A 144,179-nucleotide genomic window follows, 5' to 3' on the forward strand; every position below is an offset into this window, starting at 1 on the left:
GAACCAGATGGCGCTATGGTTGGCCCGCTAGATGGCGCTGCCATAGGTCAAACGGATATCAACTGCGTTTTTTTTTTTTTATATGAACCCCCATTTTTATTACATATTCGTGTAGTACGTAAAGGAATATGGATGTTTTAGTTGGACCACATTTTTCGCTTTGTGATAGATGGCGCTGTAATAGTCACGAACATATGTCTCACAATTTTAGACGAACAGTTGGTCACAGGCAGGTTTTTTAAATTAAAATACAGAACGTAGGTACGTCTGAACATTTTATTTCGGTTGTTCCAATGTGATAAATGTACTTTTGCGAACTTATCATTTCTGAGAACGCATGCTGTTACAGCGTGATTACCTGAAAATACCACATTAATGCAATAAACGCTCAAAATGATGTCCGTCAACCTCAATGCATTTGGCAATACGTATAACGACATTCCTCTCAACAGTGAGTAGTTCGCCTTCCGTAATGTTCGCACATGCATTGACAATGCGCTGACGCATGTTGTCAGGCGTTGTCGGTGGATCACTATAGCAAATATCCTTCAACTTTCTCCACAGAAAGAAATCCGGGGACGTCAGATACGGTGAACTTGCGGGCCATGATATGGTTCTTCGACGACCAATCCACCTATCATGAAATATGCTATTCAATACAGCTTCAACCGCACGCGAGCTATGTGCCGGACATCCATTATGTTGGAAGTACATCGCCATTCTGTCATGCAGTGAAACATCTTGTAGTAACACCGGTAGAACATTACGTAGGAAATTAGCATACATTGCACCATTTAGATTGCCATCGATAAAATGGGGGTCAATTATCCTTCCTCCCATAATGCCGCACCATCCATTAACCCGCCGAGGTCGCTGATGTTCCACTTGCCGCAGCCATCGTGGATTTTCCGTTGCCCAATAGTGCATAATATGCCAGTTTACGTTACCGCTGTTGGTGAATGACGCTTCGTCGCTAAATAGAACGCCTGCAAAAGATATGTCATCATCCCGTAATTTATATTGTGCCCAGTGGCAGAACTGTACACGACGTTCAAAGTCGTCCCCATGCATTTCCTGGTGCATATAAATATGGTACGACTGCAATCGATGTTGATATAGCATTCTCAACACCGACGTTTTTGAGATTCCCGATTCTTGCGCAATTTGTTTGCTACTGATGTGCGGATTAGCCGCGACAGCAGCTAAAACACCTACTTCCTGTTTCCTTAAATAACGTAATTATCCGGCGAACGGTCCGGACACTTGGATGATGTCGTCCAGGATACCGAGCAGCAATCATAGCACACGCCCGTTGGGCATTTTGATCACAATAGCCATACATCAACACGGTATAGACCTTTTCCGCAAATGGTAAACGGTCCATTTTAACACGGGTAATTTATCACGAAGCAAATACCGTCCGCACTGGCGGTATGTTAAGTGATACCACGTACTTATACGTTTGTGGCTATTACAGCGCCATCTATCTCAAAGCGATATTTCGTGAGATATTTGGCCCGGTCACGATCAATGGACCACCCTGTATAAGTACCTGTGGACATACTTCCGTCAGAACTGGCACTTTATAACGCACAGTGAGGAAGTTGGAGGTAAGACTTGTTACTCTTGGGTAGTGGAGATTATATGTCATGCTAATTTATTTGTGTCAATGGTCGGATACAGTTCCTGTTTATGAACCCACAGGCTGTGTTTTGTGAAACTTGCTACGGCTGTAAGAAGAGTACAGTGTATTACAGTCTACCGGTGCTTCTGGAACCTGCCTCTTGTTACAGACGAGCCATACTCTGTGTATCTACACAGAAAAGGGAAACAGGATTCTGAACGATGCGACTGTAGTGTTCATCTGGGTTCCCCAGTGCACATCAACTTCCAGTGTCTCACTTTTAAAGATATTGCACAAATACACTGACGGAAAAAAGTCCCAACACCAAGAAGGAATTGTGCGAGATGAACGAAAGCTGGTAGACGCGTTTCTACATCTGAAAGCTGACGCCTATTCAGATTTCGCTTCAGTAGCACAGGAATGGCGCAAGCAGCGTCAGGTTTACTTTAAACACGCGCTGTAACTGTCGTGGGCGTTAGCTACTTTTGAGATTGCATGCAGTGAGTTGATGTTAGTCAAGAATGTATATTTAAAACGTCGAAGATGCCATTATCAGCAGCTCGCTGAGTCTGATCTAGGTCGTGTAATAGGGCTACGAGAAGCTGGGTGCTCCTTCCGCTGTATTGAAAGGGGGCTTGGCAGGAACGTAGCCAACGTAGACCTTTGCTGGCAGCAGTAATCACAGAAAGTTACGGTCAGAAAAAGACCGGACTCCAGTCCGGCTTATGGCTGTGGTGCATTGCACTGCGTCTGCAACAGCAGTTCGAGCAGCAGTTGGCACCACAGGGACACAATGAACTGTTACAAATCGGTTATTTCAAGGACAAATCAGAGTCAGACCCCCTGTAGCGTACATTCCACTGTCCCGAAACCGCAACCGTCCGCAACTTCAGAGGACAGAGAGGGGGTCTTTTGTGTTTCCTGGTGAAAGCTGGATCTGCCTCGGCGCCAGTGATGGCCATGAATTGGTTAGGAGGCCAGTCGCGCGCCTGTAACAAACCTGTCTGCGGCCTACACGCACTGGAGCTACGGTCTGGGGCGCGATGTAGTATGACAGCAGGAGCACTCCCGTGGCTGTCCCAAACATCCTAACGGCAAATTTGTACGTCAGACTGTGCTGCCATTTATAACATTCTATGCGCCATTTTACTCATCAGATCTGGCAATCTGTCGCAGAAGAACTCCTGGATATCAGCCACTGAAAAAAAAAAAAACTATAAAATTATTTTTTAAATAATTAATCCCGTATATTGTTTCCACTGAACATTTATTACAATTTCAAAGTAATTGTAATTAAAAGCATCTTGACAAAATCTGAAATAAGTTGTAACATACTTACAATATTGAAATAAATCTTACTCAACAAGCAACATGCTTTCTGTCCAACATCACACAAAGTACTGATTCCCTTTGCCAACATGGCTATAACTATTTATACTTTTTTAACAATCCCGAACAATCCTCGGCATTGTTTAGAATCTTTTTTTGATTAATTAACAATTAAAATTGACATAAAAATTGAAAATACATATACAACTGTATGTTTATTTCACAACAGCTAGTACACTCCGATTTTAGTACCGGTACATGTCTGTTATTTTATTCGAGAATAACTTCTCGAATAAGAAATTACAATAATACATTTACATTTTTTATTAATTACTAGAGGTTCCCTTTATGGAAAATGTTCCCTTCATTTACAGAGCTTCTACACATTAGTGTAATTAAGATTCCATAATTATTTTCTTCGTAGCTTTTCCTCAAGTACATATTTCCATACACGTCTGTCAGAAATTACTGTTTATGGTTAAAATTTACGTGTTTAAATGGGTTTCACATTCATGAACAGCATTCCATGTGGTTTTTTCCAACAGGATAACGCTCGCCCCATACTGCTTCTGTAACCCACCATGCTCTACAGAGTGTCGACGTGTTACATTAACCTCCTCAGTTACCAGATCTCTCTGCGCCCGAGCGCATATGCGACATCATGGAATGACAACTCCAGCGTCATCAGTGATTCGCATTAACCGATCCCTTATTGACCGACTAAGTGCAACAGGCATGAACTCCCCCACATGCTTGTATTCAACATTCTGGCGCTTCACCGGATATTAATGTATCAGCATTTCACAAATGGCTCTGAACACTATGGGACTTAACTGCTGTTGTCATCAGTCCCCTAGAACTTAGAACTACTTAACCCTAACTAACCTAAGAACATCACACATATCCATGCCCGAGGCAGGATTCGAACCTGCGACCGTAGCAGTCGCGCGGTTCCAGACTGTAGCGCCTAGAACCGGTCGACCACTCCGGCCGGCAGCAGAATTTCACATTTGCAACGGCTTTTCTCGTGCTTACATTAACCTGTGATTCTACAACGTTAATCACATAAATTTGTTGCCTAGACAAACATATGCCCGAAATTTCATTACTCTACGTTAATTATTTCTTGGTGTTGCGATTTTTCTCCGTCAGTGTATGTAGAAGACGACTTGGCATGCAGGACGTAATGCAGTTTCTTAACGATGCTGATACCTTGCAAACTAACTGATCCAATTTCTAATACGGCAATGAAACAGTATTTGGGATTATGATTGTTGGAAACGAACAAGACATAACCAGTAGGAGGTCTGTGGTTTGGCCACCTGCTGGCCGTAATGAATAGGACGCAAGATGGAGTAGGAGGAATGTTTGAGAGCTGGAGACTCCATACCGTGTTGAATAACAAGGTCTTGCAGTCTATGTATGTTATTCGGCAGGGTTTACCGTCGGATTCAGACTAGCCTACTTTTGGTATGGCCATCGCCTACGATCTGAATGCCCCGTTTAGCACGACGGTCTTCTCTCCTCCCTCTAAAACACTCTAAGATGATGTAGAATTAAGACAACGTTCTTAATACTGATGTAGTACTAGCGGTAGTTAGAATGCTAGTATTATCAAACAGCTGGCGTTTTTTGAGGTAGTAAATACGTTTTCAGAATACAAGGCATGGTAGTAGTTGGCCCACTTTACCCCGGTTGGGACGGGAACGCCCTGGAAGCGGCTAGTCGACCTCCGTAGAATGCATAACTACAAGAAAAAAAAATTGCAGGAAGAACTTTATAGACAACTATTTTTGTTGTAAATGAAGTAGAATTGTGTATTAGCAGTATTACTGTACATTACTGTAACCATTAGGTAAGCAATGGACCTTTTGTAATATTAAATGTAATAATAATATCGAAGTATGGAGTACACCCCATGTGAATTTGCCATTTATTGCGGGCCGCTTTGACGATGTTACAATTTGAGTGTCCGGCAGTGTATAGCGAACCGACAGCGTATAACGAATTGATTAGAAGTATTGAGAGTGCGGTGAAACTAACCGTGGCATTCAAAGGCCAATTTATTAATTAAACTGTAGTGTGTAGCTTTCAAGTAGTCATTACCAGTGTATAGGAAGCACGCGACAAGGACAGAATAAAATGCTGAGACGTTTAATTTACTTCAGTGACTGACTAGCTAGCTGCTCCGTGTGCCGCCGTCCCACGCTCTTTGTGATGTATTTACTCGTGGCTTTCGCGCAGCTGTACTGCGCACGCGCAGGGCTGCCGCGCAGTCAGCATACAGAAGCTCGCAAGACTTCTACAGCGCAGGCGGGCGCAGGCCAAAGCACGCCACGTCGTCTTTCTCACGTTGTTTTTCTCCACGCACACAAGTAAGTTTCCAAATGGATTTACCAGCACTAATTGGACAGTACTTTCAAGCAGTCACTGTAAACCTTTCTGCATACACGACGGTTGCTTTACTTAAAACTCTTAATATAATGTACAATACACGATCTGTCTGTTATTATGTTAAGGAATTTCCAGGGATGATGGAGAAGGGTAAATGTATCGATTTGAGGTAAGGGATCCTTTCCTGGTCCGGTAACGACCGAGGCAATAGTTATAAGCGAAAATCTTCTGATACCTTTGACAGTGGGACACATGAGGTGACACTGATCAGGAAAAAAACTGTCAACAAACACAGGCTCTAAAGTGCATACGTTAAGAGCTGTGAGAATTTATTCATCTTCGATTCTGCGAAACACTTCTCTTCTACTGAGAAAGTGTCCATAGTTCTTAAGGGGAGGTTTACTATCTTTTGGTTCAAAAAATCGATTTTTTTAAGTAGCTTTTTTGGATCCATAAAAGTGTTTAGAATCCATCCCTAAAACGATTTTTCCGAATACGGAACGGAAATGTGTGTTATTCGCGGTTGAACAAAAAAATGCACCTGCCTCAAATCGGCCTTTTTCACGCACCAGTTTTTTTCGGGAATTTTGACTTTGCAGCCGCGAAAAATTATTCTATGTGCTTGGCCATGACTAAAACTGATAAAATGATCAAGAAGCTTACGACGTACTAAGGCTTGGCAATCCGACGGCATTCCAATTCGGTGGAACAGATGAAGATGGCGATTTGGGCAACGTATTTCCACAAGTGTTCGATGGATGACCACCCACAACACCAAAATTGTCCGGCTGGGGAAACTAGTTGGTGCAAGTGGCGCATTGCAGAGGCTACCGGATATCTGGACGAATATCAACACGACCAGCTGCTCTCTAAAGAAGTTCAAAAAGTGGTTCATCCCATCTACGAGGCCCTTTCAGAGGACGAGTTATTGCACCGGTGCTTGGTAGGAAACACACAAAATTCAAATGAAAGTTTGAACGCGTGTGTTTGGAAGTTAGCCCACAAGCATTTGCATTCTGGTGGGAAGACTGTTGAGATTGCGACGTTCCTGGCAGTGAGCAGTTTCAACGAAGGGTATTCAGCAATTTTGAAGACCATGACAATGATGGACGTCACCCTGGGACTCTATTCGACGCAGTTCTCCAAGCATTCGGACAACCACGGGATTCAAGCGGCCGAAAATCGCTTGTCACCGGCCGTACCAGCACTCTGGAGCAGCGCAGGATGGCCCAGGTCGAGCAGAACGCCCTGTACGAGGAAGAGGAAGGACTAATTTATGGACCCGGAATAGCAGATTGAACGTAAGTTGCATAATATTGCATTTATATGTAGTCAAAACTTCAAACGCATTTTTCTCGAAATGACTTTTTCTAACGCGCGATATGGCAACTTCAAATCTACTGAACCGATTGTCGTGATTCTTTGTTTCCGTCGAAGCTAACTAAATTGTCTAGGTGTTGTACCACTTTTATTCCGATCCATCAACTATAAATATTTTAACTTGGCCGCCCTATTTTTTTCAAACGGCCGCCATTTTGTTTCCTATGGTCCAAATAACTTAAGCGAGGTACAACTCCTAAAGAATCTTACATACTTCTCTAACGTCAACTCAGTTTTGATTTCAGAAGAGCCAGCTGACCTGTGACATACCGCGATTGGAGGTTTACATAGAATTTTTTTTTCATTCCGATTGCACTTCCGCGTTTGCTCTTCGACATTTCCGGTCGAAAAAATTTCAGTTTGTAGAGTAAATGTCAATAAACATTTTGATTAAATTTGAAATTGATATATATAGCACATCCAGAGAAAATATTCTCGAAGAACATGCTTTTTTCGGGCCTAAGATAGTAAACCTCCCCTTAAGGTACAGATTTTAGAGCCCATATTTACCGGACTCTTTCTCTTGATTCTAAGTACCTCCTCCAAAAATATAGAAACCAAAGAGCTTTCAGTACAAGAGAACTATTTCATAGTACCGAAGATGAACTAATGCCTATAGACCTTAAAGGGGCCCTCAGCCGTTCAATATTCAACATGTCGAACCAGGAGAAAGCGTATGCCATAATTATGGCTGAAAAAAACGAAAACAATGAAATAGACGAAATTGCTTCATGAGTTCTTAAAGAAAAGGAGTGGCTTTTCACATGGGAATCTGTTGACGGAAATTCGAACCACTGATCCGGAAGATTTCTTAAACTATACGACAAATTACTTGCGATGATGTGGGAAAAAGTCGAAAACAAAGCTCGCTGACTGTCCAGCAGTAGATTCGAACGCATTTGAACATGGACGTAGTGCAAAGGACAAACATATAAACGCAAAGATCTAAAGGTGACATTCACACTCGAATGTGTTACTCGTGTTGTCCACATGACGAGGTAATTTCAACCGGAAGACTCTTTATCTCCTGTACAAGAGAAATTTTCCACAAGGTGATAAAGTAATAAGTATTATCATCATCAACATCTTGGATTAGACCCGCTGGCCTCTTCAGATGCAGAACTGGTCACGCCATCGTTTAAAAGGATGGCCAATATTTAATTTTTCTCTGAGATTTTGGTGTACGGTATTTTTAGACACACCACGGCCTTCGACAAGTTGAACATGATTCTTCCACTTTATTCTGCATTTCTTTGTAAGATCTACAAATGACTACAAATTTAATTCGTGTAATATCAAATCTCATTTCAGGCGATTCCGTTTGTCTTATTAGGTCAGAAGTTACAGTCTAGCTTTAGCACTTAGACATCAGTTATCGAAGGGCTATAACACTGTGTACTCTGAATGAAGTTTGCTGCCGAACAGTACGTTTTAATGCCCGTAGCGTTGCTCCGTCGAAACGCTTAAATCTTAGAAACTTCATTACAACTTAGTCCGATTTCCTATAGGTATGTGAGCTGTGCTTCTTCTTCTTCCTCTTCTTTTACTTACAAGGAGACTGCACGGTAATCGGATTTTTGTAATTTTTTTTATATGCATGGTACGTGAAATTTAGAACTCAAACATCAGTATCCCAAAGCAGTTGCAACTCTAAAAGATTCTTGAGGAAACAGACTTCGAAAATTCTCGGTATTCTTTACTATCTTAAAATAAGGACGCACTCAAACTGGGGAACAATCAAGAATGGGGTGCCGCAAGGTTCGGTCTTGGGTCCTCTGCTGTTCTTAATATATATTAATGACTTGCCATTCTATATTCACGAAGATGCAAAGCTGTCAATTGTCACCAACTTCTTCTCATTTAATATTTCGCAAAAGTCAATTCTTAAGATGGGAAAGAAATATTTAGATACAGATACCGGAGACTGAACTGGACCAAGTGAACTAACGGAACAGTTTCAGTCTTCCGATCCGATGCAGTTCGCAAAGTTCGCTGTCAGGGGATCAGAGTTACAGATCAGGTCATGGGAGTGGAGTTTACTCAGTATCAAACAAGGGGAAATTCGTTCATGCACGTTCCTACCTCCAATAGGTAGGGGAAGTGAAGAATAAAATAACTAGAGTTATATAAAAGAAAGGCCGCTCCGAAAGGTTCCTTTCCCAGAAGAGTTCATTTGAACTAGTTCGTCCATGAAGTACATGTCCCTAATTGACTGCACTCTGTGGTGGTGGTGGTTGTTGGGATGTTTAAGGGGGACTAAACAGCTAAGGTCATCAGTCCCACTGCACTCTGTCCTCGCCTGTCGTCAGTGTTATTGCCATTCCGATATTTGCTTTTTATTGTGTGCCAGAAAGTAGCTATTAATTCCGTTTTTCGTCCATATTTCTGAATAGGCTTTTCGTTAGTAGTGGACTTTGTGCCAAGATCAGAATCCCGAAAAGCTCAGTGCATAGGAATGGAAGAAACCATTTGATATAAACTGGTCCTCAAGATAAACTCAGTGCGATATTCAACGTCTGAAAGGATGATTCATATTATGAAACTAGTCAATTAAAAAAATTCAAAGAAATTTAACGAACAGTGACAGATATTTTTCACAAAAAAAGAAAAAAGGAAAAAAAATCTTCCGACTATACTCCGTTTATCACAAGAATAAACCTGATGCAAACAAACACAAACGCGATGATTGGCCAGTTCTCGTACACTGGTGTTGTTCCACCCTTGGAAGTAGATCCAACCTATGTATTAGAAATCTTATTACTTTGTCACTGTGTATGAAACTTTAATGCATTCTGTTGTATTAACAGCCATCAACGTTTTTCTTAATCGTACTTTAGCTACGTAATTTTTATTTAAAGAATCGTGTACAGTCAGTCTCCGTAAACGTTCCTGTGCTCTGTCTCGCTCTTCATACTTACCGTGAAAATGGATGGACACTGCTTCCTGCTTCGTAGTGAAACACGCGCGCGGAACATCATTAATGACTAGAAACAAGTTGTTCTTAATGTTTTCACAAGATTACAGAGAAAAAACAGCTTTGACATTTTTTGAGAAACAGATTCGATTATGCGTGGCGCAATCAGTAGTGTCATAGTTTATAAACGGCAGTGGTGGGAGGCGGCTGTTCGGAACTCGTACGAAAATTTAATTTTTTTTTTGTTCGGTTTGAATACGTAAATCATTCAAATATGAAATTCATCAAATATATGGTAATTAACCCATACTTAACCATCGTTTTTCAAGAAAAATGCACATCTTCTAGTTTCTAATAGCATATCGCACGCAACATTCTGGTTTTCATTAAAAGTACATATTCTTCATAATCGATCTTTTATAAAAGACTGTTAAAGTTAAAAAATCATCACACAACTAAATTGTTTAGAGAAAAAAGAAAAATTTAATACTCTTTGTTTGAATATGCCCATTGTTTTGTAGGCCAGATGTGATCTCATACGAGCCATAGAGATAAGCATCGTAGAAACATGGAAAGCAATAATTTTCACGGCTCCGAGCACACTGTACACATGCTATATTTTTATGGTTGTCACCTTAACACTGCAGTCTGAACCAAACAGAATTGATCTGGAGCCATGTTAAGGAATCTGTCGCGAGGAATAACAAGACATTTAAGTTGCCAAACGTACTGGAACTAATGCACGAGGCTTTGTGACGCGTCACTGCCGAACGATGGTGAAATGCAAAAGAGCCCGTCATAAAAAAAGGAGGAGGAAATGTGGACTTTTGGTGGCTTGCGGATCTGTTGCTGATCGCCTCTTTATCACGTAGCAGTACTGATACATATTCCTCTGAGTCCGATATGGAAGGAGTTCAGATTACCAGACGACTGACTGTAATACCTTTAGTGGCTTCAATATTTAACAATGCGGTAAAATCCAGTCAGTGCGCTTTTGAGCCGCACATAGCTCATGCAGAAAAATTACCAGTGTTAAAGTCGGGAATTCTTATCACTCTTGCTTTTAATTGCAATACTATGTTATCTAAGATCGAGAGCGTTTTGTTTTCTGTCCGATCATAGAAGAAGCGTATCGCCTGAGTTTTACCATATGTTACTTCCTTCTGTTTCAAAATTAAATGACATTAAAAGCTACATTGTTCTCGTCTCTTTTTACGTCTTTAGTGCAACTGTTCACATGACTGCAGGTTAGCTGGATAACTTACCCGGCCAGTGCTTTGCAAGTTAAATGCGCCGGTAAACCTGTTGCCCCGTATTATCGCTGTGTCGTAACCCACAGCATAAAACGTATCATTATCGTACTTGACTGTACTCGAGACAGCTTGCCTTCTGCTCCACATAAAACAAAATCCTATGAGGTTCCAGCAAAAGCGGAAGAGTACATAGTGTAAAGTTTACATACATTAGGTTTATTCTTATGATGAATTGAGTATATTGACCGTTATGTTCAAACAGCAAGTGATACGCAACTACACATTGGATGCGCTGCGCCATGCCGCACACAAACGCACGGCGCAGAGCAGCGCAGAACAACACAGAATGGAGCACAGTTGAACAAACAGTTCGTTTTGCCTTCCATACGAGCAGCACCCCCCCCCCCCCCCCCCCCCAATCATGAACCATGAACCTTGCCGTTGGTGAGGAGGCTTGCGTGTCTCAACGATCGATACAGATAGCCGTACCGTAGGGGTATCTATTGAGAGGCCAGACAAACGGGTGGTTCCTGAAGAAGGGCAGCAGCCTTTTCAGTAGCTGCAGGAGCAACAGTCTGGACGATTGACTGATCTGGCCTCGTAACACTAACCAAAACGGCCTTGCTGTGCTGGTACTGCGAACGGCTGAAAGCAAGGGGAAACTACAGCCATAATTTTTTCCGAGCGCATACAGCTTTACTGTATGATTAAATGATGGCGTCCTCTTGAGTAAAATATTCCGGAGGTAAAATAGTCCCCCATTCGGATCTACAGGCGGGAACTACTCAGGAGGACGTCTTATCAAGAGAAAGAAAACTGGCGTTCTACAGATCGGAGCGTGGAATGTCAGATCCCTTAATCGGGCAGGTAGGTTAGAAAATTTAAAAAGGGAAATCGATAGGTTAAAGTTAGATATAGTGGGAATTAATGAAGTTCGGTGGCAGTAGGAACAAGACTTTTGGTCAGGTGAATACAGGGTTATAAATACAAAATCAAATAGGGACAATGCAGGAGTAGGTTTAATAATGAATAAAAAATAGGAGTACGGTTAAGCTACTACAAACAGCATAGTGAACACATTATTGTGGCCAAGATAGACACGAAGCCCACGCCTACTACAGTAGTACAAGTTTATATGCCAACTAGCTCTGCAGATGATGAAGAAATTGATGAAATGTATGATGAGATAAAAGAAATTAATCAGGCAGTGAAGGGAGACGAAAATTTAATAGTCATGGGTGACTGGAATTCGACAGTAGGAAAAGGAAGAGAAAGAAACGTAGTAGGAGCATATGGATTGGGGCTAAGAAATGAAAGAGGAAGCCGTCTGGTAGAATTTTGCACAGAGCATAAATTAATCATAGCTCACACTTGGTTCAAGAATCATGAAAGAAGGTTGTATACATGGAAGAACCCTGGAGATACTAAAATGTATCAGATAGATTATATAATGGTAAGACAGAGATTTAGGAACCAGATTTTAAATTGTAAGACATTTCCAGGGGCAGATATGGACTCTGACCACAATCTATTGATTATGAACTGTAGATTAAAACTGAAGAAACTGCAAAAAGGTGGGAATTTAAGGAGATGGCACCTGGATAAACTGAAAGAACCAGAGGTTGTACAGAGTTTCAGGGAGAGCATAAGGGAACAATTGACAGGAATGGGGGAAAGGAATACAGTAGAAGAAGAATGGGTAGCTTTGAGGAATGAAATAGTGAAGGCAGCAGAGGATCAAGTAGGTAAAAATACGAGAGCTGGTAGTATTCCTTGAGATTCTGAATTAAATCGATGAAAGGAGAAAATACAAAAATGCAGTAAGTGAAGCAGGCAAAAAGGAATACAAACGTCTCAAAAATGAGATCGACAGGAAGTGCAAAATGGCTAAGCAGGGATGGCTAGAGGACAAATGTAAGGATGTAGAGGCTTATCTCACTAGGGGTAAGATAGATACTGCCTACAGGAAAATTAAAGAGACCTTTGGAGAAAAGAGAACCACTTGCATGAATATCAAGAACTCAGATGGAAACCCAGTTCTAAGCAGAGAAGGGAAAGCAGAAAGGTGGAAGGAGTATATAGAGGGTGTATACAGGAACGATGTTCTTGAGTACAATATTACGGAAATGGAAGAGGAGGTAGATCAAGATGAAATGGGAGATATGATACTGCGTGAAGAGTTTGACAGAGCACTGAAAGAACTGAGTCGAAATAAGGCCCCAGGAGTAGACAACATTCCATTAGAACTGCTGACGGTCTTGGGAGAGCCAGTCATGACAAAACTCTACCATCTTGTGAGCAAGATGTATGAGACAGGCGAAATACCCTCAGACTTCAAGAAGAATATAATAATTCCAATCCCAAAGAAAGCAGGTGTTGGCAGATGTGAAAAAACCGAACTATCAGTTTAATAAGCCACAGCTGCAAAATACTAACGCGAATTCTTTACAGACGAATGGAAAAACTGGTAGAAGCTGACCTCGGGGAAGATCAATTTGGATTCCGTAGAAATGTTGGAACACGTGAGGCAATACTGACCCTACGACTTATCTTAGAAGAAAGATTAAGAAAAGGCAAACCTACGTTTCTAGCATTTGTAGACTTAGAGAAAGCTTTTGACAATGTTGACTGGAATACTCTCTTCAAAATTATGAAGGTGGCAGGGGTAAAATACAGGGAGCAAAAGGCTATTTACAATTTGTACAGAAAGCAGATGGCAGTTATAAGAGTCGAGGGACATGAAAGGGGAGCAGTGGTTGGGAAGGGAGTGACACGGGGTTGTAGCCTCTCCCCGATCTTATTCAATCTGTATATTGAGCAAGCAGTAAAGGAAACAAAAGAAAAGTTCGGAGTAGGTATTAAAATCCATGGAGAAAAAATAAAAACTTTGAGGTTCGCCGATGACGTTGTAATTCTGTCAGAGACAGCAAAGTATTTGGAAGAGCAGTTGAACGGAATGGACAGTGTTTTGAAAGGAGGATGCAAGATGAAAATCAACAGAAGCAAAACGAGGATAATGGAAGGTAGTAGAATTAACTCGGGTGATGCTGAGGGAATTAGATTACGAAATGAGACACTTAAAGTAGTAAAGGAGTTTTGCTATTTGGGGAGCGAAATAACTGATGATGGTCGAAGTAGAGAGGATATAAAATGTAGACTGGCAATGGCAAGGAAAGCGTTTCTGAAGAAGATAAATTTGTTAACATCGAGTATTGATTTAAGTGTCAGGAAGTCGTTTCTGAAAGTATTTGTATGGAGTGCAGCCATGTATGGAAGTGAAACATGGACGATAAATAGTTTAGACAAGAAGAGAATAGAAGCTTTCGAAATGTGGTGCTACAGAAGAATGCTGAAGATTAGATGGGAGATCACATAACTAATGAGGAGGTATTGAATAGAATTGGGGAGAAGAGGAGTTTGTGGCACAACTTGACTAGAAGAAGGGAGCGGTTGGTAGGACATGTTCTGAGGCATCAAGGGATCACCAATTTCGCATCAAGGAATCACCAATTTCGTACTGGAAGGCAGCGTGGAGGGTAAAAATCGTAGAGGGAGACCAAGAGATGAATACACTAAGCTGATTCAGAATGATGTAGGCTGCAGTAGGTACTGGGAGATGAAGAAGCTAGCACAGGATAGAGTAGCATGGAGAGCTGCATCAAACCAGTCTCAGGACTGACGACCACAACAACAACAACACCAGCAGCACGACGCCGAACTTACACTGAAGCGTCAGAGGAACTGCGTGTTTAAATACAGAGATGTATAAACAGGCAGAACACGGCGCTGCGGTCGGCAACGCCTATGTAAGACAACAAGTGCCTGGCGCAGTTGTTAGATCGGTTACTGCTGCAACAATGGCAGGTTATTAACAATTAAGTGAGTTTGAACGTGGTGTTGTAGTCGGCGCACGAGCAATGAGGCACAGCATCTCCGAGGTAGCGGTGAAGTGGGGATTTTCCTGTACGACCATTTCATGAGTGTACCGTGAATATCAGGTAAATGATCCTGCCAGAACGGGACCAAAGAGGACTGAAGAGAATCGATCAGCGTGACAGAAGTGCAACCCTTCCGCAAATTGTTGCCATTTTCAATGCTGGGCCATCAACAAGTGTTACGTGCGAACCATTCAACGAAACATCATCGATATGGCCCACTCGTATACCCTTGATGACTGCATGACACAAAGCTTTACGCCTCACCTGGACCCGTCAGCACCGACACTAGACCGTTGATGACTGGAAGGATGATGCCTGGTCGGATGAGTCTCGTTTCAAATTGTATCGAGTGGATGGACGTGTGCGGGTATGGACACAACCTCATCAATCCATCGACGCTGTATGTCAGCGGGAGAGTGTTCAAGCTGGTGGAGGCTCTGTAATGGCGTGGGGCGTGTGCAGTTGGAGTGATATAGGACCCCTGATAGCTCTAGATACGACTCTGACAGGGGACATGTACGTAAGCATCCTGTCTGATCATCTGCATCCATTTACGTTCATTGTGCATGCCAACGGACTCGGGCAATTCCAGCAGGACAATGCGACACGCAACACGTCCAGAATTGCTGCAGAGGAACGCGCTTCTGAATTCAAACACTTCCGCTGGCCACCAAACTCCCCAGACACGAACATTATTGAGCATGTCTGGGAAGCCTTGCAACGTGCTGTTCAGAAGAGATCTTCGCCCCCTCGTACTCTTACGGATTCAGGGACACTCCTGCAGGATTCGAGATGTGAGTTCCCTCCATCACTACTTCAGACTTTAATCGAGTCCATGCCACGTCATGTTGTGGGACTCCTGCCTGCTCGCGGGTGCCCTGCGTGATATCAGGCAGGTGTACCAGTTTCTTTGGCTCTACAGAGTATTTTGTAGCTTTTAGGCTGCGTTCACCGACAACAGGCAGCAGAGTCCGTCGCCAGAGGTCGCCCGTTAACATCGGCCGACATTTTGGTCGCGTTGCCTCCGATCTCCTTCGTCAGTTTGCATCTGGCTCAAGTAGGTTAGGTCGCTATGTATGAAGTAGGTTAAATTTTAACCTGCATGTGTAGGATGGATGCCACAACAGCTTTGCGCTTAGAGATGAGTGCTGCAGTTCTATAAAAAAGACGCCGAATGTAAGTAAATAAGCTGTATCTGTCTCGAAAAGAACGTGGCGAGTACTGTACACTCTGTTTCCAACTACGGGAATTACCAGACAGGTTTTACGAATATATGAGATGAAGGGAAAAAGCGCCATGCAAAAATGTTAGAAACGGTTTGGGACACCACTTTCCTTCTCTCACCAACGATTAGCGTCAGAAGGTGACACTACTTTCGAATTTAAAATCCCGTTCTTGATGTTCTTCATCTTTATACGTGTATATTATGAAAATATATAGTTTCGTTGATAAGCCGCAGACAGCCGCGGTGGCCCAGCGGTTCTAGGCGCTTCAGTCCGGAACCGCGCGACTGCTACGGTCGCAAGTTCAAATCCTGCCTCGGGCACGGATGTGTGTGATGTCCTTAGGTTGGTTAGGTTTAAGTAGTTCTAAGTTCTAGGGGAGTGATGACCTCAGATGTTAAGTCCCTTAGTGCTCACAGCCATTTGAACCATTTGATAAGCCGTATTAAGGATCTCTCCAAAACACTTTGTTCCAAGTATGGTTTATTTTGCTACAGTGGTGGGATGTGAACTTCGGTATTTTGACAATGAGGTTATGAGCACGTAATGGTTAACTTACGTAGTAATGCAGATACTGTTTTTGTTATATGATGCAAGGATATAATTTATCTGTGAGTAAGCGACTATTATTTAATTAATGAAAGGCGGATTTATGGTTTCACAGCAGCTTAATTTATTAAAAAAATGGTGAAAATTATTGCAGTACTGGCAGAATATTCAGATAATCAGAGTCTAGTACTGGAAATTTTAATGCTCTTTAAACAATTACTAGTGGCAGTATTATTTCAGAGTAAGTGTAAATTTTCATAAATGAAATCATGTATACCACAGTGCCTTTTCAGTGCACTTGCGCAAAGCGTAGCGTCAAATTCATTAGAGAATAGATTTAACAATTCGTAGTATTTGTGGTGCAGGTGTGAAGATATCAAAAACTTTGAAACTGTCCATTTCAGAACGTGGTGTAGCAAGGTATAGGTTTGAATACTGACGTGTCGCCTCTACTTGAGCCAGAAGTGCATCTTTAATGTCAGTATTGGATTTTTTAACTGAGCTCGAATCACACCTCTACAAGTACTCGAAATTAGCTTTCGTTATTCGAAAGTGATTCACATATGAGTCTTCGGCTTTACACGCTCAAGATAATTGGCGGTGACCCTGAAAAGCAAGAATACAAACACTAAGTTTTACTGAATTTATTTGAAGTTGTGCCTACCACGTTAATTAACCTTCAGTGGCTGTCATTTAGCATACGTGTGAAAGTTAAACAAAGTTTAGAATAAGATTATATGGACACGTAAAGCACTGGAAAGTGGACACACACACAACACCCCATTGGCAAATCACTACATATAACAGAATCACCACCCTACTGGCATACAAACGGCAGCAAGCACTAATAATGATTTGTAGACAGCTATGTCCACCTATCACAACACAAAAAAGACCCACTACAGTAACTTCAGGCATAAGATACGTCATCTTTCTCACTCGAATGCATTGATTTCTTGAGGTTGTAATTTACATCTAAAATATTCGACAAAAATTTTACCTGGCTATTGTTTCCAACAAACGTGCGATTTCAGTCCACATTTCCGAACTACATCCCGAGTACCGTAATATGTTTTTATCCTCAGGATGCCACAAATTCACTCACTCTTGGATTAAACTAACCAGTTTTTCATAGCTCATGTGTGAGAAGGACGGTCGATTTGATCGGAGAAAACAAACTGATCTGAACTTCACCGATTGTCGTCCGAAGCCTACACGTTCGGCTGATGAGATCGGCTACAGTGTGACCGCACTCATACTGGCGTACTGACTGGAAATATCGGCCGTCTTCGGCCAATGTCGGTCGTCGGCTGAATCCTCCCGTGGTGCTGCCGGTGTGGACGCGGCTTTATATGCATTCTTTTCACTTGACCCGAACATTAATCGAAATAGAATTATCGGTGACGGGTGCAGAGACAGAGTTTCAATGAATTTAATTTATTTAAATATCAGTTTAATATGTAGCAGCGGTTATTAATATCTTAAATCCATCGAAAAATCCATATTAAATGACAGAAGGACGAAGAATTCATAGTGATATAAATACGAAAATTTTGATTGTAATTAATTTTTAGCAAAAGTCTGTAATTTTCATTCATCTCTGATTGAACAAAACACGTTATTTGCCTAAGAAAAAGTTGACAACTCTAGTTATGGTTCATGTACAACCGAAAAGGCGAAAAAGTATGTAAGTGATATCTCTCAAACCCATGAACAGTGTGGAGACCCTCATGTATACAGCTGAAGTGGCCACAGAGACTAGCTTCATTCAACTGTTTCACTCTGCTGAAAAAAAAAAAAAAAAAAAAAAACCAACTGAACGAATAACATCAACTGGTCAGTCGGTTTTAAAACTAGTTGGTTGTCCCGTCATAATGTTCGCTGTTCTGTCCAAACACCTCAGTTGGCCGTCATTTGCCTAGCGCTTTTAACTTCCACATCTGTTTATGAACTTTAATGAGTGTTTATTTTATATGGAATAAGTCCTGTTACTACCTCTAAGTATTGACTTAAAATCTGGAACAGTTATTATTAAATGTGTGACGTTACAGAAGGCAGAGCGCAATGAACGATTGATTTAGTTGAAATGAAATGTGCGTGTGGCTAGGATTGCACGTCGGATAAAGCTGTCGCCTGGTGCAGTTCTTTTGAGTAGACGTCAGTTCGGCGACTTGTGTGTCGATGAGGATGAAGTGATGATGAACAAATACACAGCCAGTCCCCGACCCGAGGAAAGTCTCCGCCCCGGCCGGGAATAGGCCCGCGCCTCTCGCATGGCATTCTCCTGCAGTGACAGCTCATCTATTAGTTTATCAACAGCCGTTTGTCGTACGAGAGACGATGCATGTCTGTCGCATCAATATAAAACTACCCTACAACGATTCATTGTAGCCTGTGACTTCGTTGCGTGAGTAAACATCAGCTGTGTCGAAAGTTAGAGGGAAAAATTGCGTATCCGACATTCATATCAAATCAGACTCTTTTAGGGACTCGCGGGGGCGTCACTCTTTTATTTATATCACATCTAACCAGAATAATTACTGCTTTTGATTTTGGGTGGGTGACGAGATTTAATCCTCAGCTGAGAACGTTCCCACAGTATCAAAAACAACTCTTATGGTAGCCAAAAAGTGGAGAACTTCCAAGTCTCTGCGTGAAAATGAGCAGGTCTTAGCCTCCAGAAACGATGCGTCCAAACTCGCTTGCATTATTTCGAACCGACAAAAGAGAGTAAGCAAACACCGCGTACCTATTGTCTTTCGTGTGCTATTTTGGAGAACAATGACGGGCGTCAGTAGTAGTTGTGTCTGCTCTCGCTGATAACGTCCCGTGACTTCGCTGCCGGGAGCTCACAAACAGTGGCCTTGATGTAAGCTCAGAGAAGTCGGTGCTTGGTAGAGAGACACGTGGTTGAACAGCAGGGAGAGCGGAACAACAGGTTTCAAGCTCAAGCGTAATAGGGGAATGTCCCCCTCCCCTTCGCCCCCTCCCCGCGCGTTCATGATTTGCGACGGTGGAACGTGAACGTATCTGTTTAGCCTCGACTTCCGTTAACTAGTTCCTCGAAGAGCACTGTCGCCACGGCTGAACGTTGACGCTTCGACCGGTCTCACAAAAAGTATTACGTTCGCTTTAGAAGTAAGTACGCACCGTCAGAAGACGCAGTTTTGCTTCGTGTTACTCGCGGCATATGCATAACCTCACATGGGAGTCACTACATCGGGCAGTTTCAAAGTGCAATTGTTAATTTGCATCATTTTACGTTTAATATCCGGAGTTGATTAACGTGTCGTTCGTGCTTCACAGCTTCGGTTGTTCTGCCTTCTCCTGCGTTATCTCGGAAACCAATCTATGAATAAATCGTAACTTTATCGTGTGACTTATTTTGGAAACCATGCAGGTGCAGAGGTCTGCTGTCTGTCATCTGTACACATTGTTGCCAGGTTCGATTTTTTTTTATGGAGCTTAGAAATTTCGGAAGATATAGGAAAAATTTCTGAAGTCTTTATATCTCTACCTGTCACTAGAGGAACGAAAATAAAACAATCTCTTCGAATCAATTTAATCTTAATACTTAATATTTTATGGTGAACATACCTACAATTAGCTGCAAGCACTTTCTTCTTAAATAAATACTCTAAAGTAACAAAAATCCCGTGTACAAAGAAATGCTAAGTTTTTTACTATCACAAAGTTATGTCAGAAATTATTAATGGATTACAATAGGATCCTTCGCAAAGAAATTGTAAACTTCTTAAAATAGAAAATTTAAAAAAATAGAGTTATACACGCAGTTCCTATAAACTTTTTTTTTTCAACAATCGCTGCATATTTGTGTGCTACAATTAAAAGAGTAAACTTTTGTTTCCCTGTCTTTTGACCCAGTTGCTTCTAACACCTTTTTATTTCCCATCTCATTTTCGTTTCCGTCTTTCTCATCTAACTCTGAATCACTGTCATATTTGCTTATATAATTTTAGTAAGATCTGAGGAGTCGTTGAAGCTGAAATCACTCTCTACTTCGTTTAGTATTGACTGCACATTCATCGAGTTTAGTCATTACAAGATGGTAACCCCATTCGTTGTAGGAAAGAGGAAAATACTTCGTTGGAAAAATCTCGTACTCGGTATGGTAGTGTCAGTCTGGTCCCAACTAAAAGAAAAGTTCGTGTGCTGTCACAAAGTAAACAAGAATAAGGATAATAAATTTGCTACAGGAATTGTTATAAAATCTAGTATATGTAAAATTTTCTTGGGGTGATGGTGTCCTATAACCGGAACAAGATGAGAGACAACGTCTTGCAGAGGTTCGCAGAAGAGCTTCTGTGAAGTTTGGAAGGTAGGAGACGAGGTACTGGCAGAATTGAGGCTCTGAGGATTGGTCGTGAGTCGTGCTCGGGTAGCTCAGCGGTGCCGGCACGGTAGCTCAGCGTGTAAAGGAGTAGAGAAATCAACGATCAACTTGAGCGGATGTGTTGTGACGTTCGCCCAGACCAAACGCAACGAACTATATCAAAAAATTGTCGGTAGAGCACTTGCAAAGGTCCCGAGTTCGAGTCTCGATCCGGCACACAGTTTTAATCTGCCAGGAAGTTTGATATCAATGCACACTCCGCTGCAGAGTGAAAACCTAATTCTGGAAACTTTCTTTATTTTTATCACACCTTTGTAAGAATTACATCTGCAACAGTTTAGTTGCACAACTAAGTGTATGTTACTCTAAACTTCGATGATACGTGCCATTTTGTGTGGTTTACGTGCTAAAAATTTGGATATGTCATCCTGGACATATGCGCTACAAGGTGTAACGCTCTCTTGTCACGGCCGCTCCGCGAAACGCTGTTCCTCATGAGGCAAAAACGAGTATATTAAAAGGTACCTGTAAGTGCATCTTAGCTGCTAAAATTTTCACAGTTCATTTCTTTCGTTATATTCTTCCCGTACAAAAAAAATCCAGGATGGGTTTCGACATGTCGCATTGGACCACTCTCCTGTGAGCCCTACAGTCAGTGTTGTTGTTGTTGTGGTCTTCAGTCCTGAGACTGGTTTGATGCAGCTCTCCATGCTACTCTATCCTGTGCAAGCTTTTTCATCTCCCAGTACCTACTGCAACCTACATCCTTCTGAATCTGCTTAGTGTATTCATCTCTTGGTCTCCCTCTACGATTTTTACCCTCCACGCTGCCCTCCAATACTAAATTGGTGATCCCTTGATGCCTCAGAACATGTCCTACCAACCGATCCCTTCTTCTGGTCAAGTTGTGCCACAAACTTCTCTTCTCCCCAATCCTATTCAATACTTCCTCATTAGTTATGTGATCTACCCATCTAATCTTCACCATTCTTCTGTAGCACCACATTTTGAAAGCTTCTATTCTCTTCTTGTCCAAACTAGTTATCGTCCATGTTTCACTTCCATACATGGCTACACTCCATACGAATACTTTCAGAAATGACTTCCTGACACTTAAATCAATACTGGATGTTAACAAATTTCTCTTCTTCAGAAATGCTTTCCTTGCCATTGCCAGCCTACATTTTATATCCTCTCTACTTCGACCATCATCAGTTATTTTGCTCCCCAAATAGCAAAACTCCTTTACTACTTTAAGTGCCTCATTTCCTAATCTAATTCCCTCAGCATCACCCGACTTAATTAGACTACATTCCATTATCCTTGTTTTGCTTTTGTTGATGTTCATCTTATATCCTCCTTTCAAGACACTGTCCATTCCATTCAACTGCTCTTCCAAGTCCTTTGCTGTCTCTGACAGAATTACAATGTCATCTGCGAACCTCAAAGTTTTTATTTCTTCTCCATGAATTTTAATACCTACTCCGAATTTTTCTTTTGTTTCCTTTACTGCTTGCTCAATATACAGATTGAACAACATCGGGGAGAGGCTACAACCCTGTCTTACTCCCTTCCCAACCACTGCTTCCCTTTCATGTCCCTCGACTCTTATAACCGCTATCTGGTTTCTGTACAAATTGTAAATAGTCTTTCGCTCCCTGTATTTTACCCCTGCCACCTTTAGAATTTGAAAGAGAGTATTCCAGTCAACATTGTCAAAAGCTTTCTCTAAGTCTACAAATGCTAGAAACGTAGGTTTGCTTTTCCTTAATCTTTCTTCTATAATAAGTCGTAAGGTCAGTATTGCCTCACGTGTTCCAGTGTTTCTACGGAATCCAAACTGATCTTCCCCGAGGTTGGCTTCTACTAGTTTTTCCATTCGTCTGTAAAGAATTCGTGTTAGTATTTTGCAGCTGTGACTTATTAAGCTGATAGTTCGGTAATTTTCACATCTGTCAACACCTGCTTTCTTTGGGATTGGAATTATTATATTCTTCTTGAAGTCTGAGGGTATTTCGCCTGTTTCATACATCTTGCTCACCAGATGGTAGAGTTTTGTCAGGACTGGCTCTCCCACTGCCGTCAGTAGTTCCAATGGAATATTGTCTACTCCGGGGGCCTTGTTTCGACTCAGGTCTTTCAGTGCTCTGTCAAACTCTTCACGCAGTATCATATCTCCCATTTCATCTTCATCTACATCCTCTTCCATTTCCATAATATTGTCCTCAAGTACATCGCCCTTGTATAGACCCTCTATATACTCCTTCCACCTTTCTGCCTTCCCTTCTTTGCTTAGAACTGGGTTTCCATCTGAGCTCTTGATATTCATACAAGTCGTTCTCTTATCTCCAAAGGTCTCTTTAATTTTCCTGTAGGCGGTATCTATCTTACCCCTAGTGAGATAGGCCTCTACATCCTTACATTTGTCCTCTAGCCATCCCTGCTTAGCCATTTTGCACTTCCTGTCGATCTCATTTTTGAGACGTTTGTATTCGTTTTTGCCTGTTTCACTTACTGCATTTTTATATTTTCTCCTTTCATCAATTAAATTCAATATTTCTTCTGTTACCCAAGGATTTCTACTAGCCCTCGTCTTTTTACCTACTTGATCCTCTGCTGCCTTCACTACTTCATCCCTCAATGCTACCCATTCTTCTTCTACTATATTTATTTCCCCCATTCCTGTCAATTGCTCCCTTATGCTCTCCCTGAATCTCTGTACAACCTCTGGTTCTTTTAGTTTATCCAGGTCCCATCTCCTTAAATTCCCACCTTTTTGCAGTTTCTTCAGTTTTAATCTACAGGTCATAACCAATAGATTGTGGTCAGAGTCCACATCTGCCCCTGGAAATGTCTTACAATTTAAAACCTGGTTCCTAAATCTCTGTCTTACCATTATATAATCTATCTGATACCTTTTAGTATCTCCAGGGTTCTTCCATGTATATAACCTTCTTTCATGATTCTTAAACCAAGTGTTAGTTATGATTATGTTGTGCTCTGTGCAAAATTCTACCAGGCGGCTTCCTCTTTCATTTCTGTCCCCCAATCCATATTCACCTACTATGTTTCCTTCTCTCCCTTTTCCTCCACTAGAATTCCAGTCACCCATGACTATTAAATTTTCGTCTCCCTTCACAATCTGAATAATTTCTTTTATTTCATCATACATTTCTTCAATTTCTTGAAGAAATTGAAGAAATTGAACAGTCAGTGTTACGAACATTAAAACCAAACAAGACAAAATTCCAGTCCACATGACCTCACTATACCAGAAGATATATTATTTTCACTCACCGATCTAGGTTTCTATTTCTCCCTCTCTACCATTCTTTTAAATGTCATTAGTGATCAGACGTAGAAATTCCATGCCAATAGGAAAGTGGAAACAGGGCACAAATCTCGTATTCTTTTGGAATGGAAAAGTCCTGTTATCGTTCTAGTGCTCAGTCTATTTCTTACATCTGCATCTACATCCATACTCCGCAAGCCACCTGACGGTGTGTGGCGGAGGGTACCCTGAGTACCTCTATCGGTTCTCCCTTCTATTCCAGTCTCGTATTGTTCGCGGAAAGAAGGATTGTCGGTATGCTTCTGTGTGGGCTCTAATCTCTCTGATTTTATCCTCATGGTCTCTTCGCGAGATATACGTAGGAGGGAGCAATATACTGCTTGACTTCTCAGTGAAGGTATGTTCTCGAAACTTCAACAAAAGCCCGTACCGAGCGACTGAGCGTCTCTCCTGCAGAGTCTTCCACTGGAGTTTATTTATCATCTCCGTAATGCTTTCGCGATTACTAAATGATCCTGTAACGAAGCGCGCTGCTCTCCGTTGGATCTTCTCTATCTCTTCTATCAACCCTATCTGGTACGGATCCCACACTGTTGAGCAGTATTCAAGCAGTGGGCGAACAAGCGTACTGTAACCTACTTCCTTTGTTTTCGGATTGCATTTCCTTAGGATTCTTCCAATGAATCTGAGTCTGGCATCTGCTTTACCGACGATCAACTTTATATGATCATTCCATTTTAAATCACTCCTAATGCGTACTCCCAGATAATTTATGGAATTAACTGCTTCCATTTGCTGACCTGCTATTTTGTAGCTAAATGATAAGGGATCTATCTTTCTATGTATTCGCAGCACATTACACTTGTCTACATTGAGATTCAATTGCCATTCCCTGCACCATGCGTCAATTCGCTGCAGATCCTCCTGCATTTCAGTACAATTTTCCATTGTTACAACCTCTCGATACACCACAGCATCATCTGCAAAAAGCCTCAGTGAACTTCCGATGTCATCCACCAGGTCATTTATGTATATTGTGAATAGCAACGGTCCTATGACACTCCCCTGCGGCACACCTGAAATCACTCTTTTTTCGGAAGACTTCTCTCCATTGAGAATGACATGCTGCGTTCTGTTATCTAGGAACTCCTCAATCCAATTACACAATTGGTCTGGTATTCCATATGCTCTTACTTTGTCCATTAAACGACTGTGGGGAACTGTATCGAACGCCTTGCGAAAGTCAAGAAACACGGCATCTACCTGTGAACCCGTGTCTATGGCCCTCTGAGTCTCGTGGACGAAATGCGCGAGCTGGGTTTCACACGACCGTATTTCTCGAAACCCATGCTGATTCCTACAGAGTAGATTTCTAGTCTCCAGAAAAGTCATTATACTCTAACATAATACGTGTTCCAAAATTCTACAACTGATCGACGTTAGAGATATAGGCCTATAGTTCTGCACATCTTTTCGACGTCCCTTCTTGAAAACGGGGATGACCTGTGCTCTTTTCCATTCCTTTGGAACGCTACGCTCTTCTAGAGACGTACGGTACACCGCTGCAAGAAGGGGGGCAAGTTCCTTCGCGTACTCTGTGTAAAATCGAACTGGTATCCCATCAGGTCCAGCGGCCTTTCCTCTTTTGAGCGATTTTAATTGTTTCTCTATCCCTCTGTCGTCTATTTCGATATCTACCATTTTGTCATCTGTGCGACAATCTAGAGAAGGAACTACAGTGCAGTCTTCCTCTGTGAAACAGCTTTGGAAAAAGACATTTAGTATTTCGGCCTTTAGTCTGTCATCCTCTGTTTCAGTACCATTTTGGTCACCGAGTGTCTGGACATTTTGTTTTGATCCACCTACCGCTTTGACATAAGACCAAAATTTCTTAGGATTTTCTGCCAAGTCAGTACATAGAACTTTACTTTCGAATTCATTGAACGCCTCTCGCATAGCCCTCCTCACACTACATTTCGCTTCGCGTAATTTTTGTTTGATTGCAAGGCTTTGGCTATGTTTATGTTTGCTGTGAAGTTCCCTTTGCTTCCGCAGCAGCTTTCTAACTCGGTTGTTGTACCACGGTGGCTCTTTTCCATCTCTTACGATCTTGCTTGGCACATACTCATCTAACGCATATTGTACGATGGTTTTGAACTTTGTCCACTGATCCTCAACACTATCTGTACTTGAGACAAAACTTTTGTGTTGAGCCGTCAGGTACTCTGTAATATGCTTTTTGTCACTTTTGCTAACAGAAAAATCTCCCTACCTTTTTCAATATTTCTATTTACTGCTGAAATCATCGATGCCGTAACCGATTTATGTCCGCTGATTCCCTGTTCTGCGTTAACTGTTTCAAATAGTTCGGGTCTGCTTGTCACCAGAAAGTCTAATATGTTATCGCCACGAGTCGGTTCTCTGTTTAACTGCTCAAGGTAGTTTTCAGATAAACCACTTAAAAAAATTTCACTGGATTCTTTGTCCCTGCCACCCGTTATGAACGTTTGAGTCTCCCAGTCTATATCCGGCAAATTAAAATCTCCTCCCAGAACTATAACTTATCTTGGTCTTCATTCTGTTTATTGTCGAAAATGTTCTTTCCACACCAGCCGACGAATGGGAACAGCGACATCATCGTGGCTGATAACTTGGAGAAAATAGGTGTCCCATCTCCCCGTTTCAGCTTACGAACAGCATTCCAGAATTCGGCTGGTTCTGCACTCTTCGATCTTGCCTCTTTATTTCTCAATAGCCTCCATTTTGTGTCAATTTATTGAATGTCATTTTTAAGTAAACTTGGAAACTTTGATGCAAGACAGGCAACAGTCGGAATTCTCTCGTCTCTAACGCAAATTGGGTCAAGTACCATAAAATCTTTTAGAACGTTATCACTGAAAGGAAACCGTTTGAATATCTGCTGAGCACTCACAATCAAAAAGTCTGAGCACTGAAGTTTAAAGTTCTTCAATTGGTCACAAGTCAGATGTGTATTTTTATCAATGTTCGACGAAACATTTGTTCCTAAATACAGTTCATCATGAGGTGAATGAGTGGGATGTCGCTACTGTACTTCTTTCAAGGGTGCTGATTTTATATAACTTTCTTTCATGTAACATTCTAACATCATTTTCAATGCTGCCTCAACCTCACGACAACATGGCGTGGATTTGGGGAGACTATGACTACACCTTAAGATTAAATGTGTTGAAGAAAGGTAACACAGAACCCAAAAAATTAAGAAAGGATGTATAGTATTATCATTTAATTTCTACAGAATTGCGTCACTTGCCAGGAGATTGTGGTTAGCAATAGCATCGATAAAAAGCGGTTTCAGAGAATGATAACTGCTCAAGAAGCCTGGATAGAACAGTGCTTAAAGAGAGCCAGCGTGTCCGCCTGGGATGAAGTAATTTCTGTGGCTTCACTTTTACAAATTTCTGAAACTCTTTTTAATTTATCTATACGTTTAGGGCTACACTGGAAATGATTATACACGTCCATCGCTAGGTCTTCTATGCCTCTAGGAACGGTTAAACACGTGTAGGAAGGGCATAGTGAATGCATTTAATCATGAGCAGCTCTGGAATATCTTGCTTAAACAAATTGCATAAGGAATTATGGGCCCCTAACATAGCATTCGCTCCATCCGCAGTGAAACGAATCATATTCCCTTTGCAAGGAATATTACTGTCGCAGAAGAACTAGACAGTCTTCTGGTATAATGTGTCACTAGTAGCATAAGCAAGTGGAAAGCCAAGTTATTTCGTTTCCATCACCCAGAACACGTACTGGCAATCACAAATGCTTTACGCACTCCTTATCACTTGATTCATCAACTAAATTTATTTCTCTTAAGCGTGTCAATTAGTTTCACGAAACTTGCCTGTAGCATTATTTATGATTCCAGCTACTTTTGTTCTGCCACAATGAATTTGTTTTGCAACCCGTAAATCAGGATACACTACCTGGATGAGTTTAGGTGATGCTCAATAACCCGAAGTGGTAAATTATGCTCTGCAGCAAAAGTAGCAGGGCTAATCTCACAGGGGAGAACTGTGTCATGTAGTGTTGAGTTGCCACTAACTGATGCATTTACTGGGCGTCACAATTAATGACATGCTTCTTAACCTTTCGCGTGCTTTCCTGTATCATTTTTCCAAGGCGTAATTTTTAGATCAAAATCACATAAACAGTAGCAGGCATTATAAGGACCTTTTTGCTGCTTCTGAGCCAACCACTAAACGTTGTTTCTTTTTCCATTGGGGATTATGTTTCGTAGCATTTTTTGCCTTTTTGGACGCTGTCACCACACATTCAGAATTCGACTTCGAACCTATATCTAAACAAGTACAGTTCTCCACGTCTTTGCAGAAGCTTATGGTGTCACCTGGAAACAGTTACGAACTGCCCAGCCCCTTGCACGCGATTTGTTGATCTTACGCTCCTTTGTTGAACCGGCGAAACTTCGAATACATCAGCTGGGCAGCGCTTGTTTTTCATGGCTTTGCCGGCCCTTGCGTCCAAACAACACTGTAGTAGTAAAGTGGTAGTAATTGTTAACGGAATGTTTCGTTATGATCGAATTGATAGGTATGTGTTATGTAGCGGCATGTATTGTCGATGAAGAAAGATTGGAAAATATCGGAAGTTTTACACAAAACCTCGCGTTTTCTGGAACAATTAAAAAAATCGGAACATCTTTCAAAAATTCGAAGGACCTGGCAACATTGGCGGTACACTTGCGGTTGGTTCAAATGGCTCTGAGCACTATGGGACTTAACTTCTGAGGTCATCAGTCCCCTAGAACTTAGAACTACTTAAACCTAACTAACCTAAAGACATCACACACATCCATGCCCGAGGCAGGATTCGAACCTGCGACCGTAGCGGTCGCGCGGTTCCAGACTGTAGCGCCTAGAACCGCTCGGCCACCCCGGCCGGCTTGCGCTTGGTAGTGAACTGCACAGGATACTAAAAAAATGCGGTTATAGGAGCAAATGAATTATGATGCTTCGTTATAGGATACAAAAGTACGTGTGTTAGATCGAAGATGGTGGGGTGAAAAATACACAGAGCTTCTCAATGAGAATGTGAGCTCTCAAATGCGTTAACCGTGTGCGGAAATTGACTTAAATGTATTTATTTTCACCACTTTAACAATTCAACAAGAGATATTGTCGTCAATGGAAAGTTATTTGACAATGAAAACCAAGTCAGTGTAAATCATTCAATTGTTTTCTTGAGGTTTCATTCACAATGGCAGTGCATATTTTCGTTTGCTTTGTAGTAGGAGAAGCCGGGCTAAAATGACATACCATTTTGTTTTTAGGTCGTTGTTGCTTAATAAACCATGATATTCAATTATTTTTGTATCAGGTCTTTGCCTCATTCGGTAGTAGGGTATGCTACCCTGGTGGCACGTTTTGAGTTAATATAAGGTATAAAAATTGACAGTCTTGTAAAACGTGCATAGTATGTTATTTTAAGCATATGTGAGGGTAAGATGACGCAGTAGTAAGAAAAGATAAGAAATTCAGATAAAAGTTAGAGATTTTATATATTTAATAGATTTGTGGTTAAGAACAAGTAAAAAATTACAGAATTCTTTAAACAATTCTTCGACAATATCAATTAAAGTTCACCAATTCGTAGTTAAAAACGTTAAAATTTAAAATAGAATTAAAAATGTAAAAGAAAAATTCTAAGTTGAATTTTTGAAAACATAATTCTCAGCAATCTACAGACATCACAGAGTCTTTTGTTCTGCAGCTTACTCAAGCACATTCATTGTGTGTCCACCAAGTACAGTGCTGACACCTTAACCGGTGTTCCAGTTTTTGTTGTTGAGTATAATTCAGTGCAGTTCAAGCAATGACAATCTTCGGAAGCATCACTGTTGTTGTTGAAAAGGTTTTTTTTGAAGAACGTTTGTTTTCTAAAACTGTGATTCTTGTTTGCTTTTTTCTTATCAGCGCATATTTCTTTCTCGTGTTTCTCTTCAACTTTCTGCTGAAGTTGTTTTACGCAGGGCGTGCTGGTCAGTACAGTGGGTGTCTTGTTTTTTTTTGTGTGTGTTCTTTGGATAAGATGGAAGGAATGGAACTGATGTTTGTCATTGCCACTTGCATGGGAGTCACATTCACTTCCACAGCTTCAGTGTTTTCATTTGGTTCCTTGTCTTGGATTTCACAAAGAGATGTGGTCGACTTATTACACACTTCATACCGGCATGTCTTTCGAGACTCACAGTCTGGAATGTCTGTAGTTGCTGCCGGAGCAGTGATGTGTTCTGGAAATGAGCCACGGTTAGAGTCCAGCGTCTAGAGTGTTGTAAACCATTAGCAGGGGTAGCTGCTTTGCAATAGGCTTTAGTAAACAGAGGACGTATTTGATACTGGGAAGCTGTTCTTCCTGGATTACGCTTAAGCCACTTCGTTACCTCTTGATCAAGAAAAGTTTTTAGTGGACTAAAGAAAGAGACATCTTGTGGCTGGAGCCTCTGGGTGCAGTGTGCAGGAAAACAGAGCATAGTGATAACACACTGCTTCGCAAAATTAGCGGCCTCAACATTCATGTGATTTTGTGTCTGTCAGTCTGGCTACTTTTCCGCCATCCTGTCTTTAACTTCACCCTGTCGATCTGTAGCATGAATGTCATACGAATATAAACTCTTGAACAAGGAACGAACAAAACGTTATTACATTGGACAGAAATGGGAATTATTAAGATGTAGCAACTCAGAGAAGTTTTAGAGTATGTAGAATATTCCCTGACATATAAGAATGAATCTCATCGCCATCATCTTTGGCGCAACAGCCCTCTGCGAGTCATGGTCTTCTGTAGAAGATTACTCCATTCTTCTCTGTTTAGCACTGATCTCCTCCAATTTTGAATTCCAATATTCCTTACGTCCTCTCTGACATCTCACTCCCATCTTAGCTTTGGTCTTCCTATTCTTCTGGTTCCTCTAGGCACAGCGCTGAATATCTTCCTAATCATTCTGTCTTTTGCTGTCACTACATGCCCTGCCCAGTCCAGCCTTTTAATGTAACTGACGATGTCTGATTATATAATTCACAGCTAAATCTCCTCCTCTAGACACCATTTGCTTCCACTGGCCCAAGAATTCGTCTCAAGATCTTTCTCACAGATATGCCCAGTTACGTTTCATCAAATTGTTGGTCTCCATGTTCAGCACCATATGTTAGCAGCAGCCTTACTAAAACTTCGTACATCCTAACTTCAGCGTTCCTCGGCAGTAGCTTGGATTTCAAATATTTTCTGAGGCCATGGCAGCACTTGTTGTTTTTGGATTTCAGAGCTGACATTGTTCTTACAGTTAATTCTGATTCGAGGTAAGTGAAACTATGCATGACATCAAACCTATGTGAAATATATGTTTATGGTGTCTGTTCTGTAGAACATGTCTGAAATAACAGACACCATGGTGGATCATGATAGGCGCGAACAATGAAATTTCAATGAATTACTAACGTCAGCTGTGTATGGGACGTTGATAGAAATCAACGGGGAGAGTTGAAAATGTGTGCCCGATCAGTATTCGAACCCGGGATCTCCTGCTTACTACTATATAGGCAGACTTGAAAGTGTTTCTTGGACCAAGTAAAATCATTGGTACAGTTGTTGTCCAATTTGTTTCGTGAGACACTAGTGCTGCCTGTACATCTACATCTACATTTATAATCCGCAAGCCACCCAACGGTGTGTGGCGGAGGGCACTTTACGTGCCACGGTCATTACCTCCCTTTTCTGTTCCAGTCGCGTATGGTTCGCGGGAAGAACGACTGTCTGAAAGCCTCCGAACGCGCTAGAATCTCTCTAATTTTACATTCGTGATCTCCTCGGTAGGTATAAGTAGGGGGAAGCAATATATTCGATACCTCATCCAGAAACGCACCCTCTCGAAATCTGGCGAGCAAGCTACACCGCGATGCAGAGCGCCTCTCTTGCAGAGTCTGCCATTTGAGTTTGCTAAACATCTCCGTAACGCTATCACGGTTACCATATAACCCTGTGACGAAATGCGCCGCTCTTCTTTGGATCTTCTCTATCTCCTCCGTCAATCCGATCTGGTACGGATCCCACACTGATGAGCAATATTCAAGTATAGGTCGAACGAGTGTTTTGTAAGCCACCTCCTTTGTTGATGGACTACATTTTCTAAGGACTCTCCCAGTGACTCTCAACCTGGCACCCGCCTTACCAACAATTAATTTTATATGATCATTCCACTTCAAATCGTTCTGTACGCATACTCCCAGATATTTTACAGAAGTAACTGCTACCAGTGTTTGTTCCGCTATCATATAATCATACAATAAAGGATTCTTCTTTCTATGTATTCGCAATACATTACATTTGTCTATGTTAAGGGTCAGTTGCCACTCCCTGCACCAAGTGCCTATCCGCTGCAGATCTTCCTGCATTTCGCTACAATTTTCTAATGCTGCAACTTCTCTGTATACTACAGCATCATCTGCGAAAAGCCGAATGGAACTTCCGACACTATCTACTAGGTCATTTATATATATTGTGAAAAGCAATGGTCCCATAACACTCCCCTGTGGCACGCCAGAGGTTACTTTAACGTCTGTAGACGTCTCTCCATTGATAACAACGTGCTGTGTTCTGTTTTCTAAAAACTCTTCAATCCAGCCACACAGCTGGTCTGATATTCCGTAAGCTCTTACTTTGTTTATCAGGCGACAGTGCGGAACTGTATCGAACGCCTTCCGGAAGTCAAGGAAAATAGCATCTACCTGGGAGCCTGTATCTAATATTTTCTGGGTCTCCTGAACAAATAAAGCGAGTTGGGTCTCACACGACCGCTGTTTCCGGAATCCATGTTGATTCCTACAGAGTAGATTCTGGGTTTCCAAAAACGACATGATACTCGAGCAAATAACATGTTCTAAAATTCTACAACAGATCGACGTCAGAGATATAGGTCTATGGTCTTGCGCATCTGCTCGACGACCCTTCTTGAAGACTGGGACTACCTGTGCTCTTTTCCAATCATTTGGAACCTTCCGTTCCTCTAGAGACTTGCCGTACACGGCGGTTAGAGGGGGGGCAAGTTCTTTCGCGTACTCTGTGTAGAATCGAATTGGTATCCCGTCAGGTCCAGTGGACTTTCCTCTGTTGAGTGATTCCAGTTGCTTTTCTATTCCTTGGACACTTATTTCGATGTCAGCCATTTTTTCGTTTGTGCGAGGATTTAGAGAAGGAACTGCAGTGCGGTCTTCCTCTGTGAAACAGCTTTGGAAAAAGGTGTATAGTATTTCAGCTTTATGCGTGTCATCCTCTGTTTCAATGCCATCATCATCCCGCAGTGTCTGGATATGCTGTTTCTAGCCACTTACTGATTTAACATAAGACCAGAACTTCCTAGGATTTTCTATCAAGTCGGTACATAGAATTTTACTTTCGAATTCACTGAACGCTTCACGCATAGCCCTCCTTACGCTAACTTTGACATGGTTTAGCTTCTGTTTGTCTCAGAGGTTTTGGCTGCGTTTACACTTGGAGTGAAGCTCTCTTTGCTTTCGCAGTAGTTTCCTGCCTTTGTTGTTGAACCACGGTGGGTTTTTCCCGTCCCTCACAGTTTTACTCAGCACATACCTGTCTAAAACGCATTTTACGATTGCCTTGAACTTTTTCCATAAACACTCAACATTGTCAGTGTCGGAACAGAAATTTTCGTTTTGATCTGTTAGGTAGTCTGAAATCTGCCTTCTATTACTCTTGCTTAACAGATAAACCTTTCTACCTTTTTTTATATTCCTATTAACTTGCGTATTCAGGGATGCTGCAACGGCCTTGTGATCACTGATTCCCTGTTATGCACTTACAGAGTCGAAAAGTTCGAGTCTGTTTGTTATCAGTAGGTCCAAGATGTTATCTCCACGAGTCGGTTCTCTGTTTAATTGCTCAAGGTAATTTTCGGATAGTGCACTCAGTACAATGTCACTCGATGCTCTGTCCCTACCACCCGTCCTAAAATTTGAGTGTCCCAGTCTATATCTGGTAAATTGAAATCTCCACTTAGGACTATAACATGCTGAGAAAATTTATGTGAAATGTATTCCAAATTTTCTCTCAGTTGTTCTGCCACTAATGCTGCTGAGTCGGGAGGTCGGTAAAAGGAGCCAACTATTAACCTAGCTCGGTTGCTGAGTGTAACCTCCACCCATAATAATTCACAGGAACTATCTACTTCTGCTTCACTACAGGATAAACTACTACTAACAGCGACAAACACGCCACCACCAGTTGCATGCAAACTATCCTTTCTAAACACCGTCTGTGCCTTTGTAAAAATTTCGGCAGAATTTATCTCTGGCTTCAGCCAGCTTTCTGTACCGATAACGATTTCAGCTTCGGTGCTTTCTATCAGCGCTTGAAGTTCCGGTACTTTACCAATGCAGCTTCGACAGTTTACAATTACAATACCGATTGCTGCTTGGCCCCCGCATGTCCTGACTTTGCCCCGCACCCTTTGAGGCTGCTGCCCTTTCTGTACTTGCCCGAGGCCATCTCACCTAAAAAACCGTCCAGTCCACGCCACACAACCCCTGCTACCCGTATAGCCGCTTGCTGCGTGTAGTGGACTCCTGACCTATCCAGCGGAACCCGAAACCCCACCACCCTATGGCACAAGTCGAGGAATCTGCAGCCCACACGGTCGCAGAACCGTCTCAGCCTCTGATTCAGACCCTCCACTCAGCTCTGTACCAAAGGTACGCAGTCAGTCCTGTCGACTGGCAGTCTTCACCAAATCTGATAGCCGCCGGAAGCCAGAGAGGATTTCCTCCGATCCATAGCGACACACATCATTGGTGCCGACATGAGCGACCATCTGCAGATCGGTGCACCCTGTACCCTTCATGGCATCCGGAAGGACCCTTTCCACATCTGGAATGACTCCCCCCGGTATGCACACGGAGTGCACATTGGTTTTCTTCCCCTCTCTTGCTGCCATATCCCTAAGGGGCCCCATTACGCTCCTGACATTGGAGCTCCCAACTACCAGTAAGCCCACCCTCTGCGACTGCCCGGATCTTGCAGACTGAGGGGCAACCTCTGGAACAGGACAAGCAGCCATGTCCATCTGAAGATCAGTATCAGCCTGAGACAGAGCCTGAAACCGGTTCATCAGACAAACTGGAGAGGCCTTCCGTTCAGCCCTTCGGAATGTCTTTCGCCCTCTGCCACACCTCGAGACGACCTCCCACGCTACCACAAGTGAGAGATCAGCCTCAATGTGGCCAGTATCCCGGGCAGCTACAGTCGTAGTCCGATCGGGGGATGCGTGGGACGAGCTGGCCGTCCCCGACAAACCCCCATCTGGACCCCCACAGTGATGCCCATTGGCAACAGCCTCAAGCTGTGTGACCGAAGCCAACACTGCCTGAAGCTGGGAGCGAAGGGATGCCAACTCAGCCTGCATCCGAACACAGCAGTTGTAGTCCCTACCCATGCCAAAAACTGTTGTGCAAAGAACGTCTGAACTAATCTACAGAGAGCACAAACAATTCGACACAAAATTTAAACGGTTATTAAAATACAAGATTGCCTAGTAAATGCAGTAATGCTGCTACTTACGCACTGCTGACACACTGCTCGGCGGCGGAAGGAGACTACGCGATTTTACGCTATTCAGGTACTAAAACGCGATGCTACAACTCTCAAATACTACAATACGCCCGAAATTTATGAATTAAACAACACAAATACCAAAAACACGCAAAGAAATTAAGAATTAAACTACGTAACAAATAAGTAAGCTAAGAGTATACGACTTGCTGCTGTAGCTGTTTATCCAACGGCGGCAGGGAGAACAGTGCCAGCGTTTTTTTCTTAGCCGCCTTTTTTCAAAATATTTTATTAGAGGGAGGAACAGGACTTAGCCGGCCGCGGTGACCGAGCGGTTATAGGCGCTTCAGTCCGGAACCGCGCGATTGCTACGGTCGCAGGTTCGAATCCTGACTCGGGCATGGATGTGTGTGATGTCCTTAGGTTAGTTAGGTTTGAATAGTTCTAAGTTCTAAGGGACTGATGACCGCAGATGTCCCATAGTGCTCAGAGCCATTTGAACCATCTAAAAAGGACTTCCTTTTTTTTTTTTTTTTTTTTTTTTTTCAGGCAAGTGCTCTACACGAACTAGAGAAAAGAACTACCATTCTGTTGGTATTGCAAAATGATATTAACAATTTCATATATAGAAGCTGAAAGGATAACTAGAAACCAGACTGATGTAAAATTAACATTGCAATACGTAGTAAGCTTTGGAAAGGTAATCATACATCAGAAATGAAAAACACAATCAAATTACGTTAAAAAGAAATACTTTTCTAACCATGAATCAAATTTCAATAAGTATCTTTCACAAATTAAAGCAAATCCTGGTTCACATATTTAAGTGAACTTAAATGACGGCAACAATCATTGCGTTTTCATACCACAAATAATATTTCTGTATTGCTTGAAAGCTAGTAAACTACTATTCTCGCATTACATAAAGAAAGCAACACACATCACAACAATGGCGAATCGTATTTCCACCAATCCCCCTCTCCCCCCTCGTCCTCCCCCTCCCGCCGCTGTTCTGTCATCCGGGTTTGTCTTCTCGTAAGTATAATGTATCCACGGATTCTTATCTTCCGTTCATTCTTTCTTCTCTTCAATAATTTAACTTCTCCTACCCTGGACGTTCCAGCTATGCGGGGGCTCTTGAAACGCACTCCATAGAAAGTCAGAGAAATACTGTCGGTATTTCGGATTGTTCATGCTCTTGAGATGTCTTCCTGTAAAAAGGTGCAAAAGTCCATTACATTCTTTGGGCCATCTCTGAACAAATAGAGCACCTTCTGGTCTCGAAGCCACGTTACGGCATTCGTTTTGGTACGTGGGTAGTACGTCCCGTTCGGGGAGAATGTAATACCTGGTTCAATGTTGTGTTGTCCCATTCGAAGAGAGAAAGCGATCATTTGTGTCGCCAAACGCCACACTACTGCCGAGGCGCTGCATATGAGGCGGTGTTCATTGCTGTCCAGCATTTGGCCCTGAGGGCACAATGGTTAATCTGTCATGTGAATCGCATGGTGTCTGGACCGGATGACATTTTTACCATTAACTGTTAGGTACCACGTTGCACGTGTCTCTGTGTCTAAGGAAACATGGTGAATCGATCGCCATACTACTTGCCAATTGATATGTGGATGCTTCCTCTCAATAGGATTGCTGTGTCTTCTGGTCATTAGTATCCGATATATGTGACGCGCCGTTGCAGGTCTGGTTTCTAGCAGAGCCGTCTGAACGTAGCTGTACTTTAGTGCGTATATGTTGGAGTGACTGGGAAATGTGCTGGACCGCCACTGCCGCCATTCGAGAAACTGGTGCTAGGTCTTCTATTAAGATTCATGTCAGACAGGTCTAATGTCGCCTCACAGTTTTAACATTGTGCTGATATATAGTGCCACCGCTCGAACACGAACGTGCGCTGGACCATTTCCACCCCTACTAAGAGGGAGGGTAAGGGCGCCGTATCTTACTTTAAACAGTAGAACTGCACTCACAAAGGAACCGAACGCCGCCAGTATTCGTCGTGCTATCGTCGCCGGCATTGGGAGTACTTGAGAAAAATGCAGAATTCGTGACGCCAGGTAGGTGTTACCACACGTGACTCGCTGGATCATGTCTAATGCCCGTGTGATGTTCCCTCTAACGCCCGTCTGGACTGACTGTAGTAGTGTCTTATAGTTGTACGCTGCTGTGCGACATATCTCGCTGGTAAAAACAATACCTATTTCAAGGTATCCATGAGCCATAAGGGTGTTGCACATTCTTCCGTTAGTCCAACACCAATATTCATCGCTACAGACTGGTCCATATTTATACAGCTGCCAGTGGCTGTTCCATATTTGCGTATCCAATCTAAAGCAACACTCATATCGTTTTCATTCTGTACTATCAGCACCAGGTCATTCACATATGACTTGCACGTAAATGTGTATCCTTACAAAGTCAGTCTTGTCAGTCGGTGTCGTATGCCACAGAGTAACGGGTCGAGAGCCGGTGCATACAATGTCGTTGGTAAGGGACAGCCTTGTCTGACCGATCTCGCTACGACTAGAGATTTTTTCGTGCGTCCATTGACGATCACTTTCGAGGACGCATTGCTGAGAAGCCACATTACGACAGTGATAAATGGTCGTGGAAATCGCATGTGTGTAAGGACTTCTGCAAGATAGTTGTGGGTAACTCTATCAAAGGCTTGATCAAAATCTGTTGACGCTAGTGCCGGCGGCACGTCTTTGCTAGGGCGATCGAATCGCAATATTCAACAAGCGCCGTCTGGATGTTGTTATCTATTCCGAGGGAAGTTTGATCTAGTGTGATTACTTGGCGCAATACTCTTCGGACGCGTGCTGCTAATAATTTGGTGAATATTTTAAAGTCGCAGTTAAGAAGAAGCGTCAGTGGTCGGTAGTCCCTTTTCCGTGTACCACCCGAGGGTTTGCGTATCGGGACAATCAGCCGCTCCACAAAAGGGCACGTCAGGAGACATTAATTCGCGGCAGATAGTAGTCCATCGTGGTGCAATCACATAGCTTAAGGTCCTGTGGAATTCCAGAGGGAAGCCATCTGGTGCCGGCGATTTGTTCACCGCTCCCCTACCAATGGCTTCCATCACTTCCTCCTCTGTAATCTCCTTCACCAGATGTGTTTCCGCTTTTGGATCAACGGTGCCGAAAATCATATGCGTAACTTCGTTGACGGCCGCCATATCGGTATCTACTGCGGTGTAAAGTTGAGTGTAATATTCTACAAAGGTATTGCCTATTTGTTGTTGCGATGTTAGGTGTCTGCCATCATCCATTTTCGTTGATGATGTGATACATCGATGGGCGTTCTCCTGCAACCCGATCTAGTGTCTGCGCCTGACGACCGTGCCTTCGAGGTGGCGTCGCATGATGGGTATAATTTTGGCCTTTGCTCGTTCTACCGCCTATTGCCGCTCCGGAGAAGGCATTTGTTCGGGCATTCCCGTAGCACCGTCAAATGGAAGTCCATCATCTGACGTCACTACACTGCCTTCCCTCGACCATGTCTTCATTGCACGGCGCAGCGCCGGTTTGGCGCAATCCATCCACCAGCTTAGGGGTTGGGATACGACCGAAGGCGTCGTTTGCAAGATCTCCAAACATCTTCAGTGACGTCTCGACAAGCTGGGTCACACAAGTGGGCGACGTTCATTGACCAAGGACCGCGGCCACGCCACACTTGCTGCAGCCGGAGGGAGATTGTACATACTAATGCTGTATTGTCAGTATAGGCTGTAGGCCACAGCTTTGCTTCCAGGACGTCAGCGTTAAGATTGCGTGTGACATATATTCGGTAGAGACGGGTAGCGGAATGAGTCGTTGTATGGGTGTATCCAGGGCGGAGGCCATGGAGATACTCCCAGATGTCAACCAGAGGCATACTCTGCACCAACATTCGTGATTCTGGGCACGGGGTGTATCGAGGAAATTGGTCTTTTGGTGTAAGTACACAATTAAAATCGCCTCCTAGGATTAATCAGTCGTGTCGACCTTGGGAGAGCGGGGAAATTTCATCCGTGAAGAAGCTGTAATGTCGTCAGTCATTCGACAACACCGCCGCCTGAGAGACCGATCCGCCGGATGCGATTCTCTCGATAAACGAAACAGAGGAACGGCTGTGTTAGCCAGAGAGTACACAGCCAGCCGCAGTACTTATGCTCGCCGCGAGGCGCCGCTGGGCCACTTCATGTGCAGCAGGAGAGTTGTTGTTGTTTTTTGGGGGAAGAGACCAAACAGCGAGGTCATCGGTCTCATCGGCTGAGGGAAGAATGGGGAAGGAAGTCGGCCGTGCCCTTGCAAAGGAACCATCCCCACATTTGCCTGGAGTGATTTAGGGAAATCACGGAAAACCTGAATCAGGATGGCCGGACGCGGGATTGAACCGTCGTCCTCCCGTATGCGGGTCCAGTGTGCTAACCACTGCGCCACCTCGCTCGGTAGCAGGAGAGTAGTGCAGTTGTGCCAGTGCACACAGTTCGTAGCCGCGCTCAGCGGTCAGCCAGCGCCGATGTTAGTAGGTCATCGTCTGCAGCTCAGTCATTGCTGCCATCAAGTCTTTGTAGCTCCGTTCCAAGTTAGTCTTCAAATTCACCGGATTCGACATTCAAGATTACGAGAGATTAATTCGTCACTGCAAGATTTGTGATTTGTAAATTATGTCATTCTACAGACGCTTAGTCTAGTCGCGTCTTCTATAATTGTCGACCAACTGATAATGGACTACAGCAAAGTTAAATAATAAATACTTTCTTATTTTGAACTCCTGCTAATTAATTGTGTTTTCCTGTTGTAGCTACCAAGCAGTCTTGGCATAGTAGAACCCACGTTTTCACCTCCATGGCTACCTCATATTTGCCACCTCATTATGGTGGAAGATCGAGAGCCATCAGAAGCAGGAACGGTCTCGCCTCAATACCTGTACCGGACGGTGCATAGATGTTGATGAGTCATACATCAAGTGCTGTCATCGCTAATCCCGGTAGCTACAGTACAACCTCTGCCGTGATGCTTCTTTAAGAAGTATTGCTATGCCGCTGACAGTTTCGAAGACCGTTGCTTACGTGTTTGCGTTTCTGTATCCGAATGTGGGCGAACGTCTCTGTCACCACTGCAGTCGGACACGAAGGCAGCCATTGGCGCCATTCGACCCGTCCATGACCATTTGCTCCTCTGATCTCTGTACAGGTGGTTTCAGTCAGTGCTCCTCGGCGGGGGCCGTCACCATGCTCGTGTCGTCGTCCGCTGCCGTCAGCGTTTCGACTGGCCTGTCCAGCTGTTGGGTGCTGTCACTGTTGGGTGGGGAGTCCTTCCGGAACACATTTGCGTATGTGAGAGGGAGAGACGTCGCCACAGGTGTTGCTACAGGTTCACCTGTCGGTATTTGTGCAATTCTTCGTTATAGACACGCTGAGCGAACGTGGCCTTCCTGAACACAACCTGAGCAAGTTTCGGCTGACCGACGTAAATGACTATCGCTCTGGAGCCTCCAGTCGTGAGATAAGACGCCACATGTTTTCACAGCTCAATCTGTACTTGTCGCACACCATTAAGTACCAGGTACGTGGTAAAGGTTCTCCATTTTTCTGCTATGTGAATAAGTACCAGACCGTAGGGTCGTAGCGCGTTAACCACAATCTGAGCTGGAACCTCAAATCGTAGCTGAAATACTCTTACAGTTCTCAATCCCGCATTATCGATAGCTACCGTTCTGACATGGCCATCTGAATGGTTAAATTTAAATCAGTCTTTATGGTCACGTACGATCTTGGCACACTGTGTCGTTGATCAGTTTGGCGTAGACCACCCGGGTTCCCGGGTTTGATTCCCGGCGGGGTCAGGGATTTTCTCTGCCTCGTGATGGCTGGGTGTTGTGTAATGCCCTTAGGTTAGTTAGGTTTAAGTAGTTCTGAGTTCTAGGGGACTGATGACCATAGATGTTAAGTCCCATAGTGCTCAGAGCCATTTGGCGTAGACCACACTGCTTGTGATAGAGAAGTGGATGCCAATCATATCGTGTGATACAATTTTAATTTCTTCACGTATAAATCGTTCTACTTCAAATGCGTTCGGTCGTTCAAATTCGTTATTAAAGCTGATCTTGACAGTAGTGTCGGTACGAATGGGCCATCCTAGTTCGAAGTTGCATGCACTAGCGACGGTTAACACGAAGTAAACAACCACATACGCGCGAAGCTCCGCGGCACGGATGTAAACAGCCGTCCGAGCCGCACGATTGCGGAAAGCAGACTATCCCTAAGTCACTGAGGACACAGGGATTAGCGCGGCTGCGTGGACTTATCTCAAGCTCGCTCCCTTGCAGACACACATTCTCAATTTACTCCACACACTATGAAAGTAGTGCTCCCTGCCCATTAATCTCAATGCTCATGGCAAGGCCTATTCCCGCATGAGTTCGAGCGTATGTGTGAATCTGCACAGAAATTATCCTTGGTCTGTGATCACTGTAATTATATGTGTATGATGTCTATTCTTTCAGACATGTCCGAAAGAACAGACCCATGGTGGATCACGACAGCTGTTAAGAATGAAATTTTAGTGAATTATAAATATCAGTTGTGTGTGGGACATTGATAGAAATCAACCTGGAGAGTTGAAAATGTGTATCTGACCGGGATTCAAACCCGGGATCTCCTGCTTACTACGCAGACTTGAAAGCGTCCCTTGGACCAAGTAAAACCATTGGTGCAGTTGTTGTCCAATACGTTTCGTGACACACGAGTGCTGCCTGTAGAGAACAGTGCCAGCGTTCTATCTTACCGTTATGCACCAAATGGTAGCTTGTGGTTTTGTGGTGAACAGTGTTGCAGAGATTGCTAAACTGGACAAACAGGTCTGATTCAAATTAGCAGCCGCAGTCCATTGTGACGTGTAGTAGGCAACCAAATCGAGAAATCCAGCTTGAAACGATAGCAGATGATAAGGTTTCTGCAGAGATGATATCAACATTCACTGCTTCCAGCCAGCGAGTAAAACGATCTATCCTAGCTACAATATAGCACTGTCCATTTTACGGGGTTAACAGACCTACTGTGTCGGCTTGTACACGAGCAAATCACGTAGTCGTGTTAGGAAAGTGCACGTAGCAGGAGACTTTGGTTTGTTGACACTTGACACACTTATATTCTTGGCAATCGTTTTGAAATCTAGGCCAGACAAATTGCTGCGGGTGTATGTGGAATGTTGGGCTGATGCTAGGATGACACAAGTTATGCTGACTGTCAAAGACGCATTTTCGGAATGTAGTCGGCAAGAATGGACGAGGTTTTCTGGTTGAGAGCTCACAATACAGTTTGACATCTGCACCGGAAACGTCGACTAATCGAAATTTCAAATTCGATGAAATATCCTTGAGGAGGTTCTGGCGTCCTTCGTCAGGCGCTTGTGCCTTAGCAAGTTGAGCGAAATCGATGGCGCTTGAGATGCTGTTGACCACATTGGCCAAACTATGTTTCACGTCCATGCTGAACTGAGCAATAAATACCAGCTGGTTATGTTGGCGAGAAGAGCAATTGTTATTGTTTTGCAGGAATGCGTAAGTTTGTGGTCTGTAAAATTAGTAAACTCTATGGCTTTCTATTGCGGGTGAAAGTACTTTATAGTGTAACAGATAGGAAGAAGTTGTCTGCCAAACACGCTCCTCTTTTCCTGCGAAGAGAGACAGCTTGTGAAAGTAAAAACTTAGTGGCTGCTAAGTGGCATCATGGAACTGTTGTAACACCACACCGATAGCTATTTAGCTTATGTCATTAGTGTGAGAGAGGGACCCAGTTCAGGGTAAGTGAGAAGTGCTCCATCCGTTACGCTTTCTTTTTACTGCTTTGAAGGCAGAGATCATTGCGTCTGTCCACTGAATCGGTGAGTTACCCTCGATTTCGGACCAGCAAATGCTGTGGTCAGTGGTATTTGCAGCTCAACCGAGAATGGCAGATGTCGACGATAGAAACTGAACATGCCAAGGAAGCAGCGCAATTCTCTAGCAGTATTTGGTCAAGGAATTTGTAAAATGGCTTCCACTCTTTCAAATGATAGTAGCAAGCCCTTAGATGAAATATGTTGCCCTAGGAAGATGACTTGTGACTGACCAAATACGTACATAGTAGTGTTCAGCACTACACCGTATTGTTCTAAGGGCCTAAAAACTTCGATTAAATGGTGTTTGTGCTGCTCTACTGGGGACAAAAAGACAAGACTGTCATCTAAGTATGTGAAACAGAAAGGAAGACCTTACAGTACCGAATCGATAAATCACTGTCATGATTGTGCAGCATTCCATAAGCCAAATGTAATGAAAAAATTTGTCAAATAACCCAAAGGAGGCGACCATGGCTGTCTTTGGTGTATCACTGTCGACCGCTTGGATCTGAGTAAATGCTTTAGCACAACCCAGACACCGAACAGTATGGTTGTACCACCATGTTAATCACAGTGAAGAGCGAAAGAAACTGGTACACCTGCCTAATATCATTAGGGCCCTGGCGAGCATACAGAAGTGCCACAATGCGTCGTGGCATGGACTCGACTAATGTCTGAAGTAATGCTGGAGGGAACTGACATCATGAATTCTTCAGAGCTGTCCATAAATCCGTAAGAGTATAAGGGAATGGAGATCTCTTATGAACAGCACGTTGCAAGGCATATGCTCAATAATGTTCATGTCTGGGGAGTCTGGTAGCCGGCGGAAGTGTTTAGACTCAGAAGGTGTTACTGGAGCCACTCTGTAGCAATTCTGGATACGTCGTGTTGTTCTGGAATTGAATTGCCCAAGTCCATCAGAATATACAATGGACACGAGTGGATGCAGGCGATCAGACAGGATGTTTACGTATCTGTCACCTATCAGAGTCGTATCTAGACATATCAGGGATCCCACATCACTCCAATTGCACACGCCCCACACCATTACAGAGCTTCCACCAGCTTGAACAGTCCCCATCCATACATGCTCATCCGTTTGATACAGTTTGAAATGAGACTCGTCCGACCAGGCAACATGTTTCCAGTCATTAGGAGTCCAATGTCGGTGTTGACGGGCCGACGCAAGGCGTAAAGCTTTTTGTTGTGGAGTCATCAAGGGCACATGAGTGGGCCTCTGGCTTCGAAAGCCCATATCGATGATGTTTCGCTGAATGGTTCACATGCTGACACTTGTTGATGGCCCAGCATTGAAATCCGCAGAAATTTGCAGAAGGGCTGCACTTCTGTCACGTTGAACGATTCTCTTCAGTCGTCGTTGGTCCCGTTCTTGCAGGATCTTCTTTCAGCCACAGCGATGTCGGAGATTTGATGTTTTACCAGATACCTGACATTCAGGGTACACTCATGGAAAGGTCATACAGGAAAATTCCTATTTCATTGCTACATCGGAGGTGTTGTGTGCCATCGCTCGTACGCTGACTATGACACCACGTTCAAACTAACTTAAATCTTGATAACCTGGCATCGTAGCAGCAGTAACTGATCTAACAACTGTTCCAGATACTAGTTGTCTTATATAGGCGTTGCCAACCAAAGTGCCGTATTCTGACTGTCTACATATCTCTGTATTTGAATACGCTTGCCTATACCAGTTTCTTTTGCGCTCCAGTGTATAATCCTGTAATATAGGTTCTGGGTAAAGCTCTGCTACTGTTTGAGCATTGAATGCATGGTAGACTCCACATAGACGCCAAATGCAATACTTCTGTGGCACATAGTGAGAGGGAGACGACCATGGGCTACTGGGTGGGTGAACAATTCCTTTCTTAAGCATGGCATTAAATTCTGCCTTCATAATAGCTAAGCGGTTGGGAGCTAGACATCTAAGTCTAAGTGAGGCAGGCAGTTCATCAGTGGTTTTAATGTGGTGTACTGGGTTGTGACATACCTATTTCTGTGAGCATACTGTGCTACATTGCAATGCTGAAGCTGTCAGACTTGTGATGGTATTTATGATGCATGTGTTCGCCATGTCAAGCAGTAGGTGATAATACACTAAGAAATCGGCTACAGTGATGGGGTGAGTCACATCCACAATAGTGAAATGCCATGCAGAGGCATGACCCAGTCCCAGATCTAATTCCATTTTCTGAGTTTTGTATGTTTGTACATGAGAGTTGTATGCTGCAGTAAGGCATCTGCTGGCTGCTGTGTAATAGTGTTCAAGGAAATGTACATAAGTCTGATCCAGTATCCACTAAATATTTCCGGCCTGAGTTCCTTTCACTTCTAAACAGGTGCTGCAATTGTGCTCAGTTATCAGATGATACACTTATGTCCAACTGAAACATTTGCCTGTCTTGGGAGGAGGATTTTTATAGTCTATGCATGTTAACATCATTGCTGATATGCTGGTACATGATGCTGTCAGTGCACTTCTTCAACCAGGCATCATCGCATCAGTTATCCTGTCAGCTAAGTAGGACACTGTATCTGAGGACATCTCAGATCATGATACTATAATCACCTTTACTTGTGATGATAGGCAACTATGCCAGAATGCATGTAGCAAGTTCTCAGGTATAGTGCTGGTGTCACTCTTGCTCCTCAAGTACCTTAGATATTGTGATGGCTTTCAGTCACCCATGTGATCCTGAGTTAAAACCTGCCTAATACACTCTTCTTCAGAGGTAGAGACTCCATGAATTAATTCCTTCTTCAGCTTTTCATAGGAGTTTGTTGTAGGTGGCACAGCTGTCACAGCTTCAATCTCTGTGGCATACTGATGATCTAGGTGACTCAGCACTACCACAGATTCATTGAATCTGTTGTGATTTTGGCGTGAAGAAAACTGGCCTCCACTTGTACAAACTACAATGTGGGGTTATTTGACCAGAAGGGTGGTCTATACATGGTAAGCCTGGACAATGGCTGTTCTGTCAACTCTGGTGTACCAGTCATAGTAGGAAGCTTAGTTAGTTAGTAGCTTGAGTTCTTCCTGTACTGTAGTGGAGGCTAGATCATGTCAGGGTCGCCAGTTTGTCAAGCTGTCTGCTTTTATGTGAGCTCTAGCCTGACTGTCATATAAGCATAAACTCTTGAACAAGGAACAAACAGAAGTTTATGGTACTGCACGGAAACAGGAACTGTTAGCCAAGTAACATGGTAGGAGTATATATCAGAAAGCAATGTATCACAAGACTAAGAATATGCATTTTATGAAGGAAAAAAAAGTGTTTGATGGCTGTGATGTAAATAATCACATCTGAGGATACAAATTGCTACAGGTCCATCTAGCAGTTGATTTGATTTGATTGGCCGTATCATTAAGAGAGGGCTTCACAAAATAAGAAAAATGCTTGAGCTACTGCAAAAAAATGTCATTTGTCATCCAGCTTATTTCCTGGGCACTCCAGCAGTTCTAAAAGGAGCCCTGTCTGTTTCTTCTTTTTTCCCCTTTTTTCTTGTGTAAATCAGCATTGATGGGACAAAGCCAGAGGGACTCATGCAGCACACTAAAGTGACATGACCACCTCTTTCTGTGCTGGTTAATGCACCTGCCTGCTTTCTTCCTGTCTGTGCAAACACTTTCAAAGTTTTCTTGATGCTACTCAAACCAGATTCATCAATACTATGAATGTTACCTGGTGAAATACTTTTACTGTCCATTACTTCTACAAAATTCGAAAATAATTTTTGCACAACAGGTTGTTAAAACATGTTGCCTTAGCAATAGATGTTGCCTCAAGTTTATGTAGTTAATGTCTAGCTTTTGCTTTAAAACACCGGCAATCTTGTTCCACCTAGCCATCTTCTTTTCTTTATTGAATCTGTACTCAATAGATTTTTTCTCAGCTGTGTGAAATGCAAGTTGCCTAACCTCATTCATAGTCATACCAAACATGCATGACTCCTACAGTTTCAGGTGTTATATCAATTCATGTTCCAATGTGGTGTTGAGAGATAACTGGAATCTATCCAATCCTTTTTGAACACTGTTGAAGATTTTGTTCATATTCCTAGCTTGTTTTCTAAGTGTAGCCTGAGTCTGCAAATGTCGTCAATGCCCATAACCATCCCCTCTTACCTCAGGTTACAGCATCTACAGTCTGCTGCATCTGCACTGCATTCCAAGTCTGTCTTGGTGATTTCTGTCCTTTATTGCCTACCATGGGAGAGGGACTTTAAATACATATATTAGTCCTATATAAATCCATTGCGGTTTTTAACACATTTATCAATTCATTTTTAATGTCTGTTAATTTATTTTATTATAGAGGCATTTCCTGCTATTGTTATAAAATTTAAGAAATACATTAAATAAATATCCTAATTTATATCAAATATTACACAAAATCTGGAATCCACATCAGGGTAAAATGACATACTGAGACATGGTATGTAATTTTAGCCTCAAACACTATCTGTGATTCACTCAAAAAACTTTCCACTACTGCATGCTCTACTTGAATCTCCCACCTCTTAAAATATAGTTAAAAGTGCACTTTACAAGATAAATTTCCTCAGGCATGTAATTACCTACAATGATACTGAATGAATGGTGTTCTAATCAAGTAGTGGTGCTTAAAACATGACTTTAGGAAAGATAAAGTCAAATAGTCTCTTCTAGTCAATTGCATATCTCACCTCCAAGTTGGAGAACCACAGGAACCTGAGTACTTTGTGGAAGAATGAATACCCAACTGTGGTGGGTGACAGGGTCAGGTCAGACAAGAGCGGGAGAAATGATTCTTCAGAATAGGGGGTTAAGCACAGGACCAATTGCAATAAAAAATTATTGTTGCAAGTAATTTAACACAGAAAGCCAGACTGCCCTTATGAAGACAAAATAAGGTAAGGAACAAGGGTAGAATTGGACTTCTAAATTTGGAACATGGAACATACATACCCTGCTGCAACCAGGAGCAATGAAAAGGGTAGCTGAAGAAGTGTTAAATTAGTTGCCCTCTAAGAAATCAGATGGAAGGGAAAGGAGAGATTTGGAAGCAAAATTTTACATTATCCTACTCTGAGAGGGATGATAAACATGGGATCATGGTGTTGGCTTCATTGTAGCACAAAATATGTGCAAATCTACCCTTTCCTTTACACTATTTAATGACAGAATATACACCTTCACAAGGGAAACTCCTCTTCACACCCCCTTCAGATCTAGTGATAAGAAAGTCCAGTGGACAGCCTGTCAAAAACTAAACACAGATCAAGTGTGAAAACACAAAGAAGGTGTACTGAACTGTGGAAAAAATGCAAAATAGAAGCAGTGAACAGTGCAACCACAAGAAGTGCAACATTAAGCATCAACAAACAACTACAGCAGCATGGTTAAGAGGTCATGGTGTTGGGCTGTAAAGCGGGCAAGTCATGTTTGAAGGTCCCTTATACCTCTGTATTCAAATTTTGTGTCATGGTGTAAGGTCTGTCTGCAGCAGCAAAATGTAAGGAAGGGATATAATGAAAATTGATTCTGCACAACTACCCTGTTAACAGCCAAAGGAAGTGGCTTTTGAATGGAAATTGCAAACGTTTGATGACAAGGCAACAAGTCAAGTAGATCTCCACTGGACAACCTGTCTGGTGTGTCATACATGGCATTAGGTACAGTACATGCATCATATGACAGGAATCTCTCATCGACACACCTAATTTGTATGCCTGGTGAGTGAGTGAGATATTCTTCATTGCCCGATTTAGGAATTCATATGAATGTGAAGGTGATCACTTCCAAGAAAATGATGAAAACATAATAGTCTGTCACATTAGCTGCAACAAATGATTTCAACAGTTTCGTAATAACAGTTTGCATTTTTATGTTTCAGAAGTTGTGTTCTGTTTTGGAAGTTTTGATTCTTGACTTTGTTGTAATATAGTTTACCCATTTATTTGTTGTTTTCATTTCTGTGAGACTTCTGTGTGGTATTCCACCTGCTCTCACTATTCATCATATTTTCTTGCAACAGTAATGTATTCTTACCACATGAGACATTTTCTATAACCAGTGTATACTGTAACAACTGCCAAGACTACAGAAACAAAACAAAACATTTCAGTAACTGGATGGACAGTTCATAATGTTATGAAAAAAAGTAAATGGAAAAGGTTTTTTTGAACATTGCTCGCCTGCTTTGTACGTAACACTGTAACCACTCAACCACAACACAATAACTCTTCAGCTTTGCTCAATGTTGTACTTGTTAAGCTTGGACCGTTCACTGTTTCTATTTTGCTTTTTTTTGTACTACATTTCACCTTCTTTCGATTTTCATGCTTGATCTGTGTTCAGTTTTTGACAGGCTGTCCACTGGGCCATCTTACCACTAAATCCAAGGGGCATGTGATGGGGAGTTTTCTTTGCCAGAATAAAAGGAAGATTCCATAATATGACTTTTGAAAATGTATACATTTCAATAGAAGGATCGATGAGGATCTGATGCATACCTTTTACAATAACTGCATGAAGTCCATGAAAGGATACCTGTACATGATGAAAGAATAGTCCTGGGAGATTATAGTGCAAAGCTTGGGAAAGAAGAATCTTACCACGCCATTTGTAAGGAAAGCTTGCATGAGAAAACAGGAAGTAAACACATATAACCCCCCCCCCCTCACTGCCCCCCCTTCACAAAAGAAGTTATTCGCAGATGGAACTGGAAAATTCCATGAACAAATGATACAAATCTAATTGACCATATATTGGTATCCAAAAATGGGCATGTGACATTGAAAATATATGCTAATTTCAGGAAGTAATCTCAAATTTGGACCACTACCTTGTAACTGCAAAAATGAGGAAAAGGATTGCTATGGAATATGAAGGGAAAGCTAGGGGAATCCTGAAATGAAATGTAGACAAACTGGAAGATAGAGATAGAGCTTTTGAATATCAGAATAAATTGAAACAAAAACTCAGTGGAGTACAGTGATGAGATAGATAGGGAATGGTAATGTATTAAGAATACTATCATAAATATGGCAAAGGATGTAACAGGAGAATCCAGAAGATCTAGAAATGTGGAGTGGTATGATGATGAATATAGACAGGTGGTGTAGCAGAAGAAAAAAGCAAGACTAAAATGTCTCCAACAAAATACAGGAATTAACCAAGTCAGGACCTAAAAAGAAAGACAGAAGACCTGAAAGAGCATTGTTATGGAAGTGAGAGTAGGATATTTTATAAGTAGCTAAAAGAAGGAACACAATGGTATAGGCCTAAAATAATGGACTTCAAGGATAAAGATGGCAAACTGCTGAGAGAAAAGGGGAAAGTGATCAATAGATGCAAAGAATATTTTAAAGAAATCTTGGAGGGTGCTCACACCAATAGGGAGCGATGGATATACCATTCAGTAGAGCCAGAAATGAAAGAGCATACTCATGCAGAAGTACAGAAGGTGGTGAATTGTCAAAAAAAAAAAAAAAAAAAAAAAATCACAGCTCCAGGAAATAAGGGAATAATTGCCAAGCTGTTAAAGAGAGGAGGCATTACTTTACACAAACAGATCTATTTAGTCTGGGGTCAAGCGAGAATTCCATAAGATTGGACTGTAAGTGTACTCCAGCCCATACATATGAAAGGTGACAAGGCATGGTGCTCTAATTACAGAAGGATCACTCTGTTGAATGTGGCATATCCAGAATCTTATACAACAGATTGGTACCATATGTGGAAGATATATGTTGCTTTAGGCCTAATAGATCGTCTCTGTACCAAATATTTGTACTGACACAACTACAGGAAAAAGCATATGAAAATAATACAGAACTTGGGAGTATCTACCTGGACTTCAATCAGGCTTTTGATATCTAGATAGGGAAGAGATATTAGAAGATATAAAACTGCTTGGCATGTCATCCAAATATACAGGGTGAGTCAGGCGAAAAGGTACATGCTTTGAGGCATGATGGCGTTAATGATTCTGAACAAAAAAAGTCATGCAGATGTATGCCCTATTCCGAATGGTTTCCTGGATAGAACTCATTTAATATCACTATTGTATGTTTTTCTTGAATAACTCGATAACCGCACTCTCCAGTGAAAACATGTCTCAGTATAAAATTAAACTACAGTAAATTTCCTACAAAAAAGATCTTATTCATTTGTTTTTATAGAACTAATGGTTTGTGTGAAGACAGCATGAGAATGTTGAAAAACTTGCTCGACGTGCTGTAACTTACGTAGTTTTTGTAGACTTGATAGATGACAAGTGTCCCATATCAAACTGTTTATCTCAGCTTGCTCTACACTACTGTGGTACACTGTAAACAGTGACAATGTTTGATAGTACAGGAAATAAATAACAATATTAAATGTGTTCTATCTTGGGAACCATTCAGAGTAGGGCATAAGTCCATACGAAGGTTTTTATTCAGTATCACTAGTACTATCACCCTCAAAACATGTACCTTTCCTCCTGACTCATCCTGTATTTTGGTTTTTAAGGCAACCTTGGCAGGCTAAAAGGAAATGGTGAGAGTGAGACATGTCTGCTTGTGTCTGTGTGGATGGATATGTGTGTGTGTGTGAGTGTATACCTGTCCTTTTTTCCCCCTAAGGTAAGTCTTTCCACTCCCGGGATTGGAATGACTCCTTACCCTCTCCCTTAAAACCAACATCCTTTCGTCTTTCCCTCTCCTTCCCTCTTTCCTGACAAAGCAACAGTTTGTTGCGAAACCTTGAATTTCTTGTGTATGTTTGCGTTTGTTTGTGTGTCTATCGACCTGCCAGCACTTTCGTTTGGTAATTCACATCGTCTTTGTTTTTAGATATATTTTTCCCACGTGGAATGTTTCCCTCTATTATATTCGTGACCTTAGAAACAGTTATACAAAAACTGCAAATATCTGGACACATAGATATCAGAACCATACAGTTGGCTGCATATGCTGATTGTGTTACAATTATTATTAGATGCAGGATGTCATTGGAGAGATTAGTGGTGGAACTGAAAGAAGCCACACAGCATAGGGGAACAGAAATTAACAAATTTAAAACTAAATATATGGAATTCCATAAAACAGGGGACAATAACCTGGATAACTTGCCAGCAGGAGGTTTTAATTTTACAAAGAAGGTCTCCTAGTGGAAACTGACAGGAAGGAGATTAAAAGGAAGACCACTTAAATGATGGCTGGATGATTTGGAAGAAAACATCAGAGCACTAGGAATCAGAGGATGGCAAAGGAAAGCAAACAAAAGGGTTGAATGGAAGGAAACTGTAAAGAAGGCAAAGATCCACGCAGGTACAAGGTGCCACAAGAAGAAGACTACTGAATGAATATGTTTTCATTCACAACAAAAAGACAGAAGCCAGTAGTTTGTTGCCATGTATGTAGGAAAAGGATTGCCAGTCTATGTTTCTAAACAGTATGGTGTAAGTGGTACCACTAATTTAGTTTAGTCCAAAATCTTACTATGTCATTTTACCCAAGTATGTCATTATAACCTTACTTCCGCTAGTACTGGCACTAGGAGGATTGTTTCAACATGTATGACAACTGTTATTTGTTTTCATCAATTGACTGTTCTGTTGGTTCTTGGTAGAATATTTTATACATTATGAATTTAAGAATACATGGCACTGGTGTAATATTCTAAAATTATGGAGTATTACACCAGTGTTGTGTGTTTTTGATTCATGATATATTTGTCCACCATAATAACGGTACATTGTTTCTGTTGTAGTTTATGCAGATTAATGCAGCTAAATGACAGGTAACAACTACTTAAGGGAAGAAATAAACTTATGCTTTATTTGCACAACACATATTAATACATTTGGCTACCAAATTATATTACATTGCCTCATCAACAAACACTGAAAATGTAGAGTCTAATGCACTCTGCACATCATATCCTGTGCGCCACTATTCACTCTGGAAAATGTTTGTTCACATATCCGCAACACTCCCCCTTGAACAAATATTTTTCAGATACTCAACGCTATACATCCCAGGTTAAACCATAATGTTTCACCAGCTTCTGAAATTTGTCCTTACTGAGAGGCTTGGTTAGGAGATCAGATAACATTTCTTCCATGCATAGATAACTGAGGATTATATTCCCCTGTTCCACACGATGTCTTATAAAGTGATACCTTATGTCAATATGTTTGGATCTTACACTGGTGACATTATTTTTTGCAAGTTTAATAGCTCCCATGTTGTCACAAAATACCACAGTTGGCTTTAATGTTGGAGTAGATTCCTTTCATCAGTGTACGGATCCAAAGACCTTCTTGGATACTGGAGACGAGGCCATATATTCAGTTTCTACAGTACTCAAAGCAACAGTTCTTTGTCTCTTACAAGACCATGTTATCAATCCTCCCATTAGTCTAAAACAACTTCCAGTGATTGAATGTCTGCTTTCCAACTCATTTCCCCAGTCTGCATCACTGTATCCTTCCAAATTTACATTTCCAGTTTTAGAATATTTTAATTTATAACCAGCAGTTCCATTTAAATATCTGAATATTCTCTTGACTGCCATCCAGTACTTTTCTCTCGGATCACTGCAAAACTTGCCTACTGCATTTGTGGCAAATGCAATGTCTGATCTGGAAGTCTGTGCTAAGTACAGTAGACTTTGTACAGCTTCCAAATAGGGTACACTTTCCTTACATTTCCTGTCATCATCAGTTATTGTCAGTTTTGCGTTGCTTTCCATAGGAATAGAAACAGGTTTACAATTTTCCATATTGAACTTCTCTAAGATCTTCCTTGTGTACAGAGATTGATCAATCCATAATTCTTCTCTGTTGGCACTTCTTAGAATCTTCATGCCTAAATAGTGATTAATTTCCCCTAAATCATGCATGTTAAATTCTGACCATAACTGTTCTTTAAAAAAGTCCATCTGGCTTTCACTATTGGTTAAATATGGCCATGATTGCAATTTCTTCATTGCTCCTTTTATGATATATACTGGGAGCTGTCTTTGACTGTAAGTAACATGCCTAGTTTTATCAAACTTTTATGCAAACATTTATTCCAGTAATGCCACTTTGCTTTAATCCATGTATGCCTTTCTTCAAACGCCAAATCCTCTTTTCCCTTGATAAGGTCGCTTAACTTCATCAGGTGGAATCACGTATATTTCCTCTTCCAGTCTTCCATTCAGGTAGGCTGTTTTCACATGCATTTGATGAAATAATAAGTCTTCATTTACTGCCAGAGCTAAAAGCTATCTTAATGATGAATGCTTCACCACTGGTGAGAAAGTTTCATTGTAATCTATTCCTTCTTTCGAGGAATATCCTTTAACTACCAATCTGGCTTTGAATTTTGGTACTGCACACTCAGGATTTTTAATACTAAACACCCATCTTGTTCTTAGTGGCTTTTTATTTTCAGGCATGTCAACCCATTCATATGTATTATTATCCACAAAAGACTGCAGCTCCTTTTCAATAGCCTTTTTCCAATCTTGAGCATTTGAACTTGCTAAAGCTTCATCAACTGTGATTGGCTCATTGTTGATTGTTTGGGCAGCATACATTTCATAATCTGGATATTCTTTTGGTTTTGCTATATGTGAAGACAACCTTAAACTGACTTCCTCTGTTGAATCTTCTTCCTCAATTTGATTCTCGGGTAGCACATCAGCTTCCACTTTATTCTCGTCTTCTTCAATTTCAGTTTCCATCTCTGTTTCAGTACTATCACACATTGTGCTTGGTTGCATTACTGTATCATTTCGACTACTTCTCTTTATTTTAGGTATATAATCCTCCAAAAATACTACATCTCTACTACTTATTCACAGGATTATAAAATTTGAAGCCTTTTGAATCCTCACAGTAGCCAACAAAAATATATTTTTGAGATTTTGCATCCCACTTTCCTCTTAATGTTTTTGGAATCTGAACCATGGCTTCACATCCAAAGACTTTTAAGTGCTTTAGATCTGGTTTCTTCCCAGTCCATACTTCATAAGGTGTCTTGTGTCTCACAGCTTTGGTGGGTGATCTGCTAATTAAATACACTGCTGTTGACACAGCCTCTGCCCAAAAACACTTAGGTAGCTCAGCATCGGTTAACATACTTCTTGCCTTTTCTACAATGGTTCTGTTGGCTCGTTCTGCAATTCCATTCTGAGAAGGACTGTAGCGAATGGTAATCTGATGCCTAATACCCATTTAATTCAACTCTTCCTCAAACAGTCTCTTTACATATTCAGATCCATTGTCTGATCTAATAATTTTAATTTTCTTCCCAGTCTGTCTTTCGACCATTTTGCAATAAACATTCACTTGAACCTTGCTGTTTATAAAATAAACGTGCATGTATCTACAAAAATCATCTATGAATGTCAGGAAATAGAAGCTACCTCCTAAGGATTCATTCTCCATAGGTCCACAGGGATCTGAATGTATGAGCTGCAAGACTTTGGTAGATCTGTCATGACTCAATTTAAATGGCAATCTATCCTGCTTCCTTGCAAACACACCTCACATTGAACATTATTCATTCTATAATTTTCCATCCCAGTTGCCATATTCTTCAGTAAAGTCATACTTTTCCTATTCAAATGTCCAAGTCTCCTATACCGCAAGACATATTTTGCAGCATAAACAGAGTGATTTCCTGTTTTGGCAGTATTTGGAACTGTATTCACTTTGTAAACACCTCTTATATTACTTGCAGTAGGTACAATATCACAAGAGTAGTTCACACCTTAACTTAGATCCGTCAGCTGTAGAAATTCCAATATCAGTCCTTGACTGAACATCATACAAACCTGACAGAGCTTTGGTAATGTGCACAAATGTTCCTGAATCTAGGAACCATTCTGCATGATCGTCACTCGCTTCATTAAAAGAGTAAAAAACAGAAAATGCCTTACCTTTATCGGTAGCCTTTCTCTCAGGACCACTAGAATTAACATGCTTCTTTTCTTTTATACTTAACTTTTCGTTACACTTTGAAGCAATACCATAACTTGGGGTGAATTGGTACAGAAAGTGAAATTTTTACTGAAAATTAATATCAAAATATTGTACTATAATTTTGAAATTTCGAATACAGCATCTTTAGTCCTTCCTACAGCAATGTGTTACATGAATGAAAATGCTGTACCATAGCCCTGCTTCAAATTTTGATCTGAATTGTGTTCCAAATCACCCCAAGCATTTCACTAAGAAAAATGCATTTATACTACCTCAACTTTGTATTAATTATCCCCAATTAATATTTTTTATATTAACCATTAAATCTCTGAGCTTACAAATACTTTCCTAAGACAATGATGTTACAAAAAACAAACCATATCATTCATTACTTAATACCACACTTTACATTACGTGATGTCATTGCCTTCAAGAGTTTTAAATATCATTCTACCTCGTCGGAAATCAGTTCCTTGCACCTTCATCACAACTTGTGCTTTTGACACCACACACATGTCTACAACATCAGGAAAAAAAAGTATTCTTGTTTCTCACTAATTTTATTCCTCATGAAATTAACTTGAATGTCGTCTTGCAGCTGCAAAGCCTCAATCCTTCCTACATATAATTTTGAATGGTTAGCCTCTGTAACAGGAAACTTAACCAAGACAAAATCGTTTTTGGCCAGTGTCATTGGAGGTGCCTCAGAAGGTCCAGGTCCATGTTCCTCTTCAGTTGTTGTCTCAGATATTATAGTTTCTTGCTCCAAAACTATGGGATCATCAGCTTCCTTCTCCTTGCTGTCCTCTCCAATATCGTCTGAAATTTCTGTCTGTGACATGACACTTTTCGCAGGGAGAACTTCCAGTTTTCTACCATGAGCTTTTTTGGGTTGGGAATTAACAGATCCATAACGAACATCTTTCAAGTGTTCCACAAAGGCTTCAGACCATACCTGCATTGGGCCACCTGTTTCATTTTCCAAACTACTAACAGGTAAGAGAGAGAGAACTTTTCCTGGATTGAAAAGGTATGATACCAGAAGCACGAAATGTTGCAATAATATTCTCTCGAATTTTCTCACCCATGTAGTGAAATGTCGCCTTCAAAGTCTTAGGTAAGTCGCTTTTGGGAAGAACACCCCTGTTTCCTTTCTTCCACTCAGTCAAAGCTTTTCGGCAAGATATCTTTATTGGGCGAAAGAATGCCGCATCTAGAGGCTGGCAGATGTGTGTTGCATTTGGCGGGAGCAACACTAACTTAATATTCTCCTTCTCACATTGGGAGACTACAAACAAGGAAATGTGGCTTGAGAGATTTTCTCCTATCAGAACTTTGACCCCCTCAAGCCTTCTAAGTTACAGCAAAGCTATTGTCTGGAACCAATCTTCAAATATCCTGAGGTCAAACCATCCACTTTGGTTTCTTTTGCAGGCTGTACCATTCACTCCACCTTCAGTCCAGGTTGGATACAGATGAGTGGCCTTGTGAACTACATAAGGTGGCAGAAAATGTCCATCTCCTGCATCAGTTATCGTTACAGATGTGCTTATTTTGGATGAGTCTATGATTCTATGAGGATGTTTACATCCACTCTTGACCAACACTCTAATAGCACCAGGATCATCGGAGAAATTGGTCTCATCGTAGTTGAGTATGTGGCTAGGTGGAACACCTCTCACAGTCTCCTCCAAATTTTGAAAATAGCTTGCTATGACATCTCTGTTTACTTGAGATCTAGCTCTCTTTACATTTTCACTCAAACGGACAGTAAGATTGTGGTGACATGAAAGCAGATTTTTCACCCACTCATATCCAGGCCTGTTGTCTTCAAACTTCTTTTCCACTCTTCCCCTTCAGTTCAAGTAGCTCTTTACAATACCGTATCCCTTATCTCACTTGTCGTTAATGGCTGACCCATTCTCCACATTTAAATAATCCATTGACTAATGTCTTCTGTTCTTCTAAACTCAAAACTATTTGTCCACCTATTTTCAAAGGATTTTTGTTATTTAATTTCCTTGAAAGTGTACTAGGTGGTATACCATATTTTTTGGATGCAGTCCTGAGTGATAATTTACATGCCTTGACATCACTGACAGCTTTCTGCAGGCTTTTCTCGCTGTATTTTTGATAGCCAGCTGGCCCAATCTTCCTTTTTTTATACCTGTGGCATGTTCCAATTCACCCTGAAAAAATATGATTTTCTACATTTATGCCTGCAGCTCATGAATAACATAACCAAACCTAGCCTAACTTTTTAAACATCATCACTGATAGTTGTCCTCCACATTCCAGTCTCAGAGAACTGTAATACTATCACCAGAGTAGCTGTGCAACAGTTTGTTTCCAGAGTTTTAGAAAAAAGGTAAAGTTTACACTTAAATACATTATTTTTTTAAAAATCACATACCTCTTTGACACATACAATTTTTATATCACTGGAATAACTAATATCTGTGGTGACTCTAGAGCAGGGGTCTCCAAACTACGGCCCGCATTAGCTGGCCGGACATCCCCGGTATTCGGCCCTCCAAATATTTGAATTTCGAGGCCTATCGCGATCAATGCATGGTGACATTGCCGGAGCTCTATCTTTACAAAGCAGAAGGTCATGGTTAAACTTGTGGCTATTCACAATAAACAGACAGACCATTCTCCGTGCGATAGCGGAAAAAAAAAGGAACGGTTAGCAGACTAGTTTGGTGAAAACATTTTAAGTAAAAAAATTCTTTGCATTTTATTCCACTCACGAGTCTGGTGCAAGTCTTTCAAATGGACGCCACTTCAGCGACTAGCCTTAGAAATCAATCATTATGAAAGATGCTTCTTAAGCAAGGTTTCACTTTCTTTTGATTACGTTGTAAAATACACACAGCAAGTAAATCATATAAGATATTTTTATTTAAAGGCAATTTAAAGAAAATACAATATCTGTTGTACGTAATGATATTGAATATTTTAGTTGTAACTGATGTATAAAAATAACTGTAATTAATTTATATCTTTAAAACTCACAGTGTTAGAGTATTCACGTAAAGAAATTTAACATCTTAGTGATAATTAATGACTTTTATGTAGCTGTAACTTTCCTCTCATAATTACCTCCAGTTGTGGATCAAATTTACTGGTAGAGATAATTATCAGCGACTTCAAATGCTCATCATTTAATTTTGATCTGTAAATACTTTTTGTATGTTTCATTTTGGAGAAAGTTTTTTCACACAAATAAGTAGTGCCAAAAGCGGAAAAAATGCCATGGGCAAATTTATGTAAATTTGGAAACTGTATGGATGGAAGACACTTATAAAATTCCAGTAATGTTGACTTCGAATGTTTTTCTTTAAAAAAGTCGTTACATTGCAAATCAATAATTTCAAACTGAAGTTCTGCGGGTAACACTTCTATATCGATGTCAAAGGGATTTTGAAATATCTTGAAATTGTTTGAATTTGCATCTGTATCTGAAAAATGTAATTCAAAATTAATTTTTAAAGCGCCCAAAGTTACAGGAAACGGAATCCCAGTTTGCTGACTGAATGTTTGGTACGTATTAAAATGCATGAAGCATACTTTGTTCAACTGAGATTGAAACAAAGCAATCTTTTGTCGGAAGGACTTAGCATGCGTGTATAAATCAAGCAGAAGCTGGTTTTCACCTTGCAGTTTTAAATTAAGGCCGTTCATATGTTTAGTTAAGTCTGTATAAAATGCTAGCTTCCACAACCACTCACCGTTCCGTAACTCAGCCAGAGGGCGATTCCTTTCGTTCAAAAAAATTTCAATTACTGTTCGGAATTTAAAAAAAACGGATCAGAACTTAACCGCAGCTAAGCCAGCGCACTGCAGTATAATATGGCAAGTCACCTTTCCTCAATATCTTCAAGAAACTCGCGGAATTGGAGATGACTAAGTGCATGAGATCTGATACAATTAACAACTGAAATAACTGGCTTTAAAACTTCTGACATATCTAAATGTTTTCCACACAAAGACTGTTGGTGAATAATACAATCCCCTACTAACAGTTTTGAGCCACTGTCATTTTCTACGGCCTTAGAAAGGAGAGAAACAACACCTTTATTTTTCCCACACGTTTTTGCCACCATCAGTTGTAATACATTTTAATTTCTTCCACTGAAGATTATTTTTCTGAACTGCCCTTTCAACTCCTTTTAATAATATCTTCGCCAGTGGTCGTCCCGAGAATACTGTGAACATAAAGGAGCTCTTCATACACTTCATAATTTATGTCAATCCCTCGAATAAAAAGTAGTACTTGAGCAGTATCTGATACATCTGTTGACTCATCCACGGCCAAAGAGAACCAGTCTAAGTATTGATTTTTGTCACGCAGCTTTGCTGATATATTTTGTGCAAAGTCATCTATTCTTCGAGCCACAGTGTTTGCCGACAAACATACGTTTTTAAATAAATTAACTTTTTCTGGACACATTTCTTCTGCTGTTGCAGTAATGCAGTTCTTAATTAATTCACCGTCGGTAAATGGCTTACGCTGTTTCGCTACTAAATGAGCCACACGAAAGCTAGCACGAGTTGCTGCATGTTGTTCAGTAACAGCGACTGCTGAGTTTTTAGCTGGCGTTTCAGAGACTCATACATTTCTAATCGTCCGCTTCCTGTAAACTTGGAGTAATTCTGAGAGGCTTAGTCTCATTATGACGTTTTATATTGTATTCTTTGAAGACTGATATTGCTTCATTGCAAATAATACACATTGGTTTGTTGCTTGACTCCACCACGAAATATTGACATCCCCACTGCTCTTTAAACATTCTACATTCACTGTCAACCTTTCGTTTCTTTTCCATATTTGTACAGAACTTCACAGAAGATTGTAACATGAAAATAAAATTGTGCTATTTAATACTAATAAAACTAGGGAGTAGTCTGCCGAAACAAAATGTAATGAATTTATTTTTAAGGTACCTTAATTACTAAATTAAATACTCACAATTACACTGTAATTCCACTAAAAACTACTGTGATAAAATACTCAAGTCGTGCTATACGTATTTCGATTTTCAGATTTTCCTTGTCTCTTCGAATTCAAACTTTGAATTGTCCCACACTTCGTCGTCTCACCTACTAGTACAGCGCATAAAACACTAAAAAACTCGTGAGACACTCGCAACATAGACACAATCACGCAACAGAACTATCACATATATGCTCTGGCTCTGCTACTAGCTACAAGACTACATAGCTAAACTTATTGTTGCGCCGCTTGAAATAACAATGCGTTGACATACTCTACCACTGTTACGTCTTTCAGCAATAGTGATTTTGAGATTTCGTTAACTTGGCAGGACGCTTTCGTGAAGAATGTGCTACTTTTTTGTCGGTGAAATTCGCCAGGATAAAATAAGCCAGAATTTCGGTCAGGTACGTCCACCAATCAAAATTATGTAATTAAATAAAAATCGTAGTTAGTTTCAGTAGTAGTAGTAGTAGTAGAGGGGTTTTTTGGCGCACGACAGCAAGGTCTTCACCGCCCGTTCAGTAACATAGGGAGACGGGTGTCAAGAAAAATCTCAGAACAGGAATATAAAACGGAACATAAAACACGGGTAACAATCGTTGAAAAATATGTGCTCATCCACACCGAAGCGTGGGATGAAGCAGGGTGTCAACAGTAAAACATGGACAACACAGGAAGAAAATGATAGAGGGAGCTAAAACAATGTAGCAGATGGAAGTGGCTGGCTGACCACAAGGAAAAAAGGGGAGGAGTCAGCCACTCTGCAATACACTAAATCCTCCAGCCTAAAAGTTTAGGCCAGAGTCCAGACACGTCACAAAACTTAAAAAGCCTAGACACACGCGTCTCATCATTAGCTAAAACAGAAGGCAGATCCCCATCAACTTGTGCTTCTGCCCGTGCATCACGGTATAAAATGCAGTCTTTTAAAATGTGCCGGGCAGAGATGTGCACACCACAAGCATCACAAAACGGAGGATCCTCCCGCCGTAACAAAAAGCTATGTGTGAGAGGGCAGTGCCCGATCCGAAGAGGTGTGAGGGCCACTTCTTCCCGCCTGAGCAACCGGCAGGAGGAACACCACGGCCGAGTGGTTGACTTTACCAACCGCAGTTTATTGGCCGTCACCGCCAGCCATTCGTCCTCCCACAACTCCATGCACTTCCTGTGGAGTGCAGCAATGACCGACTGCAAGGGGATAGGACACTGGACCACATCCTGCTCTCTGCAGGCCTCCTTGGCAGCCCGATCGGCCTGTTCATTGCCCCATATGCCGACATGACCAGGCACCCAGCAGAAGGATACCTCTTTACCCCGCCGTTGGAGCAAGTACAGTTGATCATGTATCAGCTGGACCATCTCCTCAGTTGGGTATAGGTTCTGCAGTGATTGTAAGGCACTAAGAGAATCGGAGCAGAGAAGAAATCGATCGCCCCGAACACGGTGCATCAGCTCCAGTGCCTTCAGGATCGCGTGGAGCTCCGCTGCGAAAACGGTATATTCAACAGGGAGGCGAATCCAGGTAACATGATCGGGGAACACCACAGAACAGCCAAGGAAATTCTCCTGTTTGGAGCCATCAGTGTAAACGACAGTGAAACCGTGATGCACATCTAAAATGTTAAAAAACAGTGACTGGAATGTAACATCTGGCGTGGAGTTAGTTTCAGTGCTAGCTAGTCCCACAACCTTAGATTTTTGCGATTTCATCTTTCCTTTAGCCATACATTATGGTGATCGTGGAGTGCTAGGGTGCTTTAATCCCACTAGGTAGATCTTGGCCCTCATGACTTCGTGGAGGAGTCAATGTGGCCCACGAACTAAAAAGTTTGGAGACCCCTGCTCTAGAGGGTGGTTTCCATTAGTTACACCAAAGTATCGCTCCACCACAAAGATGATTTGTTGAAATGGATACCATGTTCCATTTCACGCCAGTAGTTCCAAATCACCTCAAGTGACAGTATGTCCAATTTTCTGGCATCTAAAACATCTTATTGGCTTCTTCTTCTTGTACTTAAGCGTATAAAGCCGAACCTGTTTCTTTTTCTGAAGCATTAGAATCTGGTTCATTTTTCACGTCCTGTAGAATCTTTACTTTAACACTATCCGCTGTAATGGATATTCCCGAACTTTTCAAACCCATAATCATTGGCGAATATTTCTCTGGCAGTCCAGCTAACAATAAAGTTCCAATCCATTCATCCGCAATTTCAAAACCAATATTACTCAGACGATTGGAGATTGAAATTATTTTATTCACATATTCATCCACGCTTTTACACTTATTCAATCTTGTGGTTATCAGCTCACGAAGTAATCCTACTTTTCTGGTTAAACCACCATCTTCAAATGCGTTTTTCAGTTTGTCCCATACCTCCTTTGCTGATTTAGTCTTTTCTATGTGAACATAATTCGCTGGATCAATCAAAAGGATTAGTTTTGATTTCGCCTTCCAATTCTTAGTAGCAAAACTTGATTCTGTAGGTGCCAATTTACCGTTTACGACGTCCCATAAGTCATCCAAGTGCAAATACGCTCAACGGCAAATTTCCAGGTCGCGTAATTTTCGCGCCCTACAAGCCGCTCTGTTTGCGGTATCCCCCTGTGTTGTACTCATTTTACAATTTTCTTCTTCCTATAGCGTACACAATCCAAGTTTGTACGAACTTCCACGCACCTTTTGCGCAAATACACGTCACCTTAAAGCTTATCATGTCGCTCTAATCCAGTACCTGGGCCCATGACCTGTTGTAGTTTATGCAGATTAACGCAGCTAAATGACAGGTAACAACTATTTACGGGACAAAATAAACTTATGCTTTATTCGCACAACACATATTAATACATTTGACTACCAAATTATATTACGTTGCCCCATCAACAAACACGGAACATGTATATTCCATAGAGTCTAATGCACTGTGCACATCATATCTTGTGCGCCACCATGCACGCTGGAAAATGTTTGTGCACATATCCCCAACAGTTTCCATCACTACAGGTAATTACTGTGTGCACTTTTATGTCTTTGTAATTCAGCAGTATGCTGAAGCAAGTTGGTTTTCAAGTCAAGCTCATGAACTGTTGTATGAATTGCTGAGTACTGTGAACAGTCTTTTTATAGTCAAACAAGATTTAATTCATATTTTCTTCTTTATTGTCGAAGCAATGTTGCATATCTGTCACATCTCAGTGGGACAAATGTTTCTAACGTTAATATTTCAGACTCAAAATATTTGTAAAAAAAATTAATTATCATGTCTGCTATTGTTATTTTAGCAGGGTTTATATCAATAATGCTGTCATTTATCTGTATATTATTTTGCAACCCTTCTTTTGTTTTTCCTGTAAAGGTCTTTCTTAAGCATAACAAAACTCCTCACAAATCTCAGTACTTCATAGGCAAATGCTGTGATAATTCTTCTTTAGTGAGAATTCGACAGATCGAGAATCCGACATCACAAAATTACCTACTCAAGATTGCCGCCGAGTGAGATCACAGGCATTTTCTTCGTTCGCTGAAAGAACTTATTTGAGAGGAAATAGTGTCAAATTTAAAGTTTCTTTGTTTCGTATATTTGCTATAGTGTCCGTTCTTGTCATACAACTGAATATTAGCGTCTCAGCAGAGCTTGTTCTTGAAACTACTTCGTGTTATCTAAAGTCTCGACGATAGCGACAGAACCCGAAATTTTGCGTGGCATAAACACAAAAAATTCTATTCAAGAATTCTTCGTAGCCCAGAATTCGTTAAAAAAAAAAGACAGCTACTAGTTTCATCAGTGTCTACTGTCGCAATAAAAGTGTAATTAAGCGTTTCTAAATCGTATTTAACTAACACATTTCGTACTGATTACTAGTTAGATAGACGCGATTTAGGCCTAAATTTTCCGATGTATAAACGTTTAAAAACTTGACCATACACGCTTGATATCGTAAATTGTCTAGAAGCAAAGTAATTACTGATCCATTCTTCTGTCATTGTATCCCTAATCTATACAAAAACAACAACAACCGCACATAAGACTCCTGTGTCGTTTTTTGTTTAGGTCTACATATAGCCAATCTCGCGCCATCGGCAAATTAAAAACATTCTTCAAACTTAATTATTCTTTAGAAACTGACCATGAGTGAGAAATGTAGGAGGTGTTATAGGGTAGTGAGTAGAGGGATTTGTTGCCAATCTTATATGAAATATTTTCACTGGGGGGGATGCAGCAGGGAGAATGTTGGCAGAACAGAAGAGGCTCTCTCCTGGAACTGCAGAATATCCAGTAGGAAGATTTTGATTGGGGAACAGGAACAGAAAATCTTTGCTCTTCAGGCACAGTCCGAGGAAGCAAGGAAGGAACTGAGAAGCATCAAGGGAGACAGGGGGAGGACGGTGGCTGGGAAATGGCAGCTGGTAGGAGGATAGGAAGAATGTTTTATCATCAACACCAAAAACAGGTATCTGTGGGTGTCCACAGCCTCCAAACGCTTAATAAATGTGAACATGATCCATAGTAGGTAGTAATGGCACGTTTATTTTATCGTGCAATTAGCTAATTTTGACTAAGCACCATTGTCAACTACATTTGAAAATACAGATGTTACAAATGTGCTGGACAATGATGCTTAGGCGAAATTAGCCAATCAGTCAATAAAATAAACATTGCATAACAGGCTACTGTGGACCTTGTTTACATTTATTAAACAAAATTATCTGCTGATGCATGTTTGTCCGTTTGAGTACCTCCGATATCATTATCTCTGTTGCTATTATTCTAGCAACCAAAGGAAATTTCGGAAATCAAAATCATATGTTTGGTAGCATACATATGTGAGTAAGCACTTCCAGTGGCATGATGAAATTTTAAACTGGCAGTATATGGTTGAATATGCAAGATATAAAATACACTCAGACTAATATCTTTGCTGTCAAACAAACTGGAAACTATACCAGTATATATACACTAGTAATAATTTGTTGTTAGCATATGTACAGAAGCAGCCTGAAGTGACTGCTTCTACTTATTAACATATAACAGTTATACTATAACTAAACTTGTTCCACATCCCCAAAGGTCCTCCTTCGTGATGGAGTTTATGAAACAAGTGCATGTATGGTTAAATTTCTAGTCTGCAGTGATTTATACCCTGACAGGAAACTCCCTGACATATTTAAACTATCTCTTGCAGCAGGACTCATAGGGCCTGACCTTCACCTTTATTAGGAAAATTTCTATCCACAGTGCTATTCGAGCACCTACCCAACTTGACTCAAAGCTACAATCCATCCATTCTAACTACTGTTCCATTACATTATAGTTTCTGACTTAATTTATTGGAAAAAGCACCTACACTATGTGCTTAAAACTGACTGCTTCATGAAGAATATAAAAGAGCCAATAACATGAATCAATACTAAACTGGATTGATAAGCTGGGTAAATTTCTACATAACAGCATAACTTTTTAGTTAGCAAATGGCTTGGTAAGAATACTTCTTGCAACAGTTTTGTTAAAACTCTTAAGCTATATGAAACATGCAGTTTTCTGGTCATTATCATAAAATATTGTTGAAAAACTGAATATATCGTGGAATGAAAAAAACATATTTTTACTGTAAGCTGTGAGTTATGGCTGAGATGCAAACACTTGACAGACACTCAGGATTCTATAGAAGCACTTGATCATTTGTTACTGGTTGAATGTATTTTACCTGGTGTTCCTCATTTCTTCAGTTCATTTCTTGAATGGACTATAGTCATAGACACATTGCTGCACCCTTCTTTGTATGAGGGGCATTCAATATGTAATGAAACATATTTTTTATTCTGAAAGCAGGTTGGTTTTATTCATGATTTCAATACACCATATTATTCCTCACTCTTCTGGCTACAAAAACATATTTTTAAACATAATCTCCATTTAGTGCAAAGACCTTATACCATCTTACTGGAAGTGCCTGTGTGACCGCGTGGTACCATACTACAGGTCAATTTCAGAGCCAGTGTCTTGCTGCTTCAATAACCCTCCATTATTCATGTATTGCTTCCCATGGAGTGCATCCTTCATTGGGCCACACAAATGGAAGTTGGAAGGTGCAAAATCTGGGCTGTAGGGTGGATGAGAACAGCAGCATAATGAAATTTTGTGAGCTCCTCTCAAGTGTGCAGACTTGCACGGGGTGCGAAGACTTGTCTGAGGCCTTGCATTGTCATAGAGAAAGAGAAGTTTGTTTGCATTTTTGTAGTGATGAACATGCTGAAGTTATTTCTTCAGCTTCCTGAAGGTAGCACGATACACTTCAGAGTTTATGGTTGCATCAAGAGTGAGGACATCGAACAGAATAACCCGTTCAGAGTACCAGGAGATGGTTGCCGTGACTGTATCGGCTGGAGGTGTGGCTTTGAACTTTTTCTTCAGAGGAGAAGTAATGTGGTGCCACACCATGGATTGTTGTTTTCTTTCTGATTTGAAGTGATGAACTCATGTTTTATCACCTTTGAGAATGTTTGACAAAACTTGTCACGGTCAGCCTCATAATGCACAAGCAATTCTGCACAGATGGTCCTTTGTTGCTCTTCCTGCCCTTCTTTTAGGCAGTGAGGAACCCAGCAGGTGTGCACCTTTGGGTACCACAGCTGATGCGAGAGTCGGCCCTACCAACACAGACATCAAGTTGGCCAGTAAGGTGTCTGATTGTGGTCCATCAGTTGCCTTGAATGAGAGTGTCTGCACTTTCCAACATGCAGGAGTCACAGCTGTATGTGGGAGACTGGGAAGCACCTCCGTTACAGATGCCATTTTGAAGGCTAAGTATAGTGCCACGACCAACCAGAACTTTGTAAAACTATAGGGGCTGAAGCGATAATATTCCACTGTCCCCCACAACAAATTCTGCATTTTTCAACCAAAACTGACTGGGAAAAACAATGTGTTGCATTACTTAGTGAACACTCTTTGCACATAGACTTGTACAAGAACTTTAAGGGGATCATTAGAATTCTCTTATTTTCCAAGAAAACTGTGCACTAAATTGGATGCAACATGTTTCTATACTGGTTGCCTATGTGATTTTATAAAAAACTGCATTGAACAATAGCAATCCATACAGTTCCTTGTGGAGTGGAAAGTTGTAACGTAATTAAAAAAAAAAAAAGAAAAATGTTGACTCAGTGCAGTAGAAATGAGGTTTTTGCACTTGACTTTAGGATGGACAAGATGTGATTGCATCTGAAATGAAGAAATAAAACTTAGAACAGATACTGAGTGTACTGAAATAAAATGAAGTATATCATATGAAATGGTTAAATTATGTTGAGCCAATAATAAGTACAAAAAATATATATATATAATTATAAAGCCATTGGGAAACAACGGAGGAAAACTTCAGAAAAGATTGAAAGACCAATTTGCAGATCTTAGAAGACTGAACAGTCATGACAACACTAATCCTTGAAGTTGGTGGATGATCATGACAATTTCTGCATAGTTGTCATTGAAATGAAAAACAACAAGGAGCAGATCAAAATCTCACTCTTAAAAATGAATTTGATGCTCTAAAACAACTTATCATTGCTTGACTGTTCAGCTGCATTATTGACTATTGTGCATAACTACTGTATTACATAGAGTCATAAATTCAAGCTCATGCTATTTATCTTCCAGAGTAAGTAGTATGTGAAAACCATTGCTTATGAAATCATCAGAAATTTGACTGTAAGGAAAGATTCACTTTGGTTACTGATTAATATCTACAGTGCACTTAGTGTAAAGATAGCATGATATAAGAGAAACAAACAATAATTTAATAAATGCCTTTTATCAGTTATTAAATGTGTAGAAACTTTTGCATCAAAGATATGAGGGTAGTTGTACATGAACACACGTGTCTCTGACAGGACGCGTAGTATGGAAACCACTGAGATCTTTGTCAAGCATATAACTCTCAAAAACTTACTAGAGATGTACTTCTGTTCATCATTTTTACTAGTAATTTATTCCATAACAAATATTAGGTTTTCTCTGCAATTATCTGAGCTTAATCTGCTATCTACAAATAGGTCAAAAAATTACTGAAGTTGTTAAATTCATGTGTTATCAGGTCACGTTCATATAGTTCTTCTGCAATGTTATATCATTGTTTTAAACAGTAAAATCTAACATCAATAAAATGAGTAGAATGTACAAATGAGAAAAAATGGTTTTTATATAACTGAGTTTGTGCTAGTTTCACAGTTATCAATAAAAGTTTTGTTTGACAAGATTGTTGGCATTGACTGGGTTTTGTTTAAAATCAGCCCTCACTATTTTGACCTTAATATAATTTGCAGATGATCTGGAGCAGAGCATCAGCATTTATGAACCCAACTAAAAACATTAAAGAAGTGTTGACATAACAACACAGTCACAGCAACATATTTAGTGTATACTAAATTCATAGTGACTAGAAATTTCTGTGACACATGAAAGACTCATCAAGGAGATAAAACATTTTAGCTTATTTATATGTAAGCACTTTTTGGTAATTATTGATGATACCAATGAAAACACGTGCAAGCATGCACACGCAGCCACACGTGTGTGTATGCACTCGCGCGCGCATGCCCACACACACACACACACACACACACACACACACACACACACACACACACACACACACACACATTCACATATACATACTCACCATCTGCAACATCATCGACAGGACTGACTGCGGTCCTTTGGTACAGAGCCGATGGAGGGTCTGAATCAGAGGCTGAGATGGTTCTGCGTTCCTCAACTTACACCATAGGGTGGTGGGGTTTCAGGTTCTGCTGGATAGGTCAGGAGTCCACTACATACAGCAGGTGGCTACACGGGTAGCAGGGGTTGTGTGGTGTGGACTGGGCGGTTTTTTAGGTTAGATGGCCTCAGGAAAGTACAGAAAGGGCAACAGCCTCAAAGCGTGCAGGGCAAGGTCAGAACATGCAGGGACCAAGCAACAATCGGTATTGTAATTGTAAACTGTCGAAGCTGCGTTGGTAAAGTACCGGAACTTCAGGCACTGATAGAAAGCACTGAAGCTGAAATTGTTATAGGTACGGAAAGCTGTCTGATGCCAGAGATAAATTCTGCCGAAATTTTTACAAAGGCACAGACGGTGTTTGTAAAGGATAGACTGCATGCAACTGGTGGTGGCGTGTTTGTCGCTGTTAGTAGTAGTTTATCCTGTAGTGAAATAGTAGTGGATAGTTCCTGTGAATCATTATGGGTGGAGGTTATGCTCAGCAACCGAGCTAGGTTAATAATTGGTTCCTTTTACCGACCTCTGACTAAGCGGCATTAGTGGCAGAACAACTGAGAGAAAATCTGGAATACATTTCATATAAATTTCCTCAGCATGTTATAGTCTTAGGTGGAGATTTCAATTTACCAGATATAGACTGGGAAACTCAGATGTTTAGGATGGGTGGTAGAGACAGAGCATCGAGTGACATTATACTGAGTGGACTATGCGAAAATTACCTTGGGCAATTAAACAGAGAACCGACTCGTGGAGATAACATCTTGGACCTACTGATAACAAACAGACCCGAACTTTTCGACTCTATAAGCGCAGAACAGGGAATCAGTGATCATAAGACCATTGCAGCATCACTGAATATGGAAGTAAATATTAATATAAGAAAAGGGAGGAAGGTTTATCTGTTTAGCAAGAGTAATAGGAGGCAGATTTCAGACTACCTAACAGATCAAAACGAAAATTTCTGTTCTGACACTGACAATTTTGAGTGTTTATGGAAAAAGTTCAAGACAATTGTAAAATGCGTTTTAGACAGGTATGTGCCGAGTAAAACTGTGAGGGATGGGAAAAACCCACCGTGGTTCAACAACAAATTAGGGAACTACTACGAAAGCAAAGAGAGCTTCACTGCAAATTTAAATGCAGCCAAAACCTCTCAGACAAACAGAAGCTAAATGATGTCAAAGTAGCGTAAGGAGGGCTTTGCGTGAAGCGTTCAGTGAATTCGAAAGTAAAATTCTATGTACTGACTTGACAGAAAATCCTAGGAATTTCTGGTCTTACGTTAAATCAGTAAGTGGATCGAAACAACATATCCAGACACTCTGGGATGATAATGGCATTGAAACAGAGGATGACATGCGTAAAGCCGAAATACTAAACACCTTTTTCCAAAGCTGTTTCACAGAGGAAGACCGCACTGCAGTTCCTTCTCTAAATCCTCGCACAAACGAAAAAATGGCTGACATCGAAATAAGTGTTCAAAGAATAGAAAAGCAACTGAAATCACTCAACAGAGGAAAGTGCACTGGGCCTGATGGGATACCAATTTGATTCTACACAGAGTACGTGAAAGAACTTGCCCTCCTTCTAACAGCTGTTTACTGTAAGTCTCTAGTGGAACAGAAGGTTCCAATTGACTGGAAAAGAGCACAGGTAGTTCCAGTTTTCAAGAAGGGTCGTCAAGCAGATGCACAAAACTATAGGCCTGTATCTCTGACATTATTCTTGTTGTAACTGCGACCAGGACAGTCGTGGGGTAGCAATGACAGAAGACGCAGAAGGACCCGCAGAGAGGCCTGCGAACAACAACAAAACGTAAGAGGATGGACACGATCAACATAGGATGGAACAAATACAACAAGACTGAACAACAGAGTCACAAGGAAACAAACTAGTACACAAACCAGGAAGTAAGCAGTCTAGTGCAAAGCAAGGTGTAAACCGAAGTAAGCGAGATTAGACTGACTGGCTGAGCGAGTGGCCGGTGTTTAAGTATGCTATCGTGGGCGCCGCTATTGGCCGCTGGGACCACATGTTCCACTGTGGCGCCCCCACACTAAAAGCGGGCCAGGAGGCGCACGCTGCCACAGCTTAAGGCCCAATGGTGCAGAGACCTCTACGGGTCTTCGACGTCCATGACGTTTGGTGCGGATTCAAATTCCCCGGCGCACGGTACCAGAGATCTGTTGTAGAATTTTAGAACATGTTTTTTGCTTGCGTATCATGTCATTTCTGGAAATCCAGAATCTACTCTGTAGGAATCAACAGGGATTCTGGAAACAGCAATTGCGTGAAACCCAACTCACTTTATTTGTTCATGAGACCCAGAAACTATTAGATACAGGCTCCCAGGTAGATGCCATTTTCCTTGGCTTCCGGAAGGTGTTCAATACAGTTCTGCACTGTCGCCTGATAAAGTAAGAGCCTACAGAATATCAGACCAGCTGTGTGGCTGGATTGAAGAATTTTTAGCAAACAGAACACAGCATGTTGTTCTCAATGGAGAGACTTCTACAGACGTTAAAATAACCTCTGGCGTGCCACAGAGTAGTGTTATGGGACCATTGCTTTTCACAATATATATATAAATGACCTAGTAGATAGTGTCGGAAGTTCCATGCGGCTTTTTGTGGATGATGCTGTAGTATACAGAGAAGTTGCAGCAGTAGAAAATTGCAGCAAAATGCAGGAAGATCTGCAGTGGATAGGCACTTGGTGCAGGGAGTGGCAACTGACCCATAACATAGACAAATGTAATGTATTGCGAATACATAGAAAGAAGGATCCTTTATTGTATGATTATATGATGGCAGAACAAGCACTGGTAGCAGTTACTACTGTAAAATATATGGGAGTATGCATACAGAACGATTTGAAGTAGAATGATCATATAAAATTAATTGTTGGTAAGGCGGGTGCCAGGTTGAGATTCATTGGGAGAGTCCTTAGAAAATGTAGTCCATCAACAAAGGAGGTGGCTTACAAAACACTTGTTCGACCTATACTTGAGTATTGCTCATCAGTGTGGGATCTTTACCAGGTCGGGTTGACAGAGGAGATAGAGAAGATCCAAAGAAGAGCGGCGCATTTCATCGCAGGGTTATTTGGTAAGTGTGATAGTGTTACGGAGATGTTTAGCAAACTCAAGTGGCAAACTTTGCAAGAGAGGTACTCTGCAGTGCGGTGTAGCTTACTGTCCAGGTTTCGAGAGGGTGCGTTTCAGGATGAGGTATCAAATATATTGCTTCCCCCTACTTATACCTCCTGAGGACATCACGAATGTGAGATTCGAGTGCGCATGGAGGCTTTCCGGCAGTCATTCTTCCTGCGAACCATATGCAACTGGAACAGGAAAGGGAGGTAATGACAGTGGCATGTAAAGTGTCCTCCGCCACACACCGTTGGGTGGCTTGCAGAGTATAAATGTAGATGTAGATGTAGATGCCTGCAGCCATTACATACATTATGTCCTGAACTTCTTTAATGGCACCCAACTCATAAAATCTCATAGCTATTGAGCACATTTTACAAGTAAAATCTAATGGCTGTATCCATATCGTTACTGAAAATGGATTGAAAACAGAGTGGAATGAGATGTTTTTCAGTTACTGCTGACTTATCACTAAAGAAATATCCTGTTATGTTGCTTCCTTCTGTATGAAGGATGAAAGTTGGATGCATCATAAAATCACAAACTTCATTTCTGTTTTGGTTGGTTATGTACCTCTTAATAAACAATTGCTGTGTGGCAGACTTTAATGTGAAAATATTTTACGGGGTGCACTCCACAGCTTGATACAAAACATTTTTATGTACACCATGAGCTGCATTTAAAAGTATTTAGTTGTCTGACTGGTATTTGGGCAATAGCCCACCATCAGTGGTATCAGGTACTGAGGACAAAGAAATAAATGTATACATATTAATGACTCTACATCTACATACATACTCCACAAGGCACCATTTGTTTCTTGTTGGAGGGTTCTTGTTCCAGTCACAAATAGAGCACAGGAGAAAATGACTGGAAGCCTCCACATGAACTCTGATTTCTTTCATCTTATTTTCATGGTCCTTATGCAAAATGTACATAAGACTGCAGTTGAATAATTGTGCAGTTAGTCTCAAAGACTGGTTCTCCAAATTTCCTCAATAGTGCCTCACAAAAAGAATGATAAGCTACAAAGTGCTCTGTAAAACTGAATTGAAATTCGATTGAGACCTGGCGACTTACTTGTTTTTGACTCTTTCAGTTGCTTCTCTTGGCTAGGGATTCCTATTTGTTTGTCCCCGTGTGGTAGTCTGTGTGACAGTCATGTGAAATTATGTTTGTACAGTCTGACGGTTTGAATAATTTCTTAAGCATTAAAGTTAAAACTTCAGCTTTGTTTTTGCTATCTTCTATTGCCACCCCCAGTCTGGTTGATGTGTGACTGGGTAGTAGTCTTTGACCACATAATATAACATTTTTTTATAAATTACAGTGAGAATACAAGTTTACTTATGTATTATCTACCTCTACATTAAAGGATGTGTGTGTCAAGTATGAAATCTTTAAGATGGTTTAATTGATATGGATATCAAAAAATGGAGAGCCCTGTGGATATTTAAAAGCTACTTATAATCATGTCTATGTGATCATGATAGCATTTATTATCTGTCTTATGTCTGTGGTACACAGGTTGTCATGTGTACATCTTATTGTTATAAATCAGTAAACAGCCATATTTATTGGCTGTGCTGGAGACTACTGTTGTGGGATAAAAACATGGAATTGTTAGCACCCCTTGTTTCACATGATTTCTTGCCTGGATGGGTGCCGGAGTTCAGCAACCCATTTTTGAATGTTTTCTCCATCTATTAATTGTAGCTGGTGTTTTCCTGACTTGTTTTGCATCCTGTGGTTTGGGTAATTATGTTATTCAAAGTTCCTTTGCAGTTATTCTCTGTGAAGTTGGTGTGACCATCTGGTCATGGGATTGCAGTGGATTTTTCCACACAGTACCCTGATTGGACAATTCTTTGACCACCTCACTTTTCCATAGAATTTGGATGTGGTCTGGTGATACCTCTGGCGAAGTGATGGGACTCGAGCAACATCTCCTACCTCTCTTGACAGGAAGTCCTGGGGGAGATGGAAAGTGAGTGTCAGGGCCTGGTTTCAGACTCATTGCAGCTTCTTGATGTGGATGTCAGCTGTGTTTTTTTTAACATACTGAAGCATATTCAAGTAGTGGTTCAACTAGTGTAAGATGCAATCTATTTGGGATGGCAGTGTGGGGCCTGGATGCAACAGTGGGGACAAAGTGCACAGTTGACCAATGGCTTTCCCACAGATGTTCTTAATGTTCTGATGCCGCGTTAGCCTTCTGTACATTGTGAGGCTGAGATATTTTGTTGTTACTGATCATATCATATCTAGACTATTGATTCTTAGCTGCGCCATGTTGGCTGGAAATATTTTTCTGGCAAAAACTGTGGCTTGACTCTTGGCAACACTGAACTGAAGACTCCACTTCATTACCAAGTATACAAGATAATCAAGAGTAGCTATAAGTAGACACTGAGCAGCACACCATTGATTCGTCTTGTGAATAGGACCATGTCATCAGCATGGGGTGCTAGATGAACCCATTCACGCACTGGAGCATCAGCTGTATAGAGCAGTAGCCCATGAACAGATCCTTGGGGTACTCCTGTGAGGATGTGTCTTCTAGTAGAGACACTTTTGTGGGTCCTCTTGTGAAAGATCCTGCCAGCCAGATATAATCTGAGGAGTGATATATGAGATACTGGGATGTCATGATCAAGTATCTTAAACAGGATCCTGTTGTACCACATCAAGGAACACTGTGTCCAAGTATTCGTGACGTTCCAAGCTATCCATGAATCCCAGCAGTTGTTGAGCTGTAGCAGGGCCTCATCAAAATCCAGATTTGGCGTCTGATAGATGATGTTCTTCCTGGATCTGTTGCAATAGCCACACGCAGCATAACTGCTCAAAAGTATTTGAAGGTGTTGGCAGAGGACTGAGGGTCTGCAGCTGGATTCTTCCATTCCTTCAGGATAGATTCTGCCTCTGCATGTTTCCATGCTGTAGGATAGTGGACACTGATGAAGAACCATTTGCAGATGTCAGCAATCACTTGTCTGCTTCTGGCAGCAGCTGCTTCTCCATGTGTTCCATCACATGATCCACTCCACTAGCTGCCTCAGTGAATTGTTGTGGTTGGATGATTGTGGCCTGTTTGGGTTGACATCCAGTAAGTGCTGCATCATAGCTCACACCCTTCTGTAGTGTAGTGTGAATGATTTGGTCTGGATCTGTTATCCTTTCTGCTTGGGGACAACTCTCTTGAAGACTAAACATCCACATTAGCCGGCAACATACTTTTTGCCACAGCTGTGACAAGGACAGCTGAGTCTTTCTTCCATTATGGACCCACTTGGCACATTTTATGTCCATGCTGCAGTACTTGTCATTATGATAAAAGCCCTGACATTCAAAGCATTGTGGAGGGCCTCTTTTTGCTCTGGCTTCTTCCACAGTGATCTTGACATTGCCAGCATATTGAAGCAGATACATATCCCTATTGAGTACATTATCTGTAAGAATTACATTCAACAAGTAGGGTCCTTCAGCACATCTTTGGTGACATCAACCTCTCCATGATTCTCATGCCAATACTTTCTGATTTCAAGTATTCTTGTCTTCAGTGAGTTCAAGTAGCTCCTCTAGCATGATGTTATGTGAATACAAGGGATATCTCTTGCTATCCACACATTTCTTCATAGCAATGTTGCTGGGAACGTTTCAAGCACATAATGAGGAAACACCTTCTTCATCTAATCATATGAATACTTGATAACAATCATCGGCATTTGCAGCTCATTGGAAGTTGGTGTCAGTTTTTGTGGCATCATTTCCTTGTTGTCTTTATTTGATGTGATAGCAGCTTTGCTATTACAAGTGCTGACAGATGGTTCACACCCGTCAGCTGTGCTCTTGCACCATGCTGACAAGAAGGTTGTAGAAATCTATCTTCAGTGGTAGTCATGCTTTGCCCTCCAGGTACAACCATTCTGATGACTATCATCCTCAGTGTCTTCCATGTCTTTGGTGCTGCTACTATTGCAGGAGTAGCTGACTCTTCATTGAAGCTTTCATCAGCACATTTAAGGCTAATAGCATCAATTTCCATACTGCTGCTGATAGCACAGGGCTCAGTTTACTTCCGTAAGCGGTGTGAGGCCACTATTGCTACCATTGGTGCCCTCCTATGCCCTGTTTGGTTCTGTAAGCCATGCTGACCACTTTCTGGTGTGAAGTGTATTGTCACAACTGAGGCCAATGAGGCCACCGGTAGTGCAATCCCCACCAACTGGTGAGTGATTGACTCCAAAGTTGCTGTGCCTGTTGCCTCAGCCGTGAGCACTAACATATCCACATGCCAAGATGTTGCTAACTTCAATGATTCATAATGGAACTGTTTGTCAGGAAAAAGAACCTTATACTACAGGCCTCTTGTTATCTCTAAGATCATATCTACATATACTTGTTGCATGCATCAACTATGTATATTGAATACTGCATTTGGACAAATAATGAATAGGGGTAGAATACATAAAGAGATAAAACTGATGTTAATTGTTGTAATAAAATCTGGGTCTACAATATAACGATGTTGGCATTCAGACCTGCATCTAAGCATAAACTAACATATTTTGTCAAATGGAAAAAAATTCTGATCTGAACTTATTTGGTTAAATCATTTTTAAAGTTCTGTATACATCTCATTGTTCATTAAGAGCATTGTCTAGGTATTTTGTCATGTGAGTGTATACTGCAATTTCTTCCAGTTTATTGAATAATCCAACTTTTCTTGCCTTGTGGAGAATGGCATTGTTCTTAGTGAATTCATTAAGAGAATACTTGCCCTCTATTAAATGAGCTCTAAAAGCTGATTGGCTAAAGTAACCTCATTTTGAAGTTTTCCTGGTTTGAACAACATAAAACTTATTATAGTCACTACCTCATACAGTGTTCTCTGTAGTGAAGCTAATTTGCAGCCTAGTTTTCCCAAGAAAATGATGTATTTTATTGGAAATGTGACCCTAGTGTGATAAAACTATACATCTATCTTTTCCTTTTGTTCACTTTTTCTAATATGACTTGATCTTTATTCCTAGTGTCTTCCTTCTGTTTCTTGGTATAAAACCACATGACTAATTTTAGGCCAAAGCCATTGTTAGATGCTACATTTTTCAGTGCATGTAATTCAGTATTTAATTTTCATCTTAGTTGAAGGATATTTGATTATTTTATCTATTGCTCAGTGGAAACATATTTTTTTATGGGATCAGCGATGGCAAGGTTTCATACTTGACACACACATTTTTTGATTCAGATATACACAATACCTAAGTAACATAATATTTGTACTGTAATGTGTGGTAACCTATACATTACTGCATCTTAGCAGCTGCTACCATTGTGTGCAGCATGCAGTTCAAGTACCATGCTGTTTGGCTGCATGCTGTTTGGCTGCTCCAGGCCTCCACCAGTGGTTACTAATTGTGGTGGCAACTCAGTCACTTGCAACTGAGAACCAATGGCTCATGGTGGGTGAAATGTGCTTTATATGTGCATGCACTGCCTCTGGCTGGCAGTCTGTACCTTTCGGTCTATACTTGTCACTGACTGTATGCATCAACATCTTTGTACTAGTCGTCTGCCTGCAGACATCTGTAGTCTGTACCTGTTCTGTATGGTGTCACTCCATGACCTATAACTGTTATACTGTCACCTTGTGACCTAATAAACTGTGGTTTTCTTATAATCATATTTCTCATTGTGAACCAACACAACTTAATTTGTCACTGAAACTGTTTCTTGTGCATGCTCCTTCCTGTGGTTGTTTTCATTGCCTTGTCCACTGCACAACATACTGTGGTGACAAGCCTGTTTTGTACTCTCTTTGGACAATTCATGTACTCCTACAGCATTTGATACTTCATCCAGCAGCCATCACCAACTTTGTGAATACATTGACAGTACAGGCTACACCGTTGTTTGCTACATCATTGCAGTGTTCCACCATCCAGCGATTTTTCTGCAGATTTGCAAGCCTCTAACACACTGCTGCAGTTCCATTTTGTTGTATTTCGACACTGGAAAGGCACTGACCTATGGCTGCACCCTGAGGTTGTCACCTTGCAAGAAACACTGTCATGTTTTTGTCATGCCCTCCTTTTGAGGAACAGCCTCCCTGTTTCTGTTGTCCTGTTAGTTTGGCCTTCTTTTCAGGCCCTGCTCCACTCTTTTTTGTTGTCATGTTTTCTTCTCATCCTATGCCAGCTCCAAGTGTAGGGATGCAATTCTCCACTTACTAAGTTGACCATCTGTGAACGCTTCACTGTTAGGGTCTATCCTTGCATGCTATTTTCACACCATTCTATCAAAGTGGGGGGGGGGGGGGGGAGGGGGGCAGAGGGGGACAGCACTTTTGCTGTTCATGGAACAAAGCAACAAACCTGCTGGGCAAAGAGAAAGCGGATAACTCCATTGACAACCACAATGCGGGCACCATGCAGCACTTCTGCCTTGCCTCTCTTGCTTCCTGTAAAGTGAGAGAGCTGCATATGGACAATGGAGCAGCTGATTTTGCTCCTCACTTCACAACTGTATGCGTAACTGGGCTAACCGTATGTGTAAATGGGCTCCCCAGTGTTAGCTCCCATCAAACATCATCTGGTCAGCAACAAAGCACTTTCATGATATGTCGGGTCTCCAGCTGGAATATATTGTCATCTGGACACAATATTTTGGTAGTTCACCTGGTTGCCATCATGAGGTGAGAAAACCATTGCCCTAACTTGCTGGAACTTAAATCAAACACGCTGAAGCGGCTCCTTTGTACACTGATCGCAGGTCCACCACACGTGTGTGAACAAAACTGCCCTCTAGCACAAGGCACAACAGCACACTGGTGGAAAAGCTCTCAGAAATGATAAATCAATATCAGACACTGTTGATAGCTTCGTGTCTCAGTGGCATGGATATGCTCATTAGTTCTGATGTTGTGTCTCTGTTTACCAGAGTTCCCCTTGAAGATTCTTTTCAGTTAATTGGTGAAAAATTGATTGAAGAAACAACTAAACTTTGTCACCATGTGTTGACATCAACATATTTTTTATTTAATGACAGATACTTTGAACAAACTGATGAAGTAGCTATGGTGAGTCCATTATCCTCCATGGTTGCCAATTTGTTTATGGAAGATTTTGAAGACATGTCACTAAAGAAGGCATTCTTAAAAGACAACTGGTTTCTGGAGATATATTGGTGATACATGTATGGCATCGACACATGGGTTGGATGCTCTGGATCGTTTCCTAGATCATTTTAACTGTCTGCATCCCAGTATTAACTTCATGATGGAAGTTGAAAAGGATGGAAAACTTCCATTTTTAGTTATCTTGGTCTACGGGAGGGATAATGGGACATTAGGACACAGTGTTTATCGTAAGCCCATGCATATGGACCAATCTCTTCATGTGACAAGTTGTCATCCCATCTCTGATTCAGATAGTTCGACACATGAACTGGATCATCTAAGAGCTGTGTTTAAGCAGAATAGTTGTACTGACTGTCAGATCCATTGTGCTCTACAGATTGGACCTCTGCAGGAACCAGCAGAAGATACAAGCAAATTAGTGGCATTCCTACCTTTTGCAGGAAGCATATCTACAGAAATAGGAAGAATTTTGAAGAAATTTGATATTAAAAGTGCATTTCATCCACCAATTAAGACCAGAGACCTGCAGGGCTCAGTGAAGGATTATTTGAGTTTGAGAGAGTCTGGGGTCTACAAGTTTCCCTACCATTGTGGGAAAGCCTGTATTGGACAAATGATTCATATGGTCCAGTATCCACACATGTAGCTTCATTGCAACACGCTTTTCCTTCAGCCAGAAAAGTCTGCATTGGTGGAACATTGTCTTACTGAAGGAAATAATATAATATGATGAGACACAAGTGGTTGCCCCTGTGTCGCGGTATTGGGACTGTGTAGTGAAAGAAGGTATTGAAATATGGCTATATGACAATATTATAAACAGAGATAAGGGGTGTACTTTAAGTAAGAGTTTCAACCATGTTTTGTTAGACATCAATGTCTACATCTACATCTACATGGTTACTCTGCATTTCACACTTAAGTACCTGGCAGAGGGTTCATCAAACCATTTTCGTACTACTTCTCTACCATTCCACTCTCGAATGGCACATGGGAAAAAGGAACACCTAAATCTTTCTGTTCAAGCTCTCATTTCTCTTATTTTATTATGATGATCATCTCTCCCTACATAGGTGGGTGTCAACAAAATATTTTCGCATTTGGAAGAGAAAGTTGGTGATTGAAATTTCATAAATAGATCTTGCCGCAAAGAAAACCGCCTTTGTTTCAGTGATTGCCACCCCAACTTGCATATCATATCAGTGACACTCTCTCCCCTATTATGCAATAACACAAAACAAGCTGCCCTCCTCTGCACTTTTTCGATGTCCTCCATCAATCCTACCTGTAAGGATCCCACACCACGCAGCAATATTCCAGCAGAAGATGGACAAGTGTAATGTATGCTGTCTCTTTAGTGGGTTTGTTGCATCTTCTAAGTATTCTGCCAACAAAGCACAGTCTTTGTTTTGCCTTCCCCACAATGTAATCTATGTGGTCTTTCCAATTTACATTGCCCGTAATTGTAATTCCTAGGTATTTAGTTGAATTGACAGCTCTTAGATTTGTATGATTTATCGTATATCCAAAATTTATCAGATTTCTTTCAGTACCTACGTGGATGACCTCACACTTTTCTTTGTTTAGTGCCAATTGCCACTTTTCGCACTATACAGAAATACTCTCTAAATCATTTTGTAATTGGAACTGATCGTCTGATGATTTTACTAGATGGTAAATTACAGTGTCATCTGCAAACAGTCTAAGGGGGCTGCTCAGATTATCACCTAGATCATTTATTTAAATCAGGAACAGCAGAGGGCCTATGACACAAAATGGAACAATGGTCTTTGTTTTGGTCATCAAAGCTGTCAGTAGTGTTTGATATTGATATTTATTGTTTCTGTGAGCTTTCCCCACCAGTGCACTGTTGTGCCTTGTGTTAGAGGGTAGTTATATTCGCACATGCATGGTAGACCTATGGTCGATGTATAAAGAAGCTGCCACGGCATGTTTGATTTCAGTTCCAGCAAGTTAGTGTGATGGCTTTCTCACCTGAAGATGGTGACCTTGTGGACCGCTGAAATATTATGACCTGATGTTGATACATTCCTGCTGGAGACCCAACATGAATATCACAAATTAGTACTGTGGGAAAGTTTAGAGAGCAATGGTCTTTGTTTTGGTCATTAAAGCTGTCAGAGGTGTTGGCTATTGATTTATTGTTTCTGTGAGCTTTCCCCACCTGCAATGTTGTGCCTTGTGCTAGAGGGCAGTTATATTCGTGCATGCACAGTGGACCTATAGTCGGTGTATACAGAAGCTGCCATGGCGTGTTTGATTTCAGTTCCAGCGAGTTAGTGTGATGGCTCTCTAAACTGAAGATGGTGACCATGTGGACCGCTGAAATATTGTGACCTGATGATGATATGTTCCTGCTGGAGACCCAACATGAATATCACAAATTAATACACTGGGAAAGTTTACAGGGCCTCAAAGCATTTTCATGTTCTCCGTTGCAGCAACCACAATACTTTGTCAGCACCACACACTGTTTTTTCTTCCTTAGCTGCACCTGTGCTTGGGACAGGCCCTCCATGTGTCCTTATGTTGTCCATCAGCTGCTCTCGACGTGACCCTAATTGAACTGTAGTACATTATTTCTATCAGAGGCTTTTCTTGCACTGCATTTGTTTGGCTCATTTCTTTTTATGAATCTTGCTTTCCACTGGCATTCACCGGTATCACAGTTCACTGTGGCAGCACTCCATCCCAGGCTGTGCTAGTGCATCTTTCCTGCCAGTGGACCACCCCCACACATGACCTGGTTCAGCCTCTCAACATGTTTAGTACTGTTGTGAGTGCGTTCATGCACCTCCTGCACCTATGCGAGCCCCTCTAGGCATCTCCTGCATCTACACAGGCTCCTTCAGGGATCTCCATCACCAATACAGGCGCCACCTACCTTGCTCCATGTTCCTCCAGCACCTTTGCAGCTCCCTCCAGACATCTCCAGCACCAACACAGGTGCCTCTCAACCTGATGTACATGCTTCTTATGCCTCCTCCACCGACATGGGCGTCTACTTGATGTGCCTCCAATACTGATGTGGACATCTTCTACCAGACATAGGCACCTCCTGCATGTATGTGGGCACTGACATAAGGTGACTCCAGCACATACGTAGACACCTTCTACAAGGCACAGGTGCCTCCTGCACCTACATGGTCCCTTCTCCTCCTGATGCAGGTGCCTCCTGCAACTATGTGAGCACATCCAGCACCAATTTGGGTGTCTCCTTATCTGTCATAGATGCCTCCAGGTCCTATGTGGTTACCTTCCAAACACTGATGTGAGTGCCTCCTGCACCGATGTGAATGCCTGCCACCTCTAGCTGGTGCTGTCTACTTTCCCACTGGACATCACAGATTCCCAGTCATGGAACTGAGTGATGAATCCAATGTTGCACAGGTCTAGAGGTCTAGCCTCTGGGATACATTCCTTCCCCTTTCCAGAAAGGAAGAAAGACATGGGACCACCCTCCTTCCACTGCCAACCCCTTCATAGGCTTGTGCAGACCCGGAACTGTGCACACCCTGGGAAACTGCTTCCAACACTATGGGTGAGTCCCCTGTCAGCATGTCATGGGGGTATGGGCATCTAGTCACCCTTCTCCACCCACCACCTCCCAAGGAGGGAGGAGTGTAGTTACCCATTATTTACTATGCCTTTGCTGCTGCTACCGTGGCATGCATAATGCAGTTTGAGTAGGGCACCATTCAACTCTTCCAGGCCCCCACCAGAGGTTGTTGCTCATGGTCTGGCATATCAATCGCCTACAGCCAAGAACCAGTGACCCCTTGTGGGTGTAATGTGCTTTTTATGTCCATGCAGCTGCTTCAGCCAGTAGTCGGTGTCTGTACTAGCCATCTCATTGCATGCATATCTGATTACATGCATCTTTAGCCTGTACCTCCCCTGTATGATGTCACTTTGTAACCTATAACTATGCTGTCACTCAGTGGCCTAACAAACTGTAGATTTCTTGTAACTGCATTTCTCATTGTGAATCCACACCACAACACAATGTATAAAAATGTTCATATGCTGTTTAATCAAACAATTGAAAATCCAGAATGGAACAATGACAATATTATGAATGGAGCAGATTGCTACACACCATATAGCAGAGATGTTGAGTTGCAGTCAGGCACAGTGAAAAGACTGCTAAACAGCTAAGCTTTTGGCCAGGAAATGTTCTTTTGAAATACACAACTTGCACACAAACATTCATGCAAATGCAGCTCATGCACAAAGGGCTACTGTTTCTGGCTGCTGAGGCTAGACTGTGAGCAACTGCACATGATGGGAGAAGCAATTTGGGTGGGGGGGTTAAGCAGGATGGGACGGGGTAGGAAGTGGGTAGAGAGCAGTTTATGGGAGCAGACAGGGATGAGTTGGACAGAGGGCAGAGGGTGGGTAATACAAGGCTGTGTAGTGCTGGACAGGGAACAGGGAAGGAGAGAGGTGCATAAAGGACAGTCACTAACAAAGGTTGACGCCAGGAGGGTTACAGAAATGAAGTGAGAGTTCCCACCTGTGCAGTTCAGAAAAGTTGGTTTTGGTAGGAAGGATCTAGATGGCACATGCTGTGAAGCAGTCAATTAAGAGAAGAGTGTTTTGTCAGGCAATGTGCTCAGCAACTGGGTGATCCAGCTGTTTCTTGGCCACAGTTTGTCAGTGCGCATTCATGCAAACAGACAGCTTGTTGGTTGTCACGCCCTTGTAGAATAAAGCACAGTGATTGTAGCTTAGTTTGTAGATGACATGACTTGTTTCACAGGTAGTCATGCATTTCAGGGGATAGGTAATGCTTGTAACCAGGTTGGAGTAGCTGGTGGTGGGATGTTTTGCATCTAGATCTATGATGAGTATATGAGCCATGGTTCAAGGAGTTGGGAGCAGGTGTTGTGTAGTGATGGATAAGGATATAGTGTAGGTTTGGTTTGCAGTGGAATACACTGTGGGAGGGGTGGGGAGGATAGTGGGTAGGACATTCCTCATTTCAGGGAACAATGAGAGGTAATTGAAACCCTGGTAGAGACTGTGATTCAGTTGCTCCAGTCCTGGGTTGTACTAGGTCATAGGGGGAATGCTCCTCTGTGGTCAGATGGAGGGAATTTGGGAGGTAGTTTGCGATGGAAGAGATTACGCAAGGGAGATCTGCTTCTGTACAAAGTTGGGAGGGTAATTACGGTCTGTGAAGGTGTCAGTGAGACCCTCGGTATATTTTGAGAAGAACTGCTCATCACTACAGATGTGGCAATGTTGCATACACTGGTAGTACAGATATATTTGTTTGTCCTCATTTGTCCTCTGTATCTGATGCCACTGATGATGGGCTATATGCCCAAATATCAATCTGGTAATTAAATACTTTCAAATGCAGCTTATGGTGTTCAGCCACATATCCTTTATCAAAGGTACTTATGCCTTATCACTGTATGAGACATCGGCTGTATTATGTATAGATCTACTACACAACAGTGACATGTAAAAATTTGTGTTGGAATGGGACTTTAACCTGGATTTCCTGCTTACTGTGAGTGGTTGCTGTAAGCACACTGGCTATCTGTGCACATTGCCTGGACCTACCCAAACTTCTATATATAACACTATCTACATGTTTATAATGTAGTCCTCCAAAATATAATGTTGTGAGAAGTAGATGATAAATTTAGTGGACTATGATATAAGGATGTAGACAGTGTGACATATGTGAGTTTGGGTCAGTCTGTGGAATGTGGAAGGAAAGACAAAGTGGTTAAGGTGACCACTCATGATAAGCAGGATATCTAGGTTCAAGTTCCAGTCTGGCACAAATTTTCATATGTCACTATTATGTAGTAGCTCTAGACCTAATTCAGCCGATGTCAAGAAATTCTTGGTTGGGAAATTAGCTTCAAATCACATCTGCTATAGCCCAGACTTTGATGTCTCATTTGCCTTATGTTGGCACAATGTTTGTGATGAGAAACAAATCAACAGATTAATGTGCCTAGATTGTCTCAAAACTTTTTATGCCCATAGCTACACAATGAACACTCTAATACATCCAACAAGATGCCTATACACATGCTGTGCCTCAACAAAACCTGGGATTTTCTCAGCTACTGATTTTGTGGTTCATGAATGGGTAATAATTTGTACATTGGAATGCCAGCTCTTTAAGCAAACATATCACTATTAATAAAATCTTCTTAGGTTTGCAGCAACATTATGTAGTTGAATTCCTACAAGCATTGTGGTTGACTATAGTCAAGTGGTAATTGACTGCTTTGTCACTGATAGCTTTCTCCTTATATAGCAATGCTGTTGTCTGTAGTATCTCTAGTGCTCATTCATTGCTGAATAAACCAGTATTTATATCTTGCATCCACTGTGTGTTCTTAAATTTTATGACGTCCTAATCCCATGCTATACTGAGTTGTCATCTGCCATCTTTATAGAATGTATGTTGTGAGGTTTTTAATTGTAATCAAAACATTCAGCCTCAAAATGACAGAGATGGTGTCAAATGCAATATGAAAAAAACCCAACAATTCATGATGTTTCATAGTGTAATTTGCAAAAACAGCACAGCCACAGCCAGCCAAAGTTTATTCTTCTTCCACATACAAGTGAACAACATTTGAAAACATAGATACAAATATAAAAACAACCCAGGTACTGGTACAAGCAGTTGCTGACACTAAGTATGAATACAATATGAGAGCAAGTGGCTGCTGCACTGCACTTAGGAAGAGGAGGGCTCTAGTATACAGTGGGGCAGATGCTGTGCTGGGTGCAGAAGTCATGTGACCCACTGCAGGTGACCTCTGGCAGCTGGCCCATTCAGATGCTATTGGCAGAATATTCACAGTGTTACATACCTGCAAATTAACTGTTGCTGTGGTGCTTATTGTTGTACTACTTACAGGGTTACAGTGCCTCTCCGTTGCTTTGGGGAAAGGGTACTCTGCTGATGTGGGCACTAGGACAACTGTTGAAATGTCCATTGTCTCTGAGGCAGATGCCACAGGCAATGACAGCAGCAACAGGAGGAGATTCTGGGCCAGAACTGCTGAGTAGGAGTAGAAGTGGTGCAGCTGTGGAGACGTGTGGCAGCAGCTCCCCCAAGGAGTACCATAAGAAAGGATTGGGAACGAGGGTGTTGATCACATCTCGCCATCTGGTCTCTTGACTTGGTGGATCTATACCAAAAGTGAAGGTGTCAGCTGCTCAGTTGTGGCATTGGGGGTGCCAGGGATGCTGGTATTGCAGGACTCAAAGGTTCCATCCCAGCCAGCAGTAGAATTGCCATTGACATTGGAGCACTGTAGGAAGGTCTGACAGCTGGTGCTGGGGGATTGGACTCTGGAGGAGAGGCAGGAAGTTGTGACATCTGCAAGAAGGACAGATCCACATGCACAGCAGGGATGCCTTGTGAGGCCTGAACAGGTTCTGAGGGAGGAGGTAGAAGCGGCAGAACTGGTGTACGTCACGGAGAGGTGGTGTCCCTCAGCATCTGTGGACCATACCCAGAATCCACTTTTGGTCAGTGGCCAAACTCCAAGATGCAGACTGCAGAGCCAAAAGTGAACCACAATGAGGTCTGCACTGACAGGCATTGCTGGGGGAGCACAACCAGATGAAACAGGGTGCGTGGCTAACAGCCATGGAGAGTCTTGTTCAGGCTCCAGTCCCCTACCAGCATAAACCTATAGGAACTCAAGAAGCATGTTAGGGAATTGTCAATGACAAGTCCACTTACAGCTATAGAGCACCTTGGTTGGACCCTCATCCCCCACCAGCATAAACCTGTAGGAACTCAAGAAGCATGCCAAAACATTGTTTGCGGAGAAGGCCACGATATATTTCTTCACTTGAACCTTGAATGTGTGGATGAGATGTCCCTCATCAGTGTTAGATTTGGGATGAAAAGGAGCAGCAGTAATGTGACTAATACCTTTATGGGTCCAGAAATCATGGACTGTCTCAGACAGATACTGTGGACCATTATCTGTCACAAGCATATAAGGTAATCCTTCAATAGGAAAAGTTCTGGAAAGGGCATGACTCATAGCTACAGCTGATGTCAAAGGACAGCTGATGACATATGGAAATTAAGAGAAAGCATTGATGACTGACAACCAGGAAGAATTTAGGAAAGGTCCTGTGAAATCAATGTGAATATGTTCCCATGGACACTGTGGGGTGGGCCACAGGGAGACTGTTATCTGTGGCACTGCCTGTTTAGTAGCACATTGACAGCAGGCTGCAACAATATGTACACTGTCACCATTGATGCCAGGCCAAAACATGTGCTGACAGACCAATAACTTGGTACATGAGAAACTCCCCCACCCAAGTGTCTTTTGTGTAGGAGCTGAAGTACACCTCACCAGAGGTTGGCTGGGATCCTAATAGGTGACAACACACACACACACACACACAACTAAGAGAACAGCATTACCAAATCAGAACTGGATTGTCAGTGATAAGTGCTGTGATCCAGGAGCCTGTAACGGAAACCGTTCCTCTGTACATTGTGCCTCAACATCTAATTAAAAACAAAAGATTTTATCTGGATCAGAAGCAGGATCTGACCATATCAGTAGCCAGGACAGTGCATCAACTTTGGCATGCTGCACGGTAGGCCAAAAATGTATTTCATAGTTGCAGCGAGACAGAAACCATGCCCAGTGCTGGAGGTGATGTGTTACTTTGTCAGGCAAAACAACAGAAGAAGTAAACAATGAAACCAAGGGCTTGTGGTCAGTAAAGAGGGGGGACTTGTGCAAGAACACATGAAACTTTTTGAGAGCTTAGTTGATAGCAATCAATTCCTTTTCAACTTGGTAATAGTGCTGCTGAGTGGAGTTGAGCATTTTTGATGCATAAGCTATCAGATATTGAGAACCATCCTCATACAAATGTCCATACTGAGAGACATCTGTAGCCAAAACCAGATGGTGGCCAAGACGGAAAGGAGCAAACCCAGGAGTTAAATGTAATTTAGATTTCAAAAGCATGTGAACACACCGTTGCAGGCCATTGTCACTGAAAAACAATGTTCTTGCAGAACAATTTGTGGAGGGAATGGGTCAACATTGCTGCACCTGGAATGAATTTGTGTTAGTAAGCAATTTTACCTAAATATGCTTAGAATTCTTTGACATTTGTAGGATGAGGCAGAGCCATGACTATGATGACATGATGATTTACAAGCTTAACATCATCCTGAGGAACTTCAAACCACAAATACGAAATGGATGACTGAAAAAAGTGTTACTTGTTCACGGTCTTACATACTGCAGAGTTAAAATTCAACCTGACCAAGGTGCATAAATTAAGTGAATGTTCTTCTGCAGATGCACCTGTCACAATGATTTCATCAATGTAGTTACACGGACATCATCAGTTGTTCCAAAAATGCTGAAAAATTGCTGGGGTGCTAGCCACACCAAATGGGAAGCACCAATATTGATGCAAACTGAAGGGCATATTAATTACAAGGAGCCATTTAAAATCCTCACCCAATGCAACTTGTAAATGGGCTTCAGATAAATCAGTTTAGGAGAAAAACTGGCTCCCTGCAAGATTAGCCAATAACTGTTCTGGGCAGGGCAAAGGATAGGTATCAGTGGTAGATTGAGAGTTAACTGAAACTTGCTGAAAGTTGCTGCAGAGGTGAAGCTGACCAGTTGGTTTTTTAACAATCATGAGGGAGGTAGACCACTCACTCAATGTAATACACTATATGACCCCCAATGATGTTAACATGTCCAATTGGAATTTCACTTGATCACACAAAACTCACGGAGTAGGGTGTACATGGAAAAAGCACAGCTGGTGACATAGGTTTCAGGGTGATGTAGGTCACAAAATTAGTGGCACAATCCAACCTATCTGAGAAAAGAGACAGGAACATAGGAAATAGAGAATCTAATGGCTGGTAAGGCATCTGGTCTGAAACAAGGTGCACATATTTAAAACGGAAAAATATAAGGCATTGAAAGCATCCAGAGTGAGACAATTTGCAATGACAGCATCATCCGCTACCAAAAAATCAAGGAATGAACCACAAATTTACACACAGTGGAAGCTGTAGATTGGTCCAAAATTGGAATATCCTGTTGTTGTAATGCTCCAAATGTTGTGTAACCAGAGACAACACTGGAGATCACAAATCCACATAAGTTTGTGGGTTCAGTAAAGTCACAACTGTACCTGTGTCTATTCGTTGTCTTACGGCATTGTCCATCACTCCCACTTTGATAAGCAGTTTGTTATGATTTGTAAACACTGGAGACATACAATTAACATCCACGTCCATGTCTGAAGGGGTGAGCTGGGAGTGACACAAAGCCACTGTATCTCCTGTTTTCATACAGTTGTTGCAAGTCACCCACTACTTAGCACACACGGCCCTGTCATGTCGCATGAAACAAGATAGAAGTGCAGGGCACTGACATTGCTGTGGAGGTTGTGGTTGTTGCTGTTATTTGGCACATTGCTGTCCAGTGTGACACAAATGCTGCATTTGTATGGCTACTTCATCCTCTCTCTGAGAACTGCCTGATGCCTGGTAACCAGGAATGGCAGTCACCACAGCTACATCACACCAAGCCTCAATCTGATCATCAGCACATGAGATACCTCAAAAGATGGATCAATATTTAACACTTTAGCTGAAGATGGATTCTCATACTTTAGTGTGCATTGATGCACCTCTTTGTTAGTAGTCAAACAAATGATGGTGTCATGGCTCATAGAACCAGCATAGAAATCATGATAAGCATCATTAATGAACTGACATTTGTCACTGAGGCCATTGAGCTTAACCACCCAAGCCTGGTTGGACTGGAGAGGCTGTTCATGACAGTGATAGAACTCTACAAGTGCTGTGATGAAATGCACACATTTATAGTGATAATTTGACAACTTACACATTTTGTAACTGAAGAAACAACCAGACAGACTGCATACACAGAAGTGAAAACCACACTCAACACAAATTGTTTTGTAGTGTAAGACACAAACAACAGCACAGCCAAAATGAAAAAAAAAAATCTATTCTTCTTCCACGTACAAGTGAACAATAGTTGAGAAAATAGAAACAATCCAGGTACTGATACAAGCAGTTGCTAACAGTAATTATGAATACAATATGAGAAATCTTGTAAAACATTCTCATGAAAGATTATGACATTTTGGTGAGAACAGGGTGGGAACCAGTCACTGCAAAGATGAAGGTGGCATGGTGGATGTGGTACATAAATATTGCTTTATTTTGCATTGGATTGAGCAACACTCACATCACAGCTGCATAAGTGTGAATCCATTGACAGTATACCCGTCAGCAGGATTTGTCATTCGAGGAGGCATACACAACTAAAAGCTTGTGAGAATTTAACATTGTCATACAGTTTGAAGCTTGAGAAGAGTTTAGTAACCTATTAGTAGTTCCTAGATTTCTGCATGCTTGAAAAGAAATTAAATCTATGTTGGATGTTTTTCAAATTACGAATAAATAACACACTCGACCATGAAAAAGTGAAAGGTTAAATCTTAATGTTTTATTCTTAAGAGCTAGATTGGTATTTTCTCAATAAATTCATGTACAATTGCAAAATTTTAAAATCCGTACCAAAATAATTAGTGTCCCCATAGCACTTGAACAGTAGTACCACCTCTGTAATTTTAAAGAAAGTTGGTAACAAGAGGCATAGAGTGAAAGTTTCTAATGCTCTGTAGTAGTATTTGGGAAGAAAGCATTAAAATTCCTGTGATTCTAATCTGAAACACAAATTTCTTATTTTTCCTTACATAAATGTAAGTGAATGTTGGAAGGGCTCATTCAGGAAGGACATGGGTAGTTACTTTGACCCCCTTTTCAGCTAGGCTAATGCTTAATTTCCAAGGACTTCTGTGGTGGCAGAGCATTAAGCACTAGTAGACATGGGAAGGGAAGAGAGAAAAAAAGAGCTGATCTGGTTCAAGAATGTGTGTGAGTTAGAAGAAACAGTGTAAACATCAGAAAGGTTATTGATCATAATTTTGCTGCTTCTTTATGTGAAAATGCTACAGTTTGTGGGTTGTGAATGGAAAACAATTTTGGAGGCGTACTCAATGTTATGTTTTCTTCATTTCAACACAGGTGGACAGTATAAATTTGAACTAGTAGCGACCACCACTGCCTTTATCCAGATCCATTGCCTCAGGTTCCTCCTTAAATGAAAAGTGACTGAGGGCATAGTTCTTCCAACACTTTGGTAAGATTCCAGAAGAAGGCATAGCAAATGAACCTTCTACCATGGTTGCTGCTCTATGCTAAACCTAAGGCAGCCATCAAAATCTATAAAGTTTATGTCATATGTCTGGCGTTATACAGATAACTAATTTTCCAGAAATGAGACTCATTTGATTTCATTATTCCAGTGTGCTTGCTGTCATTGTTTCATTTTAACCTCATAAGAGGACAAAGATATTCAATGTATCAAACAACTATTAAATTTGTCCTGCTCTTCCAATTTTCTACTAACTGTGTTGGTAAGGAGTAAATTGTATGTTCCTCTGTTTTGCTGTAATGTAATATGCAAATTTTAAAGTTATCCAACTTTGTAGCTCCTTACCCTTCTTAATGGAAAATAAAGGGTGGACTGTAACAGTATTATGAAAAGGATAGTTGCTACTCACCATAAAGTGGGGATGCTGAGTCCCAGATAGGCACAATACAAAGAGACTGTCAGACATGAGCTTTCGGTCAACAAGGTCTTTGTAGGAGGTAGATGACCGACATACACACACAAACTCACGAAAACACAACTCACACACACACATGACTGCAGTCTCTGGCTGCAGAGGCCACACAGACACACAATGTATATATATATATATATGTATATGTGTGTGTGTGTGTGTGTGTGTGTGTGTGTGTGTGTGTGTGTGTGTGTGTGTGTGTGTGTGTTTCTTGTCTATCTCCAACAAAGGCATTGTTGACCAAGAGCTTATGTCTGACAGTCTTTTTGTTGTGCCTATCTCCAACTCAGCATCTCCACTTTATGGTGAGTAGCAACTATCCCTTACATTTGTTAACATATTTTCATACACTTATTGTAATTTATGATTGTTGTACTTACTGATGGAATCATTTCTCTAGGTAATTAACTTACTGTGAACTTTCAAACATTAGACTGTGGTTCCAGTACCATGTTCTGATCCACCTTCACCCAAAAAAAACACACAAAAATCTGTTTTCACATGAGGTGGTTATCAAAGTACTGATAGCTTCAAATAAAGGTGCTGAAGTTCACATCATCATTCATAATTTCAAATGTAATTATTCAGCTCTGTGAATTTGGGCAGAGTCATGTTGGATGAAGGCCTACTTGTTAGGAGCATCAACTGTACCGTAGGATGCAATAAAGCAACTAAAGTCTTCCTGGGGAGCAATACTTGGACAAAGGCTACTGAAGCATCATTCTCTTCTGTGGGTTGCAGGGGTTACGACCTCTGGGGAGGTGGGTGGGTTTTATTTCATGGCTGTGTGACTTAGCAATATTCTGCTCTGTAAGTCACGTGACCGCCAGGCGCGTGACCTTGGGTGTGCGAGTGAGAGCGCTGTGGAGTGTGTGAGAGAGAGCGCAACTTCCTTGTGCTGCAGTATGACCATTTACAGTATGTATGAAAGTGTGATTTTTTTGGAGATTTTGCATCAGTCTCCATCAACACTTATGTAACTTGCACATATGTGAAGTTGAACAGTCAGCTGCTGACTTATCCTAAATGTTGCTCTGGTGCTTCTATTAAGAGAGTGAAGAATGATGATTGTGGGAAGCGCTTGAATAAAATTAAGATGTTCTTTCCATCTGGATTGTAAAATAGAGTTGTTACTGTTCATTATTTGTTTGGGGTTGTGCCATCTTCTGATGACTGAATTTAAAACGTGGGTAGGAAATTCTGAGAGATGTTACAACTATAGTAATGTAAGAACACACTGAAAAGTAAAATTGGTGTATTTGGTTGGAATCTTGAAGGACTGAGAAATAATCAGGAAAAATTCTTATTTGCTTGTAAGAGTTGCAGATGTTTCAAGAGAGTGACATTATTGATTGCCTCCAGATTACACAACTACATAGACAGATTGATTTAATATAGTCATATATACACTGATATATTGTTGATGCTTATCAACTGCTACTGAAATATGTTATACTTATAGTTGTAATGATATGCAGATCTTCACTGGCAAACTTCTAATACGTTTGTTAGACATTTTGGTTTTTGCTATCTTATACCAAGTAGCTTTTAAAAATATGAACAGGTGGTCGTGTTTTCATTGCACATGTGCTCAAATATTTTGACTGGAGTGATGGTCCATGAACCATGGACCTTGCCGTTGGTGGGGAGGCTTACGTGCCTCAGCGATACAGATGGCCATACTGTAGGTGCAACCACAACGGAGGGGTATCTGTTGAGAAGCCAGACAAACGTGTGGTTCCTGAAGAGGGGCAGCAGCCTTTTCAGTAGTTGCAGCGGCAACAGTCTGGATGACTGACTGACCTGGCCTTGCAACATTAACCAAAACGGCCTTGCTGTGCTGGTACTGCGAACGGCTGCAAGCAAGGGGAAACTATGGCCGTAATTTTTCCCGAGGGCATGCATCTTTACTGTATGGATAAATGATGATGGCGTCCTCTTGGGTAAAATATTCAGATCTCTGGGTGAGGACTACTCAAGAGGACGTTGTTATCAGGAAAAAGAAAACTGGTGTTCTACGGATCGGAGCATGGAATGTCAGATCCCTTAAACGGGCAGGTAGCTTAGAAAATTTAAAAAGGGAAATGGATAGGTTAAAGTTAGATATAGTGGGAATTAGCAAAGTTTGGTGGCAGGAGGAACAAGACTTTTGGTCAGGTGAATACAGGGTTATAAACACAAAATAAAATAGGGGTAATGCAGGAGTAGGTTTAATAATGAATAAAAATTAGGAGTGCGGGTAAGCTACTACAAACAGCCTAGTGAACACATTATTGTGGCCAAGATAGACACGAAGCCCATGCCTACTACAGTAGTACAAGTTTATACGCCAACTAGCTCTGCAGATGATGAAGAAATTGAAGAAATGTATGATGAGATAAAATAAATTATTCAGGTAGTGAAGGGAGACAAAAATTTAATAGTCATGGGTGACTGGAATTCGGGAGTAGGAAAAGGGAGAGAAGAAAACGTAGTAAGTGAATATGGATTGGGGCTAAGAAATGAAAGAGGAAGTCGCCTGGTAGAGTTTTGCACAGAGCACAACTTAATCATAGCTAACACTTGGTTCAAGAATCATGAAAGAAGGTTGTATACATGGAAGAATCCTGGAGATACTAGAAGGTATCAGATAGATTATATAATGGTAACACAGAGATTTAGGAACCAGGTTTTAAATTGTAAGACATTTCCAGGGGCAGATGTGGACTCTGACCACAATCTATTGGTTATGAACTGTAGATTAAAACTGAAGAAACTGCAAAAAGGTGGGAATTTAAGGAGATGAGACCTGGATAAACTGAAAGAACCAGAGGTTGTACAGAGTTTCAGGGAGAGCATAAGGGAACAATTGACAGGAATGGGGGAAAGAAGTACAGTAGAAGAAGAATGGGTAGCTCTGAGGGATGAAGTAGTGAAGGCAGCAGACGATCAAGTAGGTAAAAAGATTAGGGTTAGTAGAACTCCTTGGGTAACAGGAGAAATATTGAACTTAATTGACGAAAGGAGAAAATATAAAAATGCGGTAAATGAAGCAGGCAAAAAGGAATACAAACGTCTCAAAAATGAGATCGACAGGAAGTGCAAAATGGCTAAGCAGGGATGGCTAGAGGACAAATGTAAGGATGTAGAGGCTTATCTCACTAGGGGTAAGAGAGATACTGCCTACAGGAAAATTAAAGAGACCTTTGGAGAAAAGAGAACCACTTGTATGAATATCAAGAGCTAAGATGGAAACCCAGTTCTAAGCAAAGAAGGGAAAGCAGAAAGGTGGAAGGAGTATCTTGAGGGTCTGTACAAGGGCGATGTACTTGAGGACAATATTATGGAATTGGAAGAGGATGTAGATGAGGATGAAATGGGAGATACGATACTGCGTGAAGAGTTTGACAGAGCACTGAAAGACCTGAGTCGAAACAAGGCCCCAAGAGTAGACAACATTCCATTAGAACTACTGATGGCCTTGGGAGAGCCAGTCCTGACAAAACTCTACCATCTGGTGAGCAAGATGTATGAGACAGGCGAAATACCCTCAGACTTCAAGAAGAATATAATAATTCCAATCCCAAAGAAAGCAGGTGTTGACAGATGTGAAAATTACCGAACTATCAGTTTAATAAGTCACAGCTGCAAAATAATAATGCGAATTCTTTACAGACGAATGGAAAAACTGGTAGAAGCTGACCTCGGGGAAGATCAGTTTGGATTACGTAGAAATATTGGAACACTTGAGGCAATACTGACCTTACGACTTATCTTAGAAGAAAGATTAAAGAAAGGCAAACCTATGTTTCTAGCATTTGTAGACTTAGAGAAAGCTTTTGATAATGTTGACTGGAATACTCTCTTTCAAATTCTGAAGGTGGCAGGGATAAAATACAGGGAGCGAAAGGCTATTTACAATTTGTACAGAAACCTGATGGCAGTTATGAGTCGAGGGGCATGAAAGGGAAGCAGTGGTTGGGAAGGGAGTAAGATAGGGTTGTAGCCTCTCCCTGATGTTATTCAATCGGTATATTGAGCAAGCAGTAAAGGAAACAAAAGAAAAATTCTGAGTAGGTATTAAAATCCATGGAGAAGAAATAAAAACTTTGAGGTTCGCCGATGACATTTTAATTCTATCAGAGACAGCAAAAGACTTGGAAGAGCAGTTGAACAGAATGGACAGTGTATTGAAAGAATGATATAAGATGAACATCAACAAAAGCAAAATGAGGATAATGGAATGTAGTCTAATTAAGTCGGGCAATGCTGAGGGAATTAGATTAGGAAATAAAACACTTAAAGTAGTAAAGGAGTTTTGCTATTTGGGGAGCAAAATAACTGATGATGGTTGAAGTACAGAAGATATAAAATGGCAATGGCAAGGAAAGCGTTTCTGAAGAAGAGAAATTTGTTAACATCGAGTATAGATTTAAGTGTCAGGAAGTTGTTTCTGAAAGTATTTTTATGGAGTGTAGCCATGTATGGAAGTGAAACATGGACGATAAATAGTTTGTACAAGAAGAGAATAGAAGCTTTCGAAATGTGGTGCTACAGAAGAATGCTGAAGATTAGATGGGTAGATCACATAACTAATGATGAAGTGTTGAATAGAATTGGTGAGAAGAGGAGTATGTGGCACAACTTGACAAAAAGAAGGGACCAGTTAGTAGGACATGTTCTGAGGCATCAAGGGATCACAAACTTAGCATTGGAGGGCAGTGTGGAGGGTAAAATTGTAGAGGGAGACGAAGAGATGAATACACTAAGCAGATTCAGAAGGATGTGGGTTGCAGTAAGTACTGGGAGATGAAGAAGCTTGCACAGGATAGGGTAGCATGGAGAGCTGCATCAAACTAGTCTCAAGACTGAAGACCACAACAACAACAACAACGATGGTCCAAGATATTATTTTATTTCTACTATTTTATTTTAACAGCAAATCCTTCAGTACACAAGGATCATGATATGTCCTTGTTAATTAATGACCCCAGAACAAATCTATCATAAATAATATGCCGTGACTTGTTCCAGATCCCTGAAGGATCTGTTATTGGTGGAATCTACAGAACATGTTCAATGAATGAGTGAATGAATATGTCTTCTAAATTTTTCACCATATATTCAGAGGAAAATACAAATCATAAAAATCATGTTCTATGGATGATAAAACATTAATTCAAAAATGTCCTAGATTTATGGCATGGGATGTTTCAAATTCAGGCATATCAATAAAATGTAAATCTGATCTTTCAAAATGATGCTGTCCAACAGAACCGTATTCTGAGACAACCATTTTTGTGAAAGGAGGAATAACTCCACAAATTAATGTGTGGTGATCAACAATAATCATCTTATAGATGCAATATTTGTTGTAAATATACTGTTTATTCAAGCAAACAATAAAAATATGAGATAAAAAGTTACCCATCAGGTTATTCAGTAAAGGTGGCATGAGCAACAAATGTGTGATGAACTGCACTGTGCCAACATTCTTTGACAGTTTACCATACATTGATGTAAAATGACAGACACTAACTGGCAGTCATCTTTTCTTGCTGCTTCTTCCACATTATAGACAAAAGTACATTTGAAACTCATAGTATAACTTTGTTTGAAAATTCATTGTATAATAAATAATGACGCATAAAACACATATTGCTATTATTGAACGAATGTTCTTCAGTCTTTTAATACTTACCTATAAACAGGTAGCAAGTGTTTATGTATAAGAACGAACTAGTGTTATGTAACTAAACCAATGAGAAATTCCTTATGTTTTGTCATTAATATTACATGTGGAATGTGTAGTTATTTAATATGCCAAACCATTTGCTGGATAAAAAATGATGGATGCCTAATTACTCTTCTATGTACATCATTGGTTCATTTTGAATGTTCTTGTTATCACTAGCTCAGTGCTAATGAATTCTTTCTTGGTAATTATGAATGAAGAAATTTCCACCAACTGTCTAAAATGTTAATTTAGTTGTGTTACTACACAAGATGCAATAAGCATTTGTTTCGTGGTGATGTATTTATTCTGGGAGCTAAGTCCCTGGACACAATTTTTCTGCTACTTGATGTATTAGCTTCAGGTTGTGTACATGATCATCAGGTTGCATAATGTTTCACCTTGACACACCTTTCATGTTTTACTATTGATTCCATCATGCTTTGTAAGAATCTTCCAAAGTGCTATATACAATTACTGATCAATGTGATCTCTCAGGTATCTCCTAGGTGTGACTGGTTAATTATGTGCTTTTGGGTGTATGGCCAAGTTATTTATTCCATTTTTGTGCATGATATATCAGCGACTGACCAAGTCATCAACTTCAGGTGCTGAAAGCTGTGTTGTTATATGTTGTACCTGCCTAGATTCCAGATAGAATTTGTTGGTCAGCAAAATAATATGCATAAACTGAATCAACAAGTTGGCTGAACACCTGAGAGCACACTGTTAACTTATTAATGATTTTACCATATGAGAAGCACAAACTGTTTTGTGATAGGCCTACATGATAGAAGCCTCAAAACAAATTTTAAATGGATTTTTCCTTTGTAATTTCTTGTCATGCCTCCAAAATAGTCATTACTGAATTTTTCATACTGAGAAATAACGTTTGGTAAGCATTAGCCATTTTATGCTGAGATCTCCACAGTTAATACAATTATAAAACCACATTCTTTTTGTGTTGTTAACTCATTGTGATTATTTGTGTAGGTAAATTTAGAGTATCAATATTTGTAATGTATCAAAACATCAAAATTTCTGGTGCCTCTCCATGTATATAACTTTGAGAGCAATCCACTATCAACTAATTCACAACAGTTCAGCTTCTACTGCAGTATTAAAATGCACTTTGCTTCTTCTGTCATAGGTGATGACTACTAACACCTCGGATTGTCTGCCCTCATGGCTGGACAATGGTTTTGCTGAAAAATCTCTTAAGGATTCCAACAATTATCAAGACTTCAGGGTCCTCTCCGTAGATGTACAACGAGCATCAGCTCTAGGAGAAAACTTCATGAGTGAAATCTATCGTATGACTGTGGAACTAGAGCATAAAGTCAAGCGGCATAAGGACACTGTGTCATTAATAGTAAAATTATTTCCAGGTGGAGAAGTTATGCAGAAAATAGCACAGGACATGCAAGCCTTTGAGAGAGAGATTCTCATGTTCAGTGAGACCATTCCTGCAATGACACAGATATTGCAGAAAGCAGCCCCTGGTAAATACACACAGTTATCTGCAATGTGTTTCACCTCTGGGACTCAGCCAGTTATCTATGTAGTCCTCGAGGACTTGAAGGCAAGAGGCTTTGCAATGGCAGAGAGGTGCAAGGGACTGGACTTGGCTCATGCAAAACTTGTTGTCAGGAAACTGGCTGAGTTCCATGCATCTTCCATTGCACTGTATGCACAGAACCCTGCATCAATGGACAAATATAAGAGTTTTCAATTGTTTGAAGGAGAAACAGGTAAACACACAGAGTCCTTTTTGAAACTAGGCTGCAAAGGTCTTGCAGATCAGCTGGAGACATTAGAGAAATCATACTCACAGTATGCACCAAGAGTCCGAGCTCTCTCAGAAAACCTATACCCACGTCTAGCAGAGATGGCAAAACAGAAGGGAAAGTTTTGTGCCTTAGCTCATGCGGATACCTGGACCAACAACATTATGTTCAAATACTCTGGTAGTGCCGTCCAAGATGTGGTTCTACTCGACTTCCAGGTTTCTTGCTACTATTCACCTTCAATTGACTTACATCATTTTATACACACTAGTATTACAGAACAAGTGTATGCTGATCACTTAACAGACCTTTTGAAAGAGTACTATTATCATTTAATGGAAGTGATGGAAGATATTGGTATCATCAGAGACAAACAAATATCCTTTGAGGATGTGCTTGAAGACTTTGAGGCCCACATGCTGTATGGCTTGTACATAGCAATAACAGAGCTTCCAGTTGTACGCAGTGAAGGGGAATCTGGTTTTGATGTAGAGGCATCTATGAAAGGAACATACACTGATGATAATAGAAGTGCTTTTACAGGTGCTGCATATATGCAAGCTATAAAACGTATGCTGCCAGAATTTGAAAAGAGAGGTTTATTGTGAAGTTTTCAGTAGTTTATGTTCCTTCCACATTATAAATTAAAGTGAGGCAGACTGACTGAATTTTTTCCACATATCATGACTGCAATTAGCTACTCACCTTAAGTGAAATTTGTGTATTTATAGTAACCCAGCTTTAATAGCATATCGAGTTCTGCTTTGAACCTGCAGTAACAACATTTGGTACAGAAATTTCATCAGTACATAATGATAAAGTTTTGTTTTGTACTAGCATTGCCAGAATGCATGTAAGATTTTGCACCCTTGTTAATAAACTACTATATATACATGACCTGTAGTATTAGACTTTACATAAAGTTAGTTCCTCCGATGCTAAGTAGCATACTGGGAAACAAGTTTCTGACAGTGAACTTGATCAGCTGCAGTTTTCAGCTTCATCTCAGTTCATGTACACACATTGAACATCCTCTGAAAAAGTTCATTTCCAAGTGTTATGAGGTCTCCTCTACTTCTATTTCCATCTGTTGGTTTCCATAACAGTGCCAATATGAGGATTCTTCCCTCTTTCTATTTTTTTTTTTTTTATGTGTAGAACATATTTTGCATGTTTCTGTCTTCTTTCAGCGATGATTTTGTGTAGACCACTTCTCAGAATTTCATAATTTGAAACATAGTCACAATAGGTGATCTTCAAAATTCATCTCAAGCATCACTGATGAAAAACATTGAGCTTGTATGCTGATTCTGCTGACATTTTCCAGGTCTCTCACATGTACATGGCCATTGGTAGCATGGTACAGGAGGACAGCTAAAGCTTTGTGAACATATTTATGAAGTCTAATTGCCATATGCATCACATCTTATAGTACCTTCTGTTGCACTACAATTTGGGTAGATACATTTCCACTTCTTATGGACATTATTTTTGTTGCATCACTATTTACTTTTACTCCTACAGAAGTGGGCATTTGATCCAGCTTGGTAGACATTAGTTGTAAACTCTGTGGTGTTTCTGTCACATTAGAGCCTACATAATAATTATTTTTGATGAAAAACGCTTCTGAGACTGTGGAAAAAACACCCACTATGCTTCGTTATCAGTGTCAAAGGTACCAGTTTTACACAGACTAAATTATATATGTTTTTTATATTGATCAGTTCGTGAAAGAAAGTCACAAAACTGGAAGTGCTGCCAGCCTCTTTGGACACTGTACAGTCAGCCTTGTTTGATTATTATGACAGCAACCAGGAATCATTGACTCACATCAGGGACAGTATCAACCACATCATTAATGCATTCATCCAAAATTTTAAGGCCACCTATGGAGACCGACTACCCCCTTGCAGATTTCAGTGGGTCACTCTACAATTGGTCAGGATACAGTTCTGAAACGATTCAAAATGTCAATCAACTGCAAGGGCCTCACCACTTTTCATGTAGGTAAGGCAGAACGTTGGCAAAATGTTAAGGAAAGAAGATGAGATAGTGGCCAGAATTCCTGAATAAAATCATTTGCACAACAGAAGGCCAGACTCGTATAGAAGAGTATCAAGAGGGGTTCCAACTGTATGAGGAAGTGCCATGTTATAGGAAAAGTTGTTTGCAGATCAGACCAGGAGATGCGCAAATAATGGCAAAACATTTCATAGAAGTGCCCACTACTGCCATCCAAGAGCCAATGTTCTTCCATCACTGAAAAACTGTGCAGTGAATAATTCAGGTCTTTTAACTGCTCCTTCTCCATGTGTGAGGTTGAATAATTATTGTCACATGGCACCTGTTTGTGATGAAAAGCTGCAGAAAAACAGTTCCCATTGCCGAGTTCACTTGCATTGTGGAGGCAGGACAACTCAGAAGGATTCCCGTAACTCATATTCATATGTTTGTTGTATGGTTCTATTTTTTAATTGCATGAACCTGGGAGAGGATAGTAAAACTCCAACTTGTCTGGATTGCCCTCTAATCTCTTCCAGTATGAGTTCAAGAGATGTTGATCTATTACTGATAACACACCACTGCTGGAAGCACCTGTGTAAATAATTTTCCTACACATGTAAAACCTAGTGGGTGTTTTTTCCAGCGTTGAGAAAGGTCCACATGCCACTTGAAGATGTAATTTTCTATGAAAGTTCCACTTATGGGGTTCCTGTGATTATGTTCCCATCTTATAGTGGTTCATCCTTTTGTGTGCAATTTATGGTACCAATTCGGGACAGTTCTGTGACTCCAGCTTGATCAGGAGAACAGTGTCTCTTAAGAAAGCTTGATGAGTGTTTCTGTCTTTTACTATTACCATCAGTAGCATAATGCTCATAATAATGAAACATATCCTGTGCTTTTTATTTGGGAGTTTCTGCTGTCTTTTGCTGGCCCTCAAACCCTCCAACAACAATGTCCATATGTCGTTTGCAACTGCCATTGAGGTTGAAGGGGTAGATTGCAAAGAAGACCTTCAAGTTCTCAGAATATAAGGCAGTATGCATAAATTTACAGCAATCTCAACACATGTTCAACTAACAGTAGCTGACATGGATTCATATAACAAAATTATTCAACTTCTCAGGTGCTCCAGATGCACTACCGTGCATAGCATTCTTACTAGTTGATACAGGATACTCTGCTTCATCTACAATGTCAAGGGAAGGAGTTGATATTTTGTTGACTATGGATACAGCAAGCAGGTGGACACAGTAATCATGAAGTTTTCCCTTTTGTAGCTCTAATTTATGTGCTTTATCTTTTTCAGATAGTTTTATCATTTTATTACAATGATTTTTACTTACTTCTTTTAGTATATGATTTGTTTACTATTAAACTTTAGATATTACTCAGTAATCATTAATGGGTGCACTGTAAACTTGCTGTTGAGAAGTAGGATCATCTGTGGCTGGCAAAGCCAACTATGTGGACAAATATCAGTACATCCAAACATTGAAGACTGCAACCAATTTGCAACAACAGCAGCAAAAGCAGTAACAAAATTTTAGTACAACATTACACGATTCAGCAGTTATCATTTGGCAGTTGGCAGCTGGATAACTCAGTTTGAGCCTAGAACGTCTGAAAATAAAATTATATCTAAAAACAAAGATGATGTGACTTACCAAATGAAAGTGCTGGCAGGTCGACAGACACACAAACAAACACAAACATACATACAAAATTCAAGCTTTCGCAACAAACTGTTGCCTCATCAGGAAAGAGGGAAGGAGAGGGAAAGACGAAAGGATGTGGGTTTTAAGGGAGAGGGTAAGGAGTCATTCCAATCCCGGGAGCGGAAAGACTTACCTTAGGGGGAAAAAAGGACGGGTATACACTCGCACACACACACATATCCATCCACACATATACAGACACAAGCAGACATCGCTTGTGTCTGTATAAGTGTGGATGGATATGTGTGTGTGTGTGTGTGTGTGCGAGTGTATACCCGTCCTTTTTTCCCCCTAAGGTAAGTCTTTCCACTCCCGGGATTGGAATGACTCCTTACCCTCTCCCTTAAAACCCACATCCTTTCGTCTTTCCCTCTCCTTCCCTCTTTCCTGATGAGGCAGCAGTTTGTTGCGAAAGCTTGAATTTTGTATGTATGTTTGTGTTTGTTTGTGTGTCTGTCGACCTGCCAGCACTTTCATTTGGTAAGTCACATCATCTTTGTTTTTAGATATATTTTTCCTACGTGGAATGTTTCCCTCTATTATAACCATATCATTAATTTGAAAATAAAATTATACATTCAGTTCATTATTTCTCTTGTGTCAAACAATGGTAAATCCAGGATGGAACATAACAATATTATGAAAAAACAAAAAGACTGTCACAAATAAAGCTTTCACCAGTAAGGCCTTTGTCAAAGATGACACACACACACACACACACACACACACACACACACGCAAATACAACTCACCCTCACATGACTGCAGTCTCAGGCAACTGAGGCCACAATGCAAGCAGTAGCACCAATGCATGATGGGAGTGGTGAATGGGTTGGGGTAAGAAGGAGGCTGAGGCAAGGAGAGAGATGGGGGACCATGAAGTGCTGCTGGGGAGCTTACAAGGATGAGGTGAAGAGAGGGTAGGGCAACTACCGGTAGGTGCAGTCAAGAGGCTAGACGCTGGGTGGGGGAGAGGTGCGGAGGGGGCGGTAGTGAAAAAGGAGAGAAGTAAAAAGAATGGGTGCAATGATAAAATGAGGGCTGTGTAGTACTGGAATGGAAATAGGGAAGTGGCTGGATGGGTGAGGACAATGACTAACGAAGGTTGATGCCAGGAGGGTTACAGGAACGAAGGATGTATTGCAGGGAAAGTGCCCACCTATGCAGTTCAGAAAAGCTGATGCTGGTGGGAAGAATCCATATGGGACAGGCTGTGAAACAGTCACTGAAATGAAGGATGTCATGTTTGGCAGTGTGCTTAGCAACAGGGTGGTCCACTTGTTACTGGTCACAGTTTGTCAGTGGCCATTCATGAGGACAGACAGCTTGTTGCTTATCATGCCCACATAGAATGCAGCACAGTGGTTGCAGCTTAGTTTGTAGATTATGTGACTGGTTTGTAGACCTGTCTTTGATGGGATAGATGATGTTTGTGACTGGAGTATGTGATGGTGGAAGGATGTATGGGATAGGTGTTGCATGTAGATCTATTACAGGGATATGAGCCATGAGATAAGGGATAGGGACCTGGGATTGTGTAGGAATGGACAAGTATACTGTGTAGGTTTGGTTGGGTGGTACTGAGTTATGAGGGGAATGCTCCTCTGTGGCTGGACAGTGAGACTTTGGGAGGTTGTGGGAGATGGGAAAGATTAGGCACAGGAGATTTGTTTTTGTACAAGGTTGGGAGGATAATACAATTCTGGGTACACAATAATACAATTTTTATATATATACATACAATAAAATCTAACATATAATTACCTCTTGCTCAAATTATCATTACCCCCTCCATGAATTCTTCTTTTGAATAGTAGCATTTCTCCCACAGAATCTGCTGTAGCCTTATTTTTAAAATTTTTAACTTCATATTAAATATGTTTTTGCCCATTAACTTGTTATATATTGTCATCCCCATATACTGTGGAGTCTGTGCATATAATATCAACTGGTGTGTGGGTAGCATAAAATTAATTTTATTTCTTGTATGATATGTGTGGTTAAAATGATTCTCTTCAAATAAATTTTGTCTGCTATGTAGGAAGATTATAATTTCATAAATGTATGTGGAGGGAACAGTTACAATTTGTAGTTTCTGAAATAATGTGTCATAAGACTCTGGCTGTGAAGTACACATGTATCTAACAGTTTTCTTTTGCAGTTTTAGTAATTGATATACATTACTTGAACTTCCACAGAAATTTTTACTGTATCTGATAACTATGATAAGCAATTTTTTGTGTAAACTATGTTAAGTACTCATATCAGTGGAATTTGCTATTCTATTATTTGCATTGCAAATGCTAAACTGCATAGTGTATTTGATAGAAAGTCAATATGTGTATGCCAGCTTAAGTTCTTGTCCACATGTAGTTCCAGGAATTTGACCATTCCAACTTCTTTCATAGGTCGATTTTTATTTTTGTTTTAAGTTTCACACATTTTGAATGTTTGGTTTTAAAATATACCTTATGGGTTTTTGCAATGTTCAGTTTCAACCCATTTAACTGGAACCAGGTTTCTAAGGTATACAATGTGCTTATGACAATGGAGCTCAGAATTTTTTCTGCATCATCATCTTCAATTAAACCAGAAGTATTGTCTGCAAACAGATATGATGGGGAATATTTATGAGAAATCATTGACAACCTTCATATTCATGTACAAAAAGCTCGTCTTAGACCAACTGAGAAGGCAGTAGTGGCAAGGAGACATAATGTAGTCTGAGGTACTGATGACAGATAATTTGTTTGCTATGGGTGTCGTGAGAAAAAGTGCATAACTTGTGGTCCTTCTCTATGATTGGCTGCAACATTCAGAAGTTGTGCACCAAAATGTTGTTAATATTAGAAAAACTAAACAGCATATTCACTAGTATTTCATATTAAAGCATCTCTCAATAGCATGTTATCATTGTTATTTGAACATTTAGTTGATAATAATTATGGAAATGTGCAGTTCATTATTTTGTTGAAGAGTGGAAATTATTTGTGACTATGGAGTGGAGTGTAATTGTGCAGTTTCTCATATTCTGTTAATAAAAAGCAAGTGGCATCCCGTTTAAACAAACTAATTGGAAATTTAATTATTTCTAAAATATTTGTTCCTCACTAAGAGTTTATTACAGCCCCAAGATAATGTATTCATGACCTACATGCTGTTCTCTGTGAAGGGTACAACTACTACAGAAGACTGCGGGTTGGTGAACGGTTATTAGAACTTATGCATTCCAGTTAGGGTAGTGGAAGCAAATAGGCACCTGTGTGTACTGCAATCTGAGTACAAATGAGATCAGTGACGCGTCATTAGTGGTAACACAGAGGAGGTATGAAGGAGAGAAGTTTTTGAGGGAAAGAGTTTATCATGGGCACGGATATATATATATATATATATATATATATATATATATATATATATATATATATATATATATAAAAAAAAACAAAGATGAGGTGACTTACCGAACAAAAGCGCTGGCAGGTCGATAGACACACAAACAAACACAAACATACACACAAAATTCAAGCTTTCGCAACAAACTGTTGCCTCATCAGGAAAGAGGGAAGGAGAGGGGAAGACGAAAGGAAGTGGGTTTTAAGGGAGAGGGTAAGGAGTCATTCCAATCCCGGGAGCGGAAAGACTTACCTTAGGGGGAAAAAAGGACAGGTATACACTCGCACACACGCACATATCCATCCACACATACAGACACAAGCAGACATATTCAAATATGTCTGCTTGTGTCTGTATGTGTGGATGGATATGTGCGTGTGTGCGAGTGTATACCTGTCCTTTTTTCCCCCTAAGGTAAGTCTTTCCGCTCCCGGGATTGGAATGACTCCTTACCCTCTCCCTTAAAACCCACTTCCTTTCGTCTTCCCCTCTCCTTCCCTCTTTCCTGATGAGGCAACAGTTTGTTGCGAAAGCTTGAATTTTGTGTGTATGTTTGTGTTTGTTTGTGTGTCTATCGACCTGCCAGCGCTTTTGTTCGGTAAGTCACCTCATCTTTGTTTTTATATATAATTTTTCCCACGTGGAATGTTTCCTTCCATTTTATATATATATATATATATATATATATGAATATAATAGAGGGAAACATTCCACGTGGGAAAAATATATCTAAAAAGAAAGATGATGAAACTTACCAAACAAAAGCGCTGGCAGGTCGATAGACACACAAGCAAACACAAACATACACACAAAATTCTAGCTTTCGCAACCAATGGTTGCCTCGTCAGGAAAGAGGGAAGGAGAAGGAAAGACAAAAGGATATGGGTTTTAAGGGAGAGGGTAAGGAGTCATTCCAATCCCGGGAGTGGAAAGACTTACCTTAGGGGGAAAAAAGGACAGGTATACACTCGCACACACACACATATCCATCCACACATGTGTGGATGGATATGTGTGTGTGTGCGAGTGTATACCTGTCCTTTTTTCCCCCTAAGGTAAGTCTTTCCGCTCCCGGGATTGGAATGACTCCTTACCCTCTCCCTTAAAACCCATATCCTTTTGTCTTTCCTTCTCCTTCCCTCTTTCCTGACGAGGCAACCATTGGTTGCGAAAGCTAGAATTTTGTGTGTATGTTTGTGTTTGCTTGTGTGTCTATCGACCTGCCAGCGCTTTTCTTTGGTAAGTTTCATCATCTTTCTTTTTATATATATATATATATATATATATATATATATATATATATATATATATATATATATATCTCTTTCTCCTTTTAAACTTGCTGTACATGGCATCCCTGGTGGGAGTTATCATTGAAGTTTAAATGCTTTGGAATTTTGAGGCTAGATTTTTATTCCTGAGGACTGTGAACTGTAACTGATCACCGAACTGTGTAAAGACTGTGATTTGTGTGAACTGTGAATGACCAGAGAACTGCATGAGAACTGTGATAAGTAGGATTTGAACTGCGTTTGAACTGTTTTTGAACTTTAGTTGAACTATAATAATTGATGCCGCAAAATGTTACCATGAAAAGAGTATTGGTATAAAGCAGGACTGGGAAGTACGGAAGTGCAATGAGAATAAAAATTAACATTGTGTGTGCAGTCCATGGGTTTACCTTATTATTCATCACTTCAAGAATCTTCATGCTATGGGATGGCACATGTACAAAGCAGTGTGAGGCAGCCATAAGACAACAGGTGTGGTGGTGGCTAGCAGCAGCTGGCACAGTTAACACTAAATGGCATGTTTGAAGTTCAGCTTCATCACACGGTGTGGCTGACAGCTATGAGAATCAGTGCAGTACATCGAGGTTGAAAAATAAAGTAAGTGTTGTGCTTACATATACAGTAGTCTAACATTTGTAACTGGAACATTAGCATTTGTATAATGTCTGGGGAAAAGGATGTAAGTCATGGTACAGCATCATCTGACACTTTGCCAATTCATGATGGGGATCAGGATCTAAGGTCCATACTAAAATTAATTTTGCAAAAACAAAAAGTAGCACAAAAAGAAAATAAGGAGGCACAACAAGAGTATATGGAGGAATTAAGAAAAGTACAAAAAGAAAATAAGGAGGAATTAATTAAAACTAAAAATAAAATAGAGAAAATTGATGAGGACTTAAAAGAAGTCGATGTATGAATAGCTCAGGTTAATGCTAAGTTTGATGCTTTGGAATGAAGTGTTACAAATGTTGAAGCTAAAGCTGAGGGATTGCAAGGAAGTGGATTATGAAACACAAGAATGGGTAGAAAATTAGAAGTTTGTGAGACAGAAATGAATAAAAAGATTGACCATGAAACCAAAAAGTTACGTAAGAATTTACAGGATCAAAATGGGTTAATACTAACAACAATTAATGACTTTAGTAATGTAAGACAAGAGCAGAGCAAAGTTATCATGAATAATGTACAAATTATCAAAAACAACTATGAAATACTTAATTGTAATACAGTACTTCACATGTAGAATCCCCTTATAAAGGCAACCAAGTGCAATTCAGGAAAAATTGAGAGAAATAGAACAAAAAGTTCTTCCTGAGATGCAAGACAAAATTGAAAATGAAGTTAAACAAAAGGTAGAAATATGGAGTGAAAATGAAAAAAAGAAAGGCATGATTTTGATGCAGATCATGCTAATGCATATAAATTCCATCATTTCTCCAGTAAGGCAACTATACACCCAGTAGCCTTCATTAGAGTCTGAAGGCATCATTCCTGGAAACATGAATGAACAACAAAAAAACTGAATTTGTGGCCAGTATTAGGAAGAGGAGCAAAATAATGGGAAACAGGGGTCAGTAACACATGTAAAACAGTAAAGAGTTTGTTCAAACAGTATTGAATCAAGACTGGTTTCGAAGCACACAAAACAGAGGGAGTGGTGGAGTATTTGTCAAAAAAAGGAATGATGGTGAAAATGTTATTATACCACAAATGATAGGAGTAAGGTACTACAAAGTTCCACAGTGATGCTTGGTGGTGTCAGGATATCTACAAACACAGACTTGACAGCCGGCTTCTGTCAGAGGCCACTAGTAAGAAAAGGTCAAATGTATACTGCATTCATCTGTGGAAGACAAAGTTATAAGTTCCATTCTAAGATGCATCATATAGGGGTAGGTTACATGGACGAATTTGAGAAAGTTTTGAATGAAGTGCCTCATTCGACCATGAAAATGAAACCAAAAAAATTATTAAATGAAATGTCAATGAGTGACATGAAAAAATATTGTGAATATTAACCTCAATAGGCAATAACAGTCTTTGTATTGCTAGGCAATTGATGATTACCAGGTGCCTGAGATAACCAACAGTGTTCTTCACTTTCTTTTCCTGCATTTAGTTCTTCCCCTTTTTTCATTGAGACCTATATCTGTCTTCTTTAACATTCTTCACTATCAAAGTTAAGATGAGAAAATTTCCTTACAGTGAATGCAACAACAAAGATACAAGCACTCACAAAAGCAAAGTAACTCAGCAGTATTACTCAGTAGTAAATTGTAGGGATGGCAATGCACTGATAGCTATGGTATAGCAATTTAACTACTTACGAAGAAATACTTTGTTGAAATTAATGGATGGTGATGTGCTAATAGTAGTTTAAAATCAGAATAAAATTTTGTGATTGAAATTGGTTAGGAGATAGCTGACTGCTCTAGAGTATTCTAGCAGAAATGGTAGACTGTAAATTGAAAAAAGACTACCAACAGCATAAAGGTGCAGAATAATACTACTTTGAAAATCTTTACTATCAAAACAATAATGTAGTTACTATAGAAAGTGTTACAAAAGATTGATGGTTTTGGGATGTAAGGTTATACATGAATTAACTGAGGATAACACCCAGTTTTTTCTAATATCAAAATAATATAAGTCTATGAGTATAAAATTACTTTATAATGTGAGAATGAAAAAATGTAAAGTAGATTCAATATTTGAAAAAAGATAACAGATTACAAGTATTGTGGAATGGTATGGCTCTTGAGAGATGATAATCAAAAAAATTATAAAATTTTTTTCTAATTTCCAATGTTGATTGTTGTCTGCAAGAACCTCCCAATTTTTGGAAATCTCAGAAGGAAGATGATGTGTAATATTTCTGGCTTGACAACCATCATATTCATGTACAAAAAGCTCTTCTTAGACCAACTGAGAAGGCAGTAGTGGCAAGAAGACATAATGTGGTGTGAGGTACTGATGGCAGATGATTTGTTTGGTATGGGTGTCATGAGAAAAAGTGCATAAATTGTGGTCCTTCTCTATGATTGGCAGCTACATTCAGAAGTTGTGCACCAAAATGTTGTTAATATTAGAAAAACTAAACAGCATATTCACTTGTATTTCATATTAAAGCATCTCTCAATAGCATGCTATCATTCCATGATTTCCCAATTATTAATAGCCAGCAGAATAAAAAAAATAACTGCTTAACAAAAAGACAGATGAAGCAGCACTTTGGTGATCTTCAGATCACACCTAAATTGGATAGCAGGCAAATTGGTTTGGCTGTAAGATCAGAGCTGGTTGGATAGCCTCAGAGGACAGACATGTTGTTTGTCACAGTCAGTGTCAAGAGTTTATTAGCAATGTGTGGTTATTTGAACATTTAGTTGATAATAATTATGGAAATTTGCAGTTAATTATTTTGTTGAAGAATGGAAATTATTTGTGACTATAAAGTGGAATGTAATTTTGCAGTTTCTCATGTTCTGCTAATAAAAAGTGAGTGGCATCCCATATAAACAAACTAATTGGAAATTTAATTATTTCTAAAATATTTGGGCCTCACTAAGATTTTATTACAGCCTCAAGATAATGAATTCACAACCTACGTGCTGTTCTCTGTGCAAGGTACTACTACTATAGAAGGTTGGTGAACATTTGTTAGAACTTATGCATTCCATTCAGGGTGATGGAAGCAAATAGGCACCTGCATGTACTGCAATCTTAGTACAAATGAGATCAGTGAAATGATTTCACTTCCTCTCTCTCACTCTCTCTCTCGTTTTCAACTTGCCATACATAGACAGGAACAGGATTGGGCCAAAATGGAGCCTTGAGGCTCACCTTGTGATACTGTGCTCCATTTATAATGATAATTCACTGCATCTGCAAGTCATAGTTTGTGGAGTCAAATGCTTTTGTGAGATCAGAGATGATTCCTGCAACTTCACTTCTCTGATCCAATGATTTGCATATATTTTCAATAAAGTTATTCCGAAATAAGGGAGATGACTGACTGGAAGGCAGAAGCACTGTGTCATTGATAGGTACACAAACAAAAGGTATAGAGCTTTGCTAGCTTTCGGAATGAACTTTTTTGAGCTTGTAGGAAAAATATGCATACAAACAAACACACACACACACACACACACACACACACACACACACACACACACACACACACACTCATGAGCACATGCCTGTCTCCCTACATTGTGCTCAGTCGATTGCCAGCTCTTTTCAGGCCCACAGTGAGTATACTGGGGTGAGGTGGGGGTGCAGGGTGGGGTGGTGTGACAGATGGAAAGAGATGGGAGATATAGTGCATGAAAAATGCTATGGCTGCTAGATGTGGAGTTGGCTGGGGAAGAATGGTGAGAGTGGCAGTAGTAGGGGTCACTCAGAGCACTGTAGGGGAAATACAGAGAACTGGAGGGGAAGTGCCATTTTAAACTGAAGCCTACACTTGCATTTTTTTGGAAATATTAAGTGGGACCCCTCCACATCCACACTTGCATGGTGACCATTCAAAAAGATATATTGTCACCTCTGCTTTTGATAGGATCTAAAAAGAATTCCACCAAAAAAAGCAGAAATTTATTTTTGCTTGTTTTGTTAACCATTTGTAACTTTTACAGAAACATAATGAGTGATGAACTGTGAGTAAACCCTACACATTTCTCTGATTGCCATATAAAAATTCTTTTGCCAAAAACATGGTGGAGTTTACACTGTCCCACCTCACTAACATGTTGTGCAGATACAACTGTGAGAGAATTCAGAAACATTGGTTTATTAAGTGGGGAACTAAGGAACAACAAAGTCAGTAACTTACGAAAACACATCCTCAATACAAAAAGCATGTAATTTCTTCACATATGTTGTTCCAAAACCCATAGCATTTCTTGTTTCACCAGCAATTGATGGCTCTTAAAAATTACATTCTGCCACTAAAAAGTCTGTAGTTACTAGAATGACACAGTATATAATGAAGTTTTACATAAAGACAATATGGCAAAATGGTCTCCTCTTTGCATGCTATCATTTGTAAAAATCTCTTTTCGATATCTGAAACCATTAATGAAATATGAGGAATGTTGTGGATATTTCACTCTGGCTTTATCACTGGCATGGCGCAATCACAAATGAGTGTGCTTCAGCACATCAGTTTTCTCAAGATTGATGACAGATAGATACCTCTATCCAGATTTAAAGAAAAATTCAATAAGTTAGCTAAATTTCATATGCAATAACACATTATGTAATGTGCATCAAATGCAAAACCATAGCAACCTCTGTTTATTATTGCACACTTTTTCGAATTTCATGCAGTGGCTTACTTTCATGTAAATATCACAACAGCTGTGCCCATTAATGAAATTATGGGAACATCATCATGAACCTGACATATGAAACTATAAGTAAAGCAAAAGTGATTTTTTTAATGATAGTTTCTGTACAATTGCAGGATGTGCACCTAGATTCTGTCATAGTTGGCTGGCAGAATGGTGGAAAACTCTCATCAGCTTTCCCTCCTGAACAAATGAATGAACTTGCCCAGCACTTTGGTTGGAAACTGGTCATTGCACATTGGCCACTATATTCTGTGCGAGCTGTAGGGAGGGGTTGGTGGGAAGCATCTAGTGGCTTATAGGAGAGTGGGGAGCCACTTGTGGGCTAGCTAGGCATGCAGGTAGAGGGGGAAGATGGAAAATGGCTGGGCACAAAATTTCATAGTTTCACAGACTAGGGCATGTGACAGCAGCACACAATTAGCTGTCACAAATTACACACACACACACACACACACACACACACACACATACACACACACACACAAAAACTACTGGGTGGGGGGTTGGGGACAACGAATTATCTTAGGTTTAGATCAGGGATTTTATGGGAGTGAAGGAAGTGCTGTAAGGACAGCTCCCATGTGCACAGCTCAGAAAAGCTGGTGGTGTTGGGGCAGATCCAGATGGCAAGGATTGTAAAGCAGCCAATGAAATCTTGTATGTTGTGCTCTGCTGCATGTTGTGCCACTGAGTGGTCCACTTTGTTTTTGGAAAGAGCTTGGCAGTAGACTTTCATTCTAGTTGACAGCTGGTTGGTTGTCATACCAATGTAAAATGTTGTGCAGTGGTTGCAGCAGAGTTATAACATGGCACCTTTCACAGGTGACACAGGCTCTGATGGGGTAGGATAAGCCTGTAAGCCTGTGATGGGACTTGGAGTAGGTTGTGCTGGATGGATGGATTGGGAAGATCTTGCATCTGGGTCTTCCACAAGGGTATGATCTATATTGGGAGAGGATGGAAGTACCTTGGTAGGCTGTCCCTCATTTCAGGACATGATGAGAGATGATCAAAGCCCTGACAAAAGACGTGGTACAGTTGTTCCAGCCCAGGGTGGTATTGGGTTACAAGGGGGAGACACTTCTTTGTGGTTGGTTGGTTCTAGGGATGGATGTGAGGATCAGTTGTGTGTAGGAATATGGTACAGGAGGTCTGTTTGTGTGTTATGTCTGGAGGATATTGCCTGTCTGTGGAAACCTTTGTGAGGTGTTCAGCATATTGGGCAAGGGATGTGTTTGCCATGGATGGACAGCCTGTATGAGAGGAATTTTTTGGTGTGGAAGGGGTGACAGCTCTCAAAGTACAGGTACTGTTGGTGATTGGTGGACACAAACAATGTGGACTGAGGTGTGAATGGAGCCGTATAAGAGGAGAAGGTCTCCATCCAGGAAGGTGGCAGAATGGGTGGAGGAGAACCAAGTGAAGTGGATGGGAAAGATGATGTTAAGATTGTGGAGGAGGATAAGGTGTCCTGGTCTTGGGTCCAGATTATAATGATGTCATCAATAAACCTGAAACAGACCAGGGATTTGGTGTTTGGGGAAGCTAGGAATGTTTCCTCTCGGTGCACCATGAAGAAGCTGGCATAGGAGAGTGTGCCATGAATTTGTTTGTATACCTTCCCTTCAAAACTGAAGTAGCTATGGGTTAGGATGTAGTTGGTTAGGTGTATGAGGAATCAAGTAGTGGGTCTGGAACCTGCAGGGTATTGGGAAAGGTAGTGTTCAATTGCTGCAAGGCCATGGGCATGAGGCATGTTCATGTACAAGGAAGTTGCATCAACAATGATGAGTAGGGACCCTGGAGGTAATGGTGTGGTGATGGTGGAGAGCTGGTGCAGGAAGTGGTTGGTATCTTTAATGTGGGAGGCTAGGTTTTGGACAATTGGTTGCAGCTGTTGGTCAACAAGGGCCAAGATTCTTTTCATGGAGACACTGTAACCAACCGCAATGGGATTCTCAGGAATGTTATGTTTGTAGATTTTGGGTAGCATGCAGAAGGTGGGTGTGTGGGTTGTTGTTGGGATTGCTGCAATTAAACACTACCTCTGCCAATGCCCTGTAGGTTCCAGACCCCCCCCCCCCCCCCCACTTCATACCTTGTACACCTAACTAACTGCACCCTAACCCATTACTACTTCACCTTTGAAGGGAAGGTATACAAACAAATTTGTGGCACATCCTTGGGCATCCGCATGGCATCCTCCTATGCCAGCTTCTTCATGGGCCTCATAGAGGAAACATTCCTGGCTTCCCAAAACCCCAAACCCCTGGTCTGGTTCAGGTCTATTAATGGGTGTGGTTCAGGTTTATTAATGGCACCTTTATAACATGGACTCAAGGCCAGGACACCTTATCTTCATTTCCCCACAATCTCAACACCTTCTCTCCCATCCACTTCACCTGGTCATCACCCATCCATTGTGCCAACTTCCTAGATGTCGGTGTCCTCCACTCAGATGGCTCCATCCACATCTCAGTCCACATCAAAGCCACCAGTCACCAACAGTACCTGCACTTTCACAGCTGCCACCCCTTCCACACCAAAAAATCATTCCTATACAGCGTGGCCACTCATGGCAGGTCCATCTGCAGAGATGAGGACTTCTCACAAAGGCCTCCGCAGACAGGCAGTTCTCTCCAGACCTAATATACAAAGAGATTTCCCATGCCAAATGCACATGCTCACCTGATCCCCACATCCACCATAAGAATCAATCACAAAGAAGCACTGCCCTTGTCACCCAATACCACCCAGGACTGGAACAACTGAACTACGTCCTTTGTCAGGGCTATGATTATCTCTCATCATATCCTGAAATGAGGGGTATTCCACTCAAGATATTTCAGTCCCCTCCCAAAGTGGTTTTCCATCACCCAGCCAACCTCCACAACATCCTAGTCCATCTCCATGCCACTCTCACCCCCAGTCACCAGCCACAGGAATTATACTCTTGTGGAAGACCCAGATGCAAGACCTGTCCAGTCCACCCACCTGGCACCACCTACTCCAGTCCCGTCACAGGCTTATTCTACTGAATCTGAGACCAGACCATCTGTGAAAGCTGCTTTGGTGTATACCAACTATGCTGCAACCACTACTCAGCATTTTACATTGGTGTGATAACCAACCAGCTGTCAACTAGAATGAATGGCCAGTGTCAAACTATTACCAAAAACAAGGTGGACCACTCAGTGGCACAACATGCAGCAGAGCACAATATTCTAAATTTCAGTGACTGCTTCACAACCTGTGCCATCTGGGTCCTCCCCACCATGACCAGCTTTTCTGAGTTGTGCAGGTGGGCCTATCATTACAGCACATTCTTCACGCCTGTAACCTCCATTGCCCAATAGTTTGTGTGTGTGTGAGAGCCATCCACCTCCTACCCCTCTACCTCTGTGTGTGTGTGTGTGTGTGTGTGTGTGTGTGTGTGTGTGTGCCACCTGTCAACTGCCCCCTCTACCTGCACCCCTAGATAGCTCACAGGAGGCTTCCCACTCTCCCAGAGCTGCTAGATGCTTTCCCCTCAACCCGCTCCCTACCTCCCATCTCTCTCCATTCCTCACCCCACCCCACCACACCCAAGTACACTTAATGTGGGCCAGGAAAGAGCTTCCAGTCAAGTGAGCATAATGTTGGGAGAAAGGCATGTGCATGTGAATGAGTGTCTGTGTTTGTGTGCAAGTTTTTCCTACAAGCTTGAAAATGGGAGTTCATTTCAAAAGCTAGCAAAGCTTGTTTGTGTACCAATCATGGATGCAGTGTTTCTGCCTTTTGGCAGGTAGTATCCTTTAGTCCTAAATAATAAGTAATTCTCAACCAGAACTTCCTATTCATTACAATAAAGTTATCACAGCATCTAGAGTGTTTTTCCTGGTTGAAATCCAAATTGGTTCCTTATAATAATATCATCTCTTAATGTAAAATTTTTGATCTGGTTTGCAGCTACTTTCTCTAACACTACTGATAGGACTGGAAGAATAGAAACAGGGTGATAGTTTCCCATTTCTTCCCTCGTCCATTCCTTGAACAGATGTCTAACTTTGGCATACTTCAAAACCCTGGGAAAGCATCCCAGTTCAAAAGATTGGTTGAATATTTTAATTTGTTTTAATCACTTTAGTGGGTATCCCATCCCAAGCTGCAGAGTTTTTGTTTTTTAATGATAGTATACCATTTTTCACATCCTTTATTGTGACTTTTTTAAAATCCGTAAGATACTTAGCTTCTTGGTGGAGTCAAAGGAATTTGCTTTACTCTGATACTCTGCTACATCAATATGCGGCGTCTCTGATATGAAGTGACATTCTTTGATTATTCTCTTTGGCTTTTCATTCTGTCTTTGTGCTCTCACACAATGTTTGACATCCATTTCTGTATTCGTTCTGTTAAGTGCCAAAATAAATGTTCATTTTGACTCTAAAAGTGTGTTATTATCATTCTACACCACATAAAACCCACAGTGGTGACCCCGACTTCAATGTTTGCATTCAGGAATTATTTTGTGCTTACTATCATCATTAACGAACTTTGTGTGTTGGTCCACATTGTCTTGAGAGCAATGGATCTACAAGTGTCATTTTGTGCTAGTGTCACACACCCTTTTAACTGTGCTTGCCTATATACAAGTTTTCCTAATGTACAGTTGGTTAAAAGTGAACAATTTATTGGCCACTGCCAAGCCAGCAGCCACTTAACCATTGTTGGTCCAACATCACCAGCATCAAATGCTACTACGCAGCAAGCCTGCTGCACAGGCAATGCATGCCGCTCACCGACATTGTGAATGATAATTGTGTGAAGGACGTTGTGTTTTGCCCTCCGGTTAAGCAGTCGTGCTTTGTGATCGCCTTCCACCCGCTGTTGCAGCAGCACTGGTCGTTACACCCATGCCGTGCCCACCTCTATGCCTGCAGTTGGAACATATTGTGCCAGCTCACTCCACATCATGTGCTGCTTGTGGCCGGCATCCCACACAGACCTCGGGCGATGCACCGTTCACTGCTACTGCACCCCTGGCGTCGGGGGCTTCCTCCACCACCGACACAGATCTTCATCTACCAGTGCTACAACAACATGTTACCCAGCAGATTTCCTAAGCTGCCTGTATTGCAAAAGGAGAACCCTAGGACTTGGTTCACACTGGTGGACCATCTACTGGATATCCATGGAATTTTGGTCAATGATACACGTTTTGTCTGCCTGGTGAGCCACTTCCACGCCCATCCAGACCTCATCAGTGATCTACTACACTCTCCGCCCACCTCACCCAATTATTTAATGGCAAGGACATTACTTATTGAACGCCTTTCTCGCTGTCTGGCAGAGGCTATCCACCACATCATCCTTGACGACCGCACACCTTCGCAGCTTTGGCAGCACATTCATGCATTAATTGATGATCAAACACTACCAGACGTGGTGGTTTGGACTTTGTGGTTGGTCAAACTACTTTTGGACCTGCAACTTCACCTGTTATCTGACATCACCGACCGTCTCGCGGTTCGTCCATGCATGGCCGATCGAGCGTACGCAGTCATTCATCACCGACACCGACTTCACAGACGACATCCCCATCACCACGGTTCTGTGCTCTGCCAACAAAGACCAGCGCACTTGCCTTGGCACCTTAGCTGCCTGTCAGGAGCTGCCACCTAGTGGCCTACCGGAGGTACTGCCTACAGCCTCCCCGACAGCTGCCGACCTTGTGTCAGCAACAACCGATCGGCTTCCTGCCCTGATGTAGTCAGATGCACCGTGTTGGTTCCATGCTACTTATGGGTTCCCTGCCCACAAATTTCACGTGCCTTGCTCCTTTCCCAACCGAGACCAGCAGGCACACTTAGGCACCACATTCCACCACGATTCTTCATGGCACCTACTGTCCGATGCTGCACCACTTGCTCTGGCTGCACGACACCTCTGCATCACTGACTTGTCCTCAGGCACTCGCTTTCACATCAACACCAGCACTGACATGCGGGCAACATGCTTTCAACTGCTAACCTCGATTTGATCGCTGTAAATCACTCTCCTATCGTGGTCCTGGGCTCCATCAAGATGTTGCTTCATCTATCACCACGCGTGACATTTCCTTGGACCTTCCACATTGCTGATGTGGACGAAAATGTGCTTGGGTTAGACTTTCTACACCATTACGAACTTTCGCCAGACCTGCAGGCTGCTACGTTCTGCCACGTATCTGGTTCTACCATTCTGTGCTCAAACAAACTCAGCACATCTCTGCTCTCTGCCTCCTTGGCTATGCTTTCCATATGTGTATTTCTGCTTGAAGGTATTATGGCATGTCTCTCCGATTTACCAGATGTCTACAAACAGATTGGCAGGCTCCACACACATAACGTAGAGTTACACTCCCACATTGCTACCACCTCCACTGAATTGGCTCACACACAGAGTACCTTAAGCAGCCTCTCTGCAGAGCCACTTCTTTCAATGCCGTCTCTCTCTCCTACTGTGTCTTCACTCTGGTTCGCTCCTGTGTTGAGCTGCACTTTCCCTGCTGCCGCTTCTGCACCAATGCAATTGGACCAGCAGGCTGCTCCTCTTCTCGCTTCGCAGGACCCTTTGCATAACACAGCTGCCATGCCATGCTCTCCTTAGTCATCTGCTGCTGTCACCCCATCCACTTCACTCTGGCCCGGCACTGACACTCATGTTCTCACTTCGTGGGATCCCTCACATTTTGTGGCGATCGCACCGCGTCCCCAGTGATCGCCTGCTGCTGACGCTCCACACACACAATCCTGGCACGCCAAGGTCTCTCATCCGCCACTGCTCGTGCCCCCCCTCTCAACTCTCCACATATACCTCCCTTTGTGGGTCTCAGCAATCAGCAATGGCATGGGTCACTCAATCTACACCACGGACGGCCCACCCGTACGTCACATAGGTCAACGTCTTAATCCTTAGAAAGTGCTATGAGCAAGTATGGTTTTGGTGCAACATTTAAAGACTGCGTGGTCCCTCCCGGAACCATTCCTGCTGCTCCCTACCGACCTGCCTCCACTGATGTGTCACCCACCACCACCGCTTCCATGTCCCCCATCAACTTGCCACCTCCTACGCAGCTGTCTGCCACATGAGATCATGATGACAAAGTGCCTGAGCCGCACACTTCATGTGCTGGATGCTGCCTCTGTCTGCCTTCCTGGCACAAAGATTTTTTTGTGGACGTGTGTTAATTTTGCCCCCTGCCATGCTCCACACTGCCTGGGAGGGGGGGGGGGGTGTCTCTGTGGCATCTCTGATTAATTTCTTTGTCTTTTAGTTCTGTCTTTGTGCTCTCGCGGCATGTTCGATGTCCATTTCTGTATTTGCTCTGTTCAGTGCTGAAATAAATGTTTATTTTGACTCTAAAAGTGAGTTATTATGGTTCTATGCCACATAAAACCCTCAAATATTTGACTTTGCCACATTTATGAAGAATTCATTTAAATACTCTGATATTTGAGTTTGGTTTACAATAAAACTATCACCTACTTTAATGCTAGACATTTCATTACAACTAACTCCAACACCTAACTGTAATTTGACAATGGACTATGCTGCTTTTGTTTTACTTTTATGTTGTACAATAAACTTATTGTTTGACATTTGTTTGGCTGCCTTCACAGCTTCTTTAAACACAGCTTTATAATGACAAACATACTCAGTAAAATGTCTGTTTTATTGGATTTCAATTAACTGTGGACTTTCCTCTTTCTGGCACTAGAAATTTTTATACCATGAGTTATCCATCTAAGTTTATTAGTCATTTTGCTACACATGGTTCTAAGTGGAAAAGTTTCATTAAACATTTCAAGGAAGCTACTTAAAAATTTTTAAACTTACTATTACTCGAAATACAGCTGTTGAAAGATCATTCAATCTCTCTTAACTTATTACTAAATGTAACTGAATTTTTTTCATTGAAATTTCTTTCCAAATTTCTTACTTTGCATGAAATTTAATTGTTAATATTTCGTGGTTCAATGAATAATGCAGAGAGGTCAGAGATTCCTAAATCTATGCAAAATTTATAGACATCTTCAAATACATAATTTGTTACAATAATATGTGTGTTTACTCTAGTGGTTTACAAGAAGTTTGTTTTGAAGCCAAAGTTTTTTTTTATTATGTCAGTGAATCTGGACACGTCATTGCTTTCAACTATGATATTAAAATTGAAGTCAGCCGCTGTTACTATTTTTTTTTTCCTTTTTTCTTTACTGAGCTTTTCAAGCAGGCAATGAAATTTCACCAGAATGGCTTCAATTCTAGCTTTCTCTGGTACTCAGTAAATGGAAACTACTATAACATTTAGGTCCCTCAGCTCAATACAGCAGCTTTCATATATACAGCCTTTATTCAAATGATCAAAATAATTTCTTATTGATATTTTATATCAGAATGAGTAAGTACATAAGAGCCTCCATGAGATTTCTCTTGCCTACAGAAGCTGTTGGCTAATTAGAAATTTTCAACTTTATTAAGAATTCACTGTACATCTTAAGCTCTTGCGAATGTCCTATAATTTGTGTGTGTGGTGTTCAAATAAAATTTTGAATGACAGATCATTTTGTTCCAGAAGTAGTAAAGAATTTTATGGAGTGGAAAACTTATTACAGAAATCCCCTGCAAATGTTGTGTGACTAGCGCCTCCTGTCAGGTAGAACATTCGCCGAGTGCAAGTCTTTCGATTTGACACCACTTCGGCAACTTGCACGTCAATGGGGATGAAATGATGATGATTAGGACAACACAACCTGAGTGGAGATAATCTCTGACCCAGCTGGGAATCGAACCTGGGCCCTTAGGACTGACATTCTGTCATGCCAACCACTGAGCTACCGGGGGCAGACAGAAATCTCCTAATGGAAAATAGGACAGAATTCACAACCAGTTATGAAAGCTGTCCTGCTGACTCAATGCAGACCAAACAACAAATACCAGTAGACCCCCCAGACATAGGTAAAACTAAAAAAAGTGGAAAATTGTAAAGCTACTGCACTGGGAAATGTGTCTACCACTCTCCTAAATGTGGTCCCCCTCAGCAGTTTGATGGCAACAGTATAGTTAATTTAGGAAACAAAATTTCCCAAGATTTCTCTGAGGTTCTAAGACAAGGATGCTCATTACCACTGACTTTATTTAACTGTACTTAGAAGATGTTTTGATTGGAAAAGGAAATGTTGTGGTATGGGAATCCCTTTGCCATTGACCAGGTCCTGATAGTGGGAGACAAAGATGACCCTACTTACATGTTCAGAAAACTGCATGAAGAATACTAAAAGTGGGGCCTGGCAATAAACACAAAAAGGACAGAGGACATGGCAGTGGCTGAAGATGACTGAAGATTTGGATGTAGGATTCTGCAAAGATAAAAATGTCTGTGCATTTAAATAGTTGGGCATCACTTTTGTTGTACAAGTCAGTGCAGACATTATCACAACATGTGGTGCTGAAATATCGGAGGTCACCAAAAAGAAGAAAAATAAACTGATGTCTCTTAAGATGAATTTTTGGCAAAGAAGTTGTCACATCTACAGACTGGAACCATCATAAGTGACAGAATATGTGAAATTATAAGGTACAAGACATTAGTCTCAATACCATAAACAGCAAAATATTAACTTGGTATGACCATCACCAATGAATGATTAAAAAGAATCTGTGATTTGACCCCAGGTGAGTTAGAGTGTATACCACATCTCTTCAGTATCTGACACTGTGTTGCAACTGTAGTCAATGAAAAAACAACAACACAGTAAAATGGCGCCTGAAAGCAGTTGTTGTGACTGGTTTGAAGAACATTGTAATTACTTTCCAAATATAAAGGAATGAGCCCACAAATCATGTACACTCAACAGCACAAGAAGCGGGCCATCCCTGAATTCCAATGTGTGGGCCACAGCAACACAGCATATCTATGTCGCTGGTCCTCTAAACCCTCTGCGGTACAGCTGTTTGACTATACACAATGGTTAGCACAGGAGTTCACTAATGAACACTGCTTTTCATGGTAGTCAATCCAGAAGTAAACCAACACCATCATACAAAAGATATGCATTATTAGAGACGTGCCATACATTAATGCTTGCAACTTAAAACTTCATTACAATAAGTGACACATCAGAAACCTTATCACACTCATTAAATGACATGATGAGTGTTGTTTGTGATCTGAAATTGAACCCACTGTTAACCAAACAAAGCTTGCATGTCTGATCAAGAGATGACTAGGCATAAAGAGATGTAAAATGCTAAAGTGTTCACTAGTATCAATTGACAAGGTGGAATGTTTGAACATGGAAATAAAAGACAATATGTTTAGCACTGCACCAGGAATTCCATGAAGCTTATACTGCCCCTGAGAAGTAACCACAAAAGGTATGTAATAAAGTGCAATATACAAGTGTGAAATGCCATCAAATAAAGATGTGTTGATGAACAGGGAGTTGAAACCAGTAGCTATATGATTGTTAACTAAGCACAGTCAGATGTCAGCTATTAAATACATTCACCAATAGTGTGATATTGGAACCTGAAATGATGATACAAATTATTTTTGCCTGGTTGGGATTTGAACTTGGCACCTTTCGCTGTTGTCTCATAGCTATGAATAGACAACAAATTTTAATTGTGACTCTTCAAACTTTCCTAGCAGATATGTTGTAAATAGTCTTCACAGGTCTGCCACTGTATGCAAATTCCACAATATTTCCTAGGAGCAACTGCCCGACTCCTGTTTCAACCTTGCTGGTGACTATGTATGACTGACGGTATCCATATGTTGATGCCCTGCATATAGAACACAGACACAAAGAATGTGCAGGTGTGGAAATCATCCACGCACAATGATTTGCAGATAGATGTCACCATACTAAAATGCCCTCCTCCAAAAATCGCAGAGTGGACCTCCTACACGTGCGCTGTACGCTATGTTTACTGACGGTGTGGCCAGATGTCATTCACTAAAAAACTATACTAGAAAAATGTTATGACAGGTCTGTTATTGAAAAATCTTGTTTCTCATTGTGATTTAATAGCAGCCAATGCAGTGTTACAGGCTGTGCTCAGTTGAAATTCCACATCCCTGTTCATAGCAAAACATCACGTAAAGGTCAAGTACCATCTCTCCATCCCATTGTAAGTAACATAGGAGCACCCACATATTTTGTTGCCAAATATCTGACATCACTACTGGGATCTCTTGTAGGCAAGTGTGACCATCATATTCAAAACCCTGAAGATTTCATAGGTCACCTGAAACACTTAGATTGAAATCATCAGATCTCTTAGTGAGTTATGATGTTATGTCTTTATTTACAAATGTGCACTTGCAGGACTCTTTAGACCTCATTAGCAACAAGTTTGAGGAGGACATAGTGGCATTATTTAGACAGTTGCTTACTTCAAGATACTTCTTATTTCATGACCAATATTTTGAACAAGTGGATGATGTCACCATGGGAAGTGCTCCATCTCCTGTGGTGGCCAATTATTTTCTGGAGGACTTTGAAGAAAAAGCACCACAGTCAGCCACTCTCAAACCCTCTTTTTTCTGCAGTATGTGGATGATACATTTGTGGTGTGGCTACATGGACTTGATACTCAACCTACATCTCTTCTGTGTTTAAACTCACTCCACCCGAATATAAACTTCACAATGGAAGTGGAAAAAGATGGTACTTTACCTTTTATTGATGTTTTGGTGCAAAGGGAAGCAGATGAAACCTTGGGACACAGCATCTACTGCAAGCCAACGTGTACAGTTCTGTATCTCCAGGCGACAAGCTGCCATCATCCTGCACAATACGGTAGTGCATTACATATGTTAATTCACAGAGTGCATGTGGTATCTGATCCTGAAAGCGTGTCGAGTGAAATACAACATTTGTGAACAGTGTTCTGACAAAAGTGAGTTAAATCTATGGAGCAGAATGAAGATATGAAGACACCCACCACGTTAGCCTTTTTGCCATATTTTGGTGCCACATCATCAAGAATCGGAAGACATGACGTGACGTTAAGTGTGTTTTTCGACCATCTTTAAAACTGAAGAACCTTTTGGGTTCAGTTAAGGATGATCTTGGCCTGAGAGAACATGGTGTGTACAAGATTTCTTGTCAGTGTAGGGCAGCATATATAGGCAAGATGTGTCACACTCTACAGGAATAGAGCGATGAACATCATAATCATATAAGCCTATGTCAGCTGGAAAAGTCAGCAATTGCAGAACACTGAATACAGGACATCACATGATTTATGAAAAAATGGAAGTTTTATTCCTGGCATCAGCTTTCTGGGATTTCATCATTAAGGAAGCAATACATATTCATACAGCAGATAATCTCATCAACAGGGATGCAGGATTTCAACTGAGTACAGCGTGGAACCCTGCATTGGCTGCAATTAAATCATGATGAGAAAATTAAATTTTTTTCATTAACAGACACATTGTAACATTTGTCTAGTATACTTTTTAGTGAGCGATGCCTGGCTGCACTCTTAGTAAACATAGCATACAGCCTGCTCTCCCCATTGGCACACTGATCAGCACCTTTTGGTGCTGTTTCACAGCACTGTGCTTGTCAGGGTATAGCTGATGTATTAGGACTGCATACTTATTTTGCTCAAGCTTTTAGTATAACTTGTGCCATCACAGCTTGAACATTTCCCATTTTGATGAGGAGAGTTGTTTATGCATTATAAAATGGAATCTGAAAAGAAGTAAAGCCTAATATTTGTGAAATTGTGTTTTGTTTGTGCTTAATAAAATGGTGAAAGCAGTGGAGGCCATTTGAAACACCTGTGTCCTGTATGGAGTGAGTGCCATTGAGGAAGTCAAGTTGTATCATTTCAAGTGTGATCATTTTGAGATAAAAGACTCACCACTTTCATGAAGACAATCAGATGTTGATGAAGGATATTTCTGTGATTGACTACTGTGGTTAATAATAGTTCATCTGATAACTGGCAAGTGTGATGACCAGTTACCCTTCTTGCCACACTTATCTTTAGTAGTCATAAAAGGAAGGGGGATTATGGTACAACATCTTGTCTAAAACAATATTAGATAGGAAGCAGAATCTTGAACTGGGAAGGATGGGGAAGGAAGTTGTCTGTGGCCTTTGAGGATTGATCCTGGCATTAGCTGTAATAGATTTAAAGAGGTCACCAACAACCTAAATCATTGCAGCCTGATGGCAATTTGAAGTACTGTATGGTAACTTCATAAGGAGAAAATAGTGGGTAATCCATAAGAAACATTGTCTCAAATGAAAGCCTGTATACATCCACAAAATATATTGTTATTGATAAACATCTTGTGGTACAAAGAAGGTGTTTTGTGTTAAGAACTGCTTCATAGGGATGTGTCCTTCACAGTTGACATATTTTGTCAACAAATGAGATGTCTTACAGTTACAGAGTAACAAATGCTACCTGGAAGACAGCACCAAGGATTTTGGTTGACAAACACACCTGCCACATGGCTAATCTGTCACCTGCATATGTTAACCTTTCTCATCCCTTATTGATCAACCACCAAGAAAGTTATTTTTTGTTTTACTTTGTTTTGGTGGTTGCACTTTAAATGTGGCTTAACTCAGAATCAGCAAGTTGCTACTTGCATGGGATTGGAAAACTACCTGCCTGTTACTACATGGTTTTTAATAACTAGGTGGAATATATTGTTGACAATTTCTCTGATTTTTGTGTCTTTCCTGTTGAATAACCAAATGGAAAATGCTATTAACATGTACTACACTAATACAACTGGTGTTGTTGTTGTTGTGGTCTTCAGTCCTGAGACTGGTTTGATGCAGCTCTCCATGCTACTCTATCCTGTGCAAGCTTCTTCATCTCCCAGTACCTACTGCAACCTACATACTTCTGAATCTGCTTAGTGTATTCATCTCTTGGTCTCCCTCTACGATTTTTACCCTCCATGCTGCCCTCCAATGCTAAATTTGTGATCCCTTGATGCCTCAAAACATGTCCTACCAACCGATCCCTTCATTTAGTCAAGTTGTGCCACAAACTTCTCTTCTCCCCAATCCTATACAATACCTCCTCATTAGTTACGTGATCTACCCACCTTAGCTTCAGCATTCTTCTGTAGCACCAAACTTCGAAAGCTTCTATTCTCTTCTTGTCCAGACTAGTTATCGTCCATGTTTCACTTCCATACATGGCTACACTCCATACAAATACTTTCAGAAACGACTTCCTGACACTTAAATCTATACTCGATGTTAACAAATTTATCTTCTTCAGAAACGATTTCCTTGCCATTGCCAGTCTACATTTTATTTCGTCTCTACTTCGACCATCATCAGTTATTTTACTCCCTAAATAGCAAAACTCCTTTACTACTTTAAGTGTCTCATTTCCTAATCTAATTCCCTCAGCATCACCCGATTTAATTTGACTACATTCCATTATCCTCGTTTTGCTTTTGTTGATGTTCATCTTATATCCCCCTTTCAAGACACTGTCCATTCTGTTCAACTGCTCTTCCAAGTCCTTTGCTGTCTCTGACAGAATTACAATGTCATCGGCGAACCTCAAAGTTTTTACTTCTTCTCCATGAATTTTAATACCTACTCCGAATTTTTCTTTTGTTTCCTTTACTGCTTGCTCAATATACAGATTGAATAACATCGGGGAGAGGCTACAACCCTGTCTCATTCCTTCCCAACCACTGCTTCCCTTTCATGCCCCTCGACTCTTATAACTGCCATCTGATTTCTGTACAAATTGTAAATAGCCTTTCGCTCCCTGTATTTTATACCTGCCACCTTCAGAATTTGAAAGAGAGTATTCCAGTTAACATTGTCAAAAGCTTTCTCTAAGTCTACAAATGCTAGAAACGTAGGTTTGCCTTTTCTTAATCTTTCTTCTAAGATAAGTCGTAAGGTTAGTATTGCCTCATGTGTTCCAACATTTCTACGGAATCCAAACTGATCTTCCCCGAGGTCAGCTTCTACCAGTTTTTCCATTCGTCTGTAAAGAATTCGCGTTAGTATTTTGCAGCTGTGACTTATTAAACTAATAGTTCGGTAATTTTCACATCTGTCAACACCTGCTTTCTTTGGGATTGGAATTATTATATTCTTCTTGAAGTCTGAGGGTATTTCGCCTGTTTCATACATCTTGCTCACCAGATGGTAGAGTTTTGTCAGGACTGGCTCTCCCAAGGCAATCAGTAGTTCTAATGGAATTTTGTCTACTCTTGGGGCCTTGTTTCGACTCAGGTCCTTCAGTGCTCTGTCAAACTCTTCACGCAGTATCTTATCTCCCATTTTGTCTTCATCTACATCCTCTTCCATTTCCATAATATTGTCCTCAAGTACATCGCCCTTGTATAAACCCTCTAATACTCCTTCCACCTTTCTGCCTTCCCTTCTTTGCTTAGAACTGGGTTGCCATCTGAGCTCTTGATATTCATACAAGTGGTTCTCTTCTCTCCAAAGGTCTCTTTAATTTTCCTGTAGGCAGTATCTATCTTACCCCTAGTGAGACTAGCCCCTACATCCTTACATTTGTCCTCTAGCCATCCCTGCTTAGCCATTTTGCACTTCCTGTAGATCTCATTTTTGAGACGTTTGTATTCCTTTTTGCCTGCTTCATTTACTGCATTTTTATATTTTCTCCGTTCGTCAATTAAATTCAATATTTCTTCTGTTACCCAAGGATTTCTATTAGCCCTCGCCTTTTTACCTACTTGATCGTCTGCTGCCTTCACTACTTCATCTCTCAGAGCTACCCATTCTTCTTCTACTGTATTTCTTTCCCCCATTCCTGTCAATTGTTCCCTTATGCTCTCCCTCAAACTCTCTACAACCTCTGGTTCTTTCGGTTTATTCAGGTCCCATCTCCTTAAATTCCCACCTTTTTGCAGTTTCTTCAGTTTCAATCTGCAGTTCATAACCAATAGATTGTGGTCAGAATCCACATCTGCCCCTGGAAATGTCTTACAATTTAAAACCTGGTTCCTAAATCTCTGTCTTACCATTATATAATCTATCTCATACCTTTTAGTATCTCCAGGATTCTTCCAGTTATACAATCTTCTTTTATGATTCTTGAACCAAGTGTTAGCTATGATTAAGTTATGCTCTGTGCAAAATTCTACATGGCGGCTTCCTCTTTCATTTCTTCCCCCCAATCCATATTCACCTACTATGTTTCCTTCTCTCCCTTTTCCTACTCCCGAATTCCAGTCACCCATGACTATTAAATTTTCGTCTCCCTTCACTACCTGAATAATTTCTTTTATCTCGTCATACATTTCATCTATTTCTTCATCATCTGCAGAGCTAGTTGGCATATAAACTTGTACTACTGTAGTAGGCATGGGCTTTGTGTCTATCTTGGCCACAATAATGCGTTCACTATGCTGTTTGTAGTAGCTAACCCGCACTCCTATTTTTTTATTCATTATTAAACCTACTCCTGCATTAACCCTATTTGATTTTGTATTTATAACCCTGTAATCACCTGACCAAAAGTCTTGTTCCTCCTGCCACCGAACTTCACTAATTCCCACTGTATCTAACTTTAACCTATCCATTTCCCTTTTTAAATTTTCTAACCTACCTGCCCGATTAAGGGATCTGACATTCCACGCTCTGATCCGTAGAATGCCAGTTTTCTTTCTCCTGATAACGACGTCCTCTTGAGTAGTCCCCGCCCGGAGATCCGAATGGGGGACTATTTTACCTCCGGAATATTTTACCCAAGAGGACGCCATCATCATTTAATCATACAGTAAAGCTGCATGTCCTCGGGAAAAATTACGGCTGTAGTTTCCCCTTGCTTTCAGCTGGTACAACTGGTATGTCATCATAATACTGTACAACAAAAGGCTATCTTAGTTAAATGTCAAGTCTTCTTGTCTTACTCAAGTTGCCTTAGCAGACTACAACATAAATACGACAACGTGGTTGCGAGAGTAGCTGCTAGATGAAATACAGTTAATGGAGTAGTCAGTGATACAATTTCATCAACAGATTTGTGTATTTTCAGTAGTAGTTCTGCAGTATTTTATGTTTCTTACCTCCAGATCTACTGGTTACTGAAAATAGCAAGGTGTGTTATGATGAAAAAATTTCTAAAGACATCATTCTGAGTTTGATATAGATGTTTGTAGCTCTGTCGCGGTAAAATGTTACTCTCATGACATTTTGTAACTGAAAGCTACTGCCTCTTACTATTTACAGTGCATCAACATTTTCATGGAGCAAGTGACCAACTGCAGCATTCATTGCCTCCTCATTGTCCTTGTGATGGCTGATACAGATAATTTGCAATGTAGGCAACAAGATTAGTTGTAGTTACTGTGTGAAACTAATCTCCCCTGTCTGTAAACATATATTTGATATTTTAATTTTATTTGTATTTTGCAGCTTAAAATGTGACTGTATTCAAAACACTGGAGGTATGAATTAAACAATGCCTTCAGTCACAACTTTTCATGTTTTATTAACTACACAATGCATTTTGGACCCTGTGGGTCCATCATCAGGTGTACTTTGTCTTAATAAATGTTTTATTTCTTCTCCTGAATGAGGTGAAATGTATATCCCTGTCATGAAAAGGTTTAATGTTAGGTTATGAATTTCGAAATTAAAAGTAACAAAACTGTCACCATCTCACCAGACATGTGGTCATGAGTCTATCATAGTCATAGCAGGAAGATTATGTTCCTACAGGCAATGCCTTTCTTTAGGAGTGCATCTTATGCTTCAACAATGCAGTTACTCAATTACTTTTCCTATTCTGACACAAGGAGTATTCTAGTAGTTACGGTGAGGGAGAATAATGGAATGTGCACAGACTACCGCAATACATACAAAAGCAAATATATGTAATCCACTGAGTTGCAGATCCATTTAATTAACATTGACATGTAGCAGTATGTGTGAACAAGTACTTTGTTCCAACATTATGAAATACCCTGAAATATATTACCTATTGACATCAAATCATCATGAATTTGGAAAGCATCATTCTTTATTTTCATTACACTCTGTGTACAGTGGCTTTCAAATTGATTCCATATTTAGAGAGTTCGAAAGTTTCTTTTTGATATGATTGCTCATAAGTGACTTTTACACATGAATACCAAGACAAGTCCATTACACTGGACTTGCATTCAGGAGGACAATTGTTCAAACCCCTGTCTGGCCACCCTGATTTAGGTTTTCCATGATTTCCTTAAATTGATTCAGCCAAATGCCAGGATGGTTCCTTTGAAAGGGCATGACCAACTTCCTTCCCCATCCTTCACTAATCCAATGGGACCGATGACCTTGCTGTTTGGTCCCCTCCCCAAATCAACCAACCAATCAACAAGTCCATTAAACATCACTTACATGATAAATCAGTCACATTTAAAGATTGTTGATGCAGCTAAGTATCTAGAAGCTATGATCATGAACAACTGAAATTGGAACTATCATGTGGAAAGAATTGTGGGGAAGGAAACCCAAAGACCACATTTTACTGTAGAAGATGCAACAAATCAATTAAAGTGATCACCTACAACACACTTATCTGTCTTCTTCATGAATATTCCTGCATGGTAAGGGGTCCCTATGAAGCAGGGCTAACAAAAGACATTGAAAAAGTTCAAAGAACAGGAAGATTGTATCATGGGTATGATATACAAGTTAGGATGGAAATCACTGAAATGTAGACGTCTTACATTTCACTACATTCCAATTGCCAACCTCCTCTGGTGAATGCTACAATATTTTGTTAACCCCAATATACATAGAAAACATGAGCATTGTGATAAAAGACAATAGTGCTTGCACAGTAAGGTGTAGTTGTTCATTTTTTCCATGTGCTTTTTGAGTGTGGAATGGTAGAGAAATAATGTGACAGAGGTTCTAACAACCCCCTGCTAAGCACTTAATCCTGAATTGGAGAGTTTTCATGTACATGTTGTTGCAGATGTCCAGAGAGGGGTAGCAGGTACGGTTAGGAGTGCAGAAGTGCCAAATAAAAAGAGTTAAGAGCTTGCAAAGTATTCCTTACTTAGACGTATGCCACAATTTGTTTTATCTTAGGACAGAGAGAAAAGGAAACAATGTTTTCAGAATGAAGAATGGATTATAGGTAAGGGGAGATTCATAGCCTGTGAGAGGAATGACAGATGTCAGTAAAGAAAGCTGAAATTAAATGAGAACATATAATTTCAATGGAAACCAGTAGATTTGTTTATAATGTTTTGGGAGAATGGAGTAGAAGGGCAGCTGAGGTGACAATGTAAGAGAGGTGAGAGAGAGTGAGAGGTGAATGGAAGAGAAATTAACAATGAATAAATGTAAGAAAAAATTGTTTGCATAATTTTTGGAGGACATTGGTGTATCAATGGATGGAGGGGAAGAGAGAGATGTGTTTGAAATAAACTGATTACTTTGTAAGTATCTGGACAGCATATAAATGAAACAAAACTATAAGATTTAGCAAGCTGTGTATTCAAAAGAAACTCACTTCACTTTAACAGGTACTTTAAAAGACAACTCAAAGGAAAACTAACTCAAATTTTATTTTATCTGTTATCAAGTGATCTTCCATTGTCCCTCAATGAGGAAAACTGAAGAAAAAGCCCACATAACAGAACGTTTTAAGGACTGTAATATTCTATCCAGAACTGCACATTATTTTGTACTTTTATCATGTGGCTTGGCATAGAATCTATAAGCCATTGGACATAACAGTGTGAAGAAGCAACTTCCTCCCAGGCTTCAAGAATGCAGTTCCAGAGAGCCTCAGCTGTAGCTGGTTGGTTTCAGGTGAAGTTCTCTGTTAAGTTTCTGGTGACCTCAGCTTACCTGTTTTCCATAGGGTTCATATCAGCAGTGTGTGGTGGCCAGTCCACAATTTTGACGCCAGTTGTAGAGAGCTGCTTATGAATGAAAGCAGACTTCTGAACAGTAGAATGTCATCTTGCTTTGTGAAATCCGCTTCTCTCTACATCATTCACACTGATGGAAGCATCACATTTTTTAATATGTGGGCATTCCGCTCACTGTCAAGAGTTCCTTCTATCCTTTGAAGAATTCCTGCTCCTCTCACAGAAATCCATCCACAATAGGAAACAGATACCCACCCACTTCCTCTCACCATGGTTACCTATTCACATTGATGGTGAATCCCTTGCAGCCTGTATGTAAATGACTCTTGAACCATCAGTACTGGTGGAAACACCTTTTTGTCACTGAAAATCGGCATTTGCCCCAATGCACTCAGATGGAGCTCCATAAATGTCAGCTGATATAAAACTTTATCTTCACTGAGCTCTCGTTTCATGGCGGATTGTTGTGTGTGTAGTCCAGCATCCCTCAACATCCAGTGTATCATGTCACTGGAGCCAGGAAGCTGGTCTCCTAGCGCAACTGATTTGTGTTCAGAAAGGAATTTTCTCTGCTCTAGACACTAGCTCCCTGTCCTCCTGCAGTGAGCTCACTCTCTTCCTACCTGAGCCAGGAGCTCTGTTGGTAGTACCTCTTTCAAGGTAGATCCTCCACCATCTCGTTGCAGTGCTATGTAGCATCCCATACCTTCCGCCAGCTTCTCTGAAAGAACATCCACCTTCCTCAGTAAGAGCAATGTCTCCATCTCAAGTTGATCTCTCCCAGTGGGTCATTGCAACAGAAAGTCTGATGTGTATTTATGCTGGCTGCCCCTATGCTAAAATCAGGAGAGGAAGCAGACATATTTGTGTCAAAAGGAGTGGTAGAGACAGAGCCATGCAGTTTGGCCATGTTGGTGCATCCTGGGCAAGGGCTGTTGGTCCGCCAGTGCCATCTCACTCACTTTGGTCTTGACTCAGCACCAGGCTGTTTGTCACAGAGACTTGTGCCTGGCACTTGTAGCTGATGTGGTGTGGCACAAGTTGCAAGTTACTGCAACATATACCTGCAACATCAAAGCTAGAATTCAGAGAAATACTCTTTTCTGTCACACATGCCTATATTCATTCACTCATTGGAAACACAGCACAAATCCCAGATACATTACCTACTGCACATGCACAGTTCACAGGCTGACACATGCTGCATCTTGGAAGCAAGTGAGCAGCTGTGTACAAGGAGGTTAGACTGGTTGTGTACATTTGGTAACAGGCTAGCAGTCCTTGTAGTAATAGTTTGTGAATAACAACATTAAATTAATTGAAGAATTTCATTAAAGGCTTTCGTCTGTGGGATCTCACATTCCCTGATTACAAAAACCAGTATGCGAAATGCAATACATTTCAACAGCTAGCATGTTTTTGTAGCATTTCTGATAAAGAATTGGATGGAAAACTTCATAACCTGAGGTCACAATTCCTCTGTTAATTCAATAAATGTGCTTCATCAAAGACATAAGGATCAGGAAGAGAAGAGGTGTATATTTCTAAATGGTATACCTACAAATTGTTGCTCTTTCTGATGGGTGTAAGCAAACCAAGACTGAATTTATCTGCATTTTAAGTAAGTTACAGATATTCATTTTACATGATTTTTAACAGAAATATTTATTTAAAAAACAATGAAGAATGTAAATGTGTTGTTTACAGCTATGCATGAAAAAGAAAAAGAAAGCATTTTCTATGAACTTGATAATTATTATTGACCTATCTTGACATTAAACGAACAAATATGGCCTCTCCACTTGTCCTTTGGCAGTGAAAAAATATGCTGCAAATTCGTTTCCCACTTCCTTAGTGTCTTCAGCACCATTTCTGCCGATTCTTCATAGTGATGGAAGTGGTAGGTGGCTCTTCATCTCCCAGGTTCTAGCATCCTTCTTTCTATGTTTTTGGAGCAAAACTACCTGGTGGTGAATAAAGTAGCTGAGCTTCTTGATTCCTTCTTAGGAAATTGTGAAGTTAATGCAGCACAAAGACAAAATAGTTCTATATGCAGATCAAGGAGAGTAGGTATTCATAGAACACGAGAAACAGACAATAGAATGCCAAAGGCATTTTCAACAATTTGTTGGGCTCTACTGAGCCTGTACTTAAATATTCTTTCCTTGCTGCCTGTGTTATGATAACCTGCAAAAGGTAGGGGGTGGGCACCTCTCTTCCAGACAAAGGTTTTAGTTCTGGTATGTGCAGCTCACCCACTTGAAGAGCTTTGTTGAAGGCTGTACTATTAAATACACCTCCATCTGAAATACGTCCTTGCACACCCACATTTGCATATAGAAACTGGTAATTGGCATCCGCTAATGCAATGCTGAAAGTGTCTTTATAGTTGTAATAAGCACTTCCAGCATGAGCAGGATTAGCAATTTGCAGGTGTTTTCCATGTAAAGTCCTTATGCAATGGGGAGAGTTCCAGTGAATCTCAAATTCTCATGCAGTTTCCTCCCATTGTGCTTCAGAATTTAGAAGCTGAAAAAAGATAAACAAAAAATCTGAAGAATGCTTTTTCCCTTTATTTAGTGTACATCAGAAGAGAGATGAAAAGAGCCATACACACCACTGGAAGATGAACAAAGAACTTCAAATACTAATTCGGAGCCTTCTACCACTCCACCACAGAAGAAGGCCAAAGTTACAAACTGAAACTCAGATGATGCATTCAAAGTTTTTAAACATACTAGTGAACACATTCATGGGAAAAAGGAGGACAAGTTCATATCATTTTTGAAGCATGTAGAATGTAAACTTTGAGAAATTTGCAACAGAAAATGTCTTGCTATTCTACAAAAGAGGATACAAGAACTAATTTTGCAGCTAAAATTTGGGAGCTTGATGAATTTCAAACTGAATCTTCAAGTACAGTGACTGAATTGAACTTTTATGAGGAGCAGACACAAATATCAGAGAAATTGTGAACAATATATTCCACCTCATTATCGAAAGCCATATGATGATGGGCAGATAGTTTTTCGACCCCTTGCAAGTAGCAACTTGCAGATTCTGAGTTAAGCCATGTTTAAAGTGCAATCTCCAAAACAAAACAAACAAACAAACAAAATAAAACAAAAACTATCTTTCTTAGTGGCTGAACAATAAAGGGCAAGAAAGGTAACCATATGCAGGTGACAAATTAGAAGACATGTGGTAGGCATGTTTGCCAAACAAGCTCCTTAGTGCTGTCTTCCATGTTGCATTTGTTACTCTCTGACTGCAAGACATCTCATTTGTTGATAACAAATGTCAGTTGTGAAGGACACAATCCTGTGAAACAGTTTGTAACTCAAAATATGTTCTTTGTGCCACCAGATGTATATCAGTTACAAAACATTTTGTGGACGTATACAGGCCATTGTTTGAGATAATGTTTGTTACAGCTTAGCCCCTATTTACTCCTTATGAAGTTACCATACAGTACTTCAAATTGCCATCAGGCTGCACTGATTTAGGTTTACAATGATCTCCTTAAGTATATTACAGCTAATGTCAGGATCAGTCCTTTGAAAGCATAAAGACAACTTCCATCCCCATTCTTCCCAGTTCAAGATTTCGCTTTGTGTCTAATCTTGTTTTGGACAAAATGTTGTACCATAATCCTAGTTTCTGTCTTTTAACCACAATATGACTACTGAAGAAAAGTGCTGCACAAAGGTTAATTAGCCGTCACGCTTGTCAACTATTGGAAACACTGTCATTGGCCATAGTAGTAAATTGCAGAAATGTCCTTCATCAACGCCTCCTTGTCTGAATTTGGGGACTATTTTATCTCAGAATGATCATACTTGAAAGAATACAACTTGACTTTCTCATTAGCAGGACACAGGTGTTTCAAATTATCTCCAACTTTTTTACCCTTCTATTAAATATTAACAGAACACAATGTCACAAATGTTTGACTTTACTCCATTTCAGACTCCATTTTCAAATGCATAAATTATGCTTCCCATAACAACATAAATGTGAAATATTCAAGTTCTCATGCCATGAGCTATACTACAAACATGAACAAAATAGGACCATAGTTAAATATCCTTATAGCAACATACCATACAAAATCACCAAGGAGAATGTTGAAACATAGTATTATATCATATGCAACATTATGCAATGTTATATTTGATAATTTGGCACAAAAAAGTCTGCTGGAGATCATAGCCTCTATGCTTAATGTATTATGGTCACTTGGGCAGATGCTGCTCTGTATCAAAGCAGCTGCTGGATGATAGCACTGAAATTGGTCTTACCATGATCGACATCCATGAGCCCTTTCACAACCATGATTTTCCAAGATTTTTCTATTACCAACTGGTTAGAAAATGAATAAAACTACCTCTGATCTTCTGTCAGAGTGATGCTCTTAGCAGACATGGTATACAGCTTAAAAAGGAAAGGAAACGAATGAGTTTGGTATCACACCTTTGCGTTTGCACTGAATGACATTGACTACTAGACTATAAATAGGTTATTCACAACAGCTCAGCTGGAAGTCAACACTTCTCATACCATGTGCTGCATACCCCATTAGACAGAAACCTGATCCTAATACAAGCTAAATTCAGTGGTTGGTTAGGCCGATTCTAACTTCTAATGGCTAAGGTGTGGGTTCAATTCCCTCTGGGGTACCAGTTTTTAACAGCCACAAATATACACTCTTCTCCTCCAGTAAAAACAAGTAAAGAACTCAGAAATGTTCTATGGTTCCAAATCAACATTAGACATGTCTGTTTGCTACTGAATGGAATGGAGTTTGATTAGTTTTGGATGTCAGAGGCAGAAACTGCTGCTTGCAGAAACTCTGTCTGTAGCAAGCTTTCGTACACTAGTAATGTTATTTTAGTTCATGAACCAGAAACAAAATTCAGTGGTTGGTTAGGCTGAGTCTAACTTCTAATGGCTAAGGTGTGGGTTCAATTCCCTCTGGGGTACCAGTTTTTAACAGCCACAAGCATGCCCTCTTCTCCTCCAGTAAAGACACGTAAGGAACTCAGAAATGTTCTATGGTTCCAAATCAAGATTAGACATGTCTGTTTGCTACTGAATGGAATGGAGTTTGATTAGTTTTGGATGTCAGAGGCAGAAACTGCTGCTTACAGAAACTCTGTCTCTAGCAAGCTTTCTTACACTAGTAATATTATTTTAGTTCATGAACAAATTATCATGTAAGTCATATGGCCTTGAGATTTTGAAAATATTGGCATTGGACTGGGATTCAAGCTCTGATTTCAATTCTCTCTATATTTCAACCCTTCAAGATGATACTGTCCCATCATTTCATTCTTTCCTCATGATGCTAAACTCCTCCAGGCCTCTATGAATGGTGTGACCCTAAGTTCTAGTAAGAGGGAGTTTCATAATTCACACCTCTTCATGTGGGTTCAACAATGATGTGCATGGGGTAGGAGTCCCAGGCAACACAGAACTATTCGTTGCATTACCTCTAGAAAAACACTTGCACACCTCATTAGATGTGAAAAAACAATAAATATTTAAATATTTCTTGTCTATTCATAGCTATAAGACAATAATGAAAAGGGCTGGGATAGCATCCCTGCCAGGCAAAAATCATTTTTATTGTCATTTCAGGTTCCAGTAGCATGTTATTGGTTATTATATTCAATATCTAAAATCTGATTGTGCTTAGCTAACTATTCATATAAGTACTGGGTTCTACTCCCCAACCATCACCACAACTTTACTTCATGGCATTTCACACTTGTGCATTGCACTTTATTACCTACCTTTCATGGTTACTTCTCAGGGGCAATATAAGCTTCGTGTGGTTCCCAGAGCAGTGCTTAACATGTTGTCATTTATTTCCAGATTCATACATTCAGCCTTGTTAACTGATACTGGCAAACATTTCAGTATTATATGTCTCTTTATACCTAATAGAGTCTAGATCAAATGTGTAAGCTTTGTTTGGTTAACTGTTTGGTTCAAATTCAGAGCTTGACAAAAACTCATTATGTCATTTAATGGCCACAATAAGACTTCTGAAATGTCTCTTATTGTAATGAAGTTTAATTTACAAGTGTTAGTGACTGCCTCATCTCTAATAATGTGTTTTCTAATATTTGTTGTATCATATTATTAGTTCACATTGGACTGACTGCCACAATGAGCAGTGTTCTCTTGTGGTCTCTTGTGATAACCATTGCGTGTGGTCAGACAACTGTACCCCAAAGGGTTTTGGCATTTAGAGGACCTGCGACATGACTGTTTTATGTTCATTGCCTTCAGCAGTGACCGACTTTTTTTTGCTGTCAAGTGTACCTTTAAGATTTATTATTAACTGAGATTGTTCTTTTTAGAGTTAATTAAAGGTAATAAGAAAATAGGTGACATAATTTGGATTATAAAACCAGAACTAAATAATTATGGCAGCAGAATTCAAGACAGCCATGGTATTTTGTAATGTTAATCAACATTTGGAGGTGTAGGTCATGTTCTCCTCCACAGTAAAAAATTGGCTGATGTGAAAGTATTTTAGAGTCTTTACTCTCCTGATTACTCTCCTGATGTGTTGAGGCTACTTGATCATGCAGCAAAGTGGCAATAATAATGAAAATCTAAGCCACTAAAAATAAAAATTATCATTTTTTCTAATTATTACATAGTCTGCAATGCCTGTATCTGTTACTCTGGTGTCTGAGTTTACCATATTTGTATGATTGTATGAGCTCAATGCATCAATAAGTTTCATATTTATTATGCTATCTGTATTTGCATTTATATTAAAATCACCAAGTATAGGAAGTTCATTAGGACCTGGCTGACCAACTACTGTGCTATTTTTACCCATGAAGCATATTACGATAGCATTGCTGAGTGATACACATCTATCACTTTATGTTAAATTAACTTTAATATTCATCCATTACTGTGGAATAGAACACCCACTACTTCAGTTGTTTTGTCTTTGGAGTGGTGTTAAGGGAATGAGATTTTATCAACTGCAAAATATTCTAAATAAAAACTTGCGGAGGGCCATAGGTATCAGTCCTAGATACTGTTTTTTTTTAAATTGTTGACCTTCCTCTTTGTACAAAATATTGTGCATGTAACATCTTTGCTGATGATGCAGGTATACTTGTTAATTTAGTGAACAATCTTGGAGCATCAGTAAATACGGCTTTCAGGAATATTATGAATTGGTTTATGTAATAGATTCCATAATCTGTACGTGTCAAAATGCCAAGATTAATTGTTAGTGTGCTCGCTACAGAACATATCATAAGCTCTGCTTCAAGAGTAAAAAGGTGATAAAGGGCTTTTGTAAAAGAGACATTTGTTTGTACCAAATCCCTCCAAAGCTGGTTCTGTGTTTTTTCCCCCTTGGTGTTCAAGGAATTATAGATAGGCATAGAGTATGCTGTTAGGCAGCAATAAGTCAGGTACGTGCAGCCATGTAATACTGGAGCACAACATGATGAAATGTATTACAATGGCAGCAATAAATCTTTGGACTTTGCTTTAAGAGTTATTCAGAAAAGACTCAAAAACTATTGGGAATTATAATTCATTTCTTTGTGGAAATACACAATACAGTGTCTTTCTATTTGCCATTCAGTTAGTCAGGTGAGGTGGTCACCTTTTATTTGTTTTATGATTCATTAATAAAATTTTTATTTACAACAAAATATGAAAGTATATATAACTTTGCACATGGAAATCTAGAATGTTCAAAGAATACTTTGTTAGTTACACACATTCTCACAATTTATTTTTATTGTTTATGTCTTTCATCTGTTATAGTCATGAGGTAGTGGTAAGAAGTGGATTTCCTTTGCTTATGATATGCCAAGAAATGTTCTATTTTCTGTGGTGGAGGATGTCAGGATCAGACACCTTTTATTGAGAGTGATAATTACAAGGGAGGATGCCAAAGAAATGGTATAAGCAATGTTGTTTGGCTGTGTTAAGGCCCATCTTGGTAGCTAGTCTCTGGATTAAATGTCATTGGCCAGAACAGTGTGGAGGTACCATGAATTTGATTTGTGTGACACCTCTTGTTCAACCCAGTCAGCTCAGCAGTTTGGTATCTAAGAAGCAGACATTCCACATAATTACTAACATGTAAGGCATGACCTGGGCAAGTTACAGTAACAAACACTTCACACTTTACACAATTGGAGTGAAAACATATTTACATATACTTTTATTGTATATGTGATGGGTCTATATTTAATGTGGGCGGTACTAAAGTTTATTATGATTGGAACATGACATTTTGTTTTTCTGTCTTGTGTTGTTACATAGGTTACAAAGGATATTATTCTTGTTAGACCTGAATTCTGTGAATAACTGAGCACATGCAGTTTGAACATCCGTGCTAAGCTTTTCACAAGGTTTGATTCAAAATTTAAGTCAATAATGAAGGTGTGCTGAGTAAAGACATCAACAACCAGAGCTGATGTCACAGTTTGGCACGTGGTTGGTGTTGTGGCTGTGACCTCTTGTAAGGTTTTGTGGTTCCCAGCTGGATTAGGAGAGAGTGGTATGATAGGGGGGTGGCTGGTTTCCTCTCGCTACAACACCAAATACACACTTGGTTAAAATGCACTTTTACAGGAACCAATCGAGTACTTAGCTTCACCGAGCGAGGTGGCGCAGTGGTTAGCACACTGGACTCGCATTCGGGAGGACAACGGTTCAATCCCGTCTCCGGCCATCCTGATTTAGGTTTTCCGTGATTTCCCTAAATCGTTTCAGGCGAATGCCGAGATGGTTCCTTTGAAAGGGCACGGCCGATTTCCTTCCCAATCCTTCCCTAACCCGAGCTTGCGCTCTGTCTCTAATGACCTCGTTGTCGACGGGACGTTAAACACTAACCACCACCACCACCACTTAACTTCAATGCTGTCCAATCTGTAGTTTTGTGGTTAACATCAATCGTATAACATGTACTAATTCTTGAATCTTGTCTGTGTCTGTATTACAACTATACGCAATGACTAATGTTCCGTCACAGCTAGCTAAGGTATGAGGTGACATATATCACTGTGGAAGATTAGAGCACAGTGCAATGTGAACTGAGTCCAGATGTGACATATTGAGGTACTGACATTGAGTGGTTGAGACAGCTCAGTCAGCGGCGGTCATATGTACGTTGCCCAGGGGTGTTATCAGCTTGTACCCTGGGGGCATGTCTTAGTCTTCTGGTCTTCCCTTGTCATAGGTGTGCATAGCTCAGTGCCTGCTATACAATTTTTCCTAGTGCTGACTCGTGCGCTGGCAAAGGCATACACAAGCACAGTTGCCTCACTCCACCGACCAAAACACAATTACCTGATGCTTGACTCAGCACAGCACAGTGCAGTTTGTTGAGGTGCAATGCAGACTGAGTCCTGATGCAATTATTGAGAGATTGAGGCAGCTTGGTGGGTGGCAGCTTATATGCACACTGCCTGGAGGGCATTATCGATGCTTACCCTGGGGGT

At 40.8% G+C, this 144,179-nt stretch overlaps 1 protein-coding gene across 1 annotated transcript; it reads left to right on the forward strand.

The window, feature by feature from the left end:
* Positions 1-5,258: 5,258 nt before the first annotated feature.
* On the forward strand, positions 5,259-101,822 carry LOC124803028. Its single transcript, XM_047264137.1, has 2 exons — positions 5,259-5,328; positions 100,403-101,822. Exon 2 carries the CDS (start codon positions 100,406-100,408, stop codon positions 101,645-101,647), a length of 1,242 nt encoding a protein of 413 aa, XP_047120093.1. The 5' UTR covers positions 5,259-5,328; positions 100,403-100,405; the 3' UTR covers positions 101,648-101,822.
* Positions 101,823-144,179: the final 42,357 nt, after the last annotated feature.

The sequence above is a fragment of the Schistocerca piceifrons genome, chromosome 6 (genome assembly GCF_021461385.2).
Source record: "Schistocerca piceifrons isolate TAMUIC-IGC-003096 chromosome 6, iqSchPice1.1, whole genome shotgun sequence".
Taxonomy (NCBI): domain Eukaryota; kingdom Metazoa; phylum Arthropoda; class Insecta; order Orthoptera; family Acrididae; genus Schistocerca; species Schistocerca piceifrons.

Bases quoted from the DNA above. Each gene is read 5' to 3' on its own strand.
- LOC124803028 (XM_047264137.1), top strand. From the start codon at position 100,406: ATGACTACTAACACCTCGGATTGTCTGCCCTCATGGCTGGACAATGGT.